Below are 121,896 nucleotides of genomic sequence, written 5' to 3'. Positions count from 1 at the left end.
GGGTATTTGCCGAGATTGACAGCTGCGACGGCCAATGGGAAGCGTTAATTCAAAGTACTGACCAATGGCAAAGCTGGAGGAGGGTTGTTATCAAGTCATCAAGGGTTAGTAACAGGACAAGCAGGTAAGTAAGATTTTGTCTTATAATTTCCCCAAAATAATTCAGCGCTCACGGTGTCAGGGGAAACAACTCACTCGGTTGAATCCTCTGACGTTTTCTTTGAGTATGTTTGATTTTGTCGTGCAGTTTTCTGCGAAACGTGCTAAAAACGGCAGTCATCGGGAAGTCACTATGGGATTGGGAAGCAAACAAGCTAGCAAGCGTTAGCCTAGCCTGCTAGCTAACTTGACTGTTATTGGACAGCCCATCGGCGCTAGCTAACGACGTTGCTCTACCTTTCGCTGGGCTAGCTAGCTACCCAGCTCGCTTTTGGAGAAACTACTCTTAATTCAATCACAAATATCAATGGCAAAACTCCACTGACATGGTAGGCAAATTACAAGCCCCTTATACAACTTACTTACAGTTTCATGACCTCTGTGTTAACACTGTATAACGCCTAAAACTTTTTTCTCTTTAATAAATTCGCTGTGATAAACGTTAGTGTAGTTAGCTAAGTTAGCTAATGTTAGCTCCCCAGCTGGACGTAGAAACCCCTGAGACCCACATCACGGCCAGCAGTCAGTGTGCAACTTTATCTGCCGTACCTGGTTTTATTCATATATATATATATATAAATACGATGCAACTAATATCTGTCTCTTTATCATTTTTTTTTTTTTTTTTTTTACTTTCAGGTGGCAGCTTGCTTCCACGTGTGGTGATTTGGATAATGGCCTCTTGGATTTTTGCATGGAGTCTCTCAATAATGGAGATAAAGGTAATCAATACAGTATTGTTATTACGTTTTTTAACGTTTCTATTACATCACGACACAGTGGACTGACATAAATGCAGCTGACTAGTTGTAGCTATTAATAACACGTTGACAGATTGATTCCTGACACCTGTTGTTTGCCTTACAAGACTTTTATGTAGATTTTATCTAGATTTAAAAAAAAAAAAAAAAAAGCCAGATAGATTCACTGACTCACTCATTCACTTCACTGATCATCTGCCTCTCACTCTGGTCACCTGAGGTCATCTAAGCCCTGGAAGAAATTAAACTAGTAAGCAATCATGTGCATTACCACTTAGATTTACATTGATATATCTTCCATGCATTAGGTGATAAGAGGGTTTGAGGGCATATTATAATTGTATAATACTCTGTCTTTAAGTAATAGTCCATGATCGTTTCTTAAATAGCTGTCAAATGTGCTATTCTTTTTCCAAATGATAGCACAATAACTATTCAACCTATACGCTGTTCCAGTGTTATCTCTTTCCCTATAATATTTATCTGGTGAACAGGAAGTGATTAAAGGACTTGAGGGGTGGCACAGTATTGTTGGAGAGATGCTAACCTGTTCTTCAAAACTAAAGAATAGTGAATCCAAGATAATAAAAAATATCAGCATTTAGGTTGTGCAGTGATCTCTGAGCGTGCCATGCAAAACAGCACAGCAGTGATTGCTGATCAGCAGAGATGTGTCCAAATTTTAAAAAACTCAAACTAGATAAAAAGGTTTTCTATAGTTTAATGTAGACATGTTTAATTAATTCTACAGACTGAGGCTCCAGTATTCAAAAGTGCCATTCTCTCTTTGTACTTGCTTAGAAATCAGTTTTTAAAAACCACATATTACAAACTTAGCCAACCCAGCTGATTAATCAGTATTAACTGTTTCATTTTGTTTGTGAAGACTTATATCTTTGCTCATACCTCTAGAGGCACAGACCCAACTAGCTCAGGAATATATCTTTTTAAATCATTAAGAAAACTAAAGAGCAGAGTGTTACACAAGCACTCTTACTGTGCACCATAGAAAATGTTTGAGATCTATAAGTCCACATACCACCACTTAAAATCTCTCTCTCTCTCTCTATCTCTCTCTCTCTCTCACTCTCTCACTCACTCACTCATATATATATATATATATATATATATATATATATATATATATATATATATATATATATATATATATATATATATATATATATTTTTTTTTTTTTTTTTTTTTTTTTTTACATTGTCAGCTGTGCAGGTCACAGTGTTGACGAACTAAATATGTAACTTTGATCATAATGTTGGAAAATTATTTCCTGGAAGGTTGGAAGCAGTTGAAATGCTGACTTTGATGGCTGAGGTTGTCAGAAATACTGACAAGCCTCACACTTTAATTACACTGAACAATACATTTTTGATCTTGTGAAAAGTGCTGAGAAATAGTAAACCACTGTACACAGTGATTTAACCAATAAAAAGTTGCAAAAATTCAGGTGTGTCAGTGAGAACAACAGTAATATGTCAGTGTCACATGTAATCAAAATCAGAAATACTTTATTGAGCCCAGAGGGGAAATTGGGTTGCTCAAATTCTCAAGAGAACAATTCAATTATAAGAAACAGAAAAATAAATAATATTAAAATATGTACCTTAGAAAATTGTTTTAAAAAAGTATGTGCATTATGTATAAATATGTGGATTAAACTTACAAAATATAACATATCATTTACACTCATGTAAATTAATATTTTTAAAATCTAAAGTCTGCATGCTTACTTAAAATTCAAACTTTACATTTTGAGCTGTAAAATTTTGCAAAATTATTAAGATTTATTTCTTTTATCCACCAATACATGCAAGCCACAAAAACAAAATGACAGTGTAAGAGCACCTACAGGTGTGTTTCCAGGCCTAATGTCATTAGTAGTGCCTCTGCTTTTTTGTCATTATTCAATGCATAGGGCTAAAAAAACAAACAACCAAAAACAAAAAAAAAAAACAACCAACCAAACAAAACAAACAAACAAAAAAACAAAACAAAAACAAACAAACAAAAAAAACGCAGCAGTCAGTGATTAATGATTTTTCATTAGCTTTTGCGTTACACAAGTTTGGTGGGATTTGTTGTTTCCTCTCCCTCTGCTTACATAATTGTTTTTTGTTTTTGTTTTTTCTTGGGGTAGTATATTTATCTAACAGTAGACTGGTGAACAATCATTTGTGGAAGAGCTCCTTCAAGTGGCCACTGGTCGTACCTCCATAATGTTGCTGTAATGGTGGGCGATCTAGCTCCTGTGAACAGTGCCATGGAAAAGAAGGCACCCTCTGCTCAGCTCTCGTTTCGTTTCCCAAGGGGACTGGTTCCTGCAATGCCTATTAGAAACAGAAATAGGGAGCATGTGAGGCATCCATTTCTTGTAGTTATTATTTTTTAGAAGAAATTAATCTCCCCAGAGGGATGTATTTATTACAGGTTATTTTGTGGGCAGCTCCCCTGTGGTATATCAGTGTACAGGTGGTGTTTAAAACATAAAAAACAAAATGGATCAAAATATCATCTATGCACAGTTAAAGAGTCTTAACTAATAGTGGCAGTACTTCCAGTTTATTCACTAGCTTCATGACTTTGCCTAGACCTAAGAAGTGCAGAACTGACATTGCGCTATCTTTTGGAAGACAATGCCCTCCTGTGGTATCGTCTTTTGAGCTTTTTTATGTCGTTTCTTATCTGCCCTTTACTCTAGTGGTGAGAATGAGAAATGTCTCCCGCCTACCAGCAAGCAACACACACACGCACGCACACACACACACACACACACACACACACACACCACACACACACACACACACACACACACACACACACACACACACACACAGCACTTCTATGTTTGTCAGACTCAAATCCGAGGGAGAGGAGCTAGCCGCCATTTTCTAAGCGTCTCTCCCTAAAACGAGAGAAAAAGGCTCGCGACAAACTGGCTTCTGGATTACCTTTCACTTACTGGGAATAGCACTTTTTGGTAAAGGATTGTTGTGAAATTACCTACATTTGAAGTAATTTGGGATAGAAAGGGCAGTTTCCTGGCCTTGCCTTATATTCGCTGTAGCGGCGAGGCGAGCTAGCTGGCGAGCAAGGTGTAGTTCGTTGATTCGCCCATTGCCTGAATCCGGAACGAACCCGAGCGGCTCTGTAAACTGGGCCTTTTGCTAATCCGGTGGCATTTTTTGGATTGATCAATGGCAGAGTAATCGAACCGAACCGTGTTTTTTTGTGAGAACACTCTTGTTTTTTTTCCACCAAAACTGCGGGGGATTGTTGCCGAAATTCCCTCGGATAGTGCAACCTCGTCACGTGGTAGGTTCCTCCTTTTTCTTTGTTAGCGAGCTAGCAAGACTGGCAAGGTCTACTCCCAACTTCTCAGCTTTTGACATATCTGCATTACGTACTGTTTGATATCCAACCAACTAATGTAGTGAACCAAGACAAAGAATTGTGCACATAGCTTTACACCATCTGACCGCCTGAGTCATTTTTCTCTATCCAATTGCAACGTCTACCATATCTGCACTCTGCAATTGGTCTTAACGCGTTGATTAAAATAAGTTGTGAACCATAACCATTGTGCCGTTTTATTTTACCTAATACGAATGTACGCCAAGTTTCCGATTCATAATTTAAATGTTAACTTAATACATGGGGTGTTTGAGTCTTAACCATTGGCAAATCGTTTCGCTTTTAACGTTATTAATGTAACGTAACATTTATTAACCGTAGCTGAAGTGAGCATAACGCAGCCAGAGAGTAAAATGTTTACTTGGCTAACGAGGTCGGGGGATGGCTACAAGTTCGCTTTCGCGATGCCAAAAACCCACCATAATAATTATGTAATGTTTGCTACTAAATCATACAGAATGTGTTGTGGGTAGTAGGTAGGTAGCGTTACCCTGCAACTGGCTTATTAGTCCTGCATGCTAGCTTGCTAGCAGGCTGTATTTCTTGCATCAGCAGCTTTCCTGAGCTAACATTAGCCAGAAACGAAGCGCATTAATTTGCACGCAGTGTATTGGGTGACATGGTTTAGCTTGATACTCATCTTTGATCTTTCGGTAGTGTTGATTTCGTTGATATAATGGTCGATTGTCCGTGTTTACTGACAGGGCTCGATAATGTTAACCCACGATCAATCTTGTAAGATTTTCCGCGAAAGCTATTGAGAATGCATGAGCATGAAATGTTGCAGTCGTAGCCACTCAACTGGAAGACAGGGACAGAGGCGCCAGTCTCCCCATAATTGTACAAATATTATTGTAAACATCATGGGGACATTTTGGTGTCCGTGGTTGGCTAACGTTAGATGTGGACATTTTTTGCTGCACCTGAAGCCAACCAGTTAATAGAGAAAATGTTCTTTTAACACAATATGTGTAACATTGTAAGCAACCAATAGATAACGTGTTTAGTAACGTTATTCATTTAATAATCGCCGTGTCGGATGTGTACAAGTTCGGTGTATTTGTCGGAGCGGAATGGGCGGTTTTAGGTGGATGAATTGCATTGCATAATCTCCTTCGGAAATACCAACATGGCGTAGTGCGCGCTGACTAGAAACTGCGGTGAAATACTGAGCCCCCCATTCATCTGGCCTGACAGACGATACGGGGAGAAGCAGCCCGCTTTTATCTCTTGCATTATTTGGAAGTAAGGTCCCTCAGGTTGATATGATTGGACATGCAATCATTATTTTGAGTAACATGTTAACCCTTTAAAGAGTTGTTTCCCGTGAATCATATCGTTGTTATTCTTATTTATATGTTATATGTTGTGTGAATCATCCCTGCTGGCTAAATGATATTGGAAATTGTAGTAAGCTTTCTTATATACATATGAAATTGACAGAGGAAGCTAGGCAGGGTGACATCATGTGCTTTGGACTAATACTGAGGCCTAAATCCACCTACTTACACACCCTGTGTGGCACCCTGCTGCACACTGACTTACCAGGGCACATGTAGGGCAGTAGGGTTTGAATAATTTGAATTGGCTTTGCCTGTTTCTCCTATCTTCTGCTTGTATTGAATTCAAGAGCTTATTCACTGAGGAGGAGCCTTGTGAGTAAATGACAAGGAAGGCTTGTTCACACAAGCTGGATGTAGTGGGAATTATGTATTGGCCTGGGATTTAGCTACGCTGTCTGCTGTTATCCTGTCTATACTTTTCACACCCCAGTCCCCAAGGTCACTGCATCTTATTAATTTCTTCAAATTTAACAATATAGTTTTGGAAGAGGTCCCCTATAGACCATCATGCAGACCTTATTGTGCTCAGAATTGAATCAGAATTTTATTTCCTGCTGGAATTTTGTGAGAGTCAGATGTGTCGTTAGTGAGGCACAGTGAATTTGATCATCACAGATATACCTGCTGTTCTCCTGCAATGTTTTTCCTGGTGCCCTTGCAGGATCATTTTTAGCGACAGTAGCAGCCAGCAGGTCAACAAAATGTCAGTGAGTCACCAGTTCATTAGATTAGGTTTTGAACTAGATTAGTTGTAGATATTAACTTTAGCTTTGTGCTTCACTCTATATGTTGAAGCTCATGTTAAGCTTCAGCAGCGGAAATAGAGCATTTTCCTTGTTTCTGGGTTGTTTCCAAATTGGTGTTTTGTAATTTTCCACTGACTGTAGAGGCTTAAATAACCTGCAGGACAAGGATTCCAGTTGTATGTTTTAACTTATATGAGGACAGACTGCATGCCTGTTGGTTTTCTCATTTTCCACTGTAGACCCAATCTTTTGTCAGGGGAAAAGATGAGTTAATATTTTTACTGGTTCATAAAAGTGAGGATGAGTTAGAATTTTTTAAACTCTACTAAAAGCCCTATGATCTTTAATTGAGATGTCACTGTTGTATTTTTATACACATTATTTCTTCAAAAATTTGTCTGGGCTATTATTGACCGTCATTCCTGACATATTTTTGTTCTTAGTAGTTGTGTTGCAGGAAGCTGCTTGTTTTATTATTAAATTGCATTCTTAAAACAAACATTGTTCTCTGGGTTTGTCTCTTGATATTGTGTTTTAATGGCCCATCACTTTATTTGGAGTGTTGTTGATGAGTTGAATTGGAAATTACCTTACACTTTGACACACTTGCCAGGATCAGGACCTAAACTGGTAACCTTTCTTATGCTTGAGCTGTTGAGTGGACTACCTTTATTGACTTGGTTTCTTGTCTCCCCTCCCTCTTTATTTCTTTATTTGGTATGTTTGTTTTTATTTTGTGTTCTCCAGGCTGTCCTCTGGCGGGGCAGTAAGCGGGTGGTGTGGAGCAGGCCGCGGTGCCCGTCCCTCTGCACTGCATGGCTGCGATGGCGCCCGCTCTCACCGACGCCCCAGCCGAAGCTCACCACATCCGCTTCAAACTGGCTGCCCCGTCCTCCAGTCTCTCACCGGGCAGTGCAGAGAACAACGGTAACGCCAGCAACATCCTCATCCATAGCAGCGGCCCCGCTAAGCGTAAGGCCGCTTCCGAAGAGTGCCCCCTTGACTTCTGTGGTGACCAGGAGCAGCAGCCGCAGCAACAGCAGCCACAAGCTGACCCCACGGCCCAGGCCTCGGCCCTGGGCAAGCTCCAGCCACTGGTGGCTTCCTACCTATGCTCTGATGTGACACCTGTCCCCTCAACTAAGGAGTCAATCAAGCTGCAAGGAGTCCTCATCAAACAGTCTGTGTTGAAAAGCCACAGAATCCTGCCCAGCTCCCTGCTCAACGGTGGAGGAGACTTCCTGCTAAGGAAGAGGCAGGCAATAGAACTCTCTGGTGGCCAGCTCAAAAGCCTCATGAGTGGCAGCACCAACGGCGGAGGCCAGCCCATGGCACCTGTCAACGGCCTGGCCAAGAAGCTGGCTACCATGTCCAGCTCTGGCTGTGTTGTGGCAGTGAATGGTGACAAGCCCTCCGCCACCACCGATTCACAGTCCCAGAACCTGCCCTTGGACCCTGAGACCTTGACGGGCACCTTATCAGGGCACGTCTCGGTGAAAGGAACCCTTAAACAAAAGCATTCCTCAGGGGTTTCTCAAACAGATGGAAACAACCTTGAACCGCCAGTGGTCCAGTCTGCTGCACCTTCCCCCTTTGCCCACGACAACCCTAACCCGAGTGAACAAGCGATCTTGGAGGAGGCTGATTCACACACACTTAGCATTCAGCCACAGGGCTCTGACAGGGAGAGACCGGGTAGTAGCCAGCAAGGCTCCCCAGCTTGCTCACCCACACCACAGCCTCCCCCTCTCTTCTCTTCCTTGGACAGCCTTGATGCCCATGTGAGGGAACGTACCCTTCTCAACAGCAGCCGCCAAGGTGAGATTGAAAACCGTCTACGGCGCCTGCGCAAGCGCCTTCAGGTGGTACAGGCCAAGCAGGTGGAGCGCCACATTCAGCAGCAGCTAGGTGGCTTCTTGGACACAGCACTCAGCCGACTGGTGGCCGGCAGCCGCAAACCTGAGACAGCAACCCCCACGGCCACATGGAGGACTGGACGACACTCCTCTGGCAGCAGAGACAGCCTGGGTCGCTTCCTGAAAAGCGGCTCCATGCCCTCAGAGCTGGAGAGGCTGTACCTTAGTGGAACGGCCAACCTACATTCAGCAGAGAGCGCCTTTGACTCGGATGTGACAGAAAGTAGCTCTGGGGGGGACTCTGACCTGGAGGAGGAAGAGCTGGCCAGAGTGGACATTGAGCAGCGACACGTCAAAATGTAAGTTCCAGTGCTTTCACTTACAGAGACGTAAAATTTCATTTGATTAAAGCTTTGCTGGTTATAATACATTGTTTTGCAGTGGCTCCTCTCTTATCACCTGTCAAAACCTTCAGCAGATGTCAAAAATGGCAATTTTATGAGAAAGTAGTCACTGGTGTACCTTCCAGTGCTGTATTTATTGTTAATATTTGGCCATACTGTTCTCTCTGATACTTACCACATGCCTTTTTGCTATTAAAGAGCTACATGAGAGGTAAAATGTCCTGTGTCAAACAAGAAGTTTGTCCTTTTTTTTTTTTCTTTACTGTGATATGATGCCCAACTGATGAAGATATGAAGTCTAGGTCATTGTAGATACAAGATGTTGATGGCACTTTGTTGGTGGCCAACGATTACATTCTGTAATCTTCATGGTACTAAGAGTCTCCAGCTGTCATGTAAAAGTCCCCGTTCCAGTCTCTGCAATCTGCTTCTTAGGCCTAGCAGGTGCTAATGACAATTATAACTGCCTGGTCTGCTTCAGTAGTGGTAGGGTCAAACTCCAGGGAGGGGCAGAGTTACCATTCACCCAGAGAGCATGTGCAGTTGTGTGGGTGGTACCACCCTGTGGAGAAAACACAGGCTCGAATGGACTCAAAGTTAAAAGCTCTCTCCTCACACAGTGATTCCTCCTGTGAGGGCCAAGGCAGAAACTGAACGTTCTGTTTATCTGTAGAGCGAACAAGTGAGCACCCACAGAGCAAGTGAATGTTTTGATTTCAACTGAAACTAGGAAGAAATGTTGAGTGGGGGGTGGGGGTTGGTGTCGGAAGGTAATGCAAAGGTGTGGGTTTTGTGTGTGTCTGTGGGTTTTTTTTTTTTTTTTTTTTTTTTACGTGCTGCCCTGGCTGCCTGTTGTGATGTTGGGTTTACCTCAGCGGGGGCTTGCAAATGTATTCCATGGGAAGTTCACATCTGACTACTCCACTCTGTGTCATTAAGGTGTTGGAAAGTAAAAATATACAGTCAGGTGGGTCAGCAGCATTAATGGACTTAGTGACCTGTTTAAGACTGGGTGGATTATTAACAAAGCAGCTAAGAACACTGATTTTTATTGCCCTATCCTGTGTTGACTTTGGACCTTTGACCTAAATATCTTCATAACTAAATAGAGCTGAGTCTGTCGCATGCATGACCAAAAAGCAGAGAATTTGGCTTTGTTCTGTAAAGACTGTAGTGTTAGCATTGTAATGTGATGTCTTCATAATTCAGACTTGTTCCATTTAAGGGCAAAGGAAAGAGTGAAGCACAGTTGTTTTGATACAACAGACTAAGCAAATCATTTCAAGGAGATTGTAATTCATACCATAAGTAGTTTTTGTAGATGTATTGTCAGGAATTATTTGGATTTGACCAATTCCTATTTTGTTTATTGGTTCACTTCTTATTTTCAAAACCAGCTCTTATAATCATTACATTTCCTATTATCTTATAAGTTTATGATATCTTTATCTTTTCTTTTTTCTTGTAAATTTGTCATGATATCTTTTAATATTGTAAGACTTTCTTTCTATTTTTAAAACCAGTATAGTTAGAAGTATGGCTTAAAACAAATATCCCTATTCTGTTCAATGGCCTTTTAAGCAAATGGATTATGGCCAAACACGGTAATTAATTATGATACCTGTAAAGGCTTTCACACAAGGTTAAAATGCATAGCTAATTTTCCAAATAATGAAGGTGAATATTGCAGTAAGGCAGATTGGTTACTCATATAAGGGCTTGGTGTAGTGAAGAATGTGAGCCCTTGACCAAACCTTGTCATTGATGACATACTCAGACTCTGTAAATTTCTCCTTTCCAGTGAACATGAATGACATACCTACCTAGCATGATTTGGAAAGAGGAGAACCTTGGAAGTCATAGCTGCATGGCAGTTTAAGTATGTTTATGTACTGGTAGAACATAGCGTCACACTCATTAACTTGCAATCAATAGTGAGTGAGTGCTGTCAGGCTATCAAAGGGTGTGCTCTATTACAGGCATGTTGGCACAGGAAGACAGCAATGTGTTTAAAAAAAACATTCACGTCACATAAGGGATGGGACAAATAGAGGATTTTAAAAACTAAAGATCATAGATTGGCACATAAGTAACCCATATGTTTTTTGTTAAATGGACTTTGGAGAATGTAGTTTTTCCATAATAATTAAAGATGTGGCTGCCATGCTTTGTTTCATTGTCCACCTTTTTAAAAAGTACACTTTTTCACCACAACAGGTCTGCCTCAGTCATTGAAAAGGTCACAGTAATGTAACATAGATGTAGCAGGCCCCAACTATAATACAGAATTTATTTGGGCTCTGGCCTCTGTTTATAATCTACTAGAATGTAAGTTGTTTATAATAATTTATTGCAGAATTGAAAATGAGTTATAAAGCTTTGAATTGACTAGTAGTAGTTGTGTGGTAGTCTTAGATGCAGACTCACATTTCAGCTTGCTGATGAAAATTTTAGGCATTGTCTGGGAATCACTTTTGTGTTGTATTTAACAGTGGTATTTTTTATGATAATGACACTAAGCCAAAGTTCAGAGCACCTGTCAGTTAAGTCAGCCATGTTTTGTAAGGGAGCAGTGTGGAGCTAGTACATATCGTCTTTACTTGCCACACAATGCAACCAATGATGCAACTCAACCTTTGCAATACAAGCTTTGAGCTACATTATGCTGCACAGGGATGTTCATGAATAAGCCATGTTTGAGTGTTCCTGTAGTAGTGATCTTACACAAGCACCTTCCCATCTCTTGATTTTGATAAGGTGATAGTTACATGCAGTGAAAGTCTCTGGAAATTTTAGAAATTAAATAAAAATAAAAAAATACTTATTCATCATCATCCATTGCTCAGCTCTGAGACCTTTAAAACCGGTTCTCAGTTGCCAAACCCAATGTAGAGGAGGGGCTTGACCTTCTTTTGAACAAGTCATTGTTTCAGGAAGTAGGGTGTGTATGTAACCATAATGCCACATCTTCACAGCTGACGTTTTATGTCAGTTACCAATTATTGGCTTATGGAACTACAGCAGTCAACACTAAAGACAAAGTAATGTCTTCTTCAGGCAGCAGCACTTCAATTATTTAAAGTCAGCTCAGTTGGTAACTGTGTGGAAATCACCTATTTGGGCTGCTTGTTTGGATGCAGTGCATTGCTTACTACTAATCCCATCACCCCAGCCTATACTGTAGACGTGGTTTCCCGTATCCTAGAGGATTGGTGACAAGCCAACATCTGTTGCCGTGCTTATGCTGCAGGGCCACTCTGCTCTAGCCAGGGTGTCTGCCTGTGAATGTGACGTCTGTAATGGCCTCTACCAGGGTGTGGGTGGTGCTAGCTGCTGAAATGACTTCTTTGAATGTTTATGTCCCTGGCAGTGTTAAATCTTTATGCTGGACAGAAAATGTCTCTAATTTGGATATGCATTGTATGCATTAGAATTAGGGATTTGTTGAAAGCATTAAAGAGCAGGTCTGTTACTTAGACATGTCCAATGGAGCACGGCTCATTCTCTGCTGAGAAATGAGTGGGCACGTTTCTTGTTTCTGAGGCAACAATAATGCTCATCAGAAAATCACAGATCTTACATAATGGCTCATAGATAGGACTTCAAAGTCTAAAATGGTGATGTTATCTGATCACCACCAAAATGTTCCCAGGTTTGCAGCTTTCATCTAGAGCTCAGGATGGCATTCAGGGCTGGAGGTTGAAAGTGAATGTTGCCTGTCTGGTCTTCATCTAAGGAGACTGTAAAAACGCCCATCCTCCTCCTGCTGCTGCTGTATGAATTAGGGTGACTGGGTTGGCTGAGACTACAGCGTGCCTTTCATGCTTATGGCTCAGCATTACTCTGCAGTCTGAGCAGCCTAGCGCTGTTTTTTCTCTCTCTTCCCCTTCCTCTGTGTGTGTATGTATGTATGTATGTGTGCGTCTGTATAGTTTTCTGTCCTGTTTGACACATCTGGATGTGTTTAGCTCGGCCCCAGTTCCTCAACATGAACCCACAGGCGTTACATAACCCCCCTCTTTTATGTAATGATTGCTGCAGCTCTCTGGCTGAATTTGACCCTCTCTAGTTTTCCTACCCCACACCCTCTCTGCCTGCCTCACTCAATCCTGTTTCCCATGCAGTTTCTTCCTGCAATTCCACAAAAAGATGAGCTCACCTAGCTGTCTTGTGAAACACCAGTCAGCCTTCATGGCATGTCAGACTGAACCTGAAAAATCAGGCCATTGTCGGGCTCATAAATTGTTCCCATGCTTTGGCTAATTTTCAGCCCTCTCTCAACATGCTTTGAAAACCCTTGACTCTGAAGAACAAAAGAAATTAAAATGACAGCTGCTGCTTTGATTTCCCTTGTTCTTGCTGCTGAGCATCACTGATGCCTGAGTGGTTTGTGAAGTGTAATTACAAGGTGACTTTATTTTGTTTTATTTGGGTGTGTAAATGTGAAATGTCTGCAGGTCTTGTTTTGTCTTTTCTTTGTTCACGAGCCTGCTCCTTCTTAGACTAGACAGCCTTTGTTTTTGGAGCTCACTTTTCACAGGTTTATATTCTATATGATGACAGAATCATATAAATGATTAGTTTTCAGCTAATGCAGAATGCAGACGTTTTAATCAGATTTTCTGTGTGGACAGATTAGACATTTTAGCCATTTACACTGAGTTCTAAAATGATTGCTGAATATCTGTTTATATTGATGGTAAAACATACCAGTACATACATGTAATAATAAAGGCTTCAACGGAACGGTGTGCCTTGGATGTTTTTAAAGTTTTCTGGTTTATTCTATACAGGATGTTGATTTAAAAAGGAGGCAAATTCAAAAATATACTACTAGTTAGATTTGGTTTGCATGTTCTTTGCTATTAGCATGTTATGAATATTTGTACTCTCCTTGGTAGCATATACAGAGATCATTCATGCATTTATTTGTTTTCTCTTGCCTCATAAAACCATTTAAATATTTGTATTTCAGGCACTAATCTGTCAGGTCCTGATGGTGTTCTTGACATCATCACCTGAAGCTGAAGTTGCACAATTTATTTGATGATTTGTTCTGTTTAGCTACTTATGGCAGAGAAGGATGAACATGACTTTTGCACCCTTTTATCCCAGGTAAATTTCCACTAGAAAAGGAATATCAGGTGTATGTTGGTTGATTGGCCTGCTGGTCTGCCATCAGCCCAGGGGCTTGTTAGCTTTTGGAGGAGTGCTGGGCCGTTTTTGGAGCAGTGTTGTTGGTTTTAGAAGAGTCGCTATGGTATAGGAGTGCCTAGTGCTGCTCAACATATGTGCTGCGTCCAGAGAAGCACCACAATGGAGAATTTGCTGACAGCCAGAAAACGGTGGCTGTAGTGATTGCTGCTGGTGCTTTGTGTGTAGGAGTGAGAAGGGGTGTGTGTGTGTGTGTGTGTGTGTGTGTGTGTGTGTGTGTGTGTGTGTGTGTGCGTGCGTGCGTGCTTGGTAGAGAGGGGGATGGACTCCTAGTATCAGGAGGGGGATTTTCCCAGTGCTGTTATTGACCCCTCCTACTTGTCCTCCTTACTTTACTCTCACGATTAAGGTCATTGAACTCCTAACAGCCTGTGTGTTTGTATTTTAGCCTCTCAATCACAAGCAAAGTTGAAGTTTTTCCTCCTTCCTTAGCCTTGTTCCCAGGCCTGTTCCTCCACACAAATTAGAAAGCCTGGAAGAAGGCCCTCAATCATTTTGGACAAAGGGGGGAGAGCTGATAAGACCCACCCACTGCCCTCTCATTGGTCTGTGGAGTTGCCTGTCTGACTTTGAACAGGAAAGAGCAACTTGTTAATGGCCCCAGTAATTGTACAAATCTCTTCAAGAGCTCTCTGTTTCACCGACGTCTTGTTTTTTGCCTTCATTCTGTGCATGGGGAGATAACATTTTGCAGGGCCGGTGGAAGTAGAAACAAACCCCAAAAATCTCATGTGGTTAACTGGAAGTCTTAAGGTGGGCTTCGAGGCTACTCGACAAGGGATTGAGAACATTGCTTGTTTTTGTTCTACCAAGCATTAAAATCAGCGTCTCTCGTCTGTGACCTTTGTGGGCAACATTGCTGGGATTTGTTTGTAGGCCAACCCTGAGATGTCTGCTCATGCCTCAGTGGTTTAGGGATCCTCACAGTGCGCGGCCATCCCTTCTTGTCATAAGGGGTATGACTCACCTTGAGACCATTTCCCAGATGTTACAGCCAGCCTGCTCCTCCCCTCGTGGATCAATTCTCCACCTTCTGCTTTGAGAACGTGGGACACCGTCTCTGAGCGATTGGTGCAATCGAATGTGCGACACGCTCTGCGCCACCGTTGTTGTTTTGAGAGGAGTCCCTATAGGCATACACAGATGCAAATGAGTTGCCAGTGCATTGATCTGGTGGATCAGCCAGGGGCGTGTTCACAAGTGTTGCAGTGTTTGTGAACATTCACCACCCAGATAGATGCTGCCGTGTATGCTTGACTCTGTATTGTAGAATTAGGTAGTGTTAGTGGGCTACAGTACAGTTGTAGCAATGTCCTTTATGTTGTGTTACCTTGAACTAGCCACTGATGGCAAAATGGTAGTGATTACTAACTTGGAGTAGATGTGGCTGAAACTAGGATCCATCATTTTTCAAATCACTAATGGATCTTTATTGACTTGCCTGTGACAGAAGACACAATAACCTCTCCTCTTTACAGACACACAGTAAGACAGTATTCCTACTTGGATTATTGGAGTAGTCAGTGCCTGCTGTGCTCCTCCTCCCCACCCCCTCTGGTGCCCTGTGGCCTATAGATTGTTTTTAAAGCCTGTCTGCTGTTCTCCAGGCTGGCAGAGCCCTCCAGTCCTCATTGTCCTTCTGTTACACCCTGCTTTCTCCCTCTCCAATCTCCTTTTCTGCCTGTCTCACCAGCAGCCCCTTTTCACTTCCTCCATCATGGTGGAGCTCTGGAAATTGAAAACAGAGAGGGGGGGTGGTGGGTGGGGAAGGAGAAAGCACGAAGGAGTGCAAGGTCTATCTTTGTCTGGCATCTGAGTCATTATTTTCATTGTTCCGCCACGGTCACTGCAGCCCATATTTTGATGAAACAGCGCCCTCTGTGGTTGTTGCTCCACAGTTCAAGAGCAGACATTTTCCTCTCTTCTCTGCCTTTGAAATGCCCATTCTGTGTGTCATACTGGTAAAATGGAGTGCTCTGCTCTCACTGGGCATTCATTGTTTGCTATGCAAGAAATCAGTGCATTGAAAATCCCTGTTTTTATACATTTTTTTCTGCACATGATGCATGCCTTATTCTGTTTCTTTTTGAGATTGGAATGTTTTTTTCAGAGTGCCTGAAATTGCCATTGCTGGCAGCTTTGTGTAATGCTGATTCACTGACCTCTGCAGTCTGGCAGGGGAAATGCCTCTAGGCTTACTGGATAATATTATGAACTAAATGATCATTTTGACTGAGTGGTAAAAGTGTGACATACTTTGTGTGGAAGTTTCTTTTTCTTTTCTTTTCTTTTTTTTTTTTTTTTTGTTGCATCTAATGTGATGTTCGATTCTACATTTGCAGTAATGACAAATTAAGACCTTCCTTGAAGTAGTCAGATGTTATTGAATTTGTGTGAATCTGTAAGGGGAAAAGAAGTTCTGCGCATTAAAAGATTTTTTTTGTTGTTGATGTTCATTGAGGCTTTGTTGACCTTAAAACACTTAACACCCTATGTTCTCCCCAGATGGAAGCGGGCAGAGAGCCGCTACACGGTGGAAAGAGCTGCCATAATCAGCCACTGGAACTGGCTCCAGGCCCACATCTCGGACTTGGAGTACCGCATCCGACAACAGACTGACATCTATAGACAGATCCGCGCCAGCAAGGTCAGTGGCTCTCACCCTGCACCATGTCACTTATGTTTTTGTGTGGATCCTTTTGTCTGTGTCTATTCACTGCTGGGATGTAACTCAGCACTGCATATGCCTCAGTTCTGTTTGTTTTTGTGCAGCCATGTCAACAATCACTCAACTGTTTTTATCAGTGGCCACGAGAATAGAGACCTGTGCATTTTAGTCTGTATGATATGAGAGCTGTTGGCTTGCTATGTCATGTTACTGATACTAAGCAGAACTCTATTTGGGGTGAATGTATAACACTCACATGTCAACTCCACAGGGCTCAGTAGAGTTGGGAGGTGTTGCGCCTAGTGTGCTGCCTGCTGGTGGGACAGAATTGAAGGCAGAGCCTGCAAATACTCAGGTAAGTAGAGAAAAGGTTAACTGAGAGGTGTGTTGTTTTGCACAGCTTTGGACATATTCTCAACTTCTCAGTGCTTAAAATCTCAAACAGATTTGCAGTGTTGGTGCATTTAAAGCCTCCAAGCAGACTACTGAAATCAGACTCAAATGGTTTGAAATGTTCCTGATACCTCTCAAAGCATCTCTGTGCCCAGGGACTGGTCAGTTTGTGTTATTGATCATTCACTATTTTCTGTTAAAACCTAACCTTGTAGAATGCAGAGGGATGCAGTGATTGAAATTTGGAGGTCTTTGCAGTTATTTTAAGTAGGTAATTTCAAAAGAATATCAAAATAATCCACCTCTTGCCACCATGAAATGGCAAAGAGATGTAAATGGTTGACTTTTGTAAGGGCTTCTGATTATTATTTGATGAACACTTTTATATCAGGCCACACATTCAGGAACTTCAATTAAGTTGAATGAAGCTCTCCCACCCTAGAGGATAATCAAGCAGAATTTGTGTTGAATTTGGTACTCCCAACAATCGGGGGGCGTTCCTGATTCAAGGCTGGCCTGAGCCGATTATCTGGCCAAATGATCTTGTAGTGTGAGCGGTTTACAGACATAATCTTAATGTTACCAACTGCATTGAAGTCTCCATGATTTCAAATCCTATACATCAAACATGATTTATTTTTACTACTTTGTGGCCAAAAGGGTCACTGGCACTTTAATGACATATTTGACTGAGACAGTGTTTTACAGTCACATCTCCTCCCAGTGTCTTTGTGCCTTGGATGCTGTTGATTATAAAGCACTGAGAAGTATTATTTGAATTACTCCTTTATACCTTGTAAGCTCATGTTGACTAGACTTCCTGGTTGGTCAGAGGCATTTTCATTGGTGACTCCTAGTCAGTGAGATTATTCAGATTCCTTATCTGGTGTTTTATCTCAAAACAATTTTCTCCTACAGACACAGTAATTGATACTGTACTCTGTCCTTCTGGTCCAAAATGAACCAGAGAAAAGAGATTTCATGTACTGTGCAATCAATATCTATAACATTGCCAAATTGTTAAAATGTGAAAGAGCTTGTTTCTCTGGAAAGGTTTGAGTTGCTCATTATGCCGATCTATGTCTACATGGTACAAAATTTCTGCAGGCTTGGTGGTCTTGGTGGTTTGCAGTTGGGCTACTGCACTTTTTACACTGTCAGTTTTCACAATTTGTTCGCCTTTTTATGATGCTGCTTTCTGAAGGAGGCTTCTGTTGAAACAGATTTTTTTTTTTTTTATCTTAAAGGGACTGCTGATAAATGGTTAAATAAAAATAACTTACTGGCCAATGTTGAGCTTGTATGACCTGATGCTACTCACTTCAAGTTTAGTTTCTAGGCTAGCACAACCCAGATATGAGATAGCTGTATGTCAGACTTGTTATGGAATATAGTTACAGTTTTGGACAAGGGCACAGTTACTGGCTCAGGATACATAAGACTGAAATTGGGTTCATGTGGGTGTAAAAGCTTAAACAAAGATTGTATGTTTGCACCAAACCTTGTTGAGGAAGAGCTTCAAGCCCTGTCTCTTGGTTTAGAAAAGTGTTTTTTAAGCATTGGGAGAGGCCTGCCCTTTCCACAAATGTATCCTGAATAATTCACGGCCACTGGACCAGCATGATTCAGAGCTTGTATTATGCAGGATACCCCCTTAAATATCTCGGGTTTGCTAAGTGCTGTTGGTCAGCCAATGTTATGCCAGTTGACATTAGGTGTAGCCTCACTGGCTTGTCTTATCTGCCTGTCCAGGATGGTAGTTCAGAACGGCTGGAGCACACAGTCACCGCCCACGTCACCACCACAGAGCCTGGCCCCTGGAAAGGCCAAAACGGACGGCCAGTTAATGGTGTCCTCAACAGGTACAGCTGATAACGATAACCTCAGTGTACAGTTGGCAAAAAAACATCTTAGCACTGAGAAAGAGAATTCACTGGAGTAGTCTGAACAATTAAGATGCCTAGGATTTATGATGAAAGAAGTGTTGCCATTTTATCTCACAGTGGGATTATTGAGTTACCAGTATCTCACTGTTTTGTATTCTTAACCTGATGCTGATTTCCAACTCAACTATTCTGCTCATTGGCTTACCAAAATAATGACCAGATAGTGATAACCACTTGTATTCATAGTTAATGTTCTGTGTTGAGGCTTTTAAAAAAGACAAAATATTGTTATGTGAAGCATAATTCTGTGATCGTACAGTCAACATTTTTAAGGTCTGAAAGTTGGTGTTTCCCCTACTTTCTCTGGTTTTGTGACAGGATGGCAGAGAGTGCAGACACCAAGCACCAACAGTCCTTGGTCTATGACAGCACGTGTGTGGCTGCCCGCACACGACCACTAGTCAGCTGTCGACGACGGCGGCTCATTCAGCCCAACACTGTGCCCAACCTGAATGGCAAGGTGAGTTTCACTGTGTGTGTTTATGTTGGACTGGTGGTTATGAAGCTTCCAAATCACAATAAGAAGGGATCAGTGACAGTTTGAAAGTGACTGGACAGGCTGCCCTACACATATTTTTGAAAGAATCTGCACTTACCAATAGCACAGCTCTGCTGCTGATTATTGAAATAGTGCTTTGTGGCACAGACATCCACTCTTTGAAATTAATGAGTTATGGGGTAAACACTTACCTGCATGCTATTGATGACATTAATTTTGATGGAGCCATACACATAACACAGGCAAACATATACACCATACACACAACATCCCAAAACCTCACAATTCAGTTGTTTTATTTATTTATTGTTTGTTTGTTTGTTTTTGTTTGTGTTCATTATTAAACCAGTTAAATAAAAATGGAAAAATACAAAACTAAATACATTAGCAGTGTATAACTTTGGTAAGGTCATATCATGGAGCAAATGGATCACACTACAATGCAAATATGTAACTCTTTTAAGACGAATGTAATCCTTTCAACCGACAGTGTGATTATGGCTTGAGATAACATGCTGATGTGTGTGTGTAGGTGTGGTCACACTAAAATCAGCATGAAAGTCCTTTGGTTATGGCTTTATATTCCTTGCCATACATTACAGTGCAATACAATGGACTGTCAGTCTCAGTCTACATTCAGCATATTCTAGGTAGCAGTTTGGTTTTAGTCTCCTGTATTGTAACATGATATGCAAGTAAACATCAGATGGATGACTTGGTTGTGAAAAAGTAGGGCATCTTCCCTCAAAGGCAAAAAGACAAGAAAAAAAAGCAGTCACCCTTGTGACAGCTCACAAGTTCTAGTAGAGGAAATGGAAACACAGGCTGATGAATCAACCTTTTTCCCACGGTGCTGTTGTTCAGGCTATCTGCAGGTCCTGAAAGTCTGGAAACAGTCAGTTTAAATTCAAGTCCTGCAACAGTCTCTGAAATGCAGTTATTGGAGCACATACTTTTTCACTACAGTGTCAGATTTCCTAGCACTGCATTCCACTTTAAGAAGAACACAGAATACAGTTGATTGTACAATTATGCAAAACATGTTTTGTGTTTTTACATGTTATCTGATTTACTAAATATGGTTCTTGCTTTTTTATACCAATCATTTTTAGTTTAAGGACGTGCGTTAGCTTAATTCACTGAGGACTAGGCTGGTTTTGCAAGTTTTGTTTTTAAAAATGTAATGCAATTCCACATGTAATAATGAAGTTCTTAAAAAGTCCAAATCTGAAACCTTCAGATACCCTGTCACTGTGACACCAAGAGCATCAAAGGCTCTTGGTGCAATCAGCGGTGAAATGCTTGGGCGCACCTCAGCTTCACACAACTCCCACTGTGCCTTTGCTGGACTGTTTATGATCTGAACTCCTTTTGTAAGAAATAAGCCTAAATGTCAGTGCGTGATTTTGCAGAGTTATTGTGTTTGAGAAATTTTGCCATGCTTTTTTGACATGTCATATAATTGTAATCCTGACTTGTTTTTGTCCACCCACAGGCGCAGAGGAGCAGCTGTATCCAGTGTAACTGCAGGGTCAACCCCAGCTGTGTGATGTGTGGTGGCCGGCCCACCCCCAGGGAGGACCCTCAGTATGAGCTGCCCACCCTGGAGCGCCTGTCAAGACTGGATCCTGGTGTCCACCCTATTCTCTCCTTCCCTGATGGTCAGTGTCAGACAACCTGCCTCAGAATTTACTGTTATATCCTATTTTACATACAGAAAAGGAATATGCAAGTAGTGGCTGGACAGTTTGAGCCAAAAACAAAGCACTGAAAATTTTTCATTGATTAGGTTCATCTTTAAAAAAAAAAATCCTCAGATTGACCCCTATGTAGGTGCCCTCTCCTCCTTTTACATCCATTGAGAATGTCCTTATTAGTTTTCTGTCTAGCTGTAATTGTCTTCCCTTTTCATTCATGTGTCACTTGAAAAGAAAAGATATGATTCCCAAAAATAAAGGCATTTCTGAACTTCTGTGGAATTGAATTTGGTGATGTGTTATCTTAAAAAGAAAACCTTGAAATTCTTAAATGATGCTCACTGGGGACGAATCTGCATTTACAGTGTCACTACAACAGTGCATTAAGCATAAGCCAAAGTATTGGACACGGCTTACTGTAATGTCAAATTGCAAATGGCAAATCTGTTGGATGCATCCAGCTTTCCAGCATCACTGTGTGACTAGTGACTAGTTTATGTTGAAATCTCCTGCTTAAGGAGTTTTACAGTGTGTAATCTTACACTTGGTTCATGTCCTCCTCAGACGTTTGTATAGGCCTGCGTCTGCAGCAGGTGATGAAGAGTCAGTGGCACACCAAGGTGCTGGAGAGGAGCAAGCCGCTGAAGAAGTTCTCCCTCAAACACAAGCTCTCCTCCTCCAAAGAGAAGCACAAGTTCACCAACTCGCTCATGGCAGTCAGTAAGTACATGTGCTTGTGACAGATACAAGCTCCTACAGACAGTCTGACCTCATCGGTGTTACATGAAACATGCAAATTTTTTTAATTGATCATGAATGAATCATCATTCTCTGCATGTTCTGAAATTAGAAACGTCTTAAACAAGGTGTTGATGGAGCGCTGAATCAGTTTTGGAGGTTTAAAATGCTTTAAAATGCTGTAGTTAATTTGTTAGCATGGGTTAAACTGTTTGTCTAATAAAAATCAGCTCATAAATATCCTTTAAGTCTAAAATTGTTTTCATTTTCACCTTTTATTTTAGTGGTGAAATTGGCCACATTTCCTCCCTAGTGTATTAAAAACACTTAAAATTAACTTAAGGCAATTAAAAACACTAAAACATATTTATTGAGGGATTAGCTGATATCCAGGTGTTTGAAATGGACAATTACACTGGCAGTTGCTTCCACATAAAAGTATACATGTAGATCTGCAGATAAAAATCACAAGTAGCTGAACAACACTGCTGTGGTTTGGTAGTGTTTTACTTAATTCCATATTAGTTTTCAAACTACTGGTGTAGGTGGGGAGGAATTGAAACCAGAGATAACACCATGGCTTTATGAACCACATCGCCTGTGAATACACATTCATGTGACATATTTGAGGGAGATACCTAAATACACTCTGTGCCCCATGATAACCGGACTGGTGCTTCTTGTTGCAGGACTAGGTCACTATAAGAGCCGTGTTGAGAAGCCCAGGACAGTGGACAGCACTGTCAGTGGCAGCAGTGCTGTTCTGAGCACGGCCCGGATGGAGAGCCAGGCGGTGTGCAAGACTGAGCGGCTGCAGGCCCTTTCCTCCCCGTTAGGGCCCTATGACAAGAGCTACAGCCGCAAGAGATTAAGAGAGCACTCACTGGATAGGACTGAACGTGAGTCGTGATTTTATCAATTAAGACCTGCTGATAAATATGCAGCAGGCCTTCAACATGATATTTAACGGTCTTTGGGTGAAAAATTGACCTTAACCCTGTGTAGCATCCGTCCCACTATTTTGTAATGTTTAAGATGAGTTTGCTTTAGTCCAGTTTTATGCATGCACACAAGGTGATGGCTCCTCTTTTATATGAATTTTTTGTCTTTTGCATTGCAGCCTCCCCTAAGCTTTTCCTGGATACAGGCAGCCCCTGCTCAACACTGGCCAACATGCACTCGTCCCTCCACAGCCCCCTCACACGCCAGCTGTCCACCTCTTCAGAGAACTCCACAACACTGGCCCCCAGCAGTCAGAGCGTCCCAAGCACACCTGTAAGGAGACACCACACTAAGACTGATGCTGAGTTTTGGTTTCACAAGTGTGAAAAACTGGGGGCTAGATAGAGCAGAGTGGGTGGAGACATAGTGAAAGTAACTTATTTTGGGTGTTTTGATGGACTAAGCTAACATTTAGACAGTTGCACTACTTGCACGAGTAGGTCCTTCATGCTTAGCAGCCACTGATAGCTTCATTTCCTGTTGTGGTTGTCAAGTATAGTAGGGAGTTCACATCCTTCTTAAACCAAAGCTTTCTGTTAATTGGTGTTGAAGACAGAAGGGGACTATTTAAAACTGCAAGTAAAGCTGTGAGCTGCTTGATTTGCTGTCATCTCACACACACTGAGCCTCTTTCATAAACACATAACACATTCATGTTTACGCACAAATCTGTGCTTAAACCATTTGTACGAATATTTCTAAGATCTGTTATTCATCAAAATGTTCTTACCTGAAATTATTCTAACTTGGTGAACAACTTTAGAACTGCCTATTAGAAGCACAATTACTTGAAAAAAATGATGAGGGCTAAATCTATAGCATCTAAAAATGTGAAATGCCACCACTGCTGCTACTACTACTAATAATAATAGACTATTTATTTAGTACTTTAGAATTGATAGCTAAGACTTTATCATCAATAACTATATCTACACATAATTAAATTGTTAATATATTAAAAATTTTCTCTCCACTTTCAGCTGACAATAGTACAGAAAGTACTAAAATTTGCATACTGTAATGTGGCACTTAGTAATTTCCATCTCCCATCAGATTACACTGTGGTGTATGAAGCTTGCAACAGGGGAGGGCCACTTGCTTTCAGTATAGCTTATTATAGACAGAGAAAGTAACATGCTGCCCACCTGGCGCAGCACGAGAGATTTATTTAGATCACTTCTATGTAATGTGTTCCTGTAGTGTTATAAATGTTGAATACATTAATGGGAATCTGTGCATATGCAGGCTGTATCATACAGGATTCATAAAGTCTTTTTTCTTCTTCTACACCTCTCCCAAACATCCTTCCTTATATAGAAAAATGTGGGTGTGGTAGTAAGCCAGTGACCAGTTCAGTCAGTTAGTCTAGAACAATCTTAATTCACTAACATACCCACAGGGGTAAGAACAAAATTGACTTGTTGCATGTGTTGTGAATCCAGTGGTAATTTTGCAAGTGCACTTATTCTTTGCACAAAGTAAGAACATTTTTACACACATTAGTGAAGGAGACTCGCTGTCTCTGCAATAGTGTAGAAACTGGGCTCAGTTTCTAGCGTAACTACTATTCCTTTTTCTGTGTTCATTAATGTAGAGTACTTATGGAGGCCCAATATGCTTGTTTTTATCTGTCCCCAATAGCAGCCTATCAAGAGGAGGCGGGGTGAGAGCTCCTTTGACATCAACAACATAGTGATCCCCATGTCTGTGGCTGCCACCACCAGAGTGGAGAAGCTGCAGTACAAGGAGATTCTCACACCAAGGTAACTACCTATACTGAAACCATGATGCACACTCTCAGGTTGGGGCATCAAGCTCGATCACCATGGCACTTGCCTGAGCTGCTTGTTTTGACAGAAGCTCTGTGAAGCCCTTCAGTAATTCCTAATCTGTGATGGACATGGAATGGAGTTTATTGCTGCAGATAATTCATAAACAGTTGTTTCCTGTGCTCACTTTTCTTTCTTTCCTTTTTTCACCTCTCCATAGTTGGCGAGAAGTGGACATCTTTTCCCAGCTAATAACTGAGGAGGAGAATGAAAAGGAGGTAGGTGTTTTGATCAGTATGTTTTGTCAAGGGTAAGCAAGTACCTTACTTTAGGAGCCAGTGTGATTTGTCTTTCCATCCACTATTTTCCGATTATTCTGCTTTAATATGTGCAGGCAAATTTAGGAAATAAAAGTTTTTATTTAACTGTTGGGTAATATTTAACTCAGTTACATGGCAGAAAGTTAACAGTGACACCTGGTGGTCAAACTGTAAGCAGTTTCCCAAAATGAACCTTTTTTTTTTTTTTTTTTAAATTGCTCCACCTTTGTAGCCCTTTAGGTTGAAGCAGGTGTACTTACAGTTGCCTTTCTAGTTAAAAATTTGACACTCTGGAGGACCTGGTTGCTGATGATTTTTTTTTGGTCAGTATTCATTGCAGTGTGTGTGTATGTGTGTGTAGGTAGAGGACCTGTCAGATGCAGCCTTCATCCAGCTCCACCAGCCCTGTGAGGACCAGGAGCGTTCACGCTGGACCTGGATGGCCCTGGCTCCCGCCAAGAGGAGGGGCAGCAGGTCAGTACTGGATCTCTGATTTGACTGATTTGATAAAACACGGCGCCTGTTTCTATCTGCCCTTGTGCTCCCCATTAACGCTGGCCTGTCATGTGCCTCAGGTCATACAAATCTGTCGATGGGCGGACCACGCCATTGCTGTGCGGGACCAACCCTCCCACCCCTCAGCCTGCATCCCCAGACCCGGGCCACTGCCCTCTGCTCCACGACTACAGCCATGTGCCCTCACCCATGAGTCCAGCCAGCCCTGACGCCACGTCCAACCCCCACACACCCTGCTCGAGGGACTCCCATCGGCTGCTGTCCAACGAGGACACGAGGTGCTCCACGCCCGACTTCACGTTCGAAGAAAGGGTGTGTATCAGTTGTTTCACGCTCATTTAAGTTTAGCTTAATTGCTTGATACTGTTCTCATTGTGCAGTTTATAAACTTGTTTGTTTATTTTTCAACTTGTCAGCTGTTTTCCATTTATTGTTTGGTATTTAAAATATGTTTTGCTTATTTAAAAACAGTGGAAAATAACTGCTTAAGAGTTATTGCATTGATTGTCGCATGAATGGGAGGAAATGCATGGCAGATGTATACAGTAAACTGGTACTACTCACTTAAAGTGGCTAAAATTGATCATTGAAAGGCTGTTTGAAATGTAAAGTGTGTTTCCTGGTGTTTTCAGACGGTTGCGCCGTGGGAACGTCGAAACTTCCCCCTGTCAGAGGACCCGACCCCGGAGCCTGAGGCAGAGAGCGACCACCACATCAGGCCCAGAATGCGCAGCATCTCAGGTTGCCGAGCAACGGGCTACGGAAGGCTTGATTCGGACGACATGGACTTGCCTTGTGACGATGATGGCCCCAAACACAAGGCCGCCACCCACCGATGAATGACTGACAGGCTGAGGTCCCCCACTCCCTCCCAGCCCTTCTCTGGCATTAACAAGCAGAACCTCAAAGCAAAATAAGATATTAAAAGGGTTCCTGTTGTTTGATATTCAAACATCAGTCTAATACTTTTCACAGTTTTTAGTGAATATTATGGAGATAGAAGCCTTTCCCTACACTTGTTTTTGTCACAGGAAAAAATAAATGTTAAAAAAAGTATAAAACAACATGTTACAAAAAATGATTTCTGTAGTAGGCTAAACAATGTACATGGGGGCTTAGTGGTGTTTCATATGTCGCGTGTACACTTGTAGCGCACTATGTAGCGGACTCCTCAAAGTATGGCCAAAGGGTGTTTTCTATTGACTAGTTTGCTTGTAATTCCCATGTACATTTTTAGTGGAGTGACAAATAACAAAATGAGAAAAAATATCCTCTTATCCCCATCCAAATAAACAGGTACATTTGAGATGTGGTCTCTCCCTCTCCCCCTAGAGGTCGCCTGAAATCACCAGAGCACTTCTCCAACTGCCAAGTCCAGATTTGTTGGTTTGCTTTCTTTGTTTGTTTCATTCCTGACACTTTTTATTTGTGTTTGTTTTGTCTGTTCCAACATAACACATTCTTTGTGTTTGAATGGTAAATCATTCCTTTAAAACCTCATTGGAGTGTCCAGCTCCTGTCCCGCCCCACAGTGTCTCCCAGTTTTGCGGGTGATGGGACAGGGGGCTGGGGTGTCTTGAGCACTTGCCCAACAGAAAGCAATGCTGCATGCTGAAAACATGCGAATGCTAGTCTTACCACAACAGCACACAGCAAGATTTCCACTTACAAAAAAAAAAAAATAATAAAATACTGGTAATGGGGATGACCCTAGTGTCAGCTAATTTCACTCCCTTTTCCCCTTCACACACTGTCATTGGTGTATTAAGTTAGAAAAATCAAACTGTGGCAAAACAACAAAATAACTCAATTCAGCCTCCCCTTCCGTTTTACTGGTTCAACTTGACAAGAATAAGAAGTGTTCTCTTGCAAACATTTCAAATGTAGCAGCTCTTATTTAGCTAGAAGCCACCCCAAGCTCAGGTTTTACAATTTAAGGGAATATTTTCTGACGTTGAGAATATTTTCACCACTCACATTGATCCGATCTGGAGATTACTCTGTTGCAAGATGAATTTTGTTTTATGCCACCCCACAATGTCATAACCACACTATTGCCCCCTTAAGTAACTAATTGCTATGCAAAATCTATGGTTGTATAATTTTACACCTGTGTTTTTACGCCACAGTCATTCAATCACTGTTTTTTCTTTTGTAGTTAAGCAAGATGTCAATGTACCTGTTCGATTGTTGCAGCAGTTAACCTAATCAAAAGCAGAATTGTTTTTTGTAAATAGTACCATTAAAACGTTTATGTTTAACTTGGCATCATCGTTTTTGGCCTCAGTTCATTCAGTGTAAAGCATTTTGTGGACCCTCTCTTTCAGCTTGCAAAGGCAGTGACTTGATAGCATTTATTTTCAAATACACATATACAGCAACAAGAATCATCATAAACCAGTTATTGATAAAATGCACAATAACGATAACAATCACATTTCCACAACTGTATAGCGTCAAAAAAATAACCAAAAAGGTGATGAGATTTGTTACTGCAAAAAAACAAACAAAAAAAAAAAACCCTCTCCAGTAGCTGCAGTACAAAGGAGTACTTGGAGAGGACCACTAAAGCAAAACCTTTTCCCAAGAAATTCCTTCACCTCTGTGCAGTGGGAGCAGCCTCCCATCCCTCACTGAGCACAGCACTCATGTCTGCCTTACACACGGAGATGAATATTGTCTAGTAGTGATCAAAAAGAACCAAGAATTGAGCATGCAGATTATCATGTTGCAAGCACACCCTTAAGTCCTACACACCTGTTCTCTTAGGAGTCCAACTGGAAACAGAAAGCATCTCGGCAATACAAGAACAAGGTGGGAACACCTGTCGTTTTGCGTTACCAATTCATCTTCATCACCACCTGTAGCAGGGCGGTTGCCTCAAAGGTTAGCCCCGCCCACACACACTTTGTAAAACCAGTCTTAGGCTATGTAGTATATCCCTCCTAGTAAATTAAGAAAGCGGATACTAACAGGATACTTTGTGAAAGGGAGGCAACGGACAGACAGCTTTCTCTTACATGAGATGCATGCTAGAAGTTTAATTATGATAGCTATTTATGAGATTAATAGTGATGAGTCACTAGGAATATTGATCAACATTAGGATGACGTTTTAGAGCACATGAAGTCAGCATATTTTTCAAGTGTTTCTATTAAAGGACCACATATTTTTCTGCCTATTACAAATTGAGGAAACAGCACAGGCAAAAGGGGAGGGAAAGTGACAAGTAATGCGTCGAAAGACAACTGGGAGTGGAGACAGTTCCCACTTTGGAGTTTCCTTCCTCCCACCTCGGAGCGTTCAGCTGGTTTAGGTGGGAACGCCGTGGACGCCCGACACAAAGCTGCGTTTGTTTTGCCGCTTTCGGAACAGACGCACAGTGCCAAGGCCAAAGGGCTGCTGTGCAAATTTAACACTCAACACGTTAACCTTCTAGTTTTGCAAGTTTCCAGGTGCTGATCTTTAAGTATGCCAAGTTTTCATTACAAATCAGCAAATCGAGGCCCGATTCAAATAGGTTGCTCGTGTTCCAAAGCAGGAAATTTTCCAGTTGTCTTGAACGCAGCATAAGCTCCGGCTGGTTGCGTTCATTCCATTGTAACAGATACAAAATTATTTTTCATTCACAGGTAAATGAAACGAATCAGAAAGATTGCTTTTGAAAAAAAAAAAAAAAAAGCATGTAAAGCATACCATACAGTAAGCTTCTGTACAATAAAACCTTATAAAAAAAAAAAAAGGAAAAAAGTCAATCATCTTGGCAATCTACAGGTTAATTACAATTAAATGAAGGATTTATGTTTGAATGGATCCACTGACATGTTTTGATCCAGTGGACTCAAATTCTCTGAAGGAGTAATTCCCAAAGTGGGGTCCAGGGGTCACCAGATGTCCATGCCAGTTTCCAGGGTGTCCTCATGCTGTCATCTCACGATTCTATCATTTTATCAGGACAGTGAGCGAATGATCTGTTACCTTCCTGCTCACAGCATGAGGAGTTTGTCTATCAAATCAGAATCACTTTTCAAATTTGGGTACGTAGCTCATTGTCTTTCTGCGTGAACCCTGGCACGTGAAATGTTTGGGAACATCTGACCGGCAGAGAGCTCAAGCCCTCTCTCACTGATAACGGGAACGCAACCAGCAGAGTGCCACATGATGGAGCACAAATTGTGTGTTTTTTTTTTGTTTGTTTTTTTTTTTTACATGTTCAGTGCCCAGTTACAAGTAAGCCTCCTTACGGGCCTTAAGCAAATGACCGCGCAGCTATACAGTTTCTCTTGTTGCTCAGTTTAACGACGCTCGCCAAATCCCTCATCTCGACTTGCACGCCAATCCACACATCCATTGTCATGTATCTCCACTTCTCAAGACAGCCATATTCATACTGGGATAAGTCATTTCAGATGTTTTTTTTTTTTTTTTTTTGTTTTTTTTTTGCAATGTTGTATATGTTGTATATGTAGGGCGTTTTCTTTAACTTGTTATATTTTGGCCATTACTGCAATGAACACTGCATTTCCCAGGTAAGAGCACATGAATGCAATTGACTTGATTCTGCAATTAGTGATGAGCTGAACAAGCCCTGAATCCTGTGGCTGTCACCCACTGAACCATTCTAACTCACCCCACCCCACTCATCTCTTTCAAAACACTGGGTATTTTTGGCCGTGACATTTACACTTAAAATGCCTAAGCATAATTTTCCACCTCATAAGTCAAGCTTTAGCGCATTTACAATAGAGCAGTAACATAAAAAATAAATTAACACTGACAGTAGCAGGCACCATACAAATGTTTCTCCATATCAAATACATGTCATATCCACAGAATACAATTATAAAACTGTGCCCAACACAAACCGATGTTTCTAGTCTAGCCATTGTTTTCTTTTCTTTTTTTTTTGTCCACCCCCTTTAAATCCACCCGGGTGTGCAGCAAATGTAGGGGCTACACAGAGCGAAGACGGCTATGAAGTCCAAAAGCATTTTCCTGTCTTTATGAAAACTTTGCTACTTTAATGAATTTAATCAGACACCCCCCTCACCATATCCTGAAACTGTTTTATGTTCTCGTCCGGTACAAATTGGACCCCTACAGTCTGCAACCCTCTCTTTTCCAAGTCGTTTTCTATGTATCAAAAAACCATCAGGGGGCACCCATCAAAGATGATTTGTACACTGAAAACATAAGGGGTTTGCAGTCATGGTGATGGTAAATTGAGTCAAAAGGACTATACTTGACAGGATGTGGATGACAAATGGTTATCCAGAACCACAGGGACAATTCTGCTCTGCTGGGGTGCTTCAACTCTTAAAGGGACACTTACAAAAGGTACAAATAATGGCGAATAAGAGATCAAGGACCACAGAGAGAAATGAAGTAACACATCTTGGCCTACTTTTTTAATCTCTTTTCTTTTTTTTTCTCTTTTTTTTTTTTTGAAGAACTCTTCTAGTAATGCCTCAAGAACAGTTTCAATTGTTAGTGAAGGATAAACAGTGATGGGTAGCTAAAAAAGTCCTGTGAAAATGACGAGGAAGGCATCACAACTCCTCTACGTGACAGTGTGGCTGAGGGGGGCCTCGAGGAAAACAGTGTGCATTCACAAGCCTTGTTTGGCCAGAGAGGCGGACACCTGGTCAGCCAGTGTGGAGAGCTGCGGAGAGTCCGCCATGTTGATGCTGCCAGAGGAGGACACGGTGCTGAGCTGGTGGGGGGAGTCTTCCAAGGAGATGATCTCGGCGCCGTGGTCGGTGCGGGCCTTGGCCGTCTCGCGGAAGGTCAGTTTGTGGGTCTCAATCTGCAGGACAGACGGCAGAGACACGTCAGTAAATCAACGCGTCGTCTACCTGTTGAGTTGACTGTAAAAGCAGGAGATGCATCGAGCCTGTGTGTGGGCCTGTTGCATGATGTACAGCGCCCTCTGGTGGGTAAAGACATACCTCAGCTGGTGTGCTGGGTGGATGACATAAACTGCTTTGTGATGGGAAACGGTTTCTGTTTTCTTGTCGCGATGGTTGATCTCTCAAACCTATTCCTAGGACATTTTTCACTTCTTTTTTTGGGCTGGATAATTAATAATTTTGCATTCACATTCAAAATCATCACCACTGTTTCTGACAATAGGGCTGAACAACATGATTTTTAAAAAATCATATTGCAGTTATGTTGACATTGTGATTGCGATACCATTCATGATTTTAGCGGGAATGACCATTTTTTCATGTTTACAGTATTAAAATGATGATAATGTGATTTTTGCTGCAGTGTGTACCAAATAAACATAATTTCTGACACATATAGAACATTATTTACAGGCCAGTGCATGTGTGTAGCACTGTATTAATCCATTCAAAATGGTATATTGTCACATATTTTCTTGCAGCACTTGGTATCCAGATTGGTCAGTACACTGAAACCTGTGTAATCCTTTGATAAATGTGATGAATATGCCATGCAAAGCAACTTTTATGTGTCAGAAGATTAATTATCATGTCAACAATAAGGTACATGTTGTGATGCACTGAAGGTCTTTGGCAGCAATTAATGACCATAAAGTATATAGTGGAAATAAACCAAAAACTACATTCTTGAACGAATTAACTTCAACCACAGTTCACAAAGAGTGGCTGTGTCATCCGGAGTTTGTGCTTTTGCTGTTACTCAAATAAGGATTTTTGAGAAAACATGTTGAGAAGCATAATTTGAACATCTACCATAACTGGTTGCAGCACACCGCATAACACACAGCTCTTCAGTACTTACAAGAGTCCTCAATCTTTATGAGGGGGTTCATCAAGATGGGTGTGATGGGTGCTGAGGGGAGAGTCTGAGGTGACTGTGGGGGACTGACAGCAGGGGAGGGGTCGGACATGTCCCCGTTTGAGGGGCTGTGTGAGGAACTCCCTCCTGCCTCCTTCCCCTTCTCTCTCTACAGAGGAGCCCCAGCAAGGGAATGACAAGGCATGCAACAAAATACATGTGATGACGTCAACAGAAATCAAAATGCAACACAACATATGAAAAATAAATGAATTCTGTTGAATGGTAATTGAAAAAAAAAAAAAAAAGTAGATAATGACAAACGGTAATCATGATGAACTTAGAATCAGGCAAATGTAAAGATGGAAATGTTTGAAGTTTGCTTTCAGTTTCAGCAAAATGGGACAAAAGCAGGGAAGCTGTGAGAGATGGCTGGCGAGCGATGGCACCAAGAGCAGGGAGAAAGATGAGAGAAGGGGAATGGGAGCAAGCGATGAGGCAGCCACAGTCACCTAGCAGGCCTTAGTAGAGTACTTTTGTTTTTTTGTTTTTTTTTTGCAAATCACTGCTGTCATGTGAAAGCCTCACAACGCCATTCTTGGTTCATGTTCTAACTTCAGCTGAAGGCATGCAAGCTCTAAGAAACCCTTCAAAAAACAACTGATTAACCTAAAGAATACATGACAGTCAAGCTGAAAAGTTTGTCTCTAAGCTTTCATAGAACAGCATGTGTGTGTGTGTGTGTGTGTGTGTGTGTGTGTGTGTGTGTGTGTGTGTGTGTGCAAACTTGATAGAATTTTGTATTTCAGTTATCACTGAGAATACTGTCTATTGCAGTGTGTAATTCCTGGTGCCGTCAGTGTTTTATCCGCTCCAACATGAGCCTGGATTTGTGAAGAGAGACAGAACTATAAAGAAACAGTCTTCCTGCTACTTCCACTGGTGCCGCGTTAGTTCTTAAGTCATGTTAGGATTTTCATCAAACTGGTTTTTCAAAGGAAAATGGCAGAGCATGCTCTCCTGCTATGCAGATGAAGCTTTGGGTATGCAAAAGAGGAAACTGGCAGAACAATAAAAGAGAAGAAACAGGCTACTCTATTGATTTTAATGGACAAGTCTAGTCACTTAAACCTGAGGTGTTGCTGCCGTGTCTTACCTTCCTCTGTCCACCCCCAGCCACATGGCCGATGTTGTCAAGGGAGCCGATCTTGGATTGGACTTTGAAATCCATTTTCTCATTTCTGATCTCAACATTTCCGCCACCTAAAGACGACAAAAATATTTTAATTTTAGAATAAGGAATGCAGAAATCTGTGCCTTATGGCATTATTTCAAAGTGTGCATTGAGTTCTTTCCATTTTGAATTTTCATTACGACATCCATGTTTCTTGCTCGTTACCTGGCTTATGGCGAATGTTGTCTTTTGAGCCACATTTAGATGTAACATTGCTCAGATCAATCTTTTTGTGCACAATTTGAACCTGTGCAGGGGACAAAATAGACAAAGCAGAAACACTGTCTTAGTCCTGGAGGAGAGATGCACTCTGTTCACTCGCCTTTCATGCAACCACAGAGGGATTGATCCTAAAAAACTGGCCTGTTAGTTTTCTAAAGGTTACACAGAATTAAAGACATTAGGACACACAGAGAACCATAGCACACTATTCACATACTAAGAGACAATTGGAAAAAAAAAAAAAAAAAACTCCAGAGGGATTCAAAGATAGCTGGATTAGATATCACGGCTTTGTGCTAGCACCAACGTGGCTTGCAAGCTTCGACAGCACTTCAATAAGAAGATGACGAATGCAGAAAAGTGATCAGCTTTAAAATGCATGTGTGTGTCAAAAAGGTGTACCAGTGGGCCGAATGGATCACAGTCTGCATTTTTTAACATGCATCGCTCATGTTTGATTCTTGATGAATGCCGGATTTCTCAGCCATGCATCGTTTCAAGCCTAAATCTAATGACCTCATCACAGGCGTCTCTGTCATCACTGCTGTCTCTTGACAAAGCGCTCAGTCTCTCTCAACTGAGGTCATCACACTACAACAGGCACAGTTCAGTGGAGAGGTAGAGGACAGAGACTCTTTGTTGTTGACCAGAGACTTCTTTTTCTCACATTTTAACGGCACAGTTTGTTTGCTTACATCACAAATAAAGAGATTTAACTGATATGTGACAGATCTGTCCATCCTTGCTGGCTTATGGCACGGATCAGTTTTCAACATCCACACAGAATAATCATGCATGCTGCTTTGGGGGCAAGTCTGGATGATAAATATTTATCACCACCAATCACAGTAAAACTGGCACAGAGGGCACAGATTCAAAATGACTTATCAAGCTTACATCCGACCATGAGCATTACATAACACTATTAGCTGTTGCAACAGATGTGTTGTTTGTAATATACCATGACAGCATATTAACAAAAGAACTGATTTAGGTCAGCTCGTAAACAAGCTAAGAAGCAAGGTAAAGAGAGCATACAGTGCATAGTGCTTGCAAAGAAACAGGCTTACTAGTTGTTATATCTCCAGTGGGTCAGTGTTACTGTAGCTGAAATTATGAAATGCTCATGACCATTCATAGGTTTTATGACAGCATTGTTAATGGGAGGTATTAATAACTCACAGTTGCATAGTGGGGGGTTTGTGGTCACAAACGGAAATGGGATTAACACAGAGTACAGACAGGAGGTTTCGTGCAGTAGTGTCTGACATCCTGCTCCTTATTGAAGATGCATTCAGTAGAAGCAAGGAAGGGCTTTGGCAAGAGCTGCACAACTGCAGTTAGCCACAGGTGCACCATTCAGCTACTCACATTGCCACCACCGGGTACATGTTTTATATTATCTTTGGAGCCACACCGGGACTGCACATTGCTTAAGTCCAACTTCTTATCAAGAATTTGCACCTGTAAATAGTCAATACGTAGGGAAAGAGACTGTTATCCTAGAGAAACTGATAGCAGCAGAGCTGCAAATGAGGGCCACAGCTAGAGAGGAAAATTAGCCTTGACAGGTTGAGCATCAGGGGAGTGAGTCCTAACCAGGGAAGTTGGAGTATTAAGGAGGATGGGGAAGGACTTTCTCTGTTTTACCAAGGTTTGGTTTGATGATCATAACTGCAGAGATACTCAAGGCTCTCACGTTGAGTTGATCCCTTAGTTACTCACACTGCCACCTACAGGAACATGTTTGATATTGTCTTAGGAACCACACTTAGACATTACTAAAGTCCATCTTCTGATCAAGTATTTTAACCTGGAAAAGCAGGAGAGCACTTTTGATTTTACCAAGGGTTGGTTTTGATGATCATAACTGTAGAGACACTCAAGACTCTGGTGTTGAGTTCATCCCTTAAGTTACTCACATTGCCGCCACCGGGTACATGTTTGATATTGTCTTTGGAGCCACACTTAGACTGGACATTACTAAAGTCGATCTTCTGATCAAGTATTTTAACCTGGAAAAGTGCAGAGGTAGGGGAAGAGACCGTTACCATTGGAGTCACTGAAAGCAGCGAGGCTGCAGGTGAAGAGTGAGACCATCAAATCTGTTGTAATGAGAGCAATTCAGCCTCATGTTAAAGAGTAAAAAATGAAGTGAACCTGATGAGATTTATTGTAACACAAAGCATTGTAGCAACTGAAATCTGTGGGTGCAAGTACACATTACACAGCAGGCTATTTGAAGAGGCTGATTGGACTGACATAATCCATTGCTTTTTAACTGTGAACACTGGCTGTACTTGAGGCAGATGCGCCGTTTAGGTGAACGCAGAGAGAAAAAAACAGATTGTGGACACAGTCATTTAAGGACAGCTATTTTAAGAGACTTGATGTTCAGGTGAAAGTCAAACAAGCTGTGTCTGTTTCCAAATTACCCACCTTGCCTCCACCGGGTGTGTGCTTTATGTTGTCTTTGGAGCCACAACGGGACTGGACGTTGGTTAAGTCCAACTTCTTATCGAGGATTTGGACCTGTAAAATGTGCAAAGAAGCGATATTCTTTAGAAATTAACATTGGCGAGGTTGCAGCTGAGGACCAGGCCAAAAGAAGCAACTCAACTGTGGACTAGAGATATTTTGACTCACTTTATTAATGTTTTAAGGAGTATATTATTGGCTAGGTGCGCCTTAAAGAAGTGAGCTGCTGGTGCAAGTACTGAGAACAGGAGAAAAGTTATTTTTCAAATTGTCTAATGATTGCAAGTGTGATGACAAGACTGGACACGTTCCTGGACTAACTTCCAGGAATACGTTTGATATTGTTTTTGAAGCCACACTCAGACTTCAAATGGAAAAGTAGGAGAGCACTTTTGATTTTACCAAGGGTTAGTTTTGATGATCATAACTGTAGAGATACTCAAGACTCTGGTGTTGAGTTCATCCCTCAGTTACTCACATTGCCGCCACCGGGTACATGTTTGATATTGTCTTTGGAGCCACACTTAGACTGGACAGTAGTCAAGTCCATCTTCCGATCAAGGATTTGTACCTGAAAAAATGTAGATGTAGGAGAAGTTAGATTTTATAGTAGTATGAGAGGTGAGACCTTAATGTTTCACAAAAAGCGCCAAGTCATGTTGTATGAAGTGTGCTTTCTATGTAGGACTGACACGGCACAAAAAATGTATTACCTCTTAACATAAAAATATTAATTGAAGTGGCATTTTTGCCCCCTTGCCATCACATGTTCATACACTTCAGCCACTGATATTCTTTATATTTGCAACTTAAAACACGGTGTTATATTAATGAGCAGGTGACACAGCTAGTGACTTCAACCTCCTACATCGCATTTAATCATCTCTCCATAAAGAAATCAAATATAAGGAACACTGGTCGCTGAAGTACTTGAGGATGTGATGGCGTGAGAAAAATGCTGCTTAATGCTTATTTTTATACTGTAGTAAGAGGTAATAAATGGCTGTGTTGACAAGTATTTGGCAGTTTTGGCCCCATCTGCCATCCACAGTTTATTTGCTGGTAAAACATTTAAAACACAAAATGTCAGCATGCAGCTGGGGGTGGCATCCTGTCCAGTACAAAGACAGAAAGAGAGAACAACATTGGGATTAATTCAAGCTGTGCCCTGGGACAACCTCTTAGACGGAAAACCATGTAGGGCCTGTAATTTGTTTTTTCGACGGGACCTTCTTCTTGCGCCTTAATTTTGAAAATCTGCAGCTGATGATGCCCTGACGATGATTTATTTTTTCCTCTGCGCTGCTTTTCAATCACACTGTTTTCTCTCCCGTCCCGTAATTTACCAATCTGACATTCACTAGGAAGGACCGAGGGAACAAATATAATTCCAAAGAAGATGACAGCGGCTACAGATTTAAATAGGGATGGTCGGTTAAACTAAATTTACTGAAAGCTTAGAAATTTTTTAAATTAAATATACAGTCATCCAACTTTTGATTAGCTAAGCAGGTTTCATCATTCATCTTCTAACCAGGAGATGTCATGTCAAAGGCTCAGACACAGTCTTTTTGAGAGGACATGTCAAAAGAAGACAAACATTACAGCTACCTTACCCCACCTTACAGATTTTTCTCATTTTACACCAGGTTATAGACATGGTTTTGTCTGATGTGAGCGAAGAATGTTTTTAGACTTGTCGTTGTAAGTTTTGTAAGTTACTTAAATTTCAGTGAGATCCCATTCCCCGGTGTGTTGTGTGTTTCGGAGAAATCTGTTAATCATGTCCATCTAGCCGACACAAAATTAAAACAAGACATCCCGCAGTGCCTTTCATGCTAAAATGGGCCCGTCTTCTCACACCACAACAATGCACACATGCACACTCGCTGTAGGGATGGGAGCAAATTTTACTGCAGATCAGATGGCAGCCTAAAGGTTTTAGTTATACAAATATTTTCCAGGAGCAGACCTGTTCTAGAGGCAGAAATATTCTCACTAGTTGAGATAAACCTCAATGGGCGGAGCCAAAGAACCAGTTTTTCTGGCCAGATGAAGTTAGACTGAAGCCCAGTTAAAAAGACAAAGGGTAAGAGAAGAGGAGGCTAATATCATGAACCTCAGTTCTCCTGGAAAATGCATTTTAGCCATAATTACATGTTACATAGGACAGATAATTGGCCTAGTTAGCTATTTAACTTCAAACTAGCCATATTACCCAACAGCAATCTTGTCAAGATAGTTAGCCGACCTTCAAAGATCATGAATAACAGGGTCATGTGTCATTACCATGTGGTCTTTATTAGTATTTTAACAAAAGGTTTTTTTTTTTTTTTTTTTTTGTTGCCATGATGGTTTATTGATTATTGGTGGCCACTGTGAACATCCTGGGCAAGAAAAAAAAAAAGGGGGGTGGGGGGGGTGGGGGGGGGGGGGGGAATCACACACACACACACACACATGCTCACAAACACACATACACCCCTCCACCCCCCAGGTCCAGGTCTTCCATGCCCATATACAGGTGGTGGTTTGCAATCGATCCATTTCAGGAATATGCACAGAGAGTAAGGACACAAAAGTCTTACATATGGTTATGTTGTGTGTCTGGCAGCCCATACAGTAGGCACACAGGGCCCTTGTTCAGTTTAATGTCATGAATAAGGCAGTCTATCTGCTATATTTATCCAATATTCATCAATAAATGTACAAGCACAAACACAAACACAATGAATGCAACTTCATACATAGATCAGATTTATTGTGATCCATTTTATGTCTAAACTGGGGATTAATCTGCAGATGGTGTTGTTTTGCCAAATTTGACATGCACAATCTTTGATCCAAAATTTAAATTGTAGCTCTTTAAATATGTATGACTTCACATCACTTGAAACAGGAAACCACCAACTGGGCTGGAAACCACATCAAAAATTGTGTGTCCAAAATTGGCCAATGGTACATTAACCAGCTGCTCTGAGAAACTGCGGTGCATGGGCTCTGCCAATTGAGGTTTAAATCAACCGATTTAAACCTCAATGAGGTTTTTTTTCTGTCTCCAGAGCAGCTCTGCCTCTGACGGATGTCTGTATAACTAAAAATCCTCTTTGCAAAAGGGAGTAGAGGGGTTGGACTGTGCTGGATGATGCCCGTGTTGTCATACTGCTGCACCTACCTTGCCACCCCCAGGCTGGTGTTTGATGTTTTCAGTGGAGCCAATCTTGGACCTGACATTCTTCAGGTCTGGCAAGGGCACAGCAGTGGCCAGGGGAGCTGGCGGGCGGGTCTTCAGGGAGCCGGGGGACTTGGGTGTGGAACGCACCACTGCAATCTTCTTCACCTTGTTGGCCTCGGCCGCAGCCTTAGCAGAAAGTGCTTGACTAGAGGGGGATTTGGGAGTACCAGGGCTGCTCTGTCCACTTGCACCATCTTAAAGCAATTGGAAAAACAACCAGGTTAAGGGTTTGAATTCATGAGTCATCAATAGGGTAAAATGAAAGGCTAAAGCAGTAAAAAAAAAAAAAAAACATAAATAAAGCTTTACTTGGAATACTGCTGCTACAAAGCTGACCAAGTTTGATCTAGGACAGACCCGATCAGACTGTGGTTGTGGCATTGTGGTGAGCAAGTAGCCTAGGCCATGCGAGCCTAAAAGTGGTCTCTCTCAATAGTATGTGTATTTGCTTTTTACCTTTTTCATTTTTTGGAGTGGATGGTTTCTTGGCGCTAGCTGTATTGCAAAAAATATGACACGTTATACATGATTCTTAGTTTCTTTCTTCATATAGTGTGTGATGGAAATGGGCGGGGCATAGCTACACACCTGATTGACCTGTTTTGGCGGGGATCTTGGTTCCTGAGGCCTGAGGCCTCGCACCACCGGGAGCCTGGAAATAAACAGAGCAACAAAATAGCAATTTACTTTACAGCAAACATGTTGGTGTTAGTGTGTAAGGCTGCAAGGTCTTTTATTCTGAAGTCATTCAAGTGCAAGGCAGTTGTGTAATATCAAGAACTGGTCAGGACAGAAAAATCACACCTGTCATCACAAGAATATGTTGTACAAATCATTTTTATATTGTACAACTCGATTTAGTTGGGTTGAGCAAATGAAAAAAAAACTGTAATCACTGATGAACAGACAAGGCTTCGATTAGTGTTTGTGTTAATTGATAGAAATACAACAAAGCAACCTTCGGGTTCACAGTGAACCAGATTTCCTTGATCTCTCAGACAAAACCGCATCTGGTAGGTCAAGGAAAAGTTGTCAATGAAAGGAAAGTTAAGTTTGAGAGTGTGAACACAGCCCTGATCTCATTTCTGCAAACACTCACACACAAGCAGGGCAGGTCAGTCCTGTACTCACTCGGGGCTGCCTGTGCTCTGCGCTGCTGGTTTTAGTGGGGATCGAGCTGGGGCCATTTCGGGAGGGAGCGTGTGTTTTGGGGCCCTTGGTGACTTTGGATGGTCTTTTAAGGGAAGAGGTTGGTCTAGTTTTGGTGGGAGTTTGTGTCTTTTTCACAAAGGGGGAAAAAATGGGTGAAAAACAACTGCTCTAACAAGGATCTATCATGAAACAGAGGCATGAAATGAAAAATAAAGGATCATGTCTTGAGTGACATCTTTTTTTTTTGTGCCCGCTGACGTACCTTGCTTTCCACAGCGTCGTTATCAACCTTCGCTTGAGCTGCAGGAATGAGGGAGAAACAAAGACTTAGAAGACTGTGACATTTATTGTTTATTCCAGGCAAATTTCATTTTGTCATTTCTCTTTTGTATCCACCCGAGTGAAATACAAGAAGACGGGTCTGTTATTTTCAAGTGTGAGCCTGTTTGCGTGTGCATGGTAAAGAGGCGACCAAATGAAATCAGCACTCGGTGATGTAGGGCGCACAACATGCAATGTGACATACTGTACATAAAGTGCGTGTCTAACTCAAAGAGTGGCTACTGGGGCTGCATAACCAGCAGAGTGAGCAAGATGGATGGATGAAATAAAGAGCAAAAGTGGGGAGGGAGGACAACAAGCTTCTCCTTGGGTCAAAGTTAATCTTCATAGAAAAAAGTCTGAGGGAGAGTGCCGCATAACACATAGAAGCTGCTTTGTAAATTAAAGAAGTGGAAGGAATTAACTGAGGAGGGCTGGTTCTGAATTGGTGAACATGACAGCAAACAGACCTTTGAATATAGCGATCGGCACCAGTGACTTTCTGGCCGGAGGACTCGGGTGCGTTTTCTGGAGTTCGGCTGTATTGGTGGTCTGAACCACAGTGCTCATCTCTGAGTCATTAACAATGTCAGACTTTGACTGGCCGGCCCTATCTAAGGATGAGTCACTTTTGTTGTTTTCAGTCGCTATGTCAGATGGCATTTGTGTACAAAGGCTATCCCTCTCAGAAACATTCCTACTGCTATGCGCTGGATGGGAGGAATCACACGCCCTCTGAAGATCTTCCGAGTGATAAGCAGGGCCAGAGTCGAAGCTAGTGCATGATGAACTTTGGGTATGAAGGGGCTGTTGTCGTTCTGGGCTGATCTTGTTGGTTCCAGAGTCCCAGCCACTGCAGGACTTTAAAGCTGCCACATCAAGAGTCTCTGAGTTATCAGCAGTCAGTCCGCCTTTCATGTCCGCGCTCGAGATGAGCTCCTCTCCCTGAGCTACCCACAAGCTTCTGTCTCCGATGGATGTGAGGTCTTCCAAGGCTGTGCTGCGGACTAAAGATGTGCCAGAGAGATTGCTTATTTCAGTCAGACATTCTGAGGCGTCGAGGCTGATCGCCCTTTGTGAATCCGCAGCGCCCGTCCACTCCGGGCTCCCCCTGCTGGCCGGAATGTCCCGTCTAATCTCTGACCTGCAGCTGAGGTCTTCGGAGGCCCATAAAGAGTCACTTAGCCTCTTCCCACACTCTTCCACCCGTGCCCCATCCAAGTCTGAGGCTGCCTCGTTCTCTGGGTCCAGGGAACAGGAAGCTCCCATGCTCATGAAGTCAACGCCCTCCCCATCGGCTCCGTCTACAGCAGGCTTTGATCCGTCAGCCGCAAATGCAAACTCACTGAGGGCTGCAGTGCCAGGCTTCGCTAATTTGTTTGGAAAGCAGATTAATGATGACATTCACAGCACTTGTTTCCATCTCCCCATTGAAAATAAATCAAGAAGTAAAAAAGTGAACAAAACAGTGCACTTGATGTCCATGGAGAAAAGAAAGAGTCTCTTTCTAACCAGATGAACAACAACAAAAGTGAGTGGACAATAAAAGGTGAAAACGCAAGGCCACGAACTCAGAGGTGACGAAAGGTGGCTACTTTAGTTAAGGAAGATATAGTAATTTACATCAACACAAAATGAGATGGAAATGGGCGATAATGCATTCACAGCTGGATGAAAAGACAACAGAGGAAAATGGCCTTGATGCATACTGATTCCAGTGGATGTGATGAACAATCATACTGCTGAATTATGCATTTTCATTATCAAAAATGTGCTCAAAATGTCATATTCATTTTCTCTGATTTGCTTCTCACAGTGCAACATCAAAACATCATTAAATCTCATTTTAAGCGATGAACTCATCCTAAATGTTAACTTTGGATGCATACTTTGCAGTAGTAAAGTAAAATACTGAAAAGGTAACTTAAAAAATAAATGAGTAGGCTACCATGTTGTATTTGGATTGGACAACAGTATATGATAAACACCAAATTATGGAATCAATGAAAAATAAAGTACCTGTTGACGCTGCTCCGGCTGCCGATCAAACATGGTGAGGCAGATGGGACAGACAAAAGAAGAACATAAATCATTTTTAAACATGGCTGTCATTCATGGCTGCTTAACATAATCATGTCACTGCAAAGACAGCAAAAAAAAAATGCGTCAAAACCTTGCAGCATGTTTTCAGTTAATGCACAAAAAAGGCCACAGCAAATCACTGTTAAAAAAAATAATAATAATAAGGTTAGATCAATGCATCATCCAAACCCATAAAGCCGCTGACACTTTTTGGTGGGCGCTGAGGTTTCTACACTGTTTTTGTCTACACGGTCCGGCACCACACCTAACCTGGGTCTCCACATGGTGCCTCAGCTGCTATTTCCATTATTCTGGCATTCCCCGAGTCTGGGATCTCTGCATCTGTTTAACAGATCACAGGAATCTTAAGTCCAGCTGTGGTTTGGCCATTTCTTTGGTTCTGAAATAGCCAGGATGAGACATAACTATATTTTTGTAAAGAAAAAAGGCTATTCCAATAGATTCTTGATTCTTTATTCTTTATTTGGATCCCCATTAGCTTCCAGAAAGAGGTCATCAATCTTCCTGTATCGATAACCTCGCTGTATAAATAACACTCAAAGACACGCCAGATATAAAAATCAGTAAATACATAAAATAACTCTACATATGAAACAAACATAGTAACGTACAGTGAAAACAAAAACAGAAAAAACACAATAATATCTATAAGAAATTCATCAGCTTTTGTTTTAGTAACTTTTTAAAAGAAAATCTACTTTTTGTGCGTCTAATATTGCTGGGGAGCATGTTCCAAGTAGAAGAAGCTCGAGATTATTTCTCATAATACAATTACTTCTTGGACTTGGCGCTACCAAATGACCAAAAAAAAAAAAAAAAACAGTAAAATTCTAACCTCTTGGTAAGTTTCCCTGCTCAAAGCACCACCAATAATTTAATAAAAACAAAATAAAAGACTGAAAGACCCAAAGCTGGAGAACAGAGCAAGCATCCAAAAAGCAAAGTCAGTAAACCGAAATCAAACTCTATTCTAATTATGGCGCTGAAATAAATCAAGGTCATAAGCTTCATCCTAGTAAATGTGAGAGTGGCAGACCTCTGTAGCCGTAAAAATAGAAGGGGCTATAAAAAATATTTCATGCACAAGCAGCTGAAAAGAGGCAAGAGCTCACAGGCAACAGGCATACCAGGTTGCCCCTCATTTTGACCAGAGGCACCAAGCTGCACCTCGTCTTCGCACGGGACGCTCTCCACTTGTGAGAGCTCAGACACAGCCTCGCCGGCCGCTGTGTCCGCAGACGGTTCGGCTGTCTCTGCTGCGGGACAAATGGATGCCCACGAGTTAGAAAACAGGAAATGTCAAACCCCAGCGCTGAGTGTAATCTGACAGACTTTCCACAAGTGGAGCCCATGCTGTCTCTGCTCCTAGGCCCTGTGTTTGCTGCTGCGGGTCAGCTGTGCTCTCTGCTCCTGCGGTATTTCTCACGTCCAGGGACTCGGGATCTGCTTAACAGATCAGGAAGCCCTTTCAACCTGATGACTTTCCTCCCGCCATCCTCAGGACAGGCTGTCACACTCACTATTCATGATCAAAGCATGCTTGACCCAGACTGGAGAGGGGCTACAGTAGCTAATTCTTACAAGCACAGGCAGCCTTTATTCCCCTGTGATGTGTAGCTCTAGTGCGTATCTACTGTCAACAGCACAGCACAATGATTCTGTTCGCTAAATAATAAGCACATACTGTATTATGAGTTGTTTGCAATGACAACACAGCTAGAAATGCCTTGCCACTAGCAGCAGTGGGCTATAAATACCATGCAAATGAGAAGGGCTCACAGCAAAAACATTAGCTTACAGGCAGCAAAACTCAAGCCGAACACCCACACTCAAAATAAAAGAAATAAAAGAAAGCCTGGGCGCTGCAGGGCTGAAAAGAACAACTGCGAGGAAAACAACAAACCCAGATGGACATTTCACTGGTTAGGGCTGAAACAAAGGAATGTTATTTGCAAAATAAGAGGAGCTCTAAATGAGAGGTAAAAGTGGAAAAACGTGCGTTAATAAGGTCTCTGGTGTTCGAGCGTAATGGAGTGCGCGGTGGAGGCGGCGTACCGGGCTGCACCTCATCCTCTCCAGAGGCATTATGTTGCACCTTGTCATCACAGCGGCTGCTCTCGAGCTGCGAGAGCTCAGAAACAGCTTTAACCCCATTCTCACTCAGCGCTGCTTCCTTCTCTGTGAATTAGAGGTAGGCTGGAGGTCAAGCCCGGGGTTAATCGTGACATTAATGCACCGACAGATAACAAGGCAGCGGCAAAAATAGTTTTCATGTGCGCATTTCCCAAAGGAAGCTGTGGAATGGAATTAAAAAACACCTTTATTAAAGAATTCACATGTCAGCAACAGCAACTGCGATTTAATCAGTGATTTCAGGATTCAGTGGGACCTTTTTGACAAGCTCTGTTTCGGGAAATAAAATGAATGTTCACCTCCGTTGGATCAGGATGGAGGAAGGAACCACTTCAGACTGAGCCAAACTGGCATGTTTCAAGGCAGTGTTCTCTGAGACGGACTACTTCCTGTCAGCTTTCACAGACATGCCTTAAAGTGCTGCTAAAAATAAATAAGTCAAAAACTTATTACAACCCGGAGTGACAACCTGGCCAGGACTAGATTCGGGCTTAAAAGATAATCATTCGCTGCCAAATTTTAAAATCCATCAACACAGCAAAATGATATGAATCTGACCTGAATCTTAATTCGTTCTTGAACGCGTTAAGGATGGACCCAGAGGTGACAAAGTCGACTTTAAACCATATCCATGAAAGCCGTTTTAATGTTCTACATTTGGTTCATTTCACCGTACACACACACAGAGTCTTCTGCACTACAAACACTACGCTAATCTATTTCAAACAGGACTTCTCCTACTATATCATCCAAAGAAGTAAGCAGTATACTCACTATGTGTTGCACCGTTGATACCTATGCTGTTTATTTGTGACTCTGTGAACTGCCTCCTGCTAGAGCGTGGGATGATGGGAAATGGGAATGGCGAGAACGAGCGCACTAGTGAGGGCTGTAAACTGGGGAAAGCTAGGCTACGTACTAATTGGCCATATGGATAATAGGGATAAAAGGGGTTAAAAAAAAAAAAAAAAACATTGTTTGATTGGTGATACAGTGTCTGGCATTAGATAACTGGCATGTCAATCTGACTCTATATCTAACAAGAGAGGCATAATGTGGACGGGGCAATTCTCCTGTTTCCTCCCCATACATTTGCTGTTTTGCCATTAATAATCCTATAAATCAGATGTGCCTTTAACCGAGTTGATGTTGTATGTGTCCTACTAAAGGACTGACTGTTTCAAGCTGAATTGGCAGCGAACAGTGGCGTAGGATGGCGAGACAGGGCGCGTTCTGAGGGGCCTGACCCAGATGCCTGGATTACAGAGCAGAGTGCAGCTGCAGTTATGGACTAAGGGCCAGTCAAGCATGCCTTGTATCCATTATGTAAAAAGGGATTTAAAACAAAGCACAGTCGAAACACTAGGCCTCGGTCTCGGCCTTGACTCAATATAGACTACGAGGACTTTGAGGAAATTTAAAGGCTCGGATTGGGATTCGCTCGCCGGCTTATTCTTTTCTGGGGACAAAGCCTCGAGGCGCCATCATGCGTGACACATGAGACACACTAATGACATCATTGAGATGACGTCACCTGACTCTGTTTTGTGGATGTTTGGGTTTATAGTCTCTGCTCACCCTGCTACTTTGGCTTTGTATTACTCTCAATAAAATGCACGTCTTTGACGGCTGATGCTTCTTTTTTCTGGGTTTTCCCGTAAATTCCTGCGGGGCTGACCTTTCATTTTGGCATCTCCTGGGCTTCTGACTCCATTCTCCTGGTGGTGCAGGTCGTTGATGGTCATGCCGGCTAAGGAGGCGCTCATGGTGTCTCCAGAGCTGTAGCTGTTGGAGGCGTTGTTCATGTAGTCCTGGTGCTGATCCATTGCCAGTTGCAAGTCGGGCTACAAAAGAGAACGAGCCGAGCAGGTTAAACAAACATAAACGATCAGTACAGCTCAGGACAGGCTTAAATGGTCAGTCCAGCTCTTGTGTCACATGATCGGTTTAAAATACACTGAAAATGACAAGCTGTGGCTCTCAACAAGACAAGAAGAATACCTGGTGTTAAGGAGTAAATATATTTGTGGCGCAATATATGGATTCTTTGTCTTCCGGCTTGCACAACCCAGTCCGTCACCGCTAAATGTAAACAGACACTGTGTCTGAGAAAACCTAGTTATTTATATATCTTGACGTGGGCTCCGCGTTTCATGTTACAGGACCACGGACAAAAATAGTCCCTCCTGCCCATGTGCTCCGCGTCCTCACTGTGATAACTTGCACTTCCTAAACAGCCTGTGATTTCCTCCTTGAGCTGCCCCCCTCTAGCTCCTCAGCCAGTGACTTCACACAGTCAAGATTTCAAAGGCGCTTTTTAATGTGCCGCCATATTTCAGCTATGGCTGACCGAAAATGGGTAATTAAGACGTTTAAGTGCTGCGCCACAGGAACAACCCTTACAGAGTCCTGACATGCTCAGTCAACCAGGAAGATGTGAATCGCTTCAAATCTCATAAAAAGAGGATTACATATCAGATTAAACCCAAGCCTTTGGTTACGTCAGCAGTTTTCGGTCTGTATCATATTTTTCGCAGTCTCTCCCTCTCACTATCACATGTGTACACACACACACATCTAAACACACAAACCTACACAGCAGGCCGGTGCAGAGGGCTTATGGCGTATAATCAGTCTTGGCATTCAAACTGCTCTTTCAGTGTTTGCATCGTGATCGAGATTTACCAGCGTCTGATCTTTACTTTCACCCTCATGCCCGCCCTGGCAGATAAGCATGGCTGAAAGACAACCACGTAAACCCCGTGCTGACCCAAAGAATTTTGCGCCGTTCATGTGGAAAACAGTCAAAGGCAAGACTTGCTTTATTACTGGAAATGAAACCGTCAGTGTTTACAGCGGGAAATGCTACCGACGACAAGGGAAGCCACCCAGGGGATTCAGGCTCGTCCTAAAACAATTTGCATTTATGTGACTGCACCTGATTCAGCCGGGACTTTACGGGAAGCACAGCCTAAACTGTTGCCGTGGTTACTCCTCCCAGTAAAAACCCACTGTGAGGGCACACTTAGCTCAGCTATTTGACCTTCCCTTGGTGTACCTGCATATCTCCTGACCTTGAATGTTTGAACAGACCACATTCAAACACATACGCCGCGAGTGGATCACTGTGCCAACCGGATCGGGCCAGCAAAACACCAAGCTGCAAGACCACAGACGGGAATATTCCTTAAGAAGCAAGCTCATGCTCTTTCGGAAATATAGGTCTTGTGCAACTGCAAAAAAGAAAAAAAGAAAAAAAAAAAACACGTGTAAGCTCAGTGTATTTTCGCCAAATGTAAAACAGGCCAACGTGACATTAAAAAAAGAAGGGGAGCTCTGAATCTATTTTAAATGGTAGTGGGATTTTTGTGTGTCCCCATAGAAATTCTAATGAATGGTCCACTCTCAGCCGTCAACACAGCTCCCTGACAAAACTCCCATTGTAGCATTACACATGACAGAATCCAAAGAACAAGCGAGCTGCGCCCATGCCAGTGAAAAACAATCCCTCTGAGAGGCCGTTCATGCTCTGTGTCCGGGAGCTCTGACGGTTAGGGAGCGAACTAAGCAAACAAAACTCAAGGCTGATAAGCACTGGTTTCCTTATCTGATACTCATAAATACAGAGGACATCATGACTATGTTACAGGACAGAAGGAAGCAATTTCCTTAATATTTAGATAACAAAACAAAAACATTTTTAACTTAAAAGTGTTTCCCCCAAATAATTTCTTGGCATGGACAACTATATCAGTCCCTAATGTGGCCTCTCCAATCTGTCCAGTTAGTTAAACTTTAAAAAAAAAAAAAAAAAAACTTTTTCCCCTGTGTCATTCATTGTGGTGAGGCTACACTGCACCCAGAAGCACTTCTTTAGTGATTTGCTTTGGGACTAAACACACACACAAATTTCACCTGCTGCATAAAGGGAACACGACAGCGGTCTTTGTTGGAGCTTCATGAGGGGGAAAAGGCTCAAAGGTCTGCTGATGCAGCTTGTCCCCTCCGAGGGGCCGTGTGAAAATGTAATCTTGGCACAGGCACTCAGATGGCTCTGGAAGGAATACGGTCAACAGAGATATTGACACAGCTCCAGCAGGACCAAACATGCAGTAAAACACTGGCTGTGTTTGGCTGCCTTATCCAAGCGCTTATACTTTAACCCTGAATTCAGGATGTGATTCACTACAGAGAGGACAATGTTTAATGATAGACGACATGCAAAATATTGATTTTGTTTATAATAATAGAGGTTTTGAGCTGATGCATAAGAACAAGCAGCAAATGCAGTGGTTGAAAGGAAGCAAATGCAAAGAGAGCGATGATGATTGCAGGGCTGCAGTCTGGTAGATCATGTATGAAACCACACACCTAAGAATTAGCTGATGTTCAGGTGTGAAGAGTTCATGTTTCTTGCCGATACACACCGACCACAAAAGCAAATGTTTTGCCTTGATGCGGTGGATCGGATAGCCTGCTCACCAGCGCTGCTTGCAGTTCAGCTGAGAGACTCGGATGCTGCCCTCATGCTTGATTGCCTCTGTATCTCTGACCTACTTTCCCCATCATTCCCTCTCTGTGCTCTCCCAGCCTCCATCCTCGGGCAGGGAGAGAGCCACAGAAAAGACCGCTGACTGACTACCTTTCTTATGTGGCTCTGACCTTGCAATGGAGGGGCTGCGTTAAAGCCACGTCTCCATTTTTTCCCATCAATCCCAGCACTGGGGAGTGAAACATCTTGCAGCGCGGCCTGCATATTGGCTTGCTCAGCGTCTAATGGCAGTCGCTGCAGCTCAGGAGCACACGTTTACTTAGTGACTGCAGGGGCCAAGTGCTCACACTGGTGGAATATCTTCTTTCTTTGTTTTCATAACTCCAGGATGTCAGCCACACCCTATAGACTCTCAGCTGTAAGACGTGGCAGCTTCGGAGAATATAGTAATTTTTCACATAATTATAGCTGTACTTCCATTCCAGTTCTATTTTACTTGCAGAGCATTGCGTAGTTAAAGAAAAAAAAAAAAAAAAGAAGACACAGTTGAAAACATTGTCGAGTGTACAGTCATGCCGCGCAGGAATTTGGGAGATGAGGAAATCTTCTTGAGTTGTCATAGTGCAGCGTGCAAAGTAATGGCCACAGACACTACAGCTGCGGCATGTTCCAATATGTACACAAGGCCTGGAGCTACGATCTGATCCGGCACACACACACACACACACACACACCCTGGTCTGCCACTGTAATGAGGTCTATTGGTGCAATGAGCCAAAGTCTTCCATCAGCATGGTGCCAATTAACCACATACAAGAATGCAGTTTAAAGCCTGCTGTGGCATTTCGTCTTGTCTTTAACAAGACTACACGATCAGAAAGACGTCTGAGCAGCTTTCTTCTGGGACACGTTACAACTCCACCGGGCCATTGTGGTCTGGGTCTTACAGGATGCATTTTACATGCAGGACAGACCAACCCCCGCCTCTTATTACACACATGAATGAATATGCAGGCGCACAAAATCCGTCCAGCTAATACAGTATTTTGTTGTCCTACATTTTTTGAAGAAGCAAGAGTAAAACTGGGAGGTGATTTCTCTTTAAAAATGACTTGAACTAAAAAAATTATACTACAAACTTTGCTGATATCAGACTCTTAAAAAAAAGTGCTTTACACACAATAATGGATTTTAAAAAACATGAGTATTTGAGGTAAACGTGTGCCTAAAATAGGCCGGAGTACATTATATAAAAGCTTGTCTGTAAAAATGTGTTTTAAGAAGTGATTTGAACGCTGCGGTTGATTTTTGCCAGCCTAAGCTCCTCGAGCAAGCTGTTCCAAAGACTGATTGGGCTCAGTCACCACTGGACCTGAGCCTGCAGTTTGGAACAGCCGGTCAGTCTGAGCTGCACGGACCAGTCCAATGCGGATCCGGTTCATGTCGCTGAGGGTTTTCGGCCGTGTCGCTCAAGTTAATGCCTGAAAGAAGCCAGCAGCCAAATTCATAAGAGAACATTTTTTTAGCTTAAGGATTAGGATACAGAGTTTAGAGCAATTACTACTGGTAAATCATGTGGGATAAAACACTTAATTCAATATTACACCTGTGTTTTTCAGATTTGGATGTGATTTATTTGGGAATGCCCACTGAGAATTAACTCTCAGCTGCATTTGCTCATTCTTTGTGAGGGAGGGAGCCACCTCAGACCTCCTTGACTGTTCATAAAGGTACATTCCTTCAGTGCCAACACCTGCCAGAATCACTGCACAAACTTGTGGCTGTCTTGGTCTATCAAAACAGCGAGATAAATGAAAGATGATGAGAATTATTTCCCTCATTGCACAAAATATCCTTGTCATTTGTGCTTGCTGGCATGCAAGGTTAGAAAATAGCCCACAACACGCCCCCTCCCCTTGTTGCACAAAAAAAAAAAAAAAAAGAAAAAATCAATGTAGACAGTGGCGCACAAGGAAGGGCTCACTGTGCAATCTTCTCTCCACGAGGGTGGGAGAGAGGTGTGTCCGAGGCGAAGAAAAAGAGACCAGAGATGTACTGTTCATTCCAACAAATCCATCCATTCCAGCAATCCTGCCTCTAAACCCGCAGGTATTATTAGTGGCATACAACCAACTTATTACGCCCCATTGTTTTCATTAAGAAAGGTGGGCCGTGTGCGGAAAAAAGGGCTAAGGGATTTCATGCGCGCCTCTTGTTAATCATAGATTAGATGCTGTCCAGCGACCCAGAAACGGATTATTTAAGAAGCCATATGTGTCAGATGAGCAACATTGTTTCAATGGCCGTCCTCCGTGACACTGGAGGGACCGCACTGCATGCGACTCCATGGCCAGTCTCCAGTATTTATCAAATGAAAAATGGGCTTGGCATTTGCGCACAGGCGCCGCATCATTCGGATTCCCTATCTCGTCTTTAAATAATTTACGCAGGCGAGCCGAGAAATTTGTACACATGTACATGCAAATTAATTCAGTGCACCGGGGGTATATTTTGGCCCTATAGGAGATGATGATTTTTTTTTTTTTTTTTTTTGCATTACAAAGACAATCCCTCCATCCATTTCTCCATTTCTCAAGCAAGACAGTGCTGTGAAACCCGCAGGCCCTCACATGCAAGAAAGAAGCGAAAGATCCAGAATAACGGGAATGGGAGAGAAAAAAAAGCAACGCTGAAAGCAGAGTCCGTCTGCACAGTCACTCACACAGCGCTCAAATTAGACGACACAAAGGGGTCTTAAATTGGACCAAATATTAGTAAAATACCATTGAATCACTGTCCTCCCACAGTCTCATAATAGTATTATTATTTTTTTTTTAATCTGGCGGATTAAGCTTTTTATAGTGCCGCTGGCAGTCTCCATGTGGCTGAACCGAGAGCAGGACCTGCTCCGGGGATGATGGAGACATTTCTGCTGGGAAGCGACAATAAATATGCAGTGCCATGTTTCTGGGGAGCCTGGCTGCCTGCACAGCGTCTACGGCTGGACCCGATGGCTGCAACAAAAACACGCTTCAGTGTTTATTGTTGCACAAGATGAAGATCGGACACAATAAACGCGTGTAATGTGTGTAGTTTAATCATCCGGACATTTTAAATAAAGTATTGCAAAAAGGATCTAGCGTGATCGTTATGTCACATGATGGGAGAAAATTGCCTTCTTCATTCATGTGCACAATATTTCTATACGTGTAACGCCAAGGAGGCCCAACCTCTCCCACCTCATGCAAAAAATATAAGTGACATGACGAATGCCGATGGAGAATTACGACGCGGCTCCAGACGCGCATCTCAGCCGTTCGCTCTGACGCTTTAACGTTAGTACACGGAGTTTTTATGGCGCTAATATCATAAATATCTTGATTTTCTTACCTGAGTGCAGACAGCGGTGTTGTCTCTTCAGCGGCAGTCGCTCACCGGGCGCACAGCTTCTCCTCGCACTTCACCAACAGGCCGGAGCGGGGCGCTGCGGAGCACGGCTGTCTTGAAATGCAACCTGTCTGCACGCTGAATTACACTGAGGCCATTCTGTTTATAGATTTTTTGTGTGTGTGTATACTCAACAGTGGGAATAGACCTGCAAAGATTTCCTGCTGTTCTACTAGGCAGACACAATGTGACATTTTTTTTTTTCTCATGAACCAATTTTTTTTTTTTTTTTTACTATATAGGAAAACAAATATTCTCTTTATCTAAAACATTTGGTCATACAATATGCTTTGGATATACTGCATGTTGTATATAGAAAATTCAGGCAATTTCTAGTGCCAACAGAATAATTTGAATAAATATAATCTAGCAACCACATTCTGAGGTGTATGTGAAGTGTGTTTTTTGAAGGATGGGATTATTCCTTGTTTTAAAAAGAAACTACACAGTGTTTGTGTGTGTGAGAGTCAGGCTAATTAACAGAAGTCACTGTGAGAGATCAGCGCAGGCACACAAAGGTCTATGCATGCTACGTAAAACAGCAGAGGGCACGGGTGATAAACAGTGCACCCTTGTGTCACTTCTCTTTCACTGGCCTCGCCGTGGCCCCGCACTGTCACACACTTGGTGCCAACTTTTACACTGAGTCGAGAAACCATTCAGCCCCGGAAAACAGCAGGGGAATTATTGACGGTTAGATCTCTATGGGAATGCTGAAGCGATGATGTCTTGGCAGGACAAGACTCTTTTTTCCTGTCTTTCATTCTCCCTCTTTCTCCTTCTTTCTCACTGTCTCTCTCTTCTTGGAAATTTGCCCAGGACAACAGCTGCTGCTAGTTGTGTGGCTGAAGATGATTTGGATTTATCCCGTGGTGGGAGTTCACTGCGGGCCAGGTGCTACCGTGGGATCCTTCTCAGGCTAAGAACCTCAAGCCAGCCATCTAATCCTCATTTTGGTCATTAGTGTGACGGTCCCTTGAGAAACCACATCAGTGGCTCGACAGCATACCTGGGAACCTTTGACTTTCTTGTCACGTGCATTAAAAGGGGAATTCGAAGAAACTTTAAAGTTGCACCAGAAAGACTGTCATGTGAAAACTGATCCATCGAAATCACAAAGAGGAGCTGCAACAGAAAAGACCATCCCACCCCCCAACTGAGAACTCATGCGTTTGCCCTTTTTTCCCCAAATGAAATTGGGTCTGGATCTTTCCTGCCCACAGGAAGTGACAAATCAAAGCTTGGCAGCAGAAATACCAGCAGTCTCCCAAACTGCAGTGAGAGAGCGCTCTGTTGTTAGAAAAGTGGATTTAACAAAGTTAGAGCATTTGCCTGTGTTGTCCCATATTCTTTTGGGATGAAGCAATCCCAGATCCACTGGATTTTTTGGGTACTGACATTCAAACTTTTCAAACAGTGAGGCCACAACTACATTTAAAGCCACTAACATGCAAAATTATCTGCTGCAGCTTGAATAACACCAGAGGGGAAACTGGGCAATGCCTCCAAAAGTGAGACAAGTTATTACACTGCCTAAGAAGACATTTTCCTAGAATTTCCCTGGCTTTTTTATGAGTTTTAAGTTTTTGCAAAACTTTATTAATCTAATTTTTAAGTACAAGCAAATCATGAAAATGTCTTTTATCTTTCCCAGACAATCTAATTTGATTACACTGTGGGAGTGCATTTTCACTGACTGCAAGAACTTTAAAGCTCTAAAACAATAGAGTATACTTTTCAAGTTTTTACAAAATGGCAAAAAAAATAAAAAAATAAAAAAATAAAAAAAAAATAAAAAAAAATAAAAAAGTTGTTTCAGTTCCTCTTAGCTTAGCATTATGGTATAATGATGCTGCATGGCCAGAATTTGATGCTGTTGGATCATTTCACCCGGAGACACAACAGACATGTTTGGTCAGAGCTGCAGATTTTTATGATGAAGTTTTGTTGGACATCAGCGGGTGATAAAAGTGTATGGCACAGTGTTTTTACTGTGACAGCCTTGATTCAGATCACTGTCAACTGAAGAGAGGACCACACGTCACATTTATGACAGTTTCATACTGCTGTACCAAGCTAAAGGGCAGGAGTGGCATAAGGGTGACACAAGGTGAAACTGAGAAAAAGTCCTTCACTACATCTTCATATCTCTTCTTACAAAAGTCATCTTGACACAGCCGTAAATGACAGGTTGATATATCATTTAATGGCACCTATGAGTCTAGTTTTTGTTAAAAATCATGACAAGAAAATCACCAAATATTTACTGCTGTTTACATTTGGACAATATGGGCATCAGAAACCATCTGGATGGATGGATGGCTGGCTGTCAAACACCATCTGCCCCACACACTTTGTGAGAGGAAAAATGTTGTGTAACATTGTTTTAACCAAATCAAAAGAACATGGGCTTATTTCCCTTGGATTAATATTAAAAAAGGCTGGTCTCAAATATCAGTTAAGCTCATATCAAACAAATGAATTCACCTGGGTGAAGGGAATGCAAAACATCACGCAGAGGATTTCTTGGTTTTGGCACAAGGGAAATCATTTGAGAATATCAGTGTCGGCTGCTTATGAAGGATCAAGGATTTTATTAATCTCTTACTGGGATGATTTATCAGCTGGGCCTGACATAGTTCACAAGTGCCTGAGAAGAGCAGATGAGGAATTGGCTGAACTAATGAGGAGCCAGGTTCAAACACTAGAGGGAGATACAGCTGCAGCATCAATCTCATCCTCACATGGGGTTGGCATTTGGTATATTTAGTATACAGGTTTATATACTCCAATCCTTTTTTTTTTTTTAACTGATTAACCAATTACTATTTTATTTAATTTTATATTATTTAATTTTATTTTATTTTATGTTGGGGAGTGGGAGTGGTATTCCAAGTTCTATTCAATACTGTTTTTTTTTTTTAAATATTTTATTTTTTCATTTATTTATCCCTATTATTTCCCTTAATTTTACTATTGTCTGATGTCCATATAGTCATTATCTAGGCCTTATTCAGCACATAGGAGGAACACTGTCTTTTACGTAAGCCATTGTTGTTGTTAAAAGACACATAGAGCTTGCTGTCTGTTCATTTCTGCAGAACAATGGCTTTATCTTCATGGTGATCTGACGAAAGGTAAACGACCAAGCAAACAAATGGTAAATGAATGTATTTTTACAACGCTTTTCCAGACATAGACATAAACATAGATGAAATTCTTGCGAGAGCTCTGACTTCTTCCACTTGCTCCACATATACGCTACAGCAGACTCGCTGCTACAGTCATTACAGCAGGCAGTGACACAGTTTGTAATTATTGTGTCATTAAGACCTTCACAAGCTTTTACAGGAGCCATTTTTAGCACGAGACAAACCATCTGTTATCACTGCCTGCTCAACTGGTAGAGCACCAAACACTGACGTCAGGCATGTTACATTCTCTCACGCTGTGGAATCATCTTTTACACACAACTGTCAGCCCTCTGCCCCCTACAACAAATGCACTCTAATCTGCTTTACTTTGACACTTAACTGCTGTAACCCTGGTGTAATGCACATGATCAGTGGAGGTGGACACTCTCATATGATCCTCCATACTGATGAAATAAATTATGAAAATATTCTCCTTTATTGCTCAAAAATTCGGATAAAAATCAAATATTCGGTGGTCAGAACGATGAGGTCATGTACGTACAGTGTCCACTGTTGTGCTCTTCAAACAATATGAATGAATGACAAGGTTCGTCTTCTCTGTTTTGTCTCCTACTTACGTGATTTTCACATTTCTCTTCACATTTTGTTGAATATTGTATGATCATTCCTACAGTGCAAAGACTTGCCCTTTTTCAATTATAGATAGACAACAAAACCATGGTAGCTTGCATTATAAAGCTATTACAGGGATAAATACTGGTTGTTTGGTGCACATCTTTAGCATGACACAGGGTAACCACATGTGCTCCATATGGTTATCATGCGCTCTGGTCTATAGCAGTCCACAATTATGCCATTTTAGCATATTCCATGAATTATGCACTGCATAAAAAAAGCACCTTGTTTTGTATTTTCTTGCGTACTGTCAAGGTGGTTTGAAAACTTCCCAGGTGATGTCATTCTTTCATGAAAGCAACGTAAGTTCAGTCATCCCATGCATGATTCGAGTGCTGGAAGAAGCCCAACATCAGTCAACCTGGGTGGAGAATGCAGGTGAAGAAATTCTGAGGAGGAACATTTTCAAAAAACACTTATATTGAACCTTTTTTTTTTTTTTTTTAAAGTATTATGTTTTTTTCCAAAGTGCAAGAATAGTGAAAGCCTTTTGATCTAGGAAAATGGCCATACATCAGAGAAACGGCTACCCCATTTGGGATGTTATCATGAATTCTTGTCTGTTTATTTGATGGACGGTGCCTTTTTTTTCTAACAAGAATAACAAGCAGAAAAACAGAGCAGGAAACTCTTCATATGTACACTTTTTACCATTTAAAACCATGGACATCTGGTTGGCTGCTGTCATCCTCATGCTAGTCAATGCAACACACATGGTAAGTCACTCAGCTTTTCAGAAGGCGTCTTATAGCTGCTGTGTCTCAAATTACATTAGAATTAAAAGTGAATTATTTAAATTGGTGTGAATTTCGTGGTTAGATAGTTGCAGCCAGTGAGTTTTGGTGTGGTTGGTTTTTAGTTTCTATTTTAGTTTCTGTCTAATGGTTTATGAAGGAAACAGGATCTGCAGTCACAGTAGAGTCATGTAAACCAACGTGTGCTCTGCACTGACATATCGGGCAGAGTAAACAAATGATGACTCATCTATGTTTGTCAGGTTAGGTCAACTCATCCAGAATGTTCCATTGTGCTCCTTCTCCTGGAGAGAGAAAACAAATGTAAACTGAAGATGAAGACCACTGGTGCAATGCCACTGCAGTCAGCCCATAATAAAACCGCAGGTACCTGTTCCTATAGACCCATAATGATGGCAGAATGACTAGAGTGATTTCTGTGTCCGGGACATCAGATACAGATAGGCTTATTTGTTTTGAGCAGTAGGTTGTGCGATGGAGTGGGATGGAGTGAGCTGCTGGCCCGCTGCCTCTGTAGGGGAAAGCACGTCCGTCCACTGCCCTCTGCCCCTGCTCAAGCCTGACAATCCTCCAGGTAAACATGAGGCCACCCATCACTCCTCAAAACAACCGGGACACTTAAAAACTGCCGCAAATACTGATTTCAAGTCAAGTTTTCAGGATGCCATGTAAACAAGCACCTGTGATGAACTGGTGACCTGTCCAGGGAGTTTCCTCTGCCTTCCGCCCAATCAGTGCTGGGATAAGCTCCAGCACCCCCCATGACCCTTATGAGGATAAGCAGTTTGGAAAATGAACGAATGAATGAATGAATGTAATCAAGCACCACAATGCCTTTCATTAAAAGAGACACCTCTAATTCTAACAACAAGTCCAATCAATAGGCAAAAGTGTGACACAGTGATATAATGCAGTGAAATTTAGGTTTAGCTTAAAAGCTGTACACCTATAGACTGTATATGATAGCAGTGATGATGTGTTCAATAAAAAAAAAAATTGTTGTATGATACTGACTTGCCATAAATTATAAAGTTTGCTTTTTCAGCACATGGCAAAGTTGTAAATTAATGAGGGAGTAGCTGAAAAACAATATGCACTCTGTGAATTGTCCCAGACTGTATGTTGCAAGTAGGTTTCCAGTTTTTTTTCTTTTTACAGTACTCATCACAAGGAACTGTACAATGCAAGGATGGAGTAAACCAAGTTTGCCATATTACATAGCCTGTTACTATGAGGACTATGTGGAGGAAGAGGCTACAGGGAACGAGGTAAATACAGAATGGAGGAATTAACTAAAAACTTAAACTCAAGCTTGTTCAGTCTTTGCCACTGGAGAACCTGTGACTTAGCTTCCGCCTGCATGTGTTTACTAAATATTTCATCTTTTGTTCCAGCAAAGCTACTTTGATACTCTGATGCTGATCTACAGCGTTGGATATGGAGCGTCTCTTGCTGCTCTCTTCATCGCCATTCTGGTTTTCTGCTGCTTCAGGTGGGCTTTGCCATCTGAAAGCCGTTTAATCACATGGATAAGTATAATCAGAACATGATGGCTGAGGTGTTTGAATGTAAAATTAAAATATAAAATGTTAATGATCTGCTATAAATGAAACAGCTGAATTTAACCCGACATTAGATGAAATGAGCCAAGTGAGAAAGCCTGTCAGATATTCTGTGTATGTATAGCTTTCACCACCATAGGATTTCTCATCCTTTAACCTCATCTCATAGGAAGTTACTGTGTACACGCACCTACATCCACATCAACCTGTTCTCCACGTTCATACTCCGAAGCCTGGCTGTATTCATCAAAGACGCGGTGTTGTTTGCAGACAAGAACGTGGACCACTGCACGGTCTCCACAGTAAGGCCAGAAGCCATTTTCGGTGGATTTGAACTGTTCTGCAGCCTTCAGGGCAAGAATGTCTGTCACAAGTTCTTTGTTTCCTATCAGCCAAAGTGTAAAGCAGCGGTGACCTTCTTCCAGTATTGTGTTTTGGCTAACTTCTTCTGGTTGCTGGTGGAGAGCCTCTACCTGCAGACGCTGCTGGTCTTCACCTTCACTCACAAGAGGACACTCTTTTGGGTCTATGCCGTCATAGGCTGGGGTAAGCTGTGTGTATACATACCTCTGTGTGTGTCTATGCACCTGTGTTGGGCTTTATTTCAGCAGGTCTGATTTTTCTTTCAGGCACTCCGTCAGTAACTATTGTAATCTGGGCGCTGCTAAAAAATCAGTTCGACAACGAGGGGCAAGTAAAAATCAATAGACACTCTACTATACAGAACAGTATGAAAATGATCTCTTTGATAATGCATGATGTTTCTGTTTGAGCAGCTGCTGGGATAACCTAGATAGCGGCTTGTGGTGGATAATCAAGACTCCCATCCTACTCTCTATCTTTGTAAGACATGTAATTTTCACTCCTTTCCCTTATTTGTATCGCATCAGGCTGAATCACAAAGTGGGGTTGAGATAGACAACAGTGCCTCATACTGCTTAAATGAGATCCTCTTCTAGATTTACCCAAAAACCAAGAGCAAAATACAAACTGTCTCCTAAACTGCAGCAAGTGAAGAAGCTGGGCTTATCACTTGTCATTGGTAGATATTTTGCATCTGTTGTATTTGCATGCTTCTCCCACAGTATATGCAGCTCTTGATATCTTTGTCATTTGACTCACAGATAAACTTTGTGATCTTCATGAACATCAGCAGGATCATTGTTCAGAAAACAAAGGCTCCGCATGTGAACCAAAGTGAGGGACCGTCGTACAAGTAAGACGGGATGTTTTGATGTGTCTGCCAAATTGGACTGCACTTCTCTCCTGTCCAGTCTTTCATTCGTTCGCGCTCCTCTCTTGTTGCCTGCTGCCCTCTGCAGGAGGCTGCTCAGATCCACGCTGCTGCTCGTCCCTCTGTTTGGCTTACACTACGTTGTCTTCGCCCTTTTCCCTGACAGTGTAGGCACAGGGCCTCGACTCTACCTGGAGCTGCTTCTTGGATCCTTCCAGGTACCAGATCTTTCCACCGCTTACCCATCAAGTAACAGATCAGTCTACACAATTCACTGTTTACTGTAGTCTCTGTTTGCTCAAATAGCTTTTAATGAAGACAGAATTGTTGATGAAAGACATTACTTACCTAAAAACCAACCTGTACTCATGTCTATTTTTTTTTTTTTTTTTTTTTTTTGCCATTTACAACTATCCATTTATAATTTTCTGTAGTTATGTTAATGATAAATGTGGGTTTTATTGCTCAGTCTCAGTCAGTCTCAATCAGTCTCTCTCTCTCTTTTTTTTTTTTTTTTTTTTTTTTTTTTTACAAAAGCCCCTCTAGGTACAGGTGTTGAATTTTATCATCCACTACAAACAGGATATGATACTTGTATTTGATAGCTGGTTTAGTTTGTCTATGTACATTGTATGTAGACAAAGATAAATGACTAAATAAATACATCGATTCATACATAACTTGAAATTTCCATTTTGTTACAGGGTTTTATTGTTGCTTTGTTGTACTGCTTTTTAAATGGAGAGGTAAGTTAGCACAGTACAGCGCTTTTTTCAATACCACGTTTGTCAAAATGAACCATCAAAGAACTGTTTATTTACTTTCAGGTCCAAAATGAGATCCGGAGGGCGATGAGAGGTTGCTGGCCTGAAATAAAAACCAGTGCCATCGATCTGCAAACCCAAGAGTGTGTCCCCTAAACTCAAGAAGAGAAAAGAGATGATGAGATGGATCTTTTCCCCACAATGTTTGTAGCTGTGCACGTGTTCATTCTCTTTATATGACACTAATTTACTCTCTTTCTTGACATTACTTCTCATGTAAAACAGTAAGACGTTTGTGGAAGTAACACACACACAAGTTGACTATTGTATTGTCTCACTATGCACCATTTTAGAAAGGCCCTAGTAATCACCCAAAAGCATGCTATGCCAAAGTGGGTACTTTCTGGTACTTTATCCAAATGTACTTCAAGGTACTCACTTTGGGGTACATCTGAGTAACATTTGGAGTATTTTGGTGTATTTGTCAGTACTTTGGGTGATTACCAGGACCCTTGCCTTCTCTAACAACACCTGGCAGGAGGCGTACACCTGCCCATATAGCCATTAAGGAAACACTTGAGCCCTCATCCTGTTGTGTAGCAGGATGCGCCTGTGTTTTAATTTACCACAAGATGGCGCTAAGTATCCACAGAGGGAAAGGGATCAACAGTTAACATAATAATTAAAGCAAGCCAGATCTGATGAATATGTTAATGTGCTCTCTAATTATTCTGTTCTTCATTGAAAAGTGACTGTAAAAGACTGTACGGTTGTACATGAATCAGTGATTGAATATGTTTTCGATGTTTTGTAATTTCTGAGTCTGTCTCATTCTTTCATCCATGTATGTATTTATTCAGAGGCCATTTGTTCAAAATGACCGCCTTACCTCTTGAAGAAGTCACGTCTTCATTTTGTGTCAATATTGCACCATCATCATAGCGGAGCAACAGAGTCTGGGATTAGATTTCTGTCAGATTAGATTTCAGGAGGGAGGCTGCAAGTGTGAACACATGAGATGACGAGGTTGAGGAGGGTGACTTCTGTTAGCTGGAAGCCATCCCTGACAAACATGTTTTTTTTTTTTTTTTTTTTTTTTTTACATTTATTTTTTTAGCCATTTCTATGAGATTATGCCTTGTTTCATAATGTCAACAACAGGATCATGTGAGCATCACTGTTGTCTCTTATGAATCTGATAAAATTGTTGTGTAAATAAAGTTGGCATGGGTCCAGGGGTCCGTTTTATGTTTCTGATGAGCTGTGAATCGATTATCAGCACCTTAGGCGACTGTCTGCATAGCCCTTCTTGGCTTAAGAAAATGAGATAGTTTGCAGACATGGAAAGGAGAACGTGGGAAAATTACAGCAGGCTCCATTTCCAAGAAACAGATCACACCCCGTTAAATGTTTGTAATCACAGATGTCATTTTCCTTGTATTATCATACTACACACCTTTCAGCCAAATATAGATTTCACATTGGCAAGATTCCTTAGCCAAACAAACCATATGACGTACGCTGATGCAGTCCTCTCTACTGGATATACAGGCCTGGTAGATGTTTGTCAAGTCCAATAAGAAATAATCCCCTTTTTACACCATAATTTCTACCTAAAGGTTGAATTTTGACCATTTATCTGTGTTAAATACATGGAAAACTGTGTTGTTCATCCTCAGTCTTACCAACACATGATTACCAGCACAGGATTGGTGCCAAATGCATTTTAGATTCTGAGATTTTTTTATTTATTTTTTTTTTTTTTTGTGAGATGCTCGATACATATGCTTGTCTGCATTCTGTAATGCCTATAATTAACATTTTAATCACGAATATTCCATCAAAATATTGGCTTATGGCAGAAGTAAAATCACTGACTTAAACAACAATAATAAAGCCACTCATTCACCATAAAAAGAACAGCCTACATTGGATTTGTTATTCCTGCACTTGTCTCACAAAATGAAAATAATAACACTGAAGCTTAGGCTAATGCGTCCAAGCTGCTTTACCATGATGCTGTAAACACAATATTGTAAATTCACTGGATTATATCCGCGTGACAGTTATGCTGCGTCATTAAAAGATAGGAGGAGTATTTTTCAACCCATGCCATATTAAAATGTAGATTCACATCACTGGTGGATGTCATCATCGGAGAGATAGAGTCATATCAGCTCGTCTCGGGACATTCACCCCACCTGTCCTACATCACTGAAAGGAAAATGAAAGTGGTCGTGCTGCCCCCTGGTGGCTGTATTCTCAGCTCACGTACTGCTCATCTGCTACATCTTTTATTTATCACAGAGTACATTGATTTGATTGAGTGATAAAGATTCATCTTCCATGCAAAACAATTACCTCATTAATTGAAAGTACTCTTGGGCTCTTAAGAGTAACTTGAGGCTTCCTTTACAGTTATTATTGTAATAAACTTTCTTCTATGTTAAATGTAATATCATTGAACCTGTTCAGATGCAGTCCATGCAGATAATTGTTCTGGGAAATTGCTATTTGTGTTTTAGTAAATGGAAAAAAGTGAATGTGGTGTTTCTCAAGATGTGACAGAATCAGGCTTCCTCCCATTTCAGTGTAATTTTCCAAAACACAAACTAAATGCAGCTTGTAGGAAGAACAAGGCAGGCGCTGCTCAGACTCTCTCCCTGCTTCTCGGACAGTCAAAAAATATGTTAAAAAAGAAACTAATCATGTGGAAACAACAAAATCTGTCAGGAATCCAGAAGTCCAAACTTTTTTGCACATGCACAAATTTTAATAGCTACACATCTACAAGTTGCTTGGTGTAGATCTTGTACACATTCAGATGCTGACATGCACAAGATGCAAAATACAGCAATGACTGAAACATTTGCAGATATTATAAAAATGACCCGTATATTATCTTGCATCCATCAGGGTAGTCTTTTAAGGGGAAAAAAATAATGCAGATGCAAAAGAACAGGAAATACAATGTGCACACTTATCCACGTCTGCAGCGGGCACTATCCCCGTCTCATCTGCGTCTCAGGCGGCGTTTCAGGGGCTGTTTTGTGACCAGAAAACTGTCATCCCACAGGAAACAGCTTTATTCCGCTTTGGGCGCTGAGCTGTAATAAAAGAAAGAAAAGCGGAAATGCGCAGCGGACCGAGCGGCACAGGTGTGAGTCCATGTTTCGCAGCTGAAGTGTCAGAAGGCTCGGACGCGTTGATCCTACCTGGAGCAACGCTCAGGTTTCACTCAAGACAGCACAGTGCGTCAGCAACAGCTGTCCTGCAGCCCCGCACTGGCTGCCAGAACGGGAGAATTACGTCCTCAGGAAAAGGCTTGACGGAACACTTGATTTTTTTCTCCCTTTTTTCAGGACTTTCTTGAATTCTGTGGGAATATTCAGATTAGTGTGCAAGGTAATCCGCCACCTGCACTCTTGTGACTTGCATGGGTTGTGGAGTCTCGAGATGAGTCCTGCATGTATCTCAGAATCTGAAACTGTCCTGTCAAGTTGAAACGGGGTTTAACTTACAACTTTGGAGTAGCTTTGCTCGATTGTTTACCTTTTTTGTGCTATTTTTAAATGTCGCCCCTGACTCGAAAAAACTCCGGCTTTTATTTTTATGTTTCCCTTTCTCGCCTTGAGATGGTCTGATTTTGCATCGTCATAATTTTAAGCTTGTAGGGGGGAAATAGGAGAATGATTTTGAGCATTAGTTGGGCTTTTCTGTCTGTCTTGTTGGACAACAGTTCAGGTTACTTAGATACTCAGATTTAGATACTCTAATTCACAGAGGTATGAATGATTTGGCTACATTGTTTCATAAAAGGCAGTTGTCATTTAGAAGAGATTGTTATTTTTTGTGTTTTGTATTGTATTTGCACATAAAATTATCTGACCACGAGTAATGCCAAAGAAATGAAAGGCACAGACACCTTTTAATATGACCACCTTTGTTCTAATAATAAACATGGACATGTAATTGAGCTTAGGTCATATTTGGGATTGGTAGATTTATGGCTTCTCAACGTGTTTTTAGGCTTGTGTGTGTGTGTGTGTGTTGTGTGCACATTTGTAGGTGTGTGCATGCATAGTTACAGGGCTTGTGCAGGCCGTGCTGGTGTTAGGGCACAGTGGCACCTGGGATTGGTGCAGCTGCACATGAGCATCGCAACAAGCTCACGTCGTTCACCTGCCAGGTGAATGTCTCATCTTAGAGACATGCTGGCTGCCAGCGGTCCTCTGGCCAGTGCCGACTCTTTCAACCTTCTCAATCCCCACCATGCCTCCTCCCCTGGGGGGAGGGTTTTATTTTTAGCCCCTGTCTTCATGGCAGATGGGCAAGATATTGTGATGCTGTGGATGCTCGTACCCCTCCGTTTCTCTGCTGCTAATCCATGTTGCCCATATCAGAGGTTGTGGGACTACATGCAGACAGCCAGGTCCCAAGCGAAGTGGATCCTTGAACTCCCTGGAAGACATGGACATTGGCCGTAGCCCTCTGTTCGATCTTTTCAGCAGGACACTAAATGTTATGTAACAGGATGAGTCTGTTGAGTGGAGCCCAAACAACAGGGCCAGTGCAGATTTCAAGATGGATGGGGATCATCAGGTGGTGTTCTTACTGTCCTTTGGCCTTTCTTTGCAAATCCTCTTTGCCTAACATGTTTATTGGCTTTTTTATGACTCGGGTCCTCTGTATTTTCCACTAAAAATCTTATTTTTTTATCAACAAATGTTTGATAGATGGCACTAAATACACCATATTTAGCAGGTTTCAACACTGTATGATAGGTGTTAAATGCAACCATGTATAAAGATATAGTAGTGGTCTTCCTCTGCTCGAGTGTGTCTCTGTGTGTGTGTGTTTCCCATCACATGTTCTTGGACGCAGAAGGTGTTGGTTTTGAGTTTCTTTCACCAAGTAAACCCATGTGACTGCTTGGCTTGTCCTCTGTATTTTCCAGAGTAGTCGAAAGGTGAAGTAAGGTTAAAGATAAGGCAAACATTTTTTGTCCTCAAAATTTACTGTCTGAGGTGCCGAGTGTTCCGATTTGTCATAGTTCTCATTTGCCCCTCGTTTGGATTGGTCCCATGAGAATATCCTGGCATATCACTTTCCATCAAAGTGATACTGAAATGTTAAACTGTCTCTGAAAACCTAGTCTTTATAGTGGTCACATCGGGCCATCATATCATCATATCTTTGGTTGTTCAAGTTGACTGCACTTGTGATACAAAAACAGCCCCTTTCCAGGCTGCAGTGCCCTTCAAAGGACTTGATTGGTGTAATGAATATGATAATAGCTCCCGCTGGTCTTTCACAAGCTGGATGGAATATTCTCCATGTCATAGCCACATCCAGTCGACTCCAGTTTCTGAACTGTGAGTGCAGAGGGCCAAATGGGTCAAGCTGGGGTACAAGAAATCTCTTTGGATTGTTGAATCTGGTTGTATCAAGAGCACCAAGTTAGCGGAATGGCAAACTACCTCATGAGACCAAAACATGTGCTTGTTTATACGAAAAACATTTTAATTTCTAGCCCACAAAGTTATTTTACATGGCTTGTGGATTGTCATCCACTAATTAAGATCAATGGCCATGCTATTTTAGCATCCTTAATGATATAAGCTTAATGTGCTCTCAATAGCCAGTGATGTTGCACTTCCATTTTTGCTGCACACAGGGAAGATATTTTCATATTTTGTGAATGCAGTGACAAATATGTGACGAAAAAGGAGACTAGCAAACTAGGTAGAAATTACAGAGAGAAACAGAAGAGCAAACATGGACTAAATTTGAACCTATGCAGCACGCTGACTATATGTAGTGTTGGTCTAGCGCCTAGATTAAGGAGGAATCATTGTGTGTTTTACATAAGTACTCCAACAGCCAAAGCATGCATGGCTGGCTGCTGTCTAAAGTCGGGATTTAAATTTCAGTGGGCTTGTGTATCTTTGATAGCCATCTGTTGTCTGCACCAGGCAGATTGCTCTTGGTCTTCACAGCTCCTCGGTACGCAGCGACACAGGCATACCATGAATGACAGCAACTGTCCTCAGCGTGACCATAATGCATGTGAGAATACTTAATATTCTTATTGAGCTTACTACTGTGTTCATTTCTACTGAAAATACCAATAAAAAAACACGCACAAAAACAAGGGCATGGCCTTATCTAATTCTTGACTGAGTGAACAAGTTCATCATGTTCAGTCTCAATGCAGCTTTAATCCTGTCTTGATGGTTTTGAAGTAAGTACCTTGCCTCTCACTGAGTGTTACATACAATGACATGGTAGGAAGCAGTAACAGGTGGAGAGGTCTGTTAATGTGCCCCCCTATAGGGTTTGAAATACAAGGTTAACTGGTGGGTGACAGGGTGTTGAAGAGAGCAGGGAGAGAGCGAACTACAGTGCTGCGATTTGACCCCGTGAGAAAATAGGGGAATAGGAGCACTGCAAATGTCAAAGGACGTGTGGATAAAAGCCCTTGTTTGCTCTGTAGATCTTTAGTTTACAACTTCACTACATTCCAGGCATGGTAAGTGCTATATAGCAACAAGATTGAGATGTGAACTTGTCCCACGGTGCCACTGGACATGTTTTTAGTTGCACTAAATTCCAGGCATCTCAGGGGATCCAGAAAGAAAAAATATTAGGCACATAACCACCCACAGTATCACTTTCTCAATTAAAATCATATCTACCCAAGTACGCAACAATGAGGAATTGTACATCAGTATTTCTCAAGCTGTACTACGAGGTAGGCAGGAATATGAAGCAATATATCTGCATGTTTGGATTTCCAAAGGAAGCACAAAACGCCTTTTTCTGGTCTCATGTTTCACTGATGACATTTGACTATTTAACACCCCAGACACTGAAAACCACTGAAATGAGGCAGTCCAGATTTAGGTTTCTTACATGTTCATGGGTATAGAGCACAGCGTCTCTTGCTGTGTGAACTTTTCCTGCCCTTTTGGCAAAAGCCTAAATCTGCTTTAGTTAGTTTTACGGATAGGAATATTGGAATTCACATTCCATGGCCAGCTAGTGTGACGAAGGAGTGTGCACATTACCCCCATCTATATCCTCAACTGGAATGTCACATGGCACCCTGGCCTTCACTGACATGCATGGTGACATATATATTACGGTCTGAGGTGGCTTCAGAAATCTTGAATTCCCTCTCTCTCCTGCAGCTTGCCACCTGTCCTTGTTACGATTACCTCCAGAGATCAAACGAGCATTGTCATGAAATGAGGTGATTCTCCTCAATCAGATAGTCATTAAAAGAAACATGACATGGCAATTTTCTTTTTTTAAAATTTGATGAAACTGAAATACAAACAGGACTCTCCATTTTGTGGTCTTCAGCACTTAATGTTGCAGTTAAATATATTCAGTGATCAGCATGAGCCTGATATACAGAATCTATTTTGACTGACATTGAATATCCTCATTTCTAAGTTTATGCTGTTACCCTCGGGTCTTGCGTGTGCAGAAAAGTACACTAACAGACGTCGCTACAAATGTTAACATGGTGCCAGATGGTATCATTTACTTAATTGACACAGGAGACAAGGCAGCGCTGTCTTAGTGCCTTCCAGAGAAGAGCTTTCACTCCTTTTTTGTGATTGTCAACCTTTCAATAAAAGTACCTGCTGTTTGATTGGATGGGTTGTGATGGCCTCCCGATTAATGATGTGACATAATGCGATCAGGAAATGTTTCCCATAAGCCTCTGGGAAACAAATCCATGCTCAGGATGTGTATTTTAAGGCTGGCCCGCCATCCAAGGCAGCGGGGCCCATGACTCCCAGAATGGGGGTCTTGAAATGGGATGATGAGGGGGAGGCTAGAGCCTGAGAAGGGGAGGGAGGGAATAGAAGTAGGAGTAGGATGGCCCAGGATGCCTTGTTCACAGGAGACGGAAACGGCGCTGTGCAACCTTGTTGTTAAAGGTAATGAAGCCGAAGGGTGTTTTTGGAGGGAAAAAAGAAAATACAGATATATATAGTGGTGTTTTTTGTGTGTTTGTGTTAGAGTGTGTGTGTGTGTAGGTGAACAGAGAGGGGCGCGCTGCTGATGGGAGCCTGAGTGATGGGGCTTAGGAGGAATGATGGATGTTTGAGTAGTATGAAAGGGAGATTTAGAGCCTCAGGTGTCATGTAGCGGAGGGGGGCAGATGGGTGTAAGTGTGGGTGGGGGTGTGCAGAGGCGGAAGCTCAGTGGGTTTGGGGCCCCATGTAAAATAGAAGGTAGTGGAGCTTGGAGTTAGCCCGGTAAGTTAAGTTGGCTTGCTGTCCTGTTTATCGGAGGGATGTGAGGCAGAGAGTGAAGGCTCAGCCAGGAAGGAATGAGCAGAGTCATCGGGCTTCTGTAACACGATGCTTTGTCTTGATTGCCTGTAGCAGCTGGGCAGCCACCGTATCTGTGCGAATGTGTGCGTGTCCTCGTGTGTGTGTGAATGCGTGATTTTCTGTTATAAGTGGGCTTGTGTGAGTGCGTATCTCAGTATCCATGTAGGTTTAATCCGTGGCTGTCACTGTGCATCAGCCTATGTAATTCACAGCCGAATCTACCTTTTTTATCTTATGTGTGAACTCAGAGTCTGTTATCTGTTTTGGTGTCTAACATCATGTCTATATTATCATCCTTGTAGTCCCTGCTCCTCCTTAGTATATATATTTTTTAATTTATGCAATTTGTATCTCAGTTGCAGAAAGTGATTGTTATTGCAAGTTGTGATGCCTCCAGCTGACAAACCAAAATGTGATGCTGTAAGAATAGCTTTCCTTGGAGTTCTTTTTTAAGTGTACCTATTAGGGCACTTTTATAGCCTACTACTGTAACAGATGCTTTCAAAATACATTTCAGGTAGCCTCAAATCCATTTCCTTCTAAGGAACAGGCCAAGCTTTAGCAAGATTATTTTGTGTTTCATCATTACGGTACATTTTCAAGTGGAATGTTCATATGATTCTCATCAAAGCAAAATAATGCATCATATATGTGATTTTGTCCTTTTTTTTCCCAGTTCACCTATGTGTACATAGTTCTTTATTTGGAGCATTCATTCTCTGATGACAACATGATTTAATTGTTCAGCTATACATTTCATTAGATTCCACAAGAAGATTTTATAAATAACCATTGTATCAGTAATTATGATATCAGGAACCTAACCTTAGCTGCTCCTGGGAAAGCCAAGAGGTCTTGACTGGTTGCTAAACACGTAAAGGATGTAAGCAAAGACACTTGGCTGGTGCAGGGAGTGTCTGCTAAGCTAATAAGTAATTTGATGTACACATGTAATGTCAGGGTTTCCTTGGTGCTGTGGGAAAGTATTCTGTCAAAGCCTCAACTGCTCCTGACTGCAGCTCATTACTTTGTCAGTACCTTGACACTTTTATGTGGGTCACCTTCCATCCCGCTCGTGGGGTAGCCGGGGGAGGGGTGCAGGGTGGGAGCGAGGTGGTGGTGGTGGTGGTGGTGGTGGTGGGGGGGGGGGGGTTGGACGTGGATCAAGGCAACAGGGCCTGTGATCATTACCAGCACTCAACACACATGTAGACATAAACCATGAGTGCAGATGCAATGCACACGCACACGCACACACACAGCACACACACACACGCACGCACACACACACACACACACACACACACACACACACACACACACACACACACACACACACACAGACTGCTGCTCCTGTCTCACAGTCTGTATATCCTAATAGCTATAAGTTTCAGTCGATGATTAATGTTTCTTTAAAGTTGTCAAATAAATCAGATTTTAAAAAAGTTACACTACAGTGCATACGTATTTAAGAACCAATAACTAATTTTTTGAGGGTTGCTGTAATGCCTGGTCTAGTCACTTCTCAAGCTCGTTAATATGGTCTGCTCATATTATTTGTAAAAAGGTTTGTGAGCCAAAGTTGTTGTCATATACTTAAATGATGTGCTGTGTGCCTTGCTGTGTTGGATGCTTTGCTCAGTTGTATTTTTATGCTGCTTTTCTACAATATTTGCAATATGTTCTCCATGCTGTGCAAATTCTTACATATCAGAGAAATTTAAATTAATACCTTAAGCTGAAAGCATAAAACCAATCTTGCATCTCCCTTCATATGTTCAGCATTTCTCAAACCAATGTATATATATATATATATATATATATATATAAAAAGCTAAATAAACTACTTACAGATAAAGCCTCATGTAAGAGAACCTGTGTAGCACTGGCCTGCACCTTTACTGAACTGGAGACTCATTAGATTGTTCATCAGCCAGGTGTCCCACTCATCTGATGTTACACAGGGGCTTCAAAGTGTCAGAGGATTTCACAGCATGAAGAATTTCAGAATTAGAGTTTTCAAATCTGTTTTGCTGTTTTTGAGAAATAGCTCCAGGTTTCAGCACCTTTATTTACCATGATGCATGTCATTTAAATTTCTTTTGGACGACATCCAACACCAGTCACAGTGAGTACATGATACAAAATAGCGAGTTTTGGGGTCAAGTATTTCTTTAAGGTATTTTTATTGGTTATGTGTCATGCTTTCTATTTTCTTCCCTTTTTCTCCAGCTCCCTCTAGAGAGACCCCGGTGTGGTGGTATCCCTTCGCGATGCGAAGATGGCGACCCTGCTCCATCCCCCAGGCACCAATGTGTTCCACCTCTTTACTCCGGAATCGCTGGCGGAGATCGAGAGGCGCGTGGAGGAAAGGAAAAGGGCCACAGAAGTAGAAGGCCATGAGGAGGAAGAGCCAGCAGCTCCGAACAGTGATCTGGAGGCAGGCAAGAATCTGCCCATGATCTATGGAGACCCTCCGCCTGAGATGCTCAACACACCTCTGGAGGACTTGGACCCCTTCTACAAAACACAGAAAGTCAGTCTTAGAGCATGGAGACCCACCTGACATACAGTGGTAGCCTGAGTTGAACACATTGTACAGCCACAGAGCACACTTTGGTGTTGAATGAGCTATGTACAGCCTTCCTTATATACCCATGTAATAATGCAGGACATATTTCCATGAGTTATTACAGATGGATACAGTATTACTCATGCAGTGTGATTGCACAACTAGTATGCATGCTTCACAGTTGAATGTTATGATTTGAAGAATCGTCACTTGCATTTTAGCTGTCAAAAAAATCCCTCTTTGTGTTTTTCAGACTTTCATTGTGATCAGCAAAGGAAACACAATCTTCAGGTTCAACGCTGAATCGGCTTGCTACATTCTGAGCCCCTTTAATTGCATTAGACGAGGAGCCATCAAAATTCTCATACATTCATATCCTTTCTGTTGTTTCTGTTGTCAGTGTCTGCAGGTTATGTGGTGTATTTAAGGTTGAGCCAAAGGTAGAGTGCTGTGAGTGGTGAATGACCAATGAATATTCAAGTCAGTTTCCTTAACTTTGAATCAAATTATTTAGCATGTTCATCATGATTACCATTCTGTCGAATTGTGTATTCATGACAATGAGCAACCCACCAGCATGGAGTAAAACTGTTGAGTGAGTATATCGTTTGTGTTCTTTCGTTGTCACTTACATTTGTATTCATTTTACTGCTATTGTATTTGCACTTCAAATTTTGTTCTTAAGAAACTCATGTTGCTCATTTTCCTTCTTAGGTATGTTTTTACTGCTATTTACACCTTCGAGGCAACAACCAAAGTGTTGTCTAGAGGTTTCTGTGTTGGATCTTTTACATTCCTTCGAGATCCATGGAATTGGCTGGATTTCATGGTGATCAGCATGGCGTACGTATTTTGTGCATTTTATAGTATTTTTATAGTATGGTATAATAACTTCAGCCATTTCAGCACAGAGTAAGACTATGAACAGGAACATATTGAGTTTCCTGTAGCTGCTTTGATTCATTGTTTCTGTCTTTCCTCAGATACGTCACTGAGTTTGTTGACCTCGGCAATGTGTCAGCCCTCAGGACATTTCGTGTACTTCGAGCCCTTAAAACAATTACTGTGATTCCTGGTATGTTGAATTCTATGTATCAAAGCTTTGTTGTTAAGCTGTCTTTATGTTTTAAGTATGTGGTAGATGTTTAATAAGTGTGAGTTAATCTATAAATGTATAAATCTTTTCATTGAAGTTCACTGTGATGGTACGTTTTGAATTCTCTCTATGTTCTGTTATAGTATGTCACTGATTAGGATTGCAGTCCTTTCTTAGTGTGCAATGTGCAGTTTATAACTAATTTCTATCTTCATGAGCAAATTATGAGCAATTCTGAGCAAATTTTGTGCTATTTGCACTTTCACTGACATGTGACTTGTCTCTCTTGTCAGGTTTGAAAACCATTGTGGGGGCCCTGATCCAGTCAGTGAAGAAAATGGTGGACGTGATGATTCTTACTGTCTTTGCCCTGGCTGTCTTTGCCCTTATTGGCCTTCAACTTTTCATGGGAAACCTGCGTCATAAATGTGTGCGATGGCCCATTGAGACAAATGAAACAGCATTTGAAGTTTTCAACTCCACTTCCACATTCAATGACACTGTGTATCTCAACAACACCATGAATCTAAATAATATGACATATCCCAACAGTACTTTTGATTTCTTGGAATATATTGAAAACACAGGTAGGTTTGCCCATATGATCCATTGCTTTTGAAGATGGTTTTCTCGTCAGTGGGTCGGAGTTGATTCTGTGTCTTTCTTGATTTGGCTGTAGAGAATCATTACTATCTGGAAGGCAGCCTGGATGCTCTTCTTTGTGGAAACAGTTCTGATGCTGGGTACGTTAGTTTATATCATCCAGATTACCTTTTTTTTTTTTTTTTTTTTCAATTTCATCTTAATCTTTAAAGCTTACTATGAACAGTAAAATGGATCTTGTTACCATCCATCACAATGCTTGTCTGAGGGAATGAGATGGATGAGTTGGGGGTGAGGGATGCTTCAGAGGTGTGGAGGGTTTCTAAGCAAACTGACTCTTCACCTTTACCCTGCTGATAGAAAGTGCCCAGAGGGATTCACGTGCATGAAGGCTGGGAGGAACCCCAACTTTGGCTACACCAGCTTTGACTCCTTTGGCTGGGCATTCCTGGCTCTCTTCAGACTAATGACTCAGGACTTCTGGGAGAACCTCTTCCAGCTGGTTGGCGCTTCTTTTATTTGTTACAAATGAATTTCTGACTTCTGTGGTCATACATTATGCAAGGTTCCCACAGTCCTCGAATGTCCTTGAACATTTTTTGAGTCAGGAAATGTAAAATAATTCCCTGCAAGGTTTTGTAAATGAATGGATGGCTTTGAAAGTACTTTTTCAAAAACTAATATATGTAATCCAACATTCGGCATCCTGTGGGAGGCCTTGTGATAGAGATCTGTGTTTATAAAGCAGCAATTTGAAAATGACTGAGTGTGTGAAAAATGATGATGATCTCACATCTTCTTATCATATCTTCTTTGTAAAATCTGCACTGAGAACCTGAAAATTTAAGATTTTGTCCTTAGTTCTCGTAGCTTCTTTTTTGTTCCATATGCAGACTCTGCGGGCAGCTGGAAAGACGTACATGCTGTTCTTCGTGGTGGTTATCTTTCTGGGCTCCTTCTACCTCATCAACCTCATCCTGGCTGTGGTGGCCATGGCTTACGACGAACAAAATGAGGCAACTCAGAGAGAGGCCAGGGAGAAGGAGGAAGAGTTCCAGCGGCTTCTCGAGCAACTCAAGAATCAAGAGCAAGTAACTATCGCAAGCATGTGTTCACAGGCTCAACAGCAGTGGCTTGTGTGAGCTCCACTAATCAAAGCAAGCTACCTATTCACTACCTCTGTAATAAATTACAATAAGCAGGCTAACAAACTAGCCGGTGTATATCTTTAAGTGCAATAAAATGTTAGATCCAAATACATTTGTTACACTCAGACAGACCGATCTTTTTGGCCACAAACTGCCACACGCTTGCCCAGCCAGAAATATGAAATTCTAGTTTTGTTCCACACAGGGAAATACCTATGAGTAATGATTTAATAAACTAGTCAAATATTTCAGAGCTTAAAATTGCTCTAAAGTGGAATCCTCAGTGTCCATTGTTATTAAATATTTCATACTGCTCTTAGCACTTGAAATTGAAGTGAAAATGATGTGTTACCCTACAGGGCCAAGTTAGTGGAAGCCGGGCGACTCTAACCAGTAAGAAGTCGAGTCATCACACAGCGTCTGAGCTGGCGGATGATGAACGGAGCCTCGGAGATTATGAATTCATCAAGGACTGTAATGGGAGACTCATTCCCCATGTGATTGTCAACCAAGCGTCCACACAGGATCAGGTTAGTCCGCCTTCCTCCTGCCATAGATTATTTGTCAGGTCACAATTTCCAGCTGCAGTAATTTGGTGATGTGCAGGTGGAAATGCAGGTGAATTTATTTACCTCTTGTATTATTTTGCTTAGTGCGACTCTGATTTTGATTATTGCGGTTCCCTCAGGCTATGAAGTTTGTGAAATCTGAGTTGACTGATGTATTTTACAGTCTGCTGCAGAGGATGAACACAAAGAGAAGTCATCAGGCTCTGTGCAGAGTATGCTGCATGTGGAGGCTCCCACCCTGCAGCAGAGAACCGCCAGTGCTCTCACTGTTCTCACCACAGCAGCTCTAGAAGGTACAGTGCCACTGCAGGAACACACTTGTGACTATTTATGAATAATTACACAATAATAAATAATTATCATGATGCGTAGACAATTATCATACAGAATCTCTATGTATTTGAAAATATTTTTCTCTACTAAGACTAACATTTTTGATGATTTTACAAGATTTAATTATATTATCATGACATATCATCTATTTCTGTTTTGTGGCTAAGCAACAGTATCTAGGAGAAGTGTCAAGTCCCTTTGGAGACTCCAGAGATGCATGAGGCTTAGTTGCAAGATCAAACAGGCTGTGCTCTAATTTGAGTTGTAATTGCTTAGATTATCATGCGGTGGTTAACATTGTGTTCACAGTTATCCCAAGGCCAATACAGTAGCATTGTCTGGAGCTTGCCACATAGTTGTGTTAATCATATTGTGTGGGGCAGAGATCCCTGTCAACATTCAGTGACATGCCCTTGTGGTGTTAAGCCTGTGCTATTTCAGCCTAACTATGACTTGGCCCAGACAAGACATGAATTTTAATGTCACTCATCATTGCTTTCTCTTTCATAGCCTAATTTTATTCTGCATACCATCAAAGGATAACTCATTATAAAGAAGTGATGGTAGCTTACCCAAATATCCAGTTTGCTCAGTAATCTGTCACTTAAAACACAAAAATGTTGCTCTAATAATATTGGGCAATCATCCATCTCCCTCCTTGGGAGTTTTGAATCAGGTGTTTTTTTTTTTTTTTTTTTGGTTTTTATGGAGGATCCCCATTAGCTAACTGTCACATGACAGTTGCTAGTCTTCCTGGGGTCCCATCTTTATTTACATTTCCCTTGTTGATTCCCTGTCTAATTCTTCACTCTTATAGAATTAATGAGGCTACACACCTTTTTCTTTCTGTCTGTCTTCATCTAGAACTGGAGGATGCTCAGAGGCCTTGTCCACCTGGGTGGTACAAGTTTGCTGATATCTTCCTGAAGTGGGACTGCTGCATGCCTTGGGTGGTCTTCAAAAAGTGGATGTACTTTGTAGTGATGGATCCTTTTGTCGACCTGGCCATCACCATTTGCATTGTGCTCAATACCCTCTTCATGGCCATGGAGCACTACCCCATGACCCCGGAGTTTGACAACATGCTCTCAGTGGGAAACCTGGTACCGCTTGAAACTTTAAAGTCATATTGCAGAAATAATCCAACATGTTCTGACTTAATTTTGTTACTTAATATAAAATAACTTTTTTTTCCATTTTAGGTTTTCACCGGGATCTTCACAGCAGAGATGGTCTTCAAGTTGATCGCCATGGATCCTTATTACTACTTCCAAGTTGGCTGGAACATTTTCGACAGCATCATCGTCACGCTCAGCCTGGTGGAGTTAGGGCTGGCTAATGTCCAGGGGCTCTCTGTTCTCAGGTCCTTCCGTTTGGTAAGACAAATTGTTTAAATTTCGTGATAACTAATTACCACAATGACATTAATGTTCATGAATATTCACGGTCTTTTTTTGTTGTTCTGTTTGACCATTTTATGTCTGTCCTGTGTTGGAGATAGCTACGTGTTTTCAAACTGGCAAAGTCCTGGCCCACGCTCAACATGCTGATCAAGATCATTGGTAACTCGGTCGGAGCTTTGGGAAACCTGACTTTGGTGCTGGCCATCATCGTCTTCATTTTCGCCGTTGTGGGCATGCAACTCTTCGGCAAGAACTACAAGGACTGTGTGTGCAAGATTTCTTTGGACTGTGAGTTACCACGCTGGCACATGAATGACTTCTTCCACTCCTTCCTCATTGTCTTCCGCATTCTGTGTGGTGAGTGGATTGAGACCATGTGGGACTGCATGGAGGTGTCCGGAGCAGGGATGTGCCTAGTCGTCTTCATGCTGGTCATGGTCATTGGAAATCTGGTGGTAAGTGCAGCAATTTCCCTTCAGCTGCTAATCACTGACCTCAGCCTGACCTTTGCATTAGTGAACAGGAACGGAAAAGACTTCTATTTGCGGGCACATTTCAATTCTGTTTGACAAAAGCAGTGTTAGGGTAAGATAAATCCAAATAAAATAAATGTATGCCTACCCGACTGTGCTGTCAGTGGGTGTCTGAATGGAAGTATAAATAAATAGTTGGTGCTTATTCAGGATAAATCTTTTAAGTAGATGGGGTTTTCCAAGATCAGAGATGCTGCCTTTCAGCAACACGTGCAACACCGAAACTCTGAACAACTGTCGCCAGTGTTAACCTGTAAAGCTGGCAGACCGTTTTCTAAAATCTCTCTAATTCTAATGGTTATCATATTGTAATGCCAGGAGATTTTGTGGTCAGCAAGTCTCAGTGGTCCATTGTTAACCCTGTAGCCGAGGGATGTCAAGGACAAACAGGCAGCTGGGGGATTAAATTGTTTCCACTGGGGGGCATTACAGTATATTACAGTATGAGAGTGTATCTATACCACGAGTCACATCACACAAGAAAAACTAGACTACAACATATGTTCGAAGTTGTTTAGTTTGTTTATCTGTGTATATTTTGCCAAGTATAACTGAGCTGCAGTGTATATACATAATGAATGCATTAACACCTACTATCCGGATAAATATACCCATAACTGACATCGATTTAGCTGAATTAAGCTGTTCACGCATTGTCTGAGTGAGTTGTGTCAATAAGAAACCAAAACTGATATGGTGCTAAGTAAAGAGTCTGCAATGTCTGGAGAATGGCAGTCCTGTCCCTGACATTATATCTTGGCCTCACAGATCAAAGCCATGCAGATGATCACACATAGTCAATATATTAAAGCATCAAATTTAATGACAGGAGCCCAAAGCATTTCCTGTTGGGTTATTCATAGATATGAAAAGGAAATCGCTCATCATCGTGAGCTCACAAAAGCATTGCGCCGCACTGGGCCAAAACTAACCTGCCACCCCACACCCACCGTCATCCATCACTACTCCCATACTTGAAAATTAAGGTGTAAATGTACTGTTTGTAAATGTAGTGTCCCAGAGACAAATGATATACGTACTGTACATAGTTAATGGGGAAGTTAATCGGTTTCTATTTAAATCACATGAGCTGAGCCAGCAAACAGTGGTTTTGACCTTGACTATGTGCTAAGATTCAGCTCAAGTAAGCACGCTGCCACAGAGGGGACAAACACAGACAGCTGAGCAAGCAGAGCTCACAGGGCGGCAGACTGGCTGTTTGGCAAAAGACATATGATCGCAGAATGAAGTCTAATTGATTGAGAGGTTATTACATTGCCCCATCAGTGCTGCAGCATATGTGCCATGTGTGGCATAGCATACGTAGTGGATTTATAATCACTTTCAACATAGTAGTCATACTGTGTGTTCAGTATTATCTTTCTTTTAGGCTCTATTAGTGTTACAAAACTCTTCTTGAAGCCCAAGCTCTCATATCCACTCTATGTTACTTTGAAATTTCAGAATCTGTTATATTATGATATCTACTTTATGCCTACACCACTGTCCTCTTCCTTTAGTGGAGAACTGATCCACTTTAGAATTCCTATATGTAATTCCTGAGAGCTAAAACAGTTCATGTGAACATGAGAAAACTCCTGGTCAGAGGTTGAAATCTGAAAATGCAAATTTAGTCTACGATGTCATCAGGTATACTGGAACTGTTTCAAGGAGGATGATATAAAAGGCAACAGGGAAAGCACCCGGGGGAAGTTTCTGGGAATAGGGCTACATTATCAGGTACATGGGATACTAAGGAAATGTAAAGTGTCTTTATGTATACACACTCAAACACATCGTCCATGGTTCCTCACAGTCAGTCCTCCACTCATTGTCTGAAGTTTTTCCCACTGATTGTCTGAAGTTTTTCATCTTCATAAATATTGAATGGATTGTTGAAGACAACAGAAACAATTCTGAGATCATTTAACTGATGGATGTTCACCTGTAAACTGCTCTTGTCATCTTCTGAGTTACAACTGGCTTTTTTCTCTGAATTTCTCGCCTCTGTTTCGCTTGATAGTCCGCCAACTCCACCTCTCCTCACTACTTGTCCCTCCCTCAGCCCCCTTTCAGATTCACAGCTCCTACACTGGAATGCGAGAGATCAGCCTGCCCCTGGCCCATGTAACCATGATCTCCCGCTAAACCTGGGAAATAGGAACCGAGAAATTGACTAACAGGTTTTAGACACTAAAGATAGCTGCCTCTGCAACAGGCGGCAGACAACATAATATTTATTGATGTGCCATCACAAACTTGATACGTGATGTGTATTTGAGCCACTCAAGAGTTTTGTGTTGGGTCAATGTTGTGGCCGCACTTTGGCCAAGGTGACCTGTGGCTAACCAGTTTTCAAAAATGTCATTAAAAACATCAGTATGTATCAGTAATCTTACTTGCTACCTCATAAATTCAAAAGCTATTTCTTGTAAAATAAAAACATGTCAATCAATAACTACACTTATTATATTATACAATTACTATTATACACTTATTACACTTATGATAAGGGCCAAAGCACCCCAAAATGAACCAAACTGCTTCTTAACTGTACTCTTAACCACTGACTACACACAGAATTAGATAATTTCTTGCTCTTTGATATAAATAGCTTTTCAAGGTACTTGATACTTCAGGTAACAACCTCCTCTCAGTCAACTGCGCTCAAGTTTCATTTTAAATTTTCCAAGTGTGTGCTATATTTATATGTAGGTATGTATATTTGTTGATTCTTCCATCCCTCCTTCAATTGTCCATGCTACATATTTTTCTCCAGGTGTTGAACCTCTTCCTGGCCTTGCTGCTGAGTTCCTTCAGTGGAGACAACCTTGCACCGGGGGACGATGATGGAGAAATGAACAACCTCCAGATAGCCATTGGCAGGATTACACGAGGCACTGACTGGGCCAAAGCCTTCGTCATCAGAACGGCCCTGCGGATACTGGGTAGAGAGCCCAAGGAGACTGAGGAGGGCCAGGTGGATGACACAGACTCCAAAAGTGAGGGCATTGAAATGAACCACTTGGACACCAGTCCGCCTTTCAAAATGGCAGATGGGATAACTAATTGTTTAGTAGAAGGCCGGCCTTCTGGAGTCATAGTGGACGGAGAGTTCACTTTCAGTGTGCCGATCGCCCCGGGAGAGTCAGACTTTGAAAACCTAGGCGAGGATGATGAGGATGACAAGAGTGACGATGACAACTCTGAGATTTCGCATAAGGAAGACGACAAGCATCACATGGTAAGAAAAATAGTTGTAACAAAAATTGGTAAACTAAATCTATCTGTCTGTCTACCTCATTTTCCTCATTATTGCTGGCAATAAATGATGCTCCCTTATTCCTTTCAGTGGCTGGAGTAGACACAGTGTGCAATTTGATTTATGAGTTGATGATTGTGCCTAACCTTTAAGTGGCTATTGATGCCTGTATGTCTTGTCTTTAGTATTTCTAGCATTTCACAGGCATAGTTATCAGGGCAGAAGCATCTGAGTGGTCATACAGAAAAGTTTTAATCAGGGGTTTAGTCTGATATTCTATTTAGTCCATCATCAAGACCAAGGTAAAGCTTGGACAAGCTCCAGTGAGCATGACTTGGTGGACAGTGAAAGACTGTGCAAGGTTTTACATCCTAGTCTCTTGTAGGCTATGGTCAGATAGAAATCTTTTTTTTTTCTCCTGCTCAAATACTAGATTTTAAAGGGCACAAGGTTCATTACATCATTCTCATTACTATGTGTTGTTGAAAATGACAAACGATAGCAGATTACTGGTGCAGTAGTGGAGGTGCTCTGCCAGCAGCTGAGCCATTGTTTTCCCACTGAGTAAATGTGATGCCAAGGCTAAAGGCAGTGCTACCTTGGATGCTGTGCACTGCTTGTATCATGCCAACTGTTCATTATATTGAAAGCTTACCCTCCCCACATTTACTGCTGAGCTTTCAAAGTGTGTCCAATCACATTGCACTATAAAATGTTACCACAACCTTGGGAAGAAAAAACAATACTCTGTGATGTCTACTGCCAGACGGGGCTTTATTTGGCTTGGCTGTCTTTTGTGTTAAATTGGAGCAATTACCAAAATAAAGTGTGACCAGCAGCTCTACGGCTTTCTCTATCAGCCGGTTGGTCGGTCCACAAAGATCTCTTCACATTTTAGTCCAGTCATTTTATGAAAAAACCTAGGACAAATTGCAAGAGAAGCAAATTCAACTGATTTTGTATCCTCAGTTTGTCCAGAGTGAGGGGAAAAAAAAGTCCCAAGGAATCCCATTGGTGGAAAGTTTTGAAAATCACCTATATATGACCATGTAATACCAAAAAACACCCTTTTTAACACACAGGGGAAAGGGGTTCAAATTTTTACTTTCAGATATCACACAAAGACAAGAAAAAAAGTAAATTACAAGTTCTTTGAATTATTCTGTTTACACATGCATATCACACATTATCTGATTTGATATGCGCTAATTGGAATAAATGCCAGAACAGATATTTAAACAATGAATTAAAAGGTTACTACATAACAGTGAATTAAAAGGTTACTATATATATATAGTAACCTTTTATTTCACTGTTTAAATATCTGTTCTGGCATTAGCGCATATCAAATCAGATAATGTGTGATATGCATGTGTAAACAGAATAATTCAAAGAACTTGTAATTGACTTTTTTTCTTGTCTTTGTGTGTGTAATCAACTTGTGAATTTTTATAGTGATATCTGAAAGTAAAAATTTGAACCCCTTTCCCCTGTGTGTTAAAAAGGGTGTTTTTTTGGTATTATATGGTCATATATACTTTCAACCAATGGGATTCCTTGGGACTTTTTTTCCCTCACTCAGGACATACTGAGGATACAAAATCAGTTGAGTTTGCTTCTCTTGCAATTTGTCCTAGGTTGACCCCAATTTTGGCCTAAAATTACTGGACTATTTTGGCAGCCATAGTTTTCAACCTAAGAGGCTGAAATTTGGCGTGGAGGTCAAGTATGTACGTGTGTGTGTGTGTGTGTGTGTGTGTGTGTGTGTGTGTGTGTGTGTGTGTGTGAAGTTCTGTGCAGGTGTGTGTTTGTGTTCATGCCAATGGGCTAAAAGGGGTGTGTCAGTGGGAACAACCTATAACAAATAGGTGCATAACTTCCAAATGCATTCACATAAGTTTGTGAGGTTGTGTGTGTGTCACTCAATGGAAGCTGTGCTCTCAGAGCATTAGTGAATAAGCTTTGTTGTCCTTGTAGTACCAGTGGCTATGAACCATAAGATGGCAGTCTGCCAGTACTCCAGTAAACGTACCCAGGATGCTGCTGTTACTGGATCCACAAAGTTGGCCGTCCATTCACCGTCAATGGAGCAGCTCCAGGAGTTTTTTCCTGATGACACCATCGTCTTGAGTGTTGTCTCTCTTGTTCCTATTTTTGGGAGAAAAGCCACTCATGTTCACAGATCGGGGCTGATCTGTCTAAAACATAGATTCTGCAAATTAATTTTCATCTGCATTTGGATTGAAACTACGTATCTGGCATAATCAACATGGCATTAGCCACTTATTTCCATTAGATACCAGCTGCTGGTTGCACAAACTGACTGGGGGGGCGGGGGTTGTATTACATTACTGTGATTGTCTTAATTTAGTCTTTATTAAGTATCTATAACTCAAAAATAAAATGATAAAATTGCTTTAACTTGATAAAATCTAGTGTTAATGAGCCTCAAATTGATCTTGATATATTGAATATTCATCTAGGTTTTTTTTTTTTTTCATTTAGAGTATTTGTCATTTGCTGCCTTGCTGTTTATGACCATTTATTAAATACAGATCCTTTCCTATCTCTGCACTTTTTGAGGAAGAATTGCATGTCATATATTTAACACTGATTTGAGAATCCACATGTTCATTTTTCAGCAGCTCTTCAGGTGAATTATGCAAAGCTGATTAAACAGTATTCTGCTTGGGGGAAAAAGGGAAATAGTGATGTGTATTTTGCTGGGTGGCTTCATAACTCTGCTCCTCTGTTGTGTCTTGGCTAGCTCATGGCTGCTTTGGATGACGGTGATTCTTCGGTGTGCAGCACAGTGGACTACCAGCCACCTGAGCCTGAACCAGAGCCGACAGAAGAAGAAGAGCCTGAGCCAGTGGAACCAGAGAATTGCTTCACTGACAGTACGACCACTGGCTGAATTTATTTCACTCTCCACAGTGTCTGTTTGTGCCCTCATAGACAATAATGCAGATTTTTTTTTTCCTTAACACAGCAAATTGGCTACAAGTATTGTCTAAAAGGTGAGCACCAGTGCTGACCTTTTAGACATCTAATCGGACATCTAATCATGGATGATGCTCAAGACAAAGAATTGATTTTGCTGTCTGTCTTCCCTCAGACTGTGTGACGCGCTGGCCGTGCCTCAATGTGGACATCACCCAAGGTGACGGCAAGACATGGTGGAACATCCGCAGAACCTGCTTCACTATCGTGGAGCACGATTGGTTTGAGACCTTCATAATCTTCATGATCCTCCTCAGCAGTGGAGCTCTGGTGAGTTTTGTCATCAGTGCAACAAATGTCAAAGTGTTTTATGATACTGTCAAGACGTTTACATATCGAATATCTACTTTTGGCAGGCCTTTGAAGACATACACATAGAAAGACGCCGAACCATCAAAATTATTCTCGAGTATGCGGATAAAGTTTTCACCTACATCTTTATCATTGAGATGCTCCTCAAATGGGTGGCATATGGCTTCAAGACCTACTTCACCAACGCTTGGTGTTGGTTGGACTTTTTCATTGTGGATGTAAGTTTTGACATCTTGTTTTAATGCTGGCCTGTCTGTGCAAATTCAACAGAAGGAAGTGTTTTACTTTTCATTATTTAGTCGAAATTTGAGGAATTTTTCTGTGTAACGTAACACTTGAATAGGAAATGTTTCAATTTTGCCACAGGTTTCCCTGATTAGTTTAGGTGCCAACTGGCTGGGCTACTCTGATCTGGGACCAATCAAATCTCTCAGAACGCTCAGGGCCTTAAGGCCTCTTCGAGCTCTGTCAAGATTTGAAGGGATGAGGGTGAGTTATTGGCTAATGACCCTCATTTCATGATGAAACTCATGCATAGTGTACCTGAGCACTGGACAACAAAGTTTGACTGATGTGCATGACTAGCATTGACGTACAAGATGCCAAACAGATGATGTTTAACGCACTTCATACTAACTTGACTTGGCTTTCCTTTAGCATGATTGTTGACTGCATGCTCTCACCATGGGTGCTGTAACAGAGCTGATAGAGGTAAGCGCACCAGCATGACTTTGATAGCAATGAATGAGCATAACTGTTGCAAACAGAGGACACTTTGGGGAAATAAATCTAACCCAACAAGTTGTCATGAATTTTAATCTTACTTTAAACATACGTGTATGTTGGCCTTCAGTATATGATGTTCATAATAGATTATTTCTGGGTTAATTTTGTGAATAATACTTGCTGTGAAAGTAGCACCTATTGGATAAACATGCATGTTTTTTGATATTAATGCAGTCACATATTGTTTTTGAGATAACTGTGGAAACTATTTACATTGAAACGGACTCCTTTCTGCTGGGCAGGTGGTGGTGAATGCACTTGTTGGAGCCATTCCCTCCATCTTCAATGTGCTGCTGGTGTGTCTGATCTTCTGGCTCATCTTCAGCATCATGGGAGTCAACCTGTTTGCCGGAAAGTTCTACCGCTGCATCAATACCACCACAGAGGAGATCTTCCCCATGGCCGAGGTCAACAACTTCAGCGACTGCATGGCCATTAAAGAAGCCACGCAGGAGGCTCGCTGGGTCAACGTCAAAGTCAACTATGACAATGTTGGACTGGGCTATCTCTCCTTGCTTCAAGTGGTGAGGAATACTGGCTCTTTGATATGCATTTAAACTTTTTGGGGGAATAAATGTAATTGTGACTTGTGGACACAAATTGAACACAATGCTGGCATGATAGACTGTGAAACAGAGCTACATATTTTCTTTAAAATACCGGTTTCTGTATTTGCAGGCAACATTTAAAGGTTGGATGGACATCATGTATGCTGCAGTTGACTCAAGAGAGGTAGCTATTAATTTCTCATCATATCACCGTATTCAACATTACATTTCTTGGTGACACCTAGCACTAAGCAGCCCTAGGTATTACGTATTTGTGGTGATAGTAAGAAATTACCAAGAAATAACTGCTGTCATCACAGGACTGAACCTGAATATAACAGAATTATTCAGAGGAAATAGGGCTATACTTTCTTTGAAGCATCATCTTCCTCTGTTACCAAATCAATTAATTTTTTTCAATGCACATTATGGTTATATGAAAAATTACCTTGCACAAACTCTGAAGGACCTAGTTTTTAGGTTTATTTTCTGAAAAGGTTTTTGTGCTCAAGTGTATTTTATTACTTAACAAAGACTCATTATTTTGTGCTTTAAAATGATAAAGTAATGGATTTCATCTTGAATTTATTTTATGAAGCGAGAAAATGTGAGAAAGTGGAGGGAAGTACATAGTAAAAGGAAGTAAACAGTGATCAGGGAAGTTTTTTTTTTTTTTTTTTGAGTGCAGGCAGCAGAGAAATTCACATGCTTAGCAGCGGGTTCATATACTGTCTCCTCCCTTCCATTGGATATATATGTACATGACTAAACCTTGCAGTGCAAATGGTGATGGTGACGTTAACTGAGTTCTCTGTCACTGGATCAACACATGCCCTTCCTGGGTAGGATCAGATCTCATCATATCCTGCTATTCTGATCTCTCCAACTCCATCTCCCCCTGATCTTTCCTACCTAATAAAAAGAGAGCTGTGAAAAGCAGGGGACTGCCTCGCTTTCCTTAAAATGTATATCTAAATAAATAAATACAATGTTTTGTTTCTTATAGGTTGAGGAGCAACCTTCATATGAGATCAACCTCTACATGTACATGTACTTCGTCATCTTCATCATTTTCGGCTCATTCTTTACTCTCAATCTCTTCATTGGTGTCATTATTGACAATTTCAACCAGCAAAAGAAAAAGATAAGTATCACACTGTTTCAAATAAAACATTTCCAAATTTTGGAATATCAGATTTCTCTTTAAATTGTCTCCTCATTTCAGTTTAAAGCACATTAATGTTGTAACTTCATATATGGATACATAGAATAATCTTTGTATTGTGTTGTGTCTGCACTTTGGAGATAAAGACATCTTTATGACTGAGGAGCAAAAAAAATACTATGACGCCATGAAGAAACTTGGTTCCAAGAAGCCACAGAAGCCAATTCCACGACCAACAGTATGTTATTTTATGTCATTTAGAATAATGTTTACATGTCAGTCAGCGATATAAGCCATTTTTTGAGATGAATAATTATGTATTTCTCTCTCTACCTCTCTCCATCCAACCTGAAGAACCCAATCCAAGGCATGGTGTTTGACTTCATCAGTCAGCGGTTCTTTGACATCTTCATCATGGTCCTCATCTGCCTCAATATGGTGACCATGATGGTAGAGACTGATGACCAAAGTGCAGAGAAAGAGGATTTCCTCTTCAAAATCAACCTTGCCTTCATCATTGTCTTTACCGGAGAGTGCACACTAAAAATGATTGCCCTCCGTCAGTACTTCTTCACCATAGGATGGAACATTTTTGATTTTGTTGTGGTCATCCTGTCTATATCTGGTGGGTATTTAAAATGTTAAGAGCAGAGTTTTGAATTATATGGTATGATCGCAAATTGTGATTTGTAATTATTTTCAAATACTTAATTCACAAGTGTGTCTCCTTTTATTTCAGGTATAATGCTTTCAGACATCATTGAGAAGTACTTTGTGTCACCCACTCTGTTCAGAGTGATCAGGCTGGCCAGAATAGGCAGGATTCTGCGTCTTATTAAAGGAGCAAAGGGCATTCGAACGCTGCTGTTTGCTCTAATGATGTCCCTCCCTGCCCTTTTCAATATTGGCCTCCTGCTTTTCCTCATCATGTTCATCTTCTCCATATTTGCCATGTCAAACTTTGCCTATGTCAAAAAGGGGGCTGGAATCGATGACATCTTCAATTTTGAGACATTTGGTGGAAGCATTATCTGTTTGTTTCAGATCACAACGTCAGCTGGCTGGGATGGACTTTTACTCCCAATCATGAACAGGGAGCCTCCAGACTGTGACCCAGATATTGAGAATCCAGGCTCGGATGTAAGGGGTGACTGTGGCAATCCGGGCATGGGTATCATGTTCTTCTGCAGTTACATCATCATCTCATTCTTAGTGGTGGTCAACATGTACATTGCCATCATCTTGGAGAACTTCAATGTGGCCCAGGAGGAGAGTGGCGATCTGCTGTGTGAGGATGACTTTGAGATGTTCAATGAGACTTGGGAGAAGTTTGACGTGGATGGCACGATGTTCATTGAGTATAGCCGACTCTCAGATTTCTGTGATGCCCTGCAGGAACCGCTGAGGGTGCCCAAACCCAATCGGCTCCGTCTGATTGAGATGGACCTGCCCTTGGTGATTGGGGACAGGATCCACTGCTTGGACATTCTGTTGGCCGTCACTGAGATGGTCTTGGGAGATACGGTGGAGATGGCAGCAATGCGGGAAAGCATCCAGGCCAAGTTCATCATGAGCAACCCCACTTCAGACTCCTTTGCACCCATTACCACAACGCTACGCCGCAAAGAGGAAGAGCTGGCGGCTGTGGTTATTCAGAGGGTTTACCGCCAACATCTGATGAAACGCTCCATACGGCATGCCTCCTTTATGCGTCGCTCCAAGAGGCTCAAGGGAAAGATCAAAGATGAGGATCCACCAGAAAAGGAAGGGCTGCTTGCACGGAAAATGGGAGTGCTTTATGGGAGCAATGCAGACCTCGCGGAGGAGATGGAGCAGGCTTCTTTGCAACAACTACAAAGCCAACAGGCGGTCAGGCCAGAGACACCGTCAGACACCACAGGGGCCCAGAGCGGTCCGGAGCCCACAGGGTTGAATCTCATGGTCGTACCAGTGGAGATAACGAGTGAGGTTGTGCTACATTCTGCCCCCAACCAAAGAGTCTTCAGCCTATATGGAAACTTACGAGAGTCGATTGTATAACAAATAGCTCAAGGGAATTAAAAGGGTCTTTTTTCACCAATGGAGGAAGTAGTGTAGGGAAAAGTGTCACAAATGTAGTCAACTTTTCCTACAAGAGATGAGATTGCACATGTCTAATGCTTAAAAAATATTAAAGTTGCATTTTAGATTAATAAACTTGACAAATTAGTCCTGTTTTTTCATGTGATATTTATGTGGCTTTTTGGACTAGCAGTAGTCTAAGAACCAGCTAAAATTGGAGTGCATGGGTTGATTGCTAATAGCCATATATATGCACCTTGACTAGTGCTGTCAACTGAATCTGAGTGGCTATTAACTTTAAATCAGCATCACTTTGTTGAATGCTAAATTAGAAGAATTTTTAAGTCACTTAACAGACATAAATCAAATGTACAATCGAGCAAATTTGCAATAAAATGTAAAAATTGGTTACAAATTAAAGCCATAATTAGATTTTCTTGCACAGGCACTAATGTGTAGCTCTTGTCAAAGTAGTGTATATTTACCCATATACATAACTTCATTACATTTACTTAGAGCACTGCACCCACAGCAAAGACAGTGAGCAGCTGCCTGACTTGGTAGTGTGTTAATTTTTGTTGTTGTTGAAGCAACATCAAGACAATGTGGACCACGAACCTGTGAAATGACTTGTCATGTCCGGTGAAAAAGCAGCTTTAAAATGGCAAGACATGAGAAACGTTTTGCCCGCCCACCACTTCTGAAATCTGGAAAGTAGTTTGTTAACTTTTATATGTAAATTCAGTTCCCAAATGTCTGAACATGGCTTTTTAGTAGATTTTAATCAATGCCGTGGTTGGCCCTACAGCTCCCATTAATTTAGCAAAACATTTTTTTTTTCTCATTGGTATTACCAGAAACCCAAAACATGCACCCCAGATTTGGTTCAAAGAGCAACCTGAATATCACATCCCAAAACATGAATTATTCTCCAGTGGGATCTTACGCTGCATTCATGTCATTCATGAGAGCTACACACTGAAACTCACATTTCAGTGCTGTAATAGCTGTAACAGCTAAATGGTAGAAATGGAGGTCACTTTATTTGTTTTCATTTTTGAAAAATAAAATGGAGCAAATTCCTATTCCTGCTTACTTCAAGTCACTTTCATGTGGAGTCTCATTGCTGTGAGGCTTCCTCATGCAAATTATTTCAATTAATGGTATACATTACAGCACAGTGTTTTCTATAGTAGTATTAATTTAGTAACATGAGAATCTCCATCTAAAAAGTAATGCTATTCTGGACTAAATGTATCTCAGTCTACCAATCTACCAGTGAAACCCTGGTCTCTATTGCCATAACTAATGATGGTTAGTTAGTAACAACATGGGTCAGCTCATGCAGTCACCATCAAACAGTGTCCCTCAGCGCCCAAAGTATCACGCTAACAGGCTCATTCAGAAAGACCCAGTTTACATTGCACTATTTATATCTCTCCAGGTCAAGTTGGAGCAGTCGCCTGTGTAAATGAGAGACCTTCCTGTCTCCAAGATGATTTCATCAGTAATATATGCATGTCTGATTAATATCCTGTTTGTTTTTGCTGTTTGTTTGTCCTCTCAGATATTGGGTTATCTCAAAATGACTGACCTTAATTTCACCAAAGCAAGCATTCACTTGTTTTCTCTGGGGTGGTTTTCCATTTCAGTATTCAGGTTGTGACAGTCAACTTTATATGTGATGTTTACATTATATGTTTGTCCTCTGTTTTTTTTTTTCTATGTTTGTATTCTAAATTACAACATTACAATAATGCTACTTTGTTATATACATGGTAAATGGGGGTTTATTTTGTGTTAGTCCTTCAATTTGATACAATATTTTGCTTGTCAGCTTCCTGAAATTAAAGGAAAGGAGTTCGTCCTTAGATTTAGTCAATCACACTTACTGAAATATTTAGTAAATGAAATACTCCATAGCTAAAATTTGCCAAATATACTTCTAACATTTCTTTCATTTTAATTATCCAGTATGTATCAAATTACATTTCAGTGTTTAAAATACAAAAAGCCCAGTAGATCAGTGCATTTCAAGTCTGTCCTGATGTTGAAAAGTTGCTTCACTTACTGTTGTGTAAGTCTTAACTGATTTAAAATGTCTTACTCTGAAAATATATAAATGAATGACATAAGCACTTTTATAGTTTTCTAGGTTTTGTAACAGACTGTAGGAGGTTGTCTCTTTTCAGAAACAGCGTATGTTTGCGTATTTCACTCTGTTTTGACACTAACCCAGGACAAAAAAAAAAAAAAGACTAACCTGTCAACTGCAAGGGGTCTCTTTGTCTTATCATGCTGCCACAGCACGGCAGCTATTCCTGTCAGAAGTCTGTAATGAGACCTGCAGCGGTCCTACTTGAGATTGACTGCACTGCTGCACCATTTGGCTGTATTCTCCTCCGATGGTACAATTGTATGAATAATTTAGACATATTACACCTTTGTTTACATGTTGACGAAGGGAGAATCACATGGAGAGCTTGACTGGTACACCCACAGTCACTTTTGCCTGTATATACTGTACGTGCTCATTGGTGGAAGTTTTACTTTTTTAGCCTTTTTTTTCTTCTGTATTGTATATTTATATTATTTTAATATTGTAAATGAAACTATGTTGTTAGAATAAAACATTACTCATGGAGAAAACTAAGCAACATTTTTTTTGTCTGTTGTCAATGCATGCAGACAGATGACAAATTAAAGGAAAAAAACAACATAAAGTTAAACTTATTAAGGTGTTTGGCCACCACGAGTCACCAGAACAGCTTCGATGCCCCTTGACACAGATTTTTACAAGTCTGTGGAGCTCTACTGGACGGATGGCGCACCAGTTTTCCAAAAGATATTCCCTCATTTGGTGTTTTGATGATGGTGGTGGTGAGTGCACTAACACATCACTCTAAAATCTCACATAGGTGTTCAACTTGGCTGAGATGTTGTGACTGTGAAGGCCATGAAAATGATTTACATAATTTTTATCCTGGACAAACCAGTCAGTGAGCCCTGGTTGCCTGTGGATGGGAGCATTTTCAATCTGGAAGAGACCACTCATCACAGGATATAAATAAATTTTACTTATTTGCAGTGAGCTTTCCCTCTAAGGGCACAAGTGGAGCCAAACCATGCCAAGAAATACAGCATAACACAGCCAGAGGACCCCCTCAATGTCGGGGTCCACCATTCAGGCCTGTAGTGTTCTCTTGTTGGACGTCACTCGCCCACTTGCTCAGATTTACAATCAAGAATGACTCATCTCACCACATCATTTTTTCCACATGTCTGTAAACCAGGCCCACGTGAACTGTCAGATGTGCATTTGTCTTTGTAATGACAGGTGTTATGCGCTGTGGCCCCACCATGATAAACCTCTCTGTGTGCAGTATCTTTTCGAAGAATGGAGCTCAGTTCCTCCAGTGGAGTTCCACAGACTTGGAGAAGTTGCTCTAGTGACTTGTCGTGGCCCAACACCTTTCTAAGGCAACTTCTGTTGGTAACATTTACACTGAGGCCCTCTGCTGGCTGTGTGGATATCTGGCCGGTTACTGCTGACTGCAGACCCAGAATGTGTCACATCTTTTAATTTTAACATGGGAAGCAAGGTGGCTTTTAACTAGTAGACCTGTGAAATAGAAAAACTAAAAAAAAGATCCAGGTTTCAATGTAGTTGTGTTTTAATGTTTTTTAGAGTTAATGTTTTTTTGTTTTTTGTTTTTTTTTGTCATCCTCAGTATAGAGACACTCTTGAATAGAGGAACTACTCTTTTTTTTTCTCTGTAGCAAAATGTTAAACACAGCATTTTGGGAGAGATAAGGGAAGTTTTGTTTATTTGCATTTTTGAGGTTGCACACCTCACAGTGCCTTCCCCAGGGCCGGGCCACATTAGAGACATGATGTGGTCTCAGCTGAAGAAATGCTTTGAAAATTATCATAACTGCCATATAGATGGGTCAGTGGCAGCCAGCGTCCACCACATTAATGCTGATTGACTCAAATATCTTCATCAGTCGACAGTGTCCATCAGACACTGTGGACTGTCATTTTCCACTGTGGCCACTTTGTTTTTGTGCTTGATTTGAATACCTTTTGGGGAAGTACTGAAAGGTTCACCACTTTAATGTATCCCTTTTTGCTGTTACTGGGAATGGAGAGATACAATCTCAAGTTTTATGGTGCAGCTGCCATCCCTTTAGTCAAGTATGAGGCCTGCAGATTTTCATTTAATCGTGACCAAGGCTCCTCTGAATCCTCTGAATTGTCTTTCATTATCATTACTGTGTGAGAAAGGTATTTCCCTTCAGTGTTACATAGTTATTAACTGAGGCCTACTAGTACCTGACAAAGCTGATGACAGAAACAGTGGTCTGTCACCTTCCCATGCAGTGTATGTAAATTGGCCAAAATCTGTACAACAGAAGAGACAGTGAAAATTAGGGAAACATGATGCGCTTGGCTGAGCTGGTAATAAAATGTTCACTCATTATTGGACTTAGATGCTGTATAGAAATAGCATGGTAGATATACCAAACTGCATCCAAAATATGCTCTGAAGTAGTGCACAGGTAAGACAATAATATGTAATAAACACAAACTCCCACTCCGATATAAATTTTGCTGTATTTCTGTGCCATCTCAGTTTGGGAACATGAACTGTATTGCAAAACTATATATAAGAGCCAAAATGTCAGAAGAGCCAATTGTTCTTGTCATCAAGAACAAAAGCTACTACTAATTTTACATGTGCATTTTTGTTGGTTCATAACTATGAGCATCTACACTCAGTGGCCACTTGCACAATCTAATACAATCTAATCCAACTGTTGTGCCATAAAGTTTACTTTTCTGATGCCTATAATGCTCAGCTTTTCTTGTTGTCACAGTAATAGAGGTGTTCATTCAACTCTATGTTTGACATTGAGCTCCTAGTTAGTGCTGCTGTTGTACTGGACTGCATTTTATTGAGAGCTGTTTCCACTATTTTGTGCATGAATATAAATAGGGAGGACAAAAAATTAGAAACTCCTCTCAGTATAATGTAGTCTAGTACAAGGTAGAATTTATGGAACTGCATTCGACTGCACAGGTGGACCTGATAAAGTGACCACTGAGTGTAATATCTGAAACACAGTGTACGCCTCCAGTTAGTCTCTAAATGATTTGTTGATGTCATTACCATTTACAGCAGTTTTCTACCTTTGAGAAAGCAATGTTCAGATTCAAAACACTGAAGCGGTATGAATGAAATTGAGTTTTTATGTAAATTCGACTGACTTTCAAGTTTTGGCCTCGTGTGGAAATTGCATGTTGATCAGAGTTGTTTTGGTCTGACTCTGTCCTTCCCCTTATTTGCATGCCGTCATGGGTGTGAACCAAACAGTTAACACACCCACCAGTGCAGGCACCTCTTCTCCCAGCAAGCAAGGTTTTCACAACCGCAGAGGAATGCTGACTTGTATTCATCTGTAATAGGGATATTTTACTTTCAACCATCATCATCATCATGCGCTGGCTACTGATTGGATGTTATGGGCTTGCTTTGGTCAGCCTCTCATGTAAGTGTAAACTCTATTTAGGAATATTTTGACTGATGACTAAAGAGTGTAGGAAATGATGCATACATCAATAGGAATACTAGTAAGAAATATAAATATTAGTAACAAATAGAATATTATGACTTTGTTATTACAACCTACCACTTGTGGTGCCGCTAAAAAGCATTGTAATTTTGTCAGAATTTTTCAGTATCTATACCTACATCCATACTGCATGCAAGTGTTTTGCATGTTATTTTTGACTCCATCTACAATACCAGTACTTCCTGACCATCTGGGGGCAAATGAGGAAGTTACCCTTCGAGACAAATAGTATATAAGAACATTGTAATGTTAATGACTCAATGTCTCTTTTCTTATTTTAATGTATTTATGTGAAGGATACCGAGGAATTCTTTGTCTTGAGAGATTAAAAAAAAGTGACTTTTTGCCAGAATGTTGACAGAAAATAAAGTCCAGAAGATTTTGACATTCAGTGCTTAACCCTGTTTTATTCCTCCTCACAGTGGCCTTGGAACTAAAACAGTCACTCTACCAGATGCCCCGGTTCCTTCGGATGAGAACCGAATCAGAGATGACCATTGAATGTCAGGGCAGGCCGGCAAAACTGTCTGACAATAACTGGATAGAGTGGTATATGGCGACTAAGTATGACAAAAAGATTGAAGATCGCATCAAACTATCAAACAAAAAAGGGGTCAATATTGTAGGGCGCCACCTCTTCATCAAACCTCTGACCGCAGAGCACACTGGAGTGTATTACTGCAAACTGAACAGCACATGGGGATCAGGGACCGAAGTGCAAGTTTTCAGTAAGTGGCTGCTTTTCAGCTGTGCAAGTCTGCAGACGTTGAGACAAAGCAGATGCTCAAGCTTCCCCAAAAGGATTCATTTGATAAAGGGCTGATAATCAATCTCAAACACGCCCAAACACCATTATATTATGTAAGACGGCGATCCAGGCACTCCAGATATCAGGAAATGTGAAAGCGAGGAAGGAAATATTAAAAAGCCTTTATTGTAGTGGCTAAATGTTTTCAACCACTGAAGTTTTCAACCACTGAAGGCCTTCGGCAGGGCTTTAGAAACTAATGATGAAGACCTTCAGTGGTTGAATCATCTTGGCTTTTTAAATCACTTAGCCACAACAATAAATATTTTTAATATTTCCTTCATCATTGTCACATTTCCTGATATCTGGAGTTCTCTGTTTTCTCTGCTTCCAAGAGCGACCAACACATTTTTGATCTTTGTTTGATCATATAGAGCTACCTGTCATCTTTTTCTGCTTGTCACCGTTACATTATCATCTGGCTTATATAGTAATGTCATCTTAATTTTCAGATCTGATGCAATGGGTTATTACTTTTAACTGTTTTTGCTTAACTAATCTCTGCACCATTTACACTCGGCTCCCTGTTGCCTCACACAGGGCCAACAAAACGTGAAGACTTACTTCGCAGGAGCAAGATGAAAGACACTCTCATCATCCTCCAGGGCCTGTTGCTGGCCATATGTGTTGCTGCTTTACTACTACGCAACCAGACACTGGTGAGTGACAAGACACACTCAACATCACTGCCGTCTACAGGGCAGGATGTGTTCGAAACCCCTCACAAACAGTGAAGCAATGGCACCCTGCAGAACTCCAGCAATATTCATATTCACTGTAAGCATCAAGCCAAATTCAAAGGAAAAAATGAGAGCATCCAGTCAGTGTTTTTAACAATCAACCATAGTGGCCAGTGGGTTCAGAAGCTGCTTTTTACTGAACATTTCATAAGGTCAAATATAATGCAATGTGCTCTCCACAAACAAAATAGAACATTAAAGAGAAGAGAAAAAAAAAACAGTAAAAACAACAATCTTGACATCACTATATCTATAAAACTGCCTATACGGACTGTAATGAAATGCAGTCATCTCAAGTACATCTCAAGTCTACGAGCAAACTCATAAACATAAAAAAATGAGATAAAAAGAACATGTTAGAAATAAATGTAGCTGCAGCTGTCATTTATGTTTTTGATTTGTTTGTTTGTTTCATCATCTTCTTCTTCTTCTTCTTCTTCTTCTTTTTCAACAGATAAAGAAAAAGGAGTCCATTTATGAAATACCTGAAACTGATCATATCTATGAGGTAGGTTTGCATTGCAGTGTTGATAATAATTGGTTAAAAGTTTGAGAAATAACCTATATTGTACATAACCTATAATGCAATATGATGTAACCTACAATGTATGTAAATGCAATATTGCGTTCCCTTCCTGGTCCCATTTGTGATGTTATAAGTCTCGCCCCCACCCCCATTCCGCACACACACACACACACACACACACACACACACACACACTTCAGTGACTGCTCCAGTGAGCATGTAGCCACAGTCTTATCTTGTTATAACACAGTGGCTCAAGTGCTTTTATTTCATGTCACTTTTATTTCAGTACACTTGCGTTACCATGCCACCATCTAGTTTGCTCAAATTTTGTTATTCTTTAGTATGACACCACAGCTTTGCAATACTGCAATGAAAAAGACGTGTTTTTGTTATAGTTGTTATAAAACTAAGACCCATATGCAAATGAGATGTTCTGAGGTGTTGCATTTAACTTTAACACTGACATACTAAGACCTAGGAATTTATATAGTAAAGATAAGATTCCTCACTCGTACTCAAGTCATGGATGCAAAATGCTAAAAACCAAACTTCATCTGTGTGTGTGTGTGTGTGTGTGTGTGTGACCCAGGGCTTGGCGATCGAGTCGTGTGCAGGAGGTCTGTACGAGGACATCTCTGTGTATGCTCAGCCTGAGGGCGCTGAGGCCCCCTGGGAGCAGGACTGAGACTGCTGTGCCACTTGTTGCTGCAGACCTCACCGCCTCAGCACACTTACCATAAGTTTTACTCAGCGTCCCAAGAGAGGGTCCTGCCCAGACAAAGAAATGTTTCACTTTCATCCAATGAGATGAGCTGTTGTGGTAACTAAACAAAACAAAGCAAAACGAAAAAAGCACTTGTGGTTAAACGGCATATTCATCCTACAGTGTTTGCTATGTGTCATCATGCTTTTTTGCTGTTAATTTGCAGTGGACTGAACTGATATCCTGATGTGTTGGTGCTATTTGAGTGAGATAGTAGCTGTGCTGAGCTCACCTCTCTGCATGCTGTGAGCACAAATCTGACTGAGGTGACATCTCCTGTAGCACAATTTAACCTTTCTACAGCTCAAACATGACAAAAGCGCCTTTTTTTTTTTTTTTTTTTTTTTTTGGTGCTTCGAGTGGCTTTTTTTTAATGAATAGTGCTGCATGTTGTTTGATGATGAGTTGTTTGACAAAAATGTGTGGTTTATCTTGTTTGTCCCTCATATCTTTGTACGTAAACCCTCACCTGTGTCCAACTGTACATATTCCTAATGTACAATTTAATTAAACAAAGAAATAATGTAACAAAAAAACATGCATTTCCATTTTCCTGAGAGAGTATTTTTTTAATAATTTGCTGCAGAAGATCAATCAATTAATCAATCAATCTTAAGGGAAATGAGGTAAAAAATAATAACTGACATTACCGTTATAATAAATAAATAAATAAATAAACAATTGTAAAAACAATAAATAATACAAAAATATATTGCTAACTTCAAGTTTGCTTAGTAAGCAGACACATCAACAAAAAACAGTCTAATTTGGTACATCAAACGATCAACAAAATCAGTCAATAAATACATAAATAATAAGGGAAAAAAAGAATATGCAAATAAATAATGATTATATATATTAAATAAATAATCTGACACAGAGATATAAATAAACAAACAGACAGACAGATTTTAAATGGTGTTACACAGATGCGGCCAGTATGTCTATTCTCAACAGATGGGCTTCGATTTCTTTCCTCATCAGCTCCCATGCCTCTGAACTGTGTCCCTGCAGAAAAAAAGAGAGCAATATTATTGTTAAAAACATAAAATATATATTCAGCTAAAGTGTTATGCCCAAGACAGACAGACAGATAGACAGACAGCTAGACAGATAGACAACTTACCATGTCCTTTAGTACATGACGTGACAGCCTCTTGAAGTACATGTGCAGCTTCTTGCTCTTTTTTCCCTGGTTGACAATCTAGATGAATCAGAAGGTAAAAAAAAAAAAAAAAAAAAAAAAAGTATATAAATTTAGCTTTTGTGAAAGAAATCAACATGAAAAAGACACTGCAAAACTATATTATAAGCAAAGTGTCTATGTAAGGTGATGGGACTTCTATGTGAATGAGATGAATCAAGGCTCTGATGCATGGCATTTGTCATTCATGTGGATCAGTGATCCCCAGGTTAGTGTGTGTGTGTCTGTGTGGGTGTTTGGTCCATTGTTGAGACTTACACAGGAGCGCACGCCCTCCTCCTGCTGGTTTACAACACTGAGGAAGTTGTTCACTGTGGTCTCTGGCCAGGGCATTGAGTCCCAGTCCTCCTCAAACAGGTGAACCACCTCCTCGAGGACCTGTGCCATGAAGTTAAGCCGATCCTCTGCCTGCAAAGAGAGCATTTTAGTCTTATCCTCAGCCTTTTTTGATAAAGGATTAAAGCAAACACATACTCTGCATTTTCACTGCACAAAGATGACTGACACATAATACAATTTTCTCTGAAAATCACAATTTGTTATACTTCACATATTCAAACCCGCAGCTGCTTTTGGTGTAAGGGAAATTCTCTGATACCTGCTTAATTTTACCTAGTGAACCAATAATTTGTATTTTTTATATTTTCTATTGTATTTTTCCTGGAGATGCTGGGATATTTTAACTTGTATCCACCAAACAGCCAGCTCCCTCAGTCATGGATTCAAGACAGTTTGACTTACCGATGCCTGTGAAGCCTGTTCGTACAGGCCTGTTGGGAAGTCAACCCCTGAAGAGTTCTGGGTGTAATTTCCACCCTAGATTTCACACACACACACACACACACACACACACACACACACACACACACATACACACAAACACACACACACACACACACACACACACACACACACACACACAAGAAAGCACGTTCATTTTTGACATCATATCATGCATCAAAGCAAAAAGCCAACATCATAAATTTTCCCTGTCTGGGATCAATAAAGTATATCTATCTATCTGCATTTCTGACTGACTGCATATATTAGTCCACCTACCATCGTGCGCAGCTCATCCAGGGCGCTCTTGCTTTGCTGGCTGAACTTGTGATCCATCCATCTGCATCCCAGAGAGAGGCCTTGGCCGCACAGAGTTAGACATAAACACAGAGCAAAAATCCTGTTGAACATTTTTCAAAAGTATGATAACTCCCCGTGTAGACAGCAGGTAACTGATTTATTTTTCCCTCAGCGTCCAGGTGTGCTGTTTAAAGCAGATATAAGTGAGCTCCGGGCCTGCGCTTCATTTATAGGCCAGCCGCACCGCGACGCGCCTATTTCACTTTCCCGACATGACATGACAGCGGCTGGAAAGTCATCAACACACAATACCGCAAATTTCGTTATTTACTTCACGCCCTTGCGACAAATAACTGTTCCTAATCCTGTAATATAAGAACATAAAAATATATTGTAGTAATATCATAGCAAAAATAAAGAATAAAAAAGAAAATAGATTAACAAATATTAAGCAGCTATTTTAATAATAACTAAAAATCGGCTACAGCTGATAAAGGTATTAAGAATGTTGTTGGCTATTATATTAGGGTGGTTGTTGTTATATTTTATTTTATGTATAGGCTATTCTACATTATTATATTGAATATTCAGGTTAGAATCAGAATCAGAAACAGAATCAGAAATACTTTATTGATCCCAGAGGGGAAATTGGGAAAACTGGGTGATAATAGCCTATGAGGCAAGTTCATAAATGTGGACATTCAGAATTAAAGCCTACTGGGCTTAAGTCCATGTTGTTGATTATAGTTCTGGAAATAGCCTACCTATTGAAACAGTTTAATTGTGTTTGTTGGCCTTCATGTAATTCCCTTGTCCCCCTCCATTGCACATTACCTGGTAAGAAATGCCTTAAAATTACCAAAAAAAAAAAAAAAAAAAAAATCCACTAATTTAGTTATTGGACTTTTATCATCGGTGTTATCTGAATGCTGCGATAAGCCGTAGCATGATGAAAGCATGATGTACAGCGGCCTATGATGAAGTAATTTCCATGTGAAGAGAAAACGAAAGTGTGTTTGAGCTTGAGACCTCAGCGGGGAGTGACGTCATCAACCTGCCCGCTGCTTTACTCACCTGAGGCTGCAGGAAACCACAGCACAGGCCGGCAGGATCTATCTATCTATCTATGAAACCCCTACCTGGGGCAAGACATCCCACCCAGGGTCTTCTTATTTTGCGATAATTAGGCCTGCAGGCTTCATAATAACCAACTGCATTTATTGAACTTGGTGTTAATTTAATTTAAAACTTTTTTCCATTTAAAACTCTTTAAAACACTTTAAATACCATTTTGAATCAGTGATCTATTTGATCATGGCTCTCAGACCCCCCCACGTAATGTTAATGAGACCTGACCATGATTAGGCTAAACAGCCTATGTAGGCTACCTAAAGCAAATGTAGATAGGTAGACAGATAGATAGATATCTTCTATGTGTGTCAGTGCATACTCACAGATTAATCTTGATACCATAAAACTAATGTCATCTAGGCCTGTCAGATGAAGTGCTGAACGGTTCCTGACGTGCAGGTTTCACAGCCTCTTCTGCTTTTCACTACTGTTTGTCACATAAAGCCAAAAATAAACAGAAACACGCATGGAGCAGGAGTCAGCACACGCTTTCTTTTCTTATTTTTTTCTTCCCCAACTCGATTTGATTAGAGCATTTCTATTCCCCTTGCAATAATTACTTAAATTATTATATATTATTGCCCCACATGAAGATATAGGACATGAATTAGCCTACATTTCCAGTTAATACTAGTGTTTTAATTTTGAGTGCTTGCAAAAACCGGTGCGATGCCCTAACAAAATATTTTTTTTTTAGATTTCAATTTTGTTAAGTAAAAAAAAAAGCATATTTGTTAGGGATATCAGTTAATTTACAGGCACTACAGTCACTTTGAGGACCATTCAGTCTGCTTGGGTTTTCTGTTTGTGGCCCATCGATCGCAACCTCACACGGATTTTTCTTTTTCTGCTCGTCGCTGCAGAAACTTTATTTCTCAGCTAGTTTGTTGAGGCTGGGGACATTATACTGCCCAGACTCTGGGATGGAGTGCTGAACAAAAGTTATCGGCAGAGGGAACATGAAGTCCTCACGTGTGAAGTGAACAGCACCAGCACGTTAGAAAAAAACTATGCTGCATTCGCATGTTCCTCGTAAATTATTCCTGCGATCGTTTTTTGTTGTTGAGACATGACTTCGCCCCGTGTTCATGCATCGTTGCTCAGAGAATAAATTAGAATAAAATAAACCAGACCCTGTAAGAGGAGTAATGTTTTGATGCCCGTTGTACATTATTTTAAATTCAGTTAAGTAGTACAGAGCTACTTTGCGCCACAGTGACACAATAAAAAGGAGGAAATTCGCGTCAGACATGTAATTTACGTTTGAAATCTGCTTAATATTTGGTGTGAACACTTAGGGGCCAGGGGAAAGCAAGGGTCAACCAAGAATAAGCGTTTAAAAAAGAATAAAATGATAAACATACATACATTTTAGACCCAAAAGCCAAACGACAACAACGACAACAACAACAACAACAACAACAACAACAACAATACTACTACTACTACTACTACTACTACTACTACTACTACTACTAATAATAATAATAACAATAATAATAATAATTTACACGATTTATGACAGCAAGTATTGCCTGGGTCTACGTGCTGCATGTACCGTAAAATAAGGTAAAACATTTAAATATTGTGTCATACAGTACTTTGTTGAGTCACTCATGTCTGTTCCGTTCAAGACGAAATTCCGACATTTCGCAAAGCCACGAAGGCAACATTAGTCTCGTCCAGTTCCCATGATGCATCTGTCCTCAGCTGGCTGGAGATGACAAGCGTCTCACGGCTCGAGAAAACAACCGCTAATTGTGTGTTTTTACGGACTTTATGTTTTGATTTTTGCCCAAGGAAAACGGTCCCGCGAACCGAATAACCGTCATTATTCGTTTACCGAGTCTACAGTTATTCGCAGAGGCCACACCGCCGCCGTCGGTCCGTAATAATGTCAAGTTAGCCAGCCCCGTTGGTAAGTGGGAGAGCTAATGTGCTAAGTAATGTCAGGTTAACGTTAACTGACAGTGTCATGTTTTGATGTTAGCAGTGCTGTTCAAGTCGTGGTGTAGGCAGCTTGTTTACCTTTTGTGCACGAATCTCCAACTCCCTTTAATATGCTACTAAAAGCATAAGTGCCTACACACACACCGGAGCCTATAGACTGAAGTTACATGAATTATCAAGTTAGGTAATTATAATAAACTAGGGGTCAGTGTCGGTCAGCCCTTGCTAGGTGATTTTGTAGAAGCAGACAGCAATATGTTAGATAGCCTAATTTTTGTGTAGCAAACAGACGGGACTGTAGTCATTTTATCTGGTGTTTTATTGTGTGTGTGTGTGTGTGTGTGTGTGTGTGTGTGTGTGTGTGTGTGTGTGTGAAGCCAAAAGAGTCATTTAGGGCAATCTAATCTGTCTATGATCATGTCACTCAATCTGGATGGCATGCTGGATGATCCTGAGTCGCACCCTCTGTCTGTTTTTGATTGGGGAAGTCAGTCCTGAACCATTTGTAGCTACTTCCCTGTAGACTGCTCCTTTAATCAGAGCCTCACATGACTCTTTTTTTCCTTTTTTTTTTTTTTTTTTTTTTTTTTTTGTACAAAGTGGCAGTTCCTGGGCCATGAAATTGCAGATATATCAGAGTGCTGTCCCGTGATGGAAAGTATGTAGTAGTTACTTGGAGGCAAACACTTTGGTAACATAGAGTGTGGAAAATTTCCCGATTGCCTTGCGCCTCGTCGGTCTAGACTCACAAACACCCACTGTGCAGTTGTAATTAGAGACACTTAAAAAGGGCGCACCGCTGAATAGACCTGCTGTGTGCCTTACACACCTAGAGGGAATAGTTAGTCTCTTATTTTTTTGTTTCAGTGTGCCATGAGGGAGTAAACCTTCTCCGGGGGTGCCATGCTCGCCACACAGACACCAGATACGCCACCAGAGGCTAAAGATGTCAAACAGGTAAAAACATCAGATTGTTCATGGTTGTCGTGTAAGATCTTGTTACTTTGCAGGACGCTGCTGCTGTTATTCTACAACAGTTTTCCTTGTTGCTATTGCTTATGAGTTGGTATACAGCCTGCATTGTAAGAGAAAATCTCCAAAACAGAATTCATACATGCTGATCCTGTGATCTTTAGGTCAGTTAGAGAATGCAAGCTTAAATAAAAACAAGCCTCTGCAGATCTGTTCCCATGGCAAGCTCTATGAGATTGACTGTGTGGGCTCTTAGGATGGATTTTTGCTTTAAATAGTTCGTCTGTGACATGTTTGCTTAGGCCTGTAGAATTGTTTTGCATGCAGTAGAAGGCCACTTAGTGTTGAACTTGGTCCCCTCTAGTGATCCATCCACTTGCCCGCTTGTGTTATCTTATGTTCAGTGTCATTATTTTCAAAGGCCTTGATAGGCTTAAAGACAGTCTAAGAGGCTAGGTCAGACCAAGTCAAAGACAAAAGGTCAGCCTTTCATCATTAAACATAAAGATAAGTATGGATAGACAAAGGGAAAATGAATGGCAGATCTTGCTTAGTAAGTTATTAAATTCAGCATGTTGTGTGACTGCTTTTATTAGTTATTTTAAACAACAGTTGTCATTTGTTTGCTGCATTTCAGAATAGACTAGTAACGGGTAAGCAGCAAGGTTTTGCACAAAAGAACCATGTAGGATTTTGCGTATGCTACCAAGTTCATCTGCTGTCTTAGCTGTATTAAATGCATGAACTTGGTACACACATCCACTGTTCCTCTGATATTTAAATTTGTATATTTGAAGAATTAATTGATCATTTTTATATGTGGGAAACAGGGAGCTAGAAAAGTGTCCTTCTTGAAAGCTGTATTTTAACCTTGGAATTTATTCTGTTCACAAACACAGCAGCAGTTTTGATGAACAATCTGCCGGTTTCTAGAACTGACTGCATAATGTTGGCTAATGTATATGTTCATGTTCTTTTTCCACCCATGTCAGCTGACAACAGGTGTCATGTGTCGATAGATAAAGTACAGGCCATGTTTCATAGCCACATGGCTGATGATCCTACTCCTTTTCCTCATTTTACTGACATTCAGAGGTTTCCATCATCTCTGTTTTTATGTTTAAATTTATCATATCTTGATTAAAATTTTGATTTTATTTGCTCAACTCTTTATTAAAATGCAACAATTGCATTATGCTATATACTTTTTTACCTCACTTGAAACTGTGTCTCTTTTATGTGTAGGCTAATATGCTAATTCTTAGCATAGTATAGGTTTAGGTAATTATTATTAATTAATAATTAAATCATTAACCTAACCTGTAAGGCACTGGTAGGGAACTCAGGCGCTACTTTGTTTGTCTCTAGGTGCATGGAATTTAAAAAGAACATGAGCATGAGGATGGAATTTTCATTTGAGCAGCGCTGACAAAGGCCATGCCAAAATGTTCTGGTTTTACTAATAAATACTTAAGTTGTACTTACCCTTGTGTTCCTGAAATCTAACCGTCACTAACCTATGAGGAAATCAGCCTGGGTTTCAACAGAAGAGCCACACCTTGCATAAGGGAACAATGAAGCTGTTGATCATTCCATTTCTTGCTCTTTGTCATTCAACCTGAAGCATATCAAAGAGAAGTTGGCGCTGTCGCTCAAGGCCCTGCAGAAACGCTATGTGACATCAGACGCTGTGGTGACCAGTGATGATGGTGACGCCAATCTGCTCTGTTGCGCCCTGGAGGCTATCTTCATCCACGGCCTCAAGAGCAAGTACATTCGCTCTGATGCGGGGAACCGAAGTAGGAAGGGGGACCGGGGATCCCTCCCCCAGCCTTTCTTCTGGAGCCTGCTTAAGACTGTCACCCACCGGTGAGTCAAAGTCAGAACAGGAACATGTTTACAGATCATACAGTTTCATTAAACTAGACATGTGTTAATCATTTACACTAGATTTAGTTGTGCTGTATGTTATGTGGCATGATGATTTCCAGAGCAACCTCAGGATACGTTGGCATAAAATGCTCTGTTGCCTCCACAGGGATGTGATCATGGAGCTGGAGAAGCTCAGCTTTGTGGGCACTGATATAGGCCGCTGTAGGGCGTGGCTGCGCCTGGCTCTCAACCATGGCCTGCTGGAGTGCTATCTTGCATCATTGTTTCGGGAGGGCTCCAAGCTGCAAGGCCATTATCAGCCTACTGCCTTGCTCCTGAATCCCGAGGAGAGGGAAGTGCTGCTCAGCTACCTCCAAGGTCTTGCCTCACTCACATTTAGTCTCTCTTATAAGTCAGCTGTCCTCAACGAATGGACCACCACTCCCCTGGCTCTCGCCGGACTCTGCCCCATGTTCCAAGCAGACACATTCGACCTGCCTCTCAGTGGCGTAGATCTCGCCATTTCTAAACCCTTGCGCAAAGAATCGTGGGACAGGATGTCCCAGTCTTCAGGCTCATCCGATGCAGTGGATGTGCAGAGAGCGTGTCCGGTGTCACTGGTAGGGAAGGGAACCAGTGGGGGTAGGACTGCTCTCAATTCATCTAATTTGAGCCTTGACACCACAGGCTCCTCTCAGCTCTCTTCCAGCCTGAGCTCGGACAGCCTCCTGCAGGGACAGGACCCTCGCAGCCCAGCTGGGGAGCAGTGGTCCTCATGTGACCTGGACATGTCCCCTAATATCAACTGCTGCACCAAGAAGCCTCTGAAAGAGTATGTGTCATGTTTGTGCAAGCTGTGTGGTTGGGCATGTTTACTCATATAACTGCCTGACCACTATAAGATGAATGGTTTAGTAGTTAGAGTTGGTAAGCATTCACTATTGTCCCATAGTCAGAGATAAGAGAGAATAATTATTTTTATTTGGCGGGAAAGTTGTCATTTAGTGTGTGTAGCCAAATATTTTCACAAAATATGTAATTTTATGATGCTTTTTCACACATCTGTACACAGACTCGAGTTTGGGAGTTATAAGCTAAATAGTTCTTCTTTTTTCTTGGTTAGAAGCAATATTTTTACATGACAGCACTACAAGGCGCTTTACACGACGGTGCTACAAATAGCATCAGGTCAAGAAACAGCCATAGGAAACAAGACAAGCATACATTTTGGGTTACATGTAGGCGACAAGTCATAATGCTCAGCTATTACCAGCAGCAAGCAGGATGAGAGTGAAGGAGAAAACAGTGGCAGTGTTTCTCTTGTGAACCCCTCCAGCTATGTCATGGTTATATGCACATTGGAGCAAGTAAATTATCACATATTTTACCTTTTTAAACCATGAATTTTACTTTACAAGTACGCAGTTATCAGTTACTCTGTTTCTTTTCTAGCTCACAGTGAAATATGTCATGTGTAATGACTTGCTCATGTCTCTTCAGTATGCCATCTGACTTCCGGGAGAGCGGCCACTGTAGTCAGGACTCCATGCGTGAAGACTCCTTTGTCTCCAGCACGGGTCCGGACCACTTCTCTGAAACTGCCAGTGGATCTGACAGCGAGACACATGGCCCTGCTACTCCTTTCCCAGACCTCACGGACCAGCCCCCAACATCGGTACTTCCCACAGTAGAACCACCATCCCAGCCGTCATCCGATGAAGAGCATCCTAACCAGTTTGCCCCAGAAGCGTGCTTTAATACCTCCTCTGAAGTGCACTCAGACACTGACATGCCCTCAACGATCAGTGAGCCAGTGGAGCCAGTGGAGGCAGCAGAGATGACCGATGTTCAAGAACATACTGAGCTCATCCAGGAGGAGAAGGAGGAGAAGGAGGAGAAAAAGGAGAAGGAGGAGAAGGAGGCAGAGACTTCTGCAGAGAGTAGCTCAGAGCCTTCAGCAAATGTAGTCCCACAGCGCTCATCCAGTGTGCTCAGCAGAAAAGTGTCCTCAGATTCCCTCCCAGTAAGTATATCTGAAAATGACACACACAGAATCAGAGGCCTTACTTGACCTCTGTCTGTCAGGTGATCCCATCATATGATAGGCTTGAACCAAGTCCATTTTTCATTGTAAACCTTACATAATGTGAGATGTTTACTGTAACCCTCGCAGTAGCTTTTTGTCCCACTGAGTTGTGGCTTCTGAATGCAGCTGAACACAGAACTCATAGCTCAAGTTGAATAAAAAGTAGTGCTGATTTTACAGATAGAGAAATGTTGCCCTTTGTCTTGATTATCTATATGTGTCTTCAAGTAAATGTGGATATCTACATGTTATTGAGATGGCCGTTTGATGTTTCTATGCATGAAGTGAAACTAGAATAAATGATTTCAGTCTCTTGTAGTCACCACATAATCATCAAAAATGTAGAATTAATTGATCACAGGAGCAACAGCAAGATATTTAATCATTTTGGGCCCAAATAAAACAGTTTGCTTTAGTGAAGATATTGACGAGATTATTCTGATATTTCTGTGGCTTTTACCAAAGAAAGAAACTGTGTTCTCTAGTTTCATATGGTCCTGATCTCAAATCCAACGACTTAGAAACAGGAATCACTCTTGAGTATACCATGCTCTACTCATTGAAATGTATACTCAACTTAGTTATTTATAAACTCTGGGCTGTTTTAGGAGACACTCTGTTTACTTGTTACTTGTTTACTGTAAGGGCACTTAGTGTCTGAGAAGATTTCTATCCTTCCTCTGTCCTTCCTACATCAGCTAAAGAATACAGAATAAAGAAACCCATGTCATTTACTTTGCAGCATTCCCATTCATGGATCTCTGAGGAAGACATTTACAAGCCCCATCTGGACGAGGTGTCAGACACAGACGAGTTGTCAGGTTGTGTCAACGGGCTGAGCGCTCCTACACCTGAGCCCAAGGCCCTTCAGTCACCCCCCAGCGTAATCCATCGCAGGCAAATAGGTATTTGATTTCCTGATGTGTGTTTATTGAAAAAAAATGGAAGGAAACAATATTTGGCTCAGAGAAAAGTGGTGATTTTTATTTCCTTTTTTGAACATGACATGGTGGAAAAGACAAGACCTGTTGCACAAAGATTTTAGTTTTTTTATTAATGAAAAAACATCAGGTCAGTAATGGGAGCAGTTGCTCAATGGTTTTAAAGTAATACTGAGGTCGCTTGACAAATTATGAAGGAATGTTGACCTGACAGAATAATTTTGGACAGGAATAAAATGTATGGATATGATCAAATGTAGGCTATTGTATTTACAAAAAATAATACTCTGTATTTGGCATGGGTCAAATTATTATAGCAATAATTAGTTTTTTTTGTGCAAGATCTTAAACTTAGTCAGTATCACAGGCACACGCAACTCTTCTGTGAAATTAAGCTCAAGCTCTTTTGCCAATCTGTCACTGGCTGTTGACAGACAGGGACTTTTGGATACAATTAAATTGTAACATTGCAAGCATACCATTTGTTTTACTCAGTGAGGTGATTTCCTCCATCAGGGCATCAAAGGTAATGGAGGAGAGAGAGTGAGGTGTGTGCATGCATATTCACAAGTTTACAAGCACTGACAGAAAGAGAGTCCGGTGACATAAACCACACATAAGGATCAATAAACTTAGAAAAAATGTTTCAATGTTTTTACTTCTACAATAAACAATAACATAAGTGAAACAAACAATTGTGCACGATGAAGGAGTGGTGAGTTTAAGATGTTACTGCTTTCAATTTTTTGCTTTGGAGGCAACAATTGGGTTTGCAGTATGTATGGAGAGGCAAGAAGAGCAAAAGCTTCTTTAACAATAGAGGACAGACATCACAAACTTTTCTCTATCAAACAGCAGTCAGTGTTAGGTGATGCTGTGATACTGACTTAAAAAGGAACGATTCTTCTGAAAATTATGCCCAGTATGCAAATAATACGTTAAGCAAAGCTAGTCTTCATTGTGATTTGGGTTGATTGTTTCATAATCTCCTGGGGGGCTGAGAAGGAAACGGATGCCTACGAGAAACATTTGTCTCAATAGACTGCATTCTGCAGTGTAACAGGAAGTGTGTTGCAGCGTTGAAAAATGGCTTTCATTTTGAGATGAACTTTGGCACAAAATCATACTTGCCAAGAACAACATTTTTGTAATGTCACTCCACCATTTTACATCTTTATCTGCATCGAGAGGTAGTAATCACAATATTTAGCAAACAGTCATCTCGCATGTAAAACAGTGATTTTGCTTTTCAATACAATAAATCCAAAAAAACTTAATTTGAAAAAAAATGGGTCATTATATGCCCATCAGATCCTTCAACCAGTACTGATATTGACACTGATATAAATTCTGTAACTTCCCTTTTATGGGCTTCAGTTTTAGGCAAACTTCCTCTTTTTTGTTCAACTTTGCAGAAAAATGATAAGCTTATCTTTCCACCACTGCTTCCTCTAAATGGTGTTTATATTTGTTGATTACTTGCCTTGTGACTTCAGTATCAGATATACTTGTGAAACCAGTTATGAGCCAACCAAAATAGTCTTTAGCCATCATTTGACCTCCTTAAAATGAAAATAAACCTTTGGCCAAGGCAGATGATTTGTGCTGAGTCTTCCTTTTCTTTCTGTCTCCCTGTCAGGGCTGTCTAACCCGTTCCGTGGCTTACTGAAACTCGGTCACCTAGAACGACGTGGCACCATGGGAATGTGGCGTAGCTACTACTGCGAGCTCTCACCATTTGAGTTCCGCCTTTACCTCAACGCTGAGGAGCGCACGTGCTCTGAGAACTGCTCCCTGGTACGCTGCGAGGATGCTCGTATTTCCTTACCCGAGGGCCGCTTTGAGCTGGCCTTTCCTGGGAAGCGACTGTACCTCCGGGCAGCTAATCGTGATGAAGCAGAGGACTGGGTGGACCGGATAGTGGAGGCTGTCAACAAATGCCGCCCAGCGCCTCGCCAGGATGACCAGTGGGAGGTGCTGCAACCCTCTGATGAGAATGGTCTGGATGAGCCCTCGTTTTCATCCCCATCCTCTGCTCCCTCCAGCCCAGAGCGAGGCGTATCATCCACAGACACAGGAATGGGGCAGCATGTGCCTCTTCCTTCAGAGGAACTGGACTGGACACGAACCTCTGATTTGGAGACAGAAGCCATAAAAGAAGCCGTGTTGTACGTCTCCACAGATCCTGAGGCTCGGACGTGGGTGCCACTGGTCTTCTCCCTGTCCTTGGAAGCCCTGAAAGGCTTCCAAGTGCAAGATGGGAGAAAATCATTGCGAATGACGCACTCCATTGAAGGAATCCGAGATGTGGTGCCTGACGTCTCGTTGGGAGGCCCAGACTTCTTCAAAGTCTTGACCTTCCGGGAGACCCTCAGGCTCAGGGCGGAGAACCCTGAGGAGGCGCGCTCCTGGAGGTCCCTGATCCGTGGGGCTCTGGACTCCTACCTGGACAGTGGGGAGGACGGCGTCTGTGGTGAACCTGCCATAGTAAGCACAGGGCTGGGGGGCAATATCCACAGACTGGTGCAGCACAGACTGAAAGGGGATGGACAGCTGCTAGCTCATCTATGCACCGTGCCCTCAGAAAAGGGACTGGACGCTCAAAACTTCAAGTGTGCAGGTGATTTGGTGCTTATGGGCTTGACTACTCCTGTTTGTCAACTTGTTAATTAAGACAAGTGTGTGTTTGTGTGAATGTGTGTGTGTGTGTGTGTGTGTGTGTGTGTGTGAGGGAATGTGTGTATGGGTTACTGTGTGAGATTCATTTACTGTGTGTCCTGTGCAGGGTGTCCCAAGCAGATTGGCCTCTCCCTGGGCAGAGCCAGGCTATGTGAGTTCTCAGGCCAGTACTACTGTGACTCCTGTCACCATGGTGACACTACCATCATCCCTGCCCGCATGGTGCACAACTGGGACCTCATGCCACGAGAAGTGAGTCCAATCACACACAAATGCGCACACACACACACACACACACACACACACAAAACATACAATTATCTGTATACATAGTGAGACTGTGGTGAGGTATGAGGCTGAAAGCAGGCCAAAATAGGGCATCAGAAACAGAGAATTTCCCTGATATTTAAATTAGCCTTGTGTGATATAATAGATCAATGAAAGTGCTCAGTGAGACTGAAGTCTTTGTTTAGTTGCTGGTTTTAGTTTCACTTTAAACATATAATTGAATGTATTTAAAGGTATTTAAAATCTTGATTTAAACATGCAGAATGTGACAAGCTTGATCACAGTGGGTGGAGTCTGATGCATAGACATTCAGATTATATAGTTACAAACATTAATACTACCCCTTTGCAGTATAAGCGATACCAGTGGACTCTAAATGGTGTGACCCATGACTGTGTCTGTGTCCAGGTGTCCAGGAAGGCACTGAATCTCCTGGCTGAGGTCGAACAGGAGCCGCTGCTGAACCTGGAGCAGTTGAATCCTGAACTGGTGGAGCATGCTGAGCTCATGGCTCAGGCCCACAGCCTGCGGCAGAGGCTACGCCTGCTGGGAGACTACCTGCTCACCTGCCGCAGCGGCGCCTGCAAGAAGGTCCAAGCCAGGTGTGTGTTTATGTGTGCATGATATTAATTATCTCAATAAATACTATTTATTGTTAAGTTATTCTTATTATTTTAATGAATACTTTATGTTGCATAATTATTACTGATTTGCTGAATTTTAGCAAAATGTGCAGTTCAAGATATTAAAACAGTCTTTATAAAAATGTTATAAACTTTATAAAAATGTTGTTTATTTTCTTTCCAGAATGGAGCAGCGGACATACCTGTTGGAGTCAAGCCATTTGTACAGTGTCAAGGACCTACGAGAGGTACCTGCTCCCTGCACTTAATCTCAGCCAGCTCTCATTAGGAGATAAGTCAACATTACCAAGAGAAGCCTGATGGATTTTCTCACCAGTAGTGAAATTAACACTCAGTTAATGTGTGTGTTTGTGTTTACAGATAGCAGATGGCCAGTATGCGGCCTACCTGAACACATTGGTGCACTTTGCCTCCAGCCATGTGCACAACTGTGACCTGTGTACTCAGCGTGGCTTCTTTTGCCAGATATGTCATGCCAGTGACATCATCTTTCCCTTCCAGTTTGACACTACCACCAGGTAGGCTGCGCTGGGCTGTCTGGGCTGCTCTCAGACTGGACCCTGACTCACTGACTCTAAAATTTTCTCTCCCTTCCCTAAGTTTTTCAACCTCTTCCTTCCCTCAATCTTTGCTATCTTACCAGCTTGCTCCCTTCTTCATTTTGATCCTCAATCACTCATTCCTATCTCCATCCGCAACTCCCTTTCTTGCTTTGGTCTTTCATCCTTTCATCTTTTCAGTTCTCATTTTTTACTCATTTTTCCTAATCAGTGATGCAGTTGATACTTGATGTTAGTCATAGCTAGTGATTTTTAGGAACCATGGTTTGGTCTTTTTTTTCTTTTAAGAAGGAATGTTTTCCACCAATTTGTGCTTATGTAATTGAGGAATTGTCTCAGTTATGTTTAACCAGAGTTTAGAAAAGCAAACAGCTTGGACACAAAAACACAGAAAAGTACTCATTCTGTTGCAAAATTTAATATCCATTCATTTAACAAAGAAAAGGTTTCTGAAATTGATTTTCTATGTATGGTCTTGATGTTCTTTATGTAATACTGAAGCAGCATCACTTTGTGCAGTTGTGCACTTGGATTTACACATTCAGTTGAAATCCTCACTCTCTCTCTGACCCAGGTGTAAAGATTGTAAGGCTGTGTTTCACTTGGCCTGCAAGGCCCTCTCACCCACTTGTCCACGCTGCTTGCGGATGAAGAAATACCTGGAAAGAGATCTGCAAGACTGACCGACGCTCACAGAAAGGGTTGTGCGCGGCCCCACTATGCTTCCTTTCCCAGGAAGCTATGGGAAGCCCAACAATGAAAATAAACCAACAAGAAAAAACAGACACTCTAAATCTAGCTTTCACATAAACTAACCTCAAGTGCAATTATGAAGTGACTTGCCTGCCACAACTGACGTAAAAAACATGAAAAGGAAGGTGTAAGTGCTATAGTAACCAGGCTCTCTTGCACTAATTTAGAGGCACAGCAAGCCTCATTTACCAACATGAAGCTGACAGAATGCAGTCAGAAGTTACTGACCAGTGATCTTCATACCTCTGAGTTCTGATTCAGCTCTGCCACGGCATCAAATGAAGGATTGAATCATGGTGAAGGTCTCTGCCAAGAGTCTTATCCAATATGCTCATTTGTACATTGTGGATTTTTACTTTGTTGGTCTTACTGCTTTGTGTCAAGTACAACTTTTTTTTAACCATTATGACATGTTTACAAGAAAATGCTCTATCAAACATTCTCGTTTTTCCTTCAGTGTACAAAAATTCAATATTCACATGCTAAAATGTAATATTCACATATTGGGGTGGGATACATGCAAAATATTAAGAGCACTTGAAATGTTGTAATTACACAGATTTTGATTGTGCCTTCTTTTTATTTAAGTTTTACACTGTTTTCCTCAGTCTCTAATATTGTGCTAGAAAGCAGTGCAAAGAATTTTAGACTTCTTTTTTTTTTTTTTTTCAATTGCCATAAACATAAGATCACATCGTGGCTGAGTAGATATGCTGTATTTAAGGATGGAACGTTTGATTTGTGTGTATGTAAAAATCAATCACCAAGATGATGTGGAATGTTTCTTCTTGTCTCAATATACCAACGCATTTTTAGCACACAAAATTGTATTGGTGTGTTAATTTAAGATTCAGCTCTGTAAGTTAAGAGGGGAGGCTTCAAACAATACTTTGTGTGCTGCTAGTGTGGTGAGCCTTATGGAGATGATTAATACAGTGGCTCAAGTGCATCAATAGTAAATGTGCAGTAGCAAAGGAAATATTAAAAAGATGTCTTTGCACATTATTTACTTCTTGGGATGACTGGATTTATCCATGTTTTATAATGACAACATTTATTTCTCATTCTCTGATGTTTTGCGTATTTGCACTTAGGTATGACTGTTAAAGGGATATTTCAACTAGAGTTTTAGTTGTAATGTCCTTGAACATATGGAGTTAATTTCATGTAGAGGTGACAGATTGATCTTATGCCTAAAAAACACACAAAAAACGATTTATTGCTGCCAAATAATGTCTCCTAACATTTGCTCAATTTCTTTTATCGCTTAAATATCACAGTTTCCTGCATTGAATTAAAATGGTAGATATTTGTCAGACAAATTAATTGGACAGATTCTTTATAATCTGCTAAGAAATAGCATGTAATCATAAAAGGCTAAAGTTTACAACTACCCTGCATTTTGATATATTCAGAGCATATCTGGCCAATGTCGACTCTTGCTCAATGCTAGAAGTACAGAATATTGCTGTACTCTTACTCCTGGAGTGTGTGTTTTTTTAAACTGTCATCTCATTTATTTTGTCCCATACACATTAATGTTTATTGTAAAATAAAGCAATGTCAAACAATGCTATTTTCTCAGTCGCCTTTGTTCTTGTCATTTCTAGATTGAAGATATAATGTGATACTGGATTTTGTGGATTTTACAAGTTGAATTACACTAGTCTAATTGTGCCGGTCCGTGCCTTTTTAAGATGTTCAAACCAAACTCTGGTGAGCTTATATGAATGCAGGGCTAAAGAGCGCCACCGTGTGTGGGAGTGATGAATAAGATGGCATCCTGCATTATGTGTCAGACAAACTGGGTAAGTCTCAGTTGAATCTGTTTGTACATACTGCCCTCTAAAGGTTAGACTTATGTTACTAATGTAGGATTTTGCCATTTCCAGGTACCACTATGTTTTTGTTTGGTGTCATCATGAGTCACACCTGAAGTTCATTTTATTAAGGGTTGAAGCGCACAAAATGTTTCTACCCCCAGGTAATTCAGTTTTTCTCAGGTTTGTGCTGCACAGTGTTTAAAACTGGCTCCAGGCCTCTGATCACAATAGTTCTGATTTTTATCATAAGTTTACCCATAAAGTCAGGTGTGATCACAACTAAGGTTTGTTTAATTTCGGCTTTCATTATTGAGCTATATATCAAAACTTTAAATTCTTATTTTTGTACTTGTTTATTTATGTTCACACTGCATAACTACACGAGCCAGGGTTTGAATCCAAAAGTCACTTGGACTCACAAGTATTGACCGATGTATGGGTGAAAACAGTAACATCTGAACATCTTGTCTCAGTGTGGGTAAGTTTTGCCCAAAACATTGGAGTACTCCTTTGAAGAACCCCATACATTAAAAACTGCACCACAGGGTAAAGAGCAAATCCACAGCGCTGGCATGTGGCAGCTGTGCCAGTCTGCTGACCCAATACAGCAGTCGCTTTGCATGGTTTTTGCATTTTCCTGCATGATCTCTCACCTCACAGAAAGTTAATTCAGAGCACAGCCCTAGACACAAGTACACACACACACACACACACACACACACACACACACACACACACACAGGTGCTCACAAGACTAATCCACCTCACCAACCCAAGCAGGGGGGGTGACAAACTCCTGCTGATCCATCATCCAGCAATTCAAGCCTTGCATTTATCTTCTCCCTTATCCGTTGTGACTCTCCTCCCCACCACCAGCTGTGTCCTCGAAGGTGCCTGGCCTCAGGAGGAGGCGGGGGGCACAGTGCTTATGTCTCCATCCCACTCAGACACAATCAGCCATGTTGCAGAGGGGCTTTCTCCTGCACTGTAAAACCTCACTAAAGTGGTACTGACAACCTGCTGTGAAACTTAGGTGGAAGTATCAGCGTCCCCCCTTTATTCCAGTTGAATAAAAGAATAAATGTTGTGTCTCGCCAGTCATTTCTCCACTCAGTCAGCCTGAGTTCTATTATGACTCCGTGCATTTTATGGGGCTTTTAGAGGTGTTTTACTGGCGAATGTTCTTATGAAATTAAACTAAATTAAATGACTTCTCGACTCTCCTTCACTATGCCATCATTATGTTCTTTTCCCGGCAGCTTCCCCTGCCTTTCCTTCTGTTTGTTCTCTCTTTCAGCTTTTTGTGTCAAGTAAAGGGTCAAAAGTTCAAAAGCTTCAAGCTACAAGGGCAACTTTGCATTCTTTAAACACAAAAGACACTCGAAAACATGTGCACTCATAACACAAAGGCTCTGGATAAAAAAAAAAGCTCTACCAAATAGCACATATATGGATAACATAAGTTGCTCTTAACAGCTTGATTCTGGAGTCTGCTTCAGGATAGGGGAGTGCAGCCGTTTGAGAGTATCACACCTGAGTCTTGTAGACATAATGAGAAAGTGATTGGCTTACAGGTGTGCAGTGAGCACACCTGTGAATGAAGAGCTCCTCTTTTTAACTTGGTGGGAAAGGCAAAGCGGCTACAATCTGCCAGCCATAATCTAGGTAGGGGTGCAGTGGAGGGCCAGCCTAAACCTCCACCTAGCTGTTTTACACAGAAAATTTAAATTTAAATTTTCTGCTGTCATGTGGTAGCCATTGAAGTGTAATGTTTGAATTATTTGCCTATTGTAGAAGCTAGCACAGAGCACAAACTGCTTCACACACTGCCTCAAAGGTTTTAGTAATTAATTCATATAATACATATAGGTGCAAATATAATGGGTAAACTGCCCTCCAGCTGTCATTAAGCAAACAACTCTGCCTAATTTGAGGGTGTAATGCATATTATGAATTTTACATCACAGAGGTATGCCTGCCTGAAAAGCTTGATTAACGTTATTCCACAGGTGGGTCCACTGATTTGTGTTGACTTTTCTGCATCTCAAAGTGGACAATGAGAAAGGACAACTGCGGCCTCAAGCTTGAAAAACAAGTTCCGCAAATACCTCAAGCGGCTGTCGTTTCTTTTGTCAGGGCAGCAGAGGCAGGTCTAGTTCCCTGATCTGCAGCATTTCCTGTTAGCATTCCCGGCCGGGCTGCGGAGAGAAAACATTCGTGTGCCGGAGTTCCTGCTCAGCCGCCCGACGCGCAGGCAGCAGGGATGGATGCTGAGAGGCGCCTGGAGAGGAGCAACCACACGGCGTTTCTGGACGACCACATCATGTACGTGTGGGGAGGCTACCAGGTGAGACGAGCCGCCACATTTCACCTTGACGACCTGCCAGCTCCGGATGATGCCAACACAGAAATACACTTAGCCCCGAGCCTTTTCATTCGACTTATTCTCTTATGGGACATTTGTTTATTGTGGTAATCTCCTCAGTGTTATAGTGTCACCTCAGCAGTTATGTAACGATATAGGAAATTTACTAAAGGATTAAAGCATTTACATCTGCATAAAATATAAACAACAGTGCGCTCTTTTGAAACTTGATTTCAAAAGCAGATACCTGAGCAGCAACGCCCATTGAAGCTCTAATCTTCAATGTTTTGCAGAAAAGACTTTGATAAGCTATTGTTAGCACCTAAAGCAGAATTAATCATCAATATGTGATCACTTGAAACATAAAATAGGCTTATGAATATGAAAATAAACCAAGCTACAAAACTATAGCGACTCTTTTGGTATTGGCACTAAATGAGATTGACGTGTGTGTATGCATATCAGGTTTCCCTCCACAGAGTGTTAATTCACTGTGATCGTGATTAAGTTTTAATCTGAAATCATCCAAAATGCCCCTGAGCACTGTGCTGCTCCACATAGCTTGTTCATAAGATCAAGTCAAACTTGATTGACACCTTTGGGGAATATTAAATGATGTAACTAGGTAATCTAACAAATTAACACTGCCCAGGACTGCTGATGGAAGATGTCCTAATTCAGTAGAGGGATTACATTTTCAAGTGTTTTGTCAAAATCCCAGTTTCACATGAGGGCGGATTGTGTCTTTGTCTCCTGACAGGTGGTTGATGGAAATGACGTCGTTTGTCCCAGTGATGAGATATGGCTGTTTGATTTGGACTGCGGGACATGGTGAGATGCGAGGTCGCTCAATCAGCTGAAATGGACATCTAATCTCCGGCTGCACAGCATGTTGATGTCATAAAGTTCCCTAAAGTGGACAAAAACAAGATAGAGGAACTTCCCTCAGCATATCAGTGAGATCTAGAAACAAAGAACAGGACTAAAGAAAGAAGTGAAAATCAGTTGTCTGACTTTGCATGCAACGCTTGGCATTGTATTATGAATTCTTCTGTGATGTATATCTGCATAACTGTGTGTGTGTAACAGGGAGCGAAGGGAGATCACTGGTGACATCCCCCCGGAGTTATCTGGCTTCTGTGGCTCCTATGTCAACGGCACACTCTACATCTTTGCAGGATGCGATCCCTATGGCTACACCAACCATGTGAGTGGCTGTTTGTACAACCAGCTGGATCTGTGTTCTTAGGAATCACCACGCACTGTGTGTTTTGTTTTTATTTTCACTGCCGCTTATCATTTTAAAATAATATCTGTGACATGCAGAACTTGCCATACCCTGCTGTTGGCAAGCCGGAGACACACAGGGTGCATAACATCAACACTAACCTGCTGTCAGATACAGGGAGGGGAATGGAATGTGCGCTGAAGCGGCCGGTGTCAGATGTGAATCGGGCGCTCACACAGTCACTGTCATTTCTTATGCAGCAGCAACAGGCCCTCACAAGTCTGTACTTTGAGAAGGGGCAAAGGCATTCTGAAGCACAAACACAAGCAGTGAACCTGGTAGTTGTTGACGACTGGAGGATATGGTTAAAATAAGTCATCTTTCATTCATTTTGACAGATTGCGACTGCTGTGTGATTCACATTTTTGGTCAGTGATCATTTTTGCATTGTCATTTTAATTTCTGGAGAATGATTGGTAGGCCAGGGCTTCTCTGTGGCACCACAATACTTTTATAATGACATTGTCGCACATTTTACTTTATCCAAAAATTGCAGCTCCTGCAATTTGAATGTTGAGCTTAGCCATATTGCGATTTTAATAATATTTGAATACACTTAATTTTTTGGCTGGGGCCCTATTTTTGTTTATATGGAAAGCCTGATTTTTTTTTTTTTTTTTTAAAGTAGGTCTTGGTTCAGAGCTTCAACATGAACACATGGCTGTGCTTGGCTGATAGGACGCCCCTTCAGTTTACGGTGTTGTGTGAACCGATGGATTTACCTGCGCTCTTATTTGCAGATGTTCAGCGTGGACCTTACAGAGCAGCCTTACACATGGAGAGAAGTGACCAACACCGGTGGAAACAAGCCGTCGCCACGAAGCAAACACACATGCTGGGTCCACCGAGACAGGTCAGCTGTGTTTCACCCCCTCGAGCACACCTCAGGAGGTCAGACCTGCCTGTGACCTCCAGCTGTTCACACCCTAACTGGAGCTTTTCATCCCTCATACAAGGCGTTGGTCATTTTGCATCCTAATGGAGGACTCACCCGCTAACAGAAGCATTCATTAATCTTGAATAACATGGCAGCACTTCAGATCTTGCGAATTTCTGAAATGAAACAAGACAGTTCTTAAATGGCTTTCATCTGTTATTTGTAATTTTGCCAGATTAAAATGTTGTTGTGTACAGAATGATGGTGATAACAGAGAATTAATGCATCCTTGTTTTGTTTTTTTGGGGCAGGCTAATCTACTTTGGAGGGTATGCATGTAAGACCTTACAGGAGGTCCGTAACACTTCCTCGTCAAATTTCATCGTCGAGGAGACATCCTGGGTAAACAATGCAACACAACAGCAGTCGGCATATCTAGTGCAAGAGTTACGCCTTCAGACTGATAAATATAATTGATCAGCTTGTTCTCATTGATCTTTTAGAGTCATACCGACCATTTTTGACTTATTCCATGGTAGTTTTGATGTTGTCAGGCATGGTCCTGCCTCTTAAAGTCCTGCTATGCTGGACCTGCTGGAGAGCACAGTTTGGATTGGGTGTATGTCCCATTAGGTGGGGTGACCTGCACACCTGCTACTAATTAGCGGCACCCAGTTAAGTTGAGTCCTGTGTCAGGCTGTACTCGTGCTCTTTTAAATGTTGGTCTCATAAATACCTGAAGAATGGAGACCCTGAGGTATTTGTTTTTGGAGTGCTGCTGTTCTTTATCCATGAGGACTTTCACTGCTATTGTCTTTGGTAATCATATTGTACTTTGAAGTACATATGAAGTTAGAGTATATCTTGGTTGGTAATCACATTCCAATTTTGCCCTTTAGACAGCAATTGGGAACACGCTGTTCAGGTGCTGGGGCTGGAACAACGAAGTCAGTGTGTTTGACATACACACTGCTACATGGAGTATGCCAGAAACTCAGGTGAGCTGAAGAACATTTAATTTCCGGCCAGTCTGAGTATGTGTTACTAAAATGGGATTTGGCTGATACAATTACCATGTGAATGACATCAATTTAGTGTTTTATCTCTTTGTTGCTTTGAACAGGGTCCCACTCCAGCACCCAGAGGCTTCCATGCCACTGCCGTTCTGGGAAACAAAGGTTTCATTTCGGGTGGCCTGGTGAGTTTGCTTGACATTGCTGAGCAGTTTGGCTGCACCAGAGATGCATCCCTGACCTTGTGAATGGGGATGCTGTCAATAGAGAGATTGCAGCGATCAGATAGGACTTGGTTTTTCTGTAGAAGGAAGTGTAACTTTGATCTCATGATTAACACAACCAAGGCAGTGCCACTGAAATAAAGATGTTGACAAAATACTGTAATGATAACACATTTAAAACCGATGATGATTGTAGTGTTTAGCATTTGCAAACTCTTTAAAAACCTTACTTCTAACATACATGCCAATTTGACTGTTTTCAGGAAACCAAAGAGTTGGACCTGTTCTGCTTGGATCTGGAAACCTGGACCTGGACTCAATTGTAAAACTGCTTTCCCTCTCAGAACAATATCTTTGACTTTTGTTAATTTCTTTTGATTTGTTAGCATATCTTTCAAACAGTTTCAGCAGCTCCAACTGAACCATAACTACACTTTGCTTTGTTTGTATGTTTGCTGTTCTTCACACCACCAGTGACCTGCCTGCCTCCTGCGTACCCCCGGGGCGCTCGATGCACACCATGACCCCCACGTCAGATCACACACTATTCCTGTTTGGAGGTCTAGGGACAAGTGGAAATCCTCTGTGTAAGTCAAGGCCAAAAGTATTCATTTTCCTTCTGCATTTTTGATTTGAAGTCTTCGTGCTGCATGAGCAAGCCTCTGCTTCATGTCGAGTTATGAAACTTATCAGGAATATTTTATCTGCATGATTTCATAAACGTCATAAT

The 121,896-nt window shown here is 41.4% G+C and overlaps 8 protein-coding genes across 13 annotated transcripts in view; 6 read left to right on the top strand and 2 right to left on the bottom strand.

The window, feature by feature from the left end:
• Window positions 1-798: 798 nt before the first annotated feature.
• Window positions 799-27,727, top strand: kansl1a (KAT8 regulatory NSL complex subunit 1a). 3 transcript variants are annotated; one of them, XM_030077811.1, is made up of 15 exons: window positions 799-881; window positions 7,187-8,654; window positions 16,419-16,560; window positions 16,853-16,936; window positions 18,727-18,836; window positions 19,239-19,380; window positions 20,915-21,080; window positions 21,681-21,836; window positions 22,544-22,753; window positions 22,975-23,129; window positions 24,498-24,619; window positions 24,846-24,903; window positions 25,307-25,419; window positions 25,521-25,773; window positions 26,094-27,727. In XM_030077811.1, exons 2-15 carry the CDS (start codon window positions 7,255-7,257, stop codon window positions 26,298-26,300), a joined length of 3,318 nt encoding a protein of 1,105 aa, XP_029933671.1. In that variant the 5' UTR covers window positions 799-881; window positions 7,187-7,254; the 3' UTR covers window positions 26,301-27,727. The 3 variants fall into 3 exon arrangements, with proteins under 3 accessions (XP_029933671.1, XP_029933670.1, XP_029933672.1); XM_030077810.1 differs by lacking the exon at window positions 799-881 and adding an exon at window positions 3,778-4,251; XM_030077812.1 differs by lacking the exon at window positions 799-881 and adding an exon at window positions 3,784-3,916.
• Window positions 27,728-27,789: 62 nt separating this feature from the next.
• On the bottom strand, window positions 27,790-53,064 carry mapta (microtubule-associated protein tau a). The gene is made up of 16 exons (XM_030077814.1): window positions 52,990-53,064; window positions 46,786-46,951; window positions 45,030-45,152; window positions 42,891-42,908; window positions 40,813-40,850; window positions 40,530-40,676; window positions 39,987-40,050; window positions 39,855-39,893; window positions 39,339-39,592; window positions 36,642-36,734; window positions 36,125-36,217; window positions 35,608-35,700; window positions 35,057-35,149; window positions 33,629-33,710; window positions 33,386-33,492; window positions 27,790-31,267 (listed from the first exon to the last, which is right to left on the bottom strand). The coding sequence occupies exons 2-16, from the start codon at window positions 46,931-46,933 to the stop codon at window positions 31,070-31,072; spliced, it is 1,590 nt and encodes a 529-aa protein (XP_029933674.1). The 5' UTR covers window positions 46,934-46,951; window positions 52,990-53,064; the 3' UTR covers window positions 27,790-31,069.
• A 4,474-nt stretch (window positions 53,065-57,538) lies between these two features.
• ghrhr2 (growth hormone releasing hormone receptor 2) lies at window positions 57,539-61,347 on the top strand. The gene is made up of 13 exons (XM_030078360.1): window positions 57,539-57,592; window positions 57,874-57,997; window positions 58,098-58,205; window positions 58,790-58,899; window positions 59,026-59,123; window positions 59,363-59,495; window positions 59,586-59,739; window positions 59,823-59,883; window positions 59,970-60,036; window positions 60,318-60,409; window positions 60,516-60,645; window positions 61,132-61,173; window positions 61,255-61,347. The coding sequence occupies exons 1-13, from the start codon at window positions 57,539-57,541 to the stop codon at window positions 61,345-61,347; spliced, it is 1,266 nt and encodes a 421-aa protein (XP_029934220.1).
• Window positions 61,348-71,826: 10,479 nt separating this feature from the next.
• scn4aa (sodium channel, voltage-gated, type IV, alpha, a) lies at window positions 71,827-88,918 on the top strand. The gene is made up of 25 exons (XM_030077373.1): window positions 71,827-72,081; window positions 72,371-72,408; window positions 72,632-72,712; window positions 72,832-72,960; window positions 73,101-73,192; window positions 73,507-73,800; window positions 73,893-73,956; window positions 74,177-74,318; window positions 74,710-74,924; window positions 75,335-75,494; window positions 75,697-75,826; window positions 76,731-76,969; window positions 77,069-77,242; window positions 77,368-77,724; window positions 80,582-81,046; window positions 83,832-83,964; window positions 84,183-84,337; window positions 84,424-84,597; window positions 84,746-84,868; window positions 85,408-85,689; window positions 85,844-85,897; window positions 86,720-86,861; window positions 87,019-87,116; window positions 87,233-87,503; window positions 87,618-88,918. The coding sequence occupies exons 1-25, from the start codon at window positions 71,827-71,829 to the stop codon at window positions 88,916-88,918; spliced, it is 5,568 nt and encodes a 1,855-aa protein (XP_029933233.1).
• A 5,436-nt stretch (window positions 88,919-94,354) lies between these two features.
• On the top strand, window positions 94,355-97,882 carry cd79b (CD79b molecule, immunoglobulin-associated beta). The gene is made up of 5 exons (XM_030078139.1): window positions 94,355-94,492; window positions 94,999-95,304; window positions 95,925-96,043; window positions 96,579-96,632; window positions 97,243-97,882. Exons 1-5 carry the CDS (start codon window positions 94,441-94,443, stop codon window positions 97,336-97,338), a joined length of 627 nt encoding a protein of 208 aa, XP_029933999.1. The 5' UTR covers window positions 94,355-94,440; the 3' UTR covers window positions 97,339-97,882.
• A 455-nt stretch (window positions 97,883-98,337) lies between these two features.
• ifnphi4 (interferon phi 4) lies at window positions 98,338-99,811 on the bottom strand. Its single transcript, XM_030078359.1, has 5 exons — window positions 99,680-99,811; window positions 99,362-99,436; window positions 98,879-99,028; window positions 98,543-98,620; window positions 98,338-98,424 (listed from the first exon to the last, which is right to left on the bottom strand). Exons 1-5 carry the CDS (start codon window positions 99,809-99,811, stop codon window positions 98,338-98,340), a joined length of 522 nt encoding a protein of 173 aa, XP_029934219.1.
• Window positions 99,812-102,534: 2,723 nt separating this feature from the next.
• Window positions 102,535-114,777, top strand: plekhm1 (pleckstrin homology domain containing, family M (with RUN domain) member 1). The gene is made up of 12 exons (XM_030078028.1): window positions 102,535-102,749; window positions 103,649-103,738; window positions 105,378-105,622; window positions 105,792-106,457; window positions 107,126-107,648; window positions 108,454-108,616; window positions 110,292-111,272; window positions 111,438-111,583; window positions 112,028-112,221; window positions 112,427-112,490; window positions 112,624-112,781; window positions 113,398-114,777. The coding sequence occupies exons 2-12, from the start codon at window positions 103,685-103,687 to the stop codon at window positions 113,504-113,506; spliced, it is 3,303 nt and encodes a 1,100-aa protein (XP_029933888.1). The 5' UTR covers window positions 102,535-102,749; window positions 103,649-103,684; the 3' UTR covers window positions 113,507-114,777.
• Window positions 114,778-116,927: 2,150 nt separating this feature from the next.
• Window positions 116,928-121,896, top strand: part of LOC115378146 (kelch domain-containing protein 1-like) — an 8,124-nt gene continuing 3,155 nt past the window's right edge. The window contains exons 1-10 of one of the 4 annotated variants that reach the window (XM_030078319.1): window positions 116,928-117,064; window positions 117,541-117,746; window positions 118,525-118,595; window positions 118,854-118,971; window positions 119,793-119,905; window positions 120,241-120,331; window positions 120,829-120,927; window positions 121,053-121,127; window positions 121,430-121,488; window positions 121,641-121,753. In XM_030078319.1, coding sequence (XP_029934179.1) covers window positions 117,663-117,746; window positions 118,525-118,595; window positions 118,854-118,971; window positions 119,793-119,905; window positions 120,241-120,331; window positions 120,829-120,927; window positions 121,053-121,127; window positions 121,430-121,488; window positions 121,641-121,753 — 823 coding nt within the window. In that variant the 5' untranslated portion in view covers window positions 116,928-117,064; window positions 117,541-117,662. Of the gene's footprint in view, window positions 117,065-117,103; window positions 117,409-117,535; window positions 117,747-118,524; window positions 118,596-118,853; window positions 118,972-119,792; window positions 119,906-120,240; window positions 120,332-120,828; window positions 120,928-121,052; window positions 121,128-121,429; window positions 121,489-121,640; window positions 121,754-121,896 lie in introns of those variants that run through there. The other 3 variants (XM_030078316.1, XM_030078318.1, XM_030078317.1) reach the window with 3 other exon arrangements.

This window comes from Myripristis murdjan, chromosome 19, assembly GCF_902150065.1.
Source record: "Myripristis murdjan chromosome 19, fMyrMur1.1, whole genome shotgun sequence".
NCBI lineage: Eukaryota > Metazoa > Chordata > Actinopteri > Holocentriformes > Holocentridae > Myripristis > Myripristis murdjan.
The sequence above is the reverse complement of the archived record's forward strand: the minus strand, read 5'-3'. Positions and strand labels throughout refer to the sequence as shown.

Excerpts from the sequence above, each read along its gene's own strand:
- plekhm1 (XM_030078028.1), top strand. The coding sequence starts at position 103,685 with ATGCTCGCCACACAGACACCAGATACGCCACCAGAGGCTAAAGATGTC. Across the intron at positions 105,623-105,791 it reads CTTAAGACTGTCACCCACCG|GGATGTGATCATGGAGCTGG; the intron begins GTGAGTCAAAGT and ends TTGCCTCCACAG. Across the intron at positions 112,782-113,397 it reads CAGTTTGACACTACCACCAG|GTGTAAAGATTGTAAGGCTG; the intron begins GTAGGCTGCGCT and ends TCTCTGACCCAG.
- scn4aa (XM_030077373.1), top strand. The coding sequence starts at position 71,827 with ATGGCGACCCTGCTCCATCCCCCAGGCACCAATGTGTTCCACCTCTTT. Across the intron at positions 74,319-74,709 it reads GGGAGAACCTCTTCCAGCTG|ACTCTGCGGGCAGCTGGAAA; the intron begins GTTGGCGCTTCT and ends TTCCATATGCAG. Across the intron at positions 75,495-75,696 it reads AAGCGTCCACACAGGATCAG|TCTGCTGCAGAGGATGAACA; the intron begins GTTAGTCCGCCT and ends TGTATTTTACAG.
- cd79b (XM_030078139.1), top strand. The coding sequence starts at position 94,441 with ATGCGCTGGCTACTGATTGGATGTTATGGGCTTGCTTTGGTCAGCCTC. Across the intron at positions 96,044-96,578 it reads TACTACGCAACCAGACACTG|ATAAAGAAAAAGGAGTCCAT; the intron begins GTGAGTGACAAG and ends CTTTTTCAACAG. Across the intron at positions 96,633-97,242 it reads AAACTGATCATATCTATGAG|GGCTTGGCGATCGAGTCGTG; the intron begins GTAGGTTTGCAT and ends TGTGTGACCCAG.
- ifnphi4 (XM_030078359.1), bottom strand. The coding sequence starts at position 99,811 with ATGTTCAACAGGATTTTTGCTCTGTGTTTATGTCTAACTCTGTGCGGC. Across the intron at positions 99,029-99,361 it reads AACAGGCTTCACAGGCATCG|GCAGAGGATCGGCTTAACTT; the intron begins GTAAGTCAAACT and ends CTCTCTTTGCAG. Across the intron at positions 98,621-98,878 it reads AGGAGGGCGTGCGCTCCTGT|ATTGTCAACCAGGGAAAAAA; the intron begins GTAAGTCTCAAC and ends TGATTCATCTAG.
- kansl1a (XM_030077811.1), top strand. The coding sequence starts at position 7,255 with ATGGCTGCGATGGCGCCCGCTCTCACCGACGCCCCAGCCGAAGCTCAC. Across the intron at positions 21,081-21,680 it reads TATTCTCTCCTTCCCTGATG|ACGTTTGTATAGGCCTGCGT; the intron begins GTCAGTGTCAGA and ends TGTCCTCCTCAG. Across the intron at positions 25,420-25,520 it reads GCCAAGAGGAGGGGCAGCAG|GTCATACAAATCTGTCGATG; the intron begins GTCAGTACTGGA and ends CATGTGCCTCAG.
- mapta (XM_030077814.1), bottom strand. The coding sequence starts at position 46,933 with ATGGATCAGCACCAGGACTACATGAACAACGCCTCCAACAGCTACAGC. Across the intron at positions 39,593-39,854 it reads CACTCCAAAAAATGAAAAAG|ATGGTGCAAGTGGACAGAGC; the intron begins GTAAAAAGCAAA and ends AATTGCTTTAAG. Across the intron at positions 33,493-33,628 it reads CAACATTCGCCATAAGCCAG|GTGGCGGAAATGTTGAGATC; the intron begins GTAACGAGCAAG and ends TGTCGTCTTTAG.
- ghrhr2 (XM_030078360.1), top strand. The coding sequence starts at position 57,539 with ATGGACATCTGGTTGGCTGCTGTCATCCTCATGCTAGTCAATGCAACA. Across the intron at positions 58,900-59,025 it reads AAGAGGCTACAGGGAACGAG|CAAAGCTACTTTGATACTCT; the intron begins GTAAATACAGAA and ends CTTTTGTTCCAG. Across the intron at positions 60,037-60,317 it reads CCATCCTACTCTCTATCTTT|ATAAACTTTGTGATCTTCAT; the intron begins GTAAGACATGTA and ends TTTGACTCACAG.